The sequence below is a fragment of the Topomyia yanbarensis genome, chromosome 2 (assembly GCF_030247195.1).
Source record: "Topomyia yanbarensis strain Yona2022 chromosome 2, ASM3024719v1, whole genome shotgun sequence".
NCBI classification, from domain to species: domain Eukaryota; kingdom Metazoa; phylum Arthropoda; class Insecta; order Diptera; family Culicidae; genus Topomyia; species Topomyia yanbarensis.
Window position 1 is genome coordinate 451345246 of NC_080671.1, and position 121896 is coordinate 451467141.

General features: G+C 40.7%; 9 protein-coding genes and 1 long non-coding RNA gene across 15 annotated transcripts; 4 read left to right on the forward strand and 6 right to left on the reverse strand.

The window, feature by feature from the left end:
• Positions 1-4937: 4937 nt before the first annotated feature.
• Positions 4938-6011, forward strand: LOC131685811 (uncharacterized). Its single transcript, XM_058969767.1, has 2 exons — positions 4938-5063; positions 5126-6011. Exons 1-2 carry the CDS (start codon positions 4997-4999, stop codon positions 5731-5733), a joined length of 675 nt encoding a protein of 224 aa, XP_058825750.1. The 5' UTR covers positions 4938-4996; the 3' UTR covers positions 5734-6011.
• Positions 6012-12345: 6334 nt separating this feature from the next.
• On the reverse strand, positions 12346-13219 carry LOC131682165 (glycine, alanine and asparagine-rich protein-like). The gene is made up of 3 exons (XM_058963429.1): positions 13087-13219; positions 12779-12979; positions 12346-12706 (listed from the first exon to the last, which is right to left on the reverse strand). The coding sequence occupies exons 1-3, from the start codon at positions 13154-13156 to the stop codon at positions 12585-12587; spliced, it is 393 nt and encodes a 130-aa protein (XP_058819412.1). The 5' UTR covers positions 13157-13219; the 3' UTR covers positions 12346-12584.
• Positions 13220-29657: 16438 nt separating this feature from the next.
• On the reverse strand, positions 29658-31004 carry LOC131685813 (keratin, type I cytoskeletal 9-like). Its single transcript, XM_058969769.1, has 2 exons — positions 30866-31004; positions 29658-30599 (listed from the first exon to the last, which is right to left on the reverse strand). Exons 1-2 carry the CDS (start codon positions 30915-30917, stop codon positions 29761-29763), a joined length of 891 nt encoding a protein of 296 aa, XP_058825752.1. The 5' UTR covers positions 30918-31004; the 3' UTR covers positions 29658-29760.
• A 231-nt stretch (positions 31005-31235) lies between these two features.
• LOC131685812 (uncharacterized) lies at positions 31236-32682 on the reverse strand. Its single transcript, XM_058969768.1, has 2 exons — positions 32492-32682; positions 31236-32428 (listed from the first exon to the last, which is right to left on the reverse strand). The coding sequence occupies exons 1-2, from the start codon at positions 32550-32552 to the stop codon at positions 31272-31274; spliced, it is 1218 nt and encodes a 405-aa protein (XP_058825751.1). The 5' UTR covers positions 32553-32682; the 3' UTR covers positions 31236-31271.
• A 12775-nt stretch (positions 32683-45457) lies between these two features.
• On the forward strand, positions 45458-50137 carry LOC131685815 (glutamate--cysteine ligase). Of its 4 annotated transcripts, XM_058969770.1 has the most exons (6): positions 45458-45680; positions 45775-45881; positions 47384-47669; positions 47733-48477; positions 48538-49311; positions 49377-50137. In XM_058969770.1, the coding sequence occupies exons 3-6, from the start codon at positions 47408-47410 to the stop codon at positions 49543-49545; spliced, it is 1950 nt and encodes a 649-aa protein (XP_058825753.1). In that variant the 5' UTR covers positions 45458-45680; positions 45775-45881; positions 47384-47407; the 3' UTR covers positions 49546-50137. The 4 variants fall into 4 exon arrangements, with proteins under 4 accessions (XP_058825753.1, XP_058825754.1, XP_058825756.1 ...); XM_058969771.1 differs by lacking the exons at positions 45458-45680; positions 45775-45881 and adding an exon at positions 45953-46200; XM_058969773.1 differs by lacking the exons at positions 45458-45680; positions 45775-45881 and adding an exon at positions 46249-46477.
• Positions 50138-59475: 9338 nt separating this feature from the next.
• Positions 59476-84202, reverse strand: LOC131685816 (kelch-like protein 5). Of its 3 annotated transcripts, none has more exons than XR_009304873.1 (10): positions 83524-84202; positions 77615-77675; positions 62324-62885; positions 62078-62268; positions 61805-62011; positions 61546-61733; positions 61362-61468; positions 61153-61275; positions 60712-61096; positions 59476-60449 (listed from the first exon to the last, which is right to left on the reverse strand). XR_009304873.1 is itself a non-coding variant. In XM_058969776.1 (10 exons), exons 1-10 carry the CDS (start codon positions 83690-83692, stop codon positions 60418-60420), a joined length of 1932 nt encoding a protein of 643 aa, XP_058825759.1. In that variant the 5' UTR covers positions 83693-84202; the 3' UTR covers positions 59476-60417. The 3 variants fall into 3 exon arrangements, 2 of the variants coding, with proteins under 2 accessions (XP_058825759.1, XP_058825758.1); XM_058969776.1 differs by having other exon boundaries at positions 59476-60444; positions 60800-61096; XM_058969775.1 differs by having other exon boundaries at positions 60800-61096; positions 83524-84201.
• Positions 84203-86157: 1955 nt separating this feature from the next.
• LOC131685817 (uncharacterized) lies at positions 86158-95397 on the reverse strand. The gene is made up of 3 exons (XR_009304874.1): positions 95174-95397; positions 90942-91151; positions 86158-86419 (listed from the first exon to the last, which is right to left on the reverse strand). It is a non-coding gene; the product is annotated as an uncharacterized LOC131685817 (long non-coding RNA).
• A 1981-nt stretch (positions 95398-97378) lies between these two features.
• Positions 97379-99314, reverse strand: LOC131685818 (pre-mRNA 3'-end-processing factor FIP1). The gene is made up of 3 exons (XM_058969777.1): positions 98924-99314; positions 97683-98863; positions 97379-97623 (listed from the first exon to the last, which is right to left on the reverse strand). Exons 1-3 carry the CDS (start codon positions 99188-99190, stop codon positions 97491-97493), a joined length of 1581 nt encoding a protein of 526 aa, XP_058825760.1. The 5' UTR covers positions 99191-99314; the 3' UTR covers positions 97379-97490.
• Positions 99315-105020: 5706 nt separating this feature from the next.
• On the forward strand, positions 105021-106498 carry LOC131685820 (small ribosomal subunit protein eS8). The gene is made up of 4 exons (XM_058969778.1): positions 105021-105132; positions 105414-105520; positions 105586-105985; positions 106245-106498. Exons 1-4 carry the CDS (start codon positions 105129-105131, stop codon positions 106352-106354), a joined length of 621 nt encoding a protein of 206 aa, XP_058825761.1. The 5' UTR covers positions 105021-105128; the 3' UTR covers positions 106355-106498.
• Positions 106499-106984: 486 nt separating this feature from the next.
• On the forward strand, positions 106985-109635 carry LOC131685821 (ubiquitin-associated domain-containing protein 1). The gene is made up of 6 exons (XM_058969779.1): positions 106985-107544; positions 107763-108249; positions 108306-108511; positions 108568-109021; positions 109081-109219; positions 109278-109635. The coding sequence occupies exons 1-6, from the start codon at positions 107294-107296 to the stop codon at positions 109430-109432; spliced, it is 1692 nt and encodes a 563-aa protein (XP_058825762.1). The 5' UTR covers positions 106985-107293; the 3' UTR covers positions 109433-109635.
• Positions 109636-121896: the final 12261 nt, after the last annotated feature.

A 121896-nucleotide genomic window follows, 5' to 3' on the forward strand; every position in this document is an offset into this window, starting at 1 on the left:
TCAATCTTTGTTGCATATCGTTTAACAAAGGTCTACTTCAACTCAAAGAAATGTAACTAAATAACCGTCAGCAGAAAAGCTCCAAGCTCACATTTGTGGAACATTACAATACAATAATGAAAAAGGAAATAGCTGAACTTTATTAAAGGCTTCAGCTATAATTTTGAAGACCAAGTGTCGATTGCCAAGAAGGCCACTATACATTGTATTTGCGTGAGTTGAAAACAGACCGTAGTTTCGATTATATCAAGCATGAATTTATTATAATTTGATTGATTATAATTACAGTTAAATTCACACACTCCGAGTTGGATCGCTGATCCTTAAAATTGCTTGGGAGAAGAACACTAAATTGTAAGGTACACACATTAAAATCATAACCTTAAACTAATTTTGATGATTTCAGGATGAGCTGACAAATAAATTGCTGCTAACAGAAAGTGATACTTCTGGTTTATCTTAACACAAATCAATAGCAATATAGTTTTGCCAGTTTTGGATGAGTTATTGCTGTGTATCGAGAGTCATCGCTATACCACTATTCAAACAATACCAACAATATTTTGCTTTTGCAAAATAGATAAAGACACATTCCAGCGTTAGGGGACAACGTTTGCACGCATTATGCAACTGTTAACAGCTTGTCGTTTGAAAAATCCTACGATGTACGCTCAAAACACTTAATTGAATACTTTAAAAGTCCTAACACAACGTTAATGTTATGGATTCGATGTTTTTCAGGTTGTCATTTCATTCTGAGAGGTGAAAATGTCGCGTTAGGGGACAACAGAGCAAAATATTGATTTTCCAACCTACACTTGTATTTATCGAAAAACCTGCTCTATCTCAAACTTTAGAGCATCCATTTGTTCTAGGAATTTAATTATCGATAGTCACAGAACAATACTGTATACTTAGATTTTCGTGCTTTCATGAAATTTTTTTCACGACCGTTGCAAACGCTGCGTTAGGGGATAACACCAAAATGAATACAAACGGTCGCATATGAAGTGTTGTCCCCTAACGCGACCGAAGTGTTTGATGAAGCTCTAACAAAGTGAAGTATATTACCTCTAGACATGTAAATAACTCAAAACAAATGCCTTGAAATGCCAAACTAGATGTATTTCTAGTTTCATTTTCGTGTATTTGACAAATGATATTTAGAAATCAAATTAATATGGATTGAGAACAGGCCACACTTCATACCGCAGTGTGGCAAATTTTTATTTTGTTGACCAAATAAGTTTTTTTCAAGCAATTTTAATGCGCTGACTTTGTTTTTTGACATTATAAAATCTTGAAAATAAAATTGACTGTTGATTAGGGCAGATCAAAAAACGTCATCAGGGTGGTTCAATATTTATTTTCTTGTTGCGTTAAAAATAAACAAATGTGACACTGAAGCAACTCAGCAAAGGTAAGACTGTCAAACGATTATACTCAGTCAAGCAGTTATGATATTTACATATTGTATATAATGTCGCGAAAAACCAATGATACGGTTGAAGTAAAGATTTCGAAATAGAATATCGCCCTTCCAGTTCAACCTCTGGCGTTTGTTCAACCGTTTCTACTCATAGATCTACAAGAAGATACGTAATAGTTATGATTGCGGAAACTAATCAAAATGCATCCGTTTGACGCGATTTTTGGAAAAGAAGGGAAAGACGCAGCTTTTAGAAAATTTAGATATATTACGGTATAAAAAAATTGTTAAAAATCTGCACACAATTGCGGTCTTATGGGTCAGCTGACCAGCTTGTCACTGAATTATCTAAATGATAGAAAACTGGAGAATTTCGTGAAATTGTATCTTTTATTTGCGAATTCTGAAAAATGCGCATCCTCGATAAAATTTTGACTTTAACGTGCTATAAAAACATTAAAAAGCTGTGTTAAACTACGATGTTTGGTTCATGTAGAAGAAAATCAATTCCGAAAAGACAAACCGTGGTTTGTTCCAAGTGGTCAATAATTATAAACTGTGAAGTCCCGTTCCAATTTTTTTCAAAAATTTCTCCACGGTGATTTAGTTGGAACCGTAAATCTCCGCCATCTTTGTATTTGTTCTGCTCCCAAGCACAGTACGTTGGAAAAATTCGATCAAAAATGTCCATTTTCACTTAAAAGATGCAAATTTTCAAAAATTTCACAAAACTTTGGTCTTAAACTGTGAAGTCCCGTTCCATTTTTTTCAAAAATAACTTCACTGTGATTTAGTTGGAACCCCAAATCACTGCCATCTTTTTATTTGTGCTGCTACCAAGCCAAGTTCGATGGTAATTTTTTTTTCAATCGTAGGGCATTACAGTAAAATTTTCGATTTTCGAATCATTTTTTCAAAAACTTCCAACTCCTTGGATCTAAAAAATTTTATAATTTTTTTTCAGCGGTTTTCGTTTGTTTTGAGACTAGATGCTGATGTTTCATGCTATTTTTAGACATATTTCGACAAAAAAAATTGATTTTCAACATTTCATGTACTTTGGATTTTTTCTTATATTATGAAAACAATATTCAAACGCCGCACCCCCTTAATGATGTCCGATTGAGCTAAAAACTTGCATAGATTACTTTTTCGATGTAATAAGCATTTTATGTAAGACTTTATGCCAAAATTTTAGATGTCCATTTTCATTGATATCTTGCCTCTTGAACATCCCTAGTTCTCCATACAAACTTTGGTTTTAAACTGTGAAGCCCGGTTCCAATTTTTTTCAAAAATTTCTTCGCCAAGGTTTCCTGGGACCCAAAACTTTTGCCATTTTTTTTCGTTCTGCTCCCCGATCGTGTGTTGAACAGTGTTATCCCGTCAATTTGAAAGAATATTGAAGGAGGACAAGTGAGTGTTATTTCCTATGACCAAATTCTTCGTGCGCTCTCATACTTGTTTGGCATATTGCGTTCCATTCCATATCTTTGAACCCTGTTCTGAAATAGTTGATTTATCCTTAGATAGTTTATCCATTGATAGATGTAATAAAAACTCGATTATTTTGCGATATTATAAGGTAGGCCTTCCCCTTAATGGCATAACCCCCCCCCCCCCTCTCTTTCCACCTCTTAGGCCACTCATACCACTGCATGGCTGCACTATTTCTGAAATAGGTTGCTTATATCTTTTATGTCTATATCCTGTTCTGTAGGGTCCCAAAGTATCTCTGCAGAAGGATTTACCGTACTGTAACGGAAAGCGTTAGGGGACAACACTTCAGTGCACCCCTGTGAAAGAACGATTTCAAAGTTTGTTATATACAAATAGCACATTTTTAGAAAAGTATTGATGAGTACTAATAGCTTCTGAAAATATTTCATAGATATCGTGCATTGTTTTCGTGAAAAATTGAAGAAAACATGATTTTTGCGTTAGGGGACAACGCAAAAATGGTCAATTTTTGCCCACCTTTTGCTAATTAAATTGCTGCTAACAGAAAGTGATACTTCTGGTTTATCTTAACACAACTCAATAGCAATATAGTTTTGCCCGTAGTTGGATGAGTTATTGCTGTGTATCGAGAGTCATCGCTATATCACTATTGAAACAATACCAACAATATTTTGCATTTGCAAAATAGATAAAGCGACTCTTGTGTCGGAAATATATGAAATAGCCCGAGTGGTCGCAACGAAGCACTCCAGTTTATATTCTGAGCGAGATGAGAAGGCAGAATGAAGTATTTATTTATTTCCTTTATTTGACACGGCATAACGCTTAATGCTTAATTACTTTCATACAGTCTTGTTTGTGTACCAACATTCTACAGGTTAAGTTGTGTGCATCACGTTAAGGGTATATCCTTCCAGGTGGAAATACATTTTTGTACCTACACTCCGATCTTGATTCGAACTAGTCTAAATCAACTTCCTCGACCTAAATTAAACATATGTAACAGGTTACCGTACCTTTAATAAATTACAAATTACAAACTAGAAACTACAAATTACACACTACAAACTACAAACTACAAATTGCAAATTATAAATCACGAATTACAAATTTTAACCATTAGTCTGGAATTGAAAAATCTAAGAATTACACGAATCATCGATTGGGATTTCAGGGAATACATATAACCAATAGTTCATTCGTGCATTATAAACGCATCTTAGAACTTTTGATCACTTTTTTAAATATATTAGAAATATTCTCGAACATTAGAGGGGGTGTTCAACCCACTTGGTAAGCCAACATTCTTCGTTTGCCTTTCGTTTCCCATTTCGCTTCATAAAATCTCGAGACTTCATCATCAGAACTTTCTTTTTCTACTCTCCGCTGCTTACCCGTCCAATAGCTAATAAACAATCTAAATAATATTCAAAACTCCCCCTTTTTGCCCACACATTGAAATCTATACTACAATATAAACACTTGCTATATTTGCGGACGATGAGCTCGCGTTAAATAGGTTTATCATACAACCAGGAGGTGGGTAACGAACTGAGGAGAAATGTATTTACATAAAATAGGGTTGATTAGTTTATTGATTTTCAATTAAACAAGTATCTTTAACAAAAATAACTCTGTACTCGGGCGAATGACCTAACGGTTAAAACCCAAATAAACAAATAAATAAATAAATAATAACTCTGTACTTCGTGCTTGATATTATACATTTCAGCTAATGTAACAAAAGAATATTCTTTGTTTATCAATATTACTGCATATAAGAATCATAAATTGAGCTGGATGCCCAAAATTAGACTGACCCTATCCGAAACAGGATTTAGCTCGCAAAGTTTTTACCCTTCTGATGTGATAGCATGTACCTCTTGGAGGACACCACCCGTTAATCGCGCGTTCTTCCAAAAACAACTTTTGCGGAGAGGTGAACGGGAGTGCCGGTGCAAACGAGCGAGTTATTGGTGGATGATGCCATCGTAAAGAGTAAAAAATCAAAACTTTGCTGATATATAAATACGCGCATCCAGTTCTAGCCGCAGCTCATTATTAAATCGGACTTCCCGAGACCTGTATCTTTTCTCGAGAAACGAAATGAAATCGTTTGTTGGTGTTCTTGCGTTGGCCTCTACACTGGCCGTGGTTAGCAGTGCCCCATATGGTAATTTAAATCCTATTCGAATAACAAAAAATGTTTTATTGACAGAAACCATCTATTTACAGTTATTTTCCTTGAGGAAGCACCAATACGTGTGGTTCGTTCGGCGAATGTAGGTGAAGCGTCCGGTAGTGCGGCAAATGCTGGAGCCCAGTCGTTCAATCAAGGCGGTGGTTTCCCAGGATTTGGAGGAAATTTTGGTGGTGGCCTATCGGGATCGGCTGCTAATGCCGGTTCTCAGTCGTTCACTCAAGGCGGTGGATTCCCCGGCGGATTCGGAGGTGGTTTGAGCGGTAGTGCTGCCAATGCCGGAGCACAATCATTCACGGAGAATGGTGGATTCCCCGGCGGTTTTGGAGGTGGCTTGAGCGGTAGTGCTGCCAACGCTGGATCCCAATCATTCACGGAGGGTGGTGGTTTCGGAGGTGGCTTGAGCGGAAGTGCTGCCAATGCTGGCACACAATCGTTCACGCAGGGTGGTGGATTCCCTGGCGGCTTTGGTGGATTCTCTGGATCGGCGGCTAATGCCGCATCGCAATCGTTCACCCAGGGAGGAGGATTCGGAGGTGGTTTAAGTGGCAGTGCGGCAAATGCTGGAAGTCAATCATTCGACTCCGGGTTCGGTGGATTGTCCGGTAGTGCAGCCAACGCTGCAGCTCAATCCTTTACCTAGGGTGGCGGTCTTTCGATTGGAGTGCATTAAACGTGATGAAGAAAGGCACACTTGACTGGGCTAGCTCACTGGACTGATCCTTCGGATATGCGATTGGATGATGATTAATGTATTTACGATGGGTGTGTTTTTGTAACTCAAAACTGTCGATTAAGATTTTTCAAAGTTGAGTGGTCAATTTATGGACCAATATGAATGTTTTGAAACATTTTAGGGCAACTTGTGATGATGGTTTCAATAAAATGTATGTTGATTGAGATGATATTTATGAAAACTAACAGATTGTTTTTATTTTTATTTTTCTAAAGAGAAATGAAAGAGTAATGAGAGTAACAAATAGAAATTTTTTAACGTACCAGGTTCGTCTCTTATATGTCATATAAGTCACCGTTACGATACCGAACAAAGATGTTTTTATCTTGGGATCAAATTAATGTTCAAGTACAACATTAGCATTGTTTGTTTCAAACTGGCGCCGGTAGTTGAGTGGTAAGCATGACTGCTTCTCACGCTAGTAAGTCTGGGTTCAATCCCATCACAGGTCGTTGGGATTTTTTGGGGTGAAATATCCCTGGTCGCGTCTTCCTTCTGGAGGGAAGTAACACCGTTGATTTCGGTCAGTGTGTTGAGAGTCAATATCTATAGAATCCAAAGAGTGGAGTCGCTTTGCTGGCGTCGGTGATAGGCTCTCGGTGGACAAAACAAGTAATTTTTGATAATCCCTGATGCTGAAGCAGAGACGGCGAATATTCACAAACGAATCTAACAGATAAACGGTGGTATCTTTTTTTACAAAAGTGGCGCCACTCGAGGTATACGCAAAAAACTAATATTAAGACACTGCAAATGGATATATGAGGAACAGTGTTTTTTTATATACTCACTTAGAAAAATTGAATATTGCAATTCACGTAAACAACGTTGCAACGTGCTTTACTATCTGGCAACTGGATTGTTAAATGAAATATTGTGTCACTTTTAATATAGGATTCAACTTGCACCAGGCATGTATTTCTACATTTTTCTAGGTGTAAATTCGAATGAATGGCGACTATACATTTATGTTCCATGTGCTATTAGAAAGTCGCTCCGAACCATTCCAGAAGGATTTGCCTAAATTTCACTTTTATCTTTTCGTTAAATATCTCATTATGTTTCGAGCGAAGCGACATTTCAGATCACCCCTAATTTCTTACTTTTAATGACACGTGTGTGGAGGTACCGTCTTTACGCATAGGCACACCAAGCCCTGGATTTTAGAGGCTCCGTGATGAGGATAGACTAGCTGTTTGAACTGCTGGCGCTGTGAAAACGTGAAAATTAAAGGGTTGTGTACAAGACACGACCACGATGACATTAAAAATGCGACATTTTTGTGAGGCAGCCATATTTTTCGTGGAAACATCATGTAATGCCATCGACTTATTTAGGACTACACACAAAAGGTAACAAATCGTGTCCTCTACGCAATGTACTACACATTTGTTTTGATTATTGCCCAACAAATCGCGCAATAATCTGTTTGTTCCGTACAGCACCGCGCAAATAATTGACGTTGGAAAACAAATCGGCAACTTCAGTTGCCAAACACTTAGAAACGATCGAAGCATTTTTCCCTGTCACTTTTCTGATTCAAATTTTTGTAGGTATTTTCTTGCTTCCGTCCAATTGGTTAGTTTATTTGTTTTATTGATCATTTTTCGGATATTGCTATAAAAAATAACTAACCCGATAAAAGGGAAGTTATTTTCCAAAGCACCAAATGGAAATTTCAATTGTTATTCTTCTGAGAACGATTTTCTGTTCCTAATAAGGACCGTTTGTTGTGAATATTATTTTGCCGTTTCCTTGCTAATAATAATGCGACTTCTGTACACGTCTAGTGATGGAGGCAATTTTGAGAGCGACTTTGTTTGCTGTTGCTAACGGGGAGTATTCCTTCCAGGAACTAACGAAGCGGGTCGCCGGCGACAAGCGAATTGATTTGAACGATGATCAAATGCAAACTGAAAACATTTTCCTATAGACAATTCGTTTTACCTATCTCAGATGTGGTTCATCGTAAAAAAAAAGGCGGCGTAAATCAAAGCACGGCTAATTAATGCTTTTACAACATCATTTCTATTAAAATTTACGGTAATCGTATCATCTACGGAATCTACTGCACAATTGTTGTGATTATTTCCCAACAAATCGCGCAAAAATCTGTTTGTTCTGTACAGTACAGCGGCAATTATTGGCCGTTTGTTTATGAGAATCATTTATGAAATTCAGCACATATATTTATAACTTTTCCTTGTTTAATTGATCTCTTAAATGCTCTGTATTGACGGCTCTGCTCGGAATAGCCGCCTCGTGTATGCACATTTCCCACCTCTTCGTGAAATTTTTCAATTTCAATTCAACAGATTTTCAATAGAATACTTATATAGTACATCAAACTTATTAGCAACTATATTTGAGCTGTTTTTGAATCGATTGCTGTATAAATTATTGAAATCCATCAACTAATTGCGAAGTTATAACCGTACAAACATTACATAGTTTCGTTACATAGGAGATTTTCAAAATTTAGAATGACACCCAGCCCCAGATAGTGGAGTAAGACATTTTAAATGTCAAAAAAGAGTGGCTTAATCTTTATTTGTTTCGAAAAATATTTTAATGAGCATTTTTGGATTAACATACCGATCATAAGTAGGACATTCTGGCGACACACACTCTACCAACCAAAGGATCGTTATTCCTAAACCTGCAGTAAGAAACGCGAAGCTCGACAATGAATTCAAAATCATCTGAAGGGGATTCGCCAACTCAATATCGATTGATTATTTATTTATTGGCTTTTCTGAAACAACATTGTGTCCAGTTGCATCACATCAGGGACGTGGTACTGCTAACGTTCAATATGTTAGGAATAAGCCTTTTGTATGCTCCGAAGTTTAAAAATAAGCATCATTTTTTGTAAAATATATCGTTTTAAAGACATTTTCGTGTGGACCTCGTAATATTGTTACTTCATTTCCGTAGATTGCCATAGTGTTATGTAAGCCCTATTATAAAACGTGGTTAAATGGAACAAATAAACGAACTCTCAGCGCATACACTTCTAATTTTTGTTTGCTCGCTGTTAATTTTGAGATACTTGACGTAGCTTTTGCCGTCAATATTATCTGAACAGCGGTCACATAGTTGGCAATTGTTTGTGGTTTAGGTAGTGGTATTGAAGACTATGGATATGATATGCAAGAATGTAATGTGCGTAGTGATACTTTCGCATTATGTTTTGTACGTGCAAGATCAGGTAGGAGGCAATGCGTCGGTCCACCTAGATTCTCACCACAAAAAAGCACCATTTGATAAACGGTGAATTACTTCCTAGATTTATAATGAATTCCATTTCTTTCAATTGTGATATGAATCTTTTAATGGTCCCTGTGTAAGTGAGTGGTATCAGTTTTTGAAGCCGAGCATTGATTTTTTCTTCGTTCATATATATGAGAATGTTAACCGTTATGTGTCCAACGAAAAAACACCTTTAACAGGCCAACGAGGGTACCCGGGTACCCACAAATTGAAATTCTCATAACTATGGCTTCCTTTAACCGATTTGGGCACTTTTAGATGTTTTAGATTCAGGAACTTGTCCACTATTTGATTCGTTAAAATTGAACTGGATGAATGGATCTGGTTCTTGGTAATCTGGGTTTTCCGGAGTAATGTTGCAATACTAGGCTATGATTTGTAAATTTTAATAATGTCCTAGCAATGAGTATCAAAACTCTTCAAATTGTCTCGGAAGTCTGTAATTTATTGTTACGGGACCCTATGGCAACTTGAAAAATGGAATAGGGATGGAATGGCCACTCACGGCCTCACGGGAACCTGCTCCGGCATGTTCTGTGGTCAAATCACCAAATGTTTCCAAAACCACGAGATACAGCCTACTGATATAACTCCAAGAATTTTGATACCCATATTGCCGGTATTCCATTGAAATTCACAAATTGTATCCCAGCACTGGAACATCCGGAAATCCGGATTCCCAGGAACCGAATGAAGTACCCCGATTCTTTTTTACCAAGTCTAAAAGTGGATGAGTTTCTGAATCCAAAGCACATAAAACTATCAAAATCGGTTGGAATTTACCTGATTTATTGGCATTTAATTTTTTCCGCATTTGATGTATTTAAAAGCGTTATACTTCAGCGTTAGACTTCTAAACTAGTAATGTTCGGCCATCTATCAATGAAGATCTATGTCTATTGACACGTAATAGATTATATAATAGATGTAATATTTACACAGTTACACAAGACCGAACGATCCATGAAATACGAATAATTCTTTGCTGGCCTGGACAATGAAGTTCGAATGTTGAATTTACGGTAAATCTGCCCTACTCCATTATTCCTCCTTCTTGACCTAAAAACTCTCCATTCTCAAACAACGCAACGTAACTAAGGAGGTCAAATTACTATTTTTAATTCTGCCAGTATACTGCTAACTGCACATTCAATTATACGGATGCTATTATGAGAAACGCAATACATATTGATAGCTTTCAATTGTGTTTATAATATCTTATCTTACCTTTTCATTTGTTGCCAAACGTCCCATTTCGGAAAGCTTGAGGTAAAATACGATAACCTGATTTCATCGCTGTCATGTGACACATGATCATATTCATCGTATGTAACTCTGTTTACATCTGTTCAACTATAGGGGCCCCTTCGTTCAATAGTGCCCAGGGGTCTCTAGTGGTCTTAAGACAGCATTGGTGTGGGGAGCAGTATTCACGGAAAATAATACGTTTGTGTTTCAGTGACTTTTTGACATTAAAAATGTCTTGCTCCACTATCTGGGGCTAGGTGTCCTTCTAAATTCAAAAATATCTCCTATGTAACAAAACTATGTAATGTTTGCACGCTTATAACTCAGCTATCACTAGATGGATGTTAATCATTTATACACCAGCTGATTCAAACACAGTCACTCGAATGTTGGTAATAATTGAATATCAGTCTATTGAAAATCGGTAAGATACCTACCAACGGACCCATCTACCCTTAATGCCTCTTATGAGCAAATCCCCTTCCCAAGCAGATGTAACTCGTTATATATTTTTGATCCCAGAGGATCAGTCTTGAGATATCATTATCACTGTACGCCTCCCATTAGCTAGCTCAGACATTGCCAGACTTTGGAGGTGAATAGAGCTATCGAGAAGCATATTGAAGTCTGCCCTCAAAGTCCATCGCTAGATGGTATCAGCAAATCCAACCATTGATGGAATTTACATATATTCCTTCTGTCTATTTTCCATTGGCACGTTCCTAAAAACTTGAAAATAAATGGAAAAAAAACATTACTCACTTCAAAACAGAGAATATATGAACTTTGAAAAGTTTCTAAAAACAGGGAAATTTCCATCAACGAGACGGCTATTTCAGGCAGAGCTGTCAATAGGAAGCATCTAAGTGGCTCAATCAAACACGAAAAGTTCTAAATAGAGGTGCCTCGGACCTGTTTGAATCATCCGATTATGCCAAACGAGTAAGATCATGGCTATAGCGTATGGACGCTACAATGAGCGGTAGACGCTATGGGTTTTCGGCAGCAAACGTTTTCGATTTTTTTGCGTATCAGCACGGTGTTACAGAATGATTTACAAATTGTGTGGGATGTGTCATTTTGGATTGAGTTTTATACTGCAGAGTATGTGTGTGCTTCTTGAGAGTTTGCGTTTGAAAAAAATAATTTATTTTTATACTATACTTGACGATGTTTTCGGCAGTTTGTCGGTACCTAGGGTAATGAGCACACGTTTAATATTTCGAATATATATGGTACGTTTTTATCACTACGCTTCTGACAACATGCATCTGTAGTTATTTCTAAAGAACGGGCGGACTCAACAGGATTTGCGCCTACAGAAAGGCGGGGCTAAGTGGCAGATTTTGCTTTATAGCAAATTTTTAACACATGGGGCAGGAGAGTAATCTAGAACGTGAGTAGATTGTTGTGATAGATTAAAATTCATTCGCGAGTTATACTGCACTATCTTGAAAAAAATTAAATTTTTTTAACACGAGCTCATACGAAAATTATGTTGAAAATCATGAAAATGTCAGTAAAAAACAACTACGGAAGAACAAGATATCATAAGGGCGATTATCAGTGTCAATAGGAACTGCAACTGAGTCAATTTCAAGAATTCAAAGTCTTGTCTTATCTGAAAATCAAAAAATGTAATACTTAACAGCGAATCTTTCTTTTCTTAACATGTAATATGTAAAGAAAAGCAAAATTCGCTGTCAAGTATTTCATTTTGATTCTCAGATAAGACAAGACAATAATTAATTATCACTTATTATCAGGTTATACTACCGGTTGGTTGTTCTTTAAGTAATTTGCACGTGTTTGGGAAGTTTGTTAAGTGATTCTCAGCTTTTAGAATTGCAAGCGTCGAGACGTATCAAAACGAATATGTGATATTTCGTGACAATTTTTCACTCTGTCACCTGCATGGAAAAAACATTGGGCGAACTGAAAGTGGAGAATAGACAATAATGGGTTTGGTGATATGTTTGCGTATTTTAATCCATCTAGTTTGAAGGTCTTTGGGGGACATCGATTTATCACATTCATTCTTCGTTACAAATGTTTTCGGCGTCATGACAATGTTCTATAACTTATGTGTGTGCAACTGATTCGAACTAACCTGTGTTAATAATTTAAATTACATACTATATCTATTTAAAAGTAACCGTAGTCCTCGCAATCAAACTGGGCAGTATCCGGGGGCACGAACATATCTAGTCATTGAGTATTACTCATTGCTTTAGTACTTAGCCGCTGAACGACTGGGCACCAGCATTGGCCGCAGAACCGCTAAATCCACCGAATCCTGGGAAGCCACCACCACTCGAGAAACTTTGGGAGGCAGCATTGGCTGAGCTGCCACTGAATCCTACGAACATTGCATTGAACACCAATACCGATTAGATAAAATCGGACACTTTAAGACATTAAACAATCTTACCCGGAAAACCATGTCCACCAAATCCGCCACCCGAGGAGAAAGACTGTGAAGCGGCGTTTGCGGCACTGCCGGAGAATCCACCTCCAAATCCACCGAAACCACTGTTGAAGCTTTGGGCTCCAGCGTTGGCTGCACTAGCACCGAATTGAGCCGAGCGGGCAACACGTGTTAGTGGCACTTCCACGGGGATCAAATAAGCAACTGTAATTTGAAAATCAAATTATCACATCAATACGAGCCACTTCCGTCACTTTCTATCACTTTATTTGATTTTTCTTCAATGATGTCCATATTATAAACACACTCACTTTGGTAGGGAGCACAGCTGGCAACAGCCAACACGGCCACCAGAACAGCAGCAACTAGGGTAGCTTTCATCGTGATTTCTGTTTGGGTCGATTTCGACTAAAAACTGCTCCTGACACTATCAGTTACACGTTGACAATGATATCGGACCATCTCGCGACAGACTGCTTTATATATCCGGAGGTGTGAATGCCCGACTCGATGCCGGGTGATGCGTATGCTTAGCACAATATACCAGTTTTTCTGCATCTGCTGGAGATGCGTGTGTGATATGTTTATTTTGGACATTGGATTTAAAAAAAACCCAGTCCCCGCTTCTTGGTCTGGTGCATGCGTTCGATAAATATGTTGCGTCTCGTGAGGGGACTTTTTGTGGTCGCCGGGCGAAATGCAGTTAGGGAATTTCAAATTACAGACGAATGAAACTGGATCACTGGGGAACACCGAAAGTCATTGGTGAAAGTTCGTAATCTCTGTGTAAACTTAGACAGATATGACTCATCCCACTAATTAGTTGAATACCAATTATAAGTACTCTCCTGAAGCTAGTGCAAGACAATCCAAATATAATTAAAATAAGACACGAAACACACATCTAAACAGTTTTAAAGTGGTTCTTATGTACAAAATTTAAATGAGCTTTTCCATGTTTCACATAAACATAAGCTTGATTGCAGGAAGATTATGGTATATTCTGTCCTCTTCGGTGTTCCCTTTTTTGTTTGTGATGCTGGTTGTTGGTTTGGAAGCAAAAGATGAGATCGTTGTTAAATAAATATTTGATTCTCTCAAATCCGTGGACATTTGTTTTGCAGCCATTTGTGTCATAGAATGGCTGCCTGCTGTTGTTTGGTAGTATTTAGTAGGCAGACTAAATACCTCTGCGCATGGTTTTCCGTTATGTAGCGTCTCATTGCAGAATTAGCACGTAGAAATTATGGGGGAGTGACCAGTGTTGTTTGATTAAACGTCCCTTTTTTAGTTGATTTGTATAAAATGGTTACATTTGAAGGCATCGGATTGAGTGGACGCATTCTCACCATACGAAAAGTTCTTTCGAGTATCCGCTGTGATGGTGCCCACTTCTCCGTGTTTTGACAAGTATTGTTGGTCACGATATCAGGGGTGTTCATGTAAGCGTACCTCTATAGAGTCGTTGTCTATATATACAAGGATGATGGTTTCACCGAACTTTGATAATTGTTTCACTTCGTGAATAGCTGATTTTACCGGAAATTTCTAATAATCAATAGAGTCACAATTCAATCGTTCCCGATCTATCAACCGGAGCACATCGTTTCGCTCTTTCTGTGCGTTTATTCGTGCATAGTTGTTTTTCACTGAAGTGATAGTCAGCCCTTATGTGGTTTGATTTCCGGCATCTCGGCCGATGGTGCAGAATTGTTCCAATTGTTCTCGTTGATGTAAAAGATCGACCCGAAAATGAAGAGTGTTTTGTTGAGGCAGTGTTAGAATTAAGCAATAGCCAGCTGTACTGGCAGGATCAGTGCGTCGTTAAAATACCGCTATTAAGCTAAGTGATTGTTTATCTTTCTATAACACCGTTACTGCTTTTCCCCGCCTGTGCGGGTGCCCTAACGGTTTCGACGATTCCCTCTTCGGACGGTCAAATGCAGGTCGAAGCGGATTCGACTTCTAAGGCTCCCTCCCTCGGCTCAAGATATATCCAGAACTCTCAACTGGTTTATTTGTGGTGCCCAAGATTAAGCAGACACACGATATCGCTCGCTACGAGCAAAGGTAGAAAAGAATAGAAATTGAAGGCGCCGTCAATAATAAGAGTTTGAAATACGCTGCAGTACGGGATTGGTTGTTTTAGAGACCGCTTACTTCAGCCGGTGAAAACACGGAATTACAAGCGTTCGAACTCATGCTTCAAAAACATACCCCCAATCAAACTCTATCGGGTGACTTTTGTTGGAACCACTGTACCGAACTGCATCTTCTTGCACAATTCCGTCGGCCTGTCCGTCTGTTGTGTTTGAATATCTATATTCTCTTGTCTCCTAACGAGGGCGAGACTGATGACTCACAAGAAGGAACATCTATTAGAGTGCCAAGAAGTTATAGAAAGAGGAGGAACATTTCCTCTCCTAAACTTCCTTGTAAAGGCCAAAAGGTGTCTCTTGACGTGGCTCCGAAAGTGGCAGCTCTTAAAAGTGCTGTAACCAATCCGATGTAAGTAGCTCCTGGACTTGGAGGATTAAGATCATAGAAGGAGTTTCCAGCACTTCCCGGAACACCAAAAACCTCAAGTATTCTTTGAATAAGTTCCAGCATGATTTCCGCAATGGAATTATTAAACTCTCTGACATTGTGCACTGGATAATAAAAACTGCCTACAGCAAGACAACTGCTAAATAGTCGCTCCTTTCAGGGATTGTATCCTTCGATGGCTCATCGAACGAGGTCACGCATTTGGAATTGCTGAAGTATCATCACGAAAATGGACTCTCAGTTTTTTAATAAATAACTATATCAAACAAGGTTAACACCCGATATAAATTATTATTTGTCTGGATCGAGAAACACCCTACCCTATTCCTTTTACAGAACCAACATTCCCTCGACAACAGGCATTAAGTTGTCGCTTGTCAAGTAAAAACCAAAGATTTTTGCATAGCTTCCATATATATTCCGCCTAACACCGCGTTTGGGCGCCGAAGACTACACGACATTATAGAATCCCTACCTGCGCCGTGACTAATTTTAAGAGACTTTACATGGTGCGGTATGCGGTATGTTTTTATGATGATAACTGGTCTTCCTGAAGTCACAATCTTTACGATAATTTCAATTGAATAATTTAAACACCGGCGAAATGACACGGATTCCTGTTTCCCCAGCGCGTTCGAATGCCTTAGACTTGTTCCTTCTGAACATCGCAGCGATTAGATTGCACGTGAAAGATAATCCATGATCTCCATGGTTGCGAGCATCTACCGATCGTAGTAACAATCGCCAACAACTCAAAGCCATCGGTATGAATAAATTTTTCGCATGTCCTCACACGAAATATTGCTTGAAAGAGCCACGATATCAGAGAAAAATCGAATCCACTCAAAAGCTTCATCCGGTGGAAGAGTGCTGCTCTTTGCCTAGCTTGATTCTCGACAGTGCGAATCAGACTACACCAATACCCGACGCGAACATCAAAAAACGTTCTCCCAATTCCGTGGTGAAACAAAAAGTGTGCTCAGACTTATTCGCGGAGAAGGCCGCCGCGTATAAGATCTTCCGGGATATCGCGATACCCGCTACCTATAAACAGTACGCGACGTTAGAAATGGAAATGAAGAATTTGAGGAAAGCCAAGAAACGTAGTTACTGGCGCCGGTTCGTTAACGGATTAACGAGAAAAACATCAGTGAGTACGGCCCGCTGTATGCGAAACCGAAACAGTACAAAAGATATTCAACTTGAAACTCTTTTAACATATAACAATAAAGCCCAAGGGACAGACAGATTCAAATTCAACTTGTTGGAGAATCTGTCAGGCTTCCAAAAACGCTTGTTGCATTTATTTAATAAGTTTCATGAGGGTAATGTTGTGGAGACAAGTGAGTGCCATCGGCATCCAAAAACCAAGAAAACAAACCGCCGATCACAACTCGTATCAACCGCTTGAAATGCTGCCCTGTATCCGGAAGTTGTTCGAGAAAACGACTTACTCTCAGATACACAATTCACTTCCACAAGACAAAGGAACGATCGATTGCCTTGCGTTGCTGAACTCAACTGAAATTCAAATAGCTTATGCTAGCAAAGAACAGATGTCATTAGTGTTCTCAGATATTAAGATGGCTTTTAATTCAGTTTCTATCGACATTCTCTCCGTACGTATGAATCAATATTCCGCATGTCCTCACACGAAATATTGATTCGAATCCACTTAAAAGCTTCATCCATTCAAAAGCTTCATCCGGAGGAAGAGTGCTGCTCTTTGGCTGGCTTGATTCTCGACAGCGCGAATCAGACTACACCAATACCCGACGCGAACATCAAAAAACTTTCCCCCAATTCCGTGGTGAAACAAAGAGTGCTCAGACTTATTCGCGGAGAGGGCCGCCGCGTATAAGATCTTGCGGGATATCGTGTTACCCGCTACCTATCAACAGTACGCGACGTTAGAAACGCAAATGAAGAATTTGAGGAAAGCCAAGAAACGTAGTTACTGGCGCCGGTTCGTTGACGGATTAACGAGAAAAACATCAGTGAGCGCGGCCCGATGTATGTGAAACCGAAACAGTACTAATGAGAGCGTAGAAATTTTAAATCAAAAGATATTCGACTTGAAGCTCTTTTAACATATAACAATAAAGCCCAAGGGCCAGACAGATTCAAATTCAACTTGTTGGAGAATCTGTAAGGCTTCCAAAAACACTTGTTGCATTTATTGAATAAGTTTCATGAGGGTAATGTTGTGGAGACAAGTGAGTGCCATCGGCATCCAAAAACCAAGAAAACAAGCCGCCGATCACAACTCGTATCAACCGCTCGAAATGCTGCCCTGTATTCGGAAGTTGTTCCCTGCATTCGGAAGTTGTTCGAGTAAATGACTTACTCTCAGATACAAAATTTGGCTTTCACAAAGGCAAAGGGACGATCGATTGCCTTGCGTTGCTGAACTCAACTGAAATTCAAATAGCCTATGCTAGCAAAGAACAGATGTCATTAGTGTTCTCAGATATTGAGATGGCTTTTAATTCATTTTTTACATCAGAAGAGTCTTCCCACCGATTTTAAACAAGTTTTTGCTAAATTTGTTGTCGGAAAAGCACATGCATTTTTCCATGATGATTTATCGACATCACGATTTAGCTACATGGGTCTTCCCTAGGGCTTATGTCAACGCCATTGATGAATCTCTTGACAATTCCTGCACGCAGAGTCTGGTTTCTCCTCGCACTCAGTTCTGAAGCTAAAAATGGCTCCACTGCTATAGCAGGGCACGCAATATAAAGTTGCTATCTTGTCTATTAGCCTACGTAAAATTTCGTTCCTTGTACCTAGTGGGTGAAAAGTGAACAGACAATGAGTGACAATTCAAAGTTATTTTATTCCCCGATGCATTATTCCATTATCTACGTCAGGCGGTACTGATTATGTTCAAAACCATTATCCAAGCAGAATCATTTGCTTCGCTGAATATTTTGAAACCGGTCGTCGAATGTAATGACATTTTATACCGCATGTCAGCATACATACACGATGATACATTTGAAGTAAAGCTACTTGATCTTGCACCGCGTACTAATGCTAACGTTATCAAACAATACATATCAAAATACGGAGAAGTGGATACCGTTAAACAAGATATTTGGAGGAACTTCTTCCCAGGTCTTCGCAACGGCGTGCGTGTGATGAGAATGCGTCCTACAAAACCTATCCCCTCCTACCTGACCATCCAATGCAAATCAATCCAAGGTGTCACATATACTCAGCGAATATTAATCACGTATCCCAGACAGATACCTACGTGCCAATTCTGTGATCAGCCGCTACACCCCGGAAAACTTCCGGATACACAGTCGTCGTATGCTAAACCACAACAGGTTGGTAAACCAATGACTGCGGATCGGGCAGTAACAAACACTAAATCAATACCGATCATGCCTAGTATCAGTACCAGTAGAATTGCTTTAACCAAAAGCGAAGAAACAAAGATTACATCAAATCCCTCCAAAACATCGACCAACACCACCAATAAAAACAAACAAATGCCGATGAAGATGGAGACGGAGTTACAACAGCGACCTGAAAGAACAAGAAACAAACTAGAACTTCCGATAATGAACAGTATGAAAGCAGTACTGATGACGACATGAGCGTGAACGACAACGCGAGAAAAGGCATACGGACTGACCCCCAAGTTACAAAGGATAACGCAGCTAATGCATCACTGTCAAGAAAAAAGTATGTCAACACGCAGCAGCAAGCTGCGTCAACAAAACCCGACGGACATGCAGTAACTTTGTAACTGTCGACATATAAGGACCATTACAGAATATCTTGGACAATTTATCTGCTTGGGCTATTAAGCAGGGTAACGAATTCTCCACGGAGAAATAAGTTTTTTACGCAGCGTGAACCACCACAACTACAGCTTCAATTAATAGGTGGAACTATTGTTCAGGTCTTCACAGTAAAATATCTAGGGGTCAGGTTCGACACGAAAGGTACCTGGGAATGCCACATTAGGTATCTGAAACAGAAGTGCCAACAAAGGATCAACTTTCTCCGTACAATAACCGCTGTGGTGCACACCCAGGAGACTTAATTAGGCTGTATCAATCAACAATACTATCGCCAATGGAATACGGATGCTTCTGCTTTCGCTCCGCTGCTAACATACATTTCATCAAACTCGAAAGAATTCAGTATAGTTGTTTGCGTATCGCAGTCGACCCATCATACGATGAGTCTCGAAGTCTTGTCCGCGTTCTCCTGCTGAAAAATCGATTTGGGGAACTCTCATATCGATTGCTCATCCGAAGCGATATCTTGAACCCGTTGGTAATTTAAAATCTTGAGAGGTTTGTCGAGCTCAATTCTTAGCCCCGTTTCATATGTCCCTATGTTTTAACTACATGACATAGAACATTACCCCTTCCTCTAAAAAATCCAATCTAGCTTCTAAATCTCTTGTTTTCTTCGACACATCCATGAAAGACGAGATTCGTCAAATTACGCCCGAAAGTGTATTCAGTGTACACTTCCCTTGATGCTATTCACTCGATGAAACATGGGAAGCACTTCTCGTATTTTTTTGGGGAAAATTCGGGAGATACAGAGTGCTTTATCTGAAAAATCTTTGCAGATTACCTTGGTTTGGGTCCCCGAAATGGAGCAATGAGAAGACGGACTCTTTAGCTTGAAGGTTACATTTATGAAGACCAATCTGTTTCAACGATTTTTTCATCAGAAAACCCTCAAAAGTTGGCAAACTTCGTGGAGTAATGTGGAACTAGGAAGGTGGCTGAATTCGATAGTCTCGAAGGTATCGACGAAACATTGGTTCAAAGGGATGGATGTGGATCGTGACTACATTCGTGTGATGCTTCGACTCATGACAAACCATTACACACTGAATGATCATTTCCGGCGTATTCGGCTCGCGAATAGTGGTATATGCGCTTGTGGCTATGGCTATCACAATATTGAACACATTGTTTGGGCGGACACCGAGGTCTCAGCTAATGGATGCCCTTCGGGCCCGAGGAATACTAGCCACAAAATGCACGCATCTGAAATTCCAGGTTCGAGACATTATAGCAGGCCGCAATATCCCCTATATATTTACCTCTTCCTAAAATCAATTAGTGTAAGAATATAGCCCCTCTCTTTCTCCTTTTCTCGTTCTCAGAAGACTCCTGTACTACTTGTGTAGCGCCGACTCGCATCCGAGTGCTACTTCGAGAAATGTCTTCATTCTCACCACTGTGCTTGCATAAACCAAAATTGGAGCCGAAACAATCTAAAGTCTGACTCAATTACGAGGTTTACCCATGGGTCCGTCTAGGGCCACCAGACTTACCAGTCTCCGTCGTGTACCAATTTAAATTGGTTAATTCACCCGGATAATTTCTACCATCTCTTTGTCGTCAGCTGTGCTAAATGGTTACCAATCTCGACTGAACTCCAAAGCATGATATCTTGTTAGCAAGAACTTTTCCGATGGTAGCAAGACTGGTTGTCTTGCTCAGATCAAATTGTATACACATCTTTGCATTTGCCAAATCTCAACGCCAAAAAACAACAGGTGGACTTTGAAAATTTTTTACCATCGATTTTTTTAAAAGAACCGAGCTGCGTAGCAGAACAAAATCAAAAATTATCGGGAGTTTTGGGTTTCTACTAAACCAGAACTGCAGAAAAATCTGCATACAAACTTTGATTTTAAACTTTGAACCTCAACCTTGTTTATAGAAACCTCAAACTTCGGTCTTCGTTTTTTTTCGGCTTCCTAATTTTTTTTTTCATGGCCCTATGGCTATGTCCATGAGCAGAATTCTATATTGCAAAAAATACTTATGGCAAACGAACACGTTCGAGTTAAACGCTAGTGAAAGATGGGGCAAAAGGGAAAATAGATAAGAAAGTTTATAAAGGTAGGATAAATTCGGAGATACTTGAACCCGCGATATTCTGTATGGCAATCGAACTCGCTTTACCGCATATTGACTGCAGAAAAAAAACTTAGACATCACTTTCTCGAGTGATGATACGGTAGGTCAACAAATTGGATGATACGGTTAAGTCAATAAATTTGAATCGACAAACAACCACTTCAAACAACAAAAATCATCTACCGCATCAAACTGTAGACTGTTGTCGCAACGATCGTGACGTTCCGCGAAATCCGCGTTCAAGTCTGCAACTGCGTTCGGAGTTATACGGTTGTACACATACATTCGATACCTACTATACCGGCGCGTCTTTTTACCAGATCAAAACAGAAAAATCCCCAAAATTGGTCCACCTTCATCTTTCCGACGGGGATTTATTTCGTCCAAAACGATAAATTAACTTCTTCCTATTATGTCGCTTCGTTTTTCCAATTAGCTTGAAGGTCTACGCTCCGGATCGGTTGGTCGGAAGTCACCTCATTGCCACGGTTTATTTTTGTACTTCGTCGGTAGGAAATAGCCTTGTAGAATGTGGGGTTTTCCCGGGTCACGTTTCAGCCCCGCATGCGGGCAGGTACACCAACCGAAAAAGTATGATATCACATAAAGATGCTATGATTTTATTAGCGTCGCGCCGAAGACAGGTTTTTCGAAGAACCGGTTTGCATCAGCACGTACCGGCAGTCCCTGATGCGTGAAAGATGAACAAACTGCGAATAGTAGAAATAAACAGACGGAAACGGTAAAGATGAGTTTATGTGTATGGGTACCCGTGTCTCCACCCTAGCCCCAAGCACCGGGTTGATAGACAGGAGTGCAGGAGATCGTCTTCCATATTTGACTGTGTTCTTTTGTTTATCGCCTTGGTGTCAGGGTCGTCTAGGAACATGAATTCTATGCTAAGACGTTACTGCGGTCAGCGTCCCAATCGGCAATTTGAATGTCCACTTGTTTGTTTGTTGTGTTTTCGTTCAGAGGTTAGACGAAATCACTCGGTGCCAGGTTATCGCGTGTTTACGATTATGCAAAACATCTCAAACCTGCTAGACGCAGAATTTACGGTTATTTTGTAGCCTTTTACAAAGAGATGATTGAATGACCCAAAAAAGAATATTCAATTCGGTTTGAAAAATGTGCCTCAATTTCGGGAGTTTTGTTTTCCTACATGGAGACAACAAATAAATTAGATTTTTAGTGAGTTATTACTTAAATCACTAAGCCGACTTAATCACTAATGTCACTGAGTAATTGTTCGCAATTTAAATGGTTTCTGAACAGTCACATAGACACATATTTGAAACCAGTCAGAATTTCGAAGCAAACCCCGGCTTATTTAGCTGGGTTGAATCAGAGAATAAGTCCTAAAGTGTTAACTTTTGATAAATTCCAATCAAATATAAAACACATAACGATTTTTTACGTTATAGCATGAGCTAACACAACACGAACTGGTTTGGAAATCTCAAATAACACTTTTTTGTAATACATTGATGAAGATCGCAAATCGTGATCGACATACGCGGATCTGTTGATAAGTGAAACGATGGCGAAACTAAAAGGTTCCAAAATCAATTATTTGGAATTACTTGCATACTATCGTAAAAGTTTTCATATAAAGTCATACTTACGTTGTTAACTACATATCGTACGTGTTTTATTTTGATGTAACTAACGAACAACGAATCATGCTTCTATTTTAGTTGAACCGAACAAAAACAGTTTACTTCCATCGGCAAAGAGGTGGAGCTTCGCACGAAAACAGTTCAAGATTTGCAGCTCGGTAAATGAAATTAGCGAGGACCAATCACGAACAAGCTTCAGTCAGATTAAAAATCGGTTTTTTTTCGTGTGTGTGTGTTTATAGCAAGGTATAAAAAGTTTCAAAAGCTTGACCTGTAGTGTACTAACACTGTTAACTCTTTTTTCGCCCTTCTTCCCCACGGAACTACACCAAGGTATTTCTTCGTGCGGGGGCTCGTTGTGCTTTCGTCGAACGTCGCTCTTCTGCTCTATCTTGTAGCCTCACTTGGTTCATGAAATGGCTCGACCTTTGAGCTTTGATTTAACTCTCGACTCTTTTCTTGCGTCTTGTCTTAATCTACTACGTCACCACCTTGGCTCTTGTCTCCGTGAGCCGTTTAGATGCTGATTCCATGAGCCATTCAGCTCCTGTTTCCGTGGGTCATTCAGCTTCCGGCCTTATCTACTCAGATAGTCTCCGACGGTGAACTCACCTACTCCGACAGATAGTGCCCCGATGGGGGAATTTCTATCGACACCAATACCTGCCGCCCTGAGCCATTTAGCTAACAGCTCTATCGAGATCTACTCGGATATTATCCGACTGTGAACTAATTTCTCTCGATACCGGTGTTTCTTTCGTGAGCCAATTAGTCTATTTTTGTGCTTGAGCTTGTGCGATCACAACTAGCTGCTACTCCGTTATCGATCTAAACTAGCTGAAGTTGCACAGAGAATCAGTAGATAATTCCGCTTGGAAGTAGTGACTCATTGTGCAACCCCTGGTAATCCTAAAGTGCTTATTGATGAATACCGGGGCCGGCCAGGTTTGAACGTAGTTCGTGGAAGGAAAGGGAAGGAATGTTAGTCCGATACTTGCTTTTACTAGAGGCCGTGTATACTACTGCGCACTTCACAAATATCACGGGAGGAGGATATTTGTTAGTAAGTATAGAAGAAGATTCTAATTCTTAATTGCCGACGCCAGAGAGGTGACCACTATCTGGACTAGATATCGATCCATCAACTCATGGACTGGGGACCAACGGCTTTACTTCCCTTCCGAAGGAAGACGTAACGACAGATTTTTTTCGTCTTAGAAAATTCTCAATGACCTCGGTTGGGATTGAACCCAGACTGAACTGAAATGAGTGGAGGTCTCGCTTACCACTCAACCACCGGCACCGTCATGAGCCAATTAGTTCCCGTTTTTGTCTCGATATAGTCAGATAGTTCACGACGGCGAATCTACCCTACTGTGAATTTACCGGCGGTAGATTTCTCCCGATACCAATTTTCGTTTCCGTGAGTCATTTAGTTTCAACAATTCTGGGTGGAGCGTAGCTTCCGGTTCACTGGTACCCCAACGACCCACTGCTAGTTATTCGACGCGGCCTACTCGCTCTAGCCCCTGGCGTTGGGTCTAGCCTACTCACGAGCTACCCGGTAGGGTGTCGAGGTCGGTCCGGCGATTCCGATGAAGTCTAACGTCCGGGTCACTGACACTGACCCGAACCCGATGCTACGTCGCGTATTACTCAACTCCCGAATTTTTCCCGAAACCCGATTTGTGTTTCACGTCGGCTTTCTAGCCGATATGGGGCTACTTTGTTGATCCCTTCGCTACTTCCTCTGCAACCCGGAGAGTATACTCGTAACCACTCTGTTGACAGCGTCCTAGATATGCTCTTCGTGGCATATCTCTTCGAAGATATTATCAACTGTCAGGCCTGACATACCCCTTCGAACTTCTTCGAACCTAGGATATTCGAAAACAATATGGTCCGGTGTCTCCTGCACGTTCGCACATTCCGGGCAAAGGGTTGACAAAGCGTGACCAAACCGATGAAGGTACGGGGATGAGACACCCACCAGGAGATGTCTCGTGCTGCATCCTGCTCCTGCGTTATTCACCATGATCCGGCCAATGCGTTAGTTGTCCTCGCAATCTTATCACATACATGGTCGACATGGCTGTTATAATTTAACCGGTCGTGTGATGGTCGCAAATGCTTCAGCGCACGCATCGATGGGATTGATTATCATCCGACGCTGATCACGACACGCTGGATTTTTTTACTGTTGCTAACCAGCACAACCTCCGTATTCCATCTATCTGGGAAGTAGCCATCGTCCAAGCATTTCTGTAGGACTATCTTGAACAGCGGTCTTCACTGCTACGTTGGGAATACCGTCCGGTCTGGGATCTTTCCTCGCTTTCAGCCTTTTTGCTTCTACAAGAAGCTCGTCGTTGGAGCCTCGGGAAAAGACCCTCCACGATTATTTTCATTTTGTCAGCACACATTTCGACTGGCGTCATTGGACCCTTGAACCTAACCAACACGACATGACTAGCATTGCGTCAAGGGTTAGTGTCTACTTCTCCGCACAGCTCCTTGTAGCAGGTGGACTTTCGTACTATCTCACGTTTGCTCACGAGCTTGCTATCTGAATGCGTCCTCTGGCTTTTGGGCAGGCAGCCCTGAGAATGCTACGCCTTTCATTACACCAGTACGCCGGACGCCGCTAGTTCCAGGGTTCCATTTTTCCCGGCATTGTTACATCACATGTGCTAATGTTTCCGACAACTCATCGTCATTCGGAATTGGAGTGAGGCTGTCGGCATGAAGTACTTCCACAAAAAAGCCCTTGTCGAAGTCCTTTATTTTCCACTTCCGCTCGCCAATTCTCACTATCCGCGCTACCATACAATTCCGTCGACCAATGTGTAGTGGATCGCTTGGTGGTCACTATGTGTGTACTGCTCACTAACTCGCCAATTCATGTTATCCATGCAGAATGTTATGTCGATGATGGATTCCCGACCGTCTTTACGGAATATGCTAGCGGAACCTTCGTTGCACAGTTTCTACATTCAGCTTCGCCGAGGCTTCCAGTAAGTTGTAACCTCTTGCGTTGGTCAGCCTGCTACCCCACTCCACGGCCCAAGCGTTAAAGTCTCATATAACAACCGGCGTTCGTCCGACTAAACAGTGCGTCCAGCATCCAATTACACTACTCTGGTGTCCACCGTGGGGGAGCACACAACAGCTACACTTGAATACGCCGTTGATACTGGCGATCACTAAGCCTTCGTGAATGCTATTCACCACCTCTTGGACAGGGAAACCGCACATCACTTGGAATGCCGCCATCCGTGCACTATCCACCCAGTTACCGTTTCTGTTGTCGCATTTTTGAACGCAATACATTTGAAGCCGCCCGTCGTGTAGTCGTTTCCGTCCTCCGGTTTACAGATCATTCTCTTTGGTTGCCTGCTGCAGTCTTAAGCAACGTGTCCCTTTCCTCCGCATTTTGTACACAGTGCAGACCTGCCCGGGCCCTTGCAGTTTCTCGCATGATGCCCGAGGTCTAAGCACCTGAAGCATCGCTCCATTTGCTTCGTAACTATCAGGGAGCCACCGGTAGTCGAATCGCCACCGTTTGATTTTCATATCCGGATAGTCGCCAATACGCACCCATCAGTTCTTCTACTGTCTTCTAGATCATTGCACTCGACTACAGCTTCCTACGACAGGGCTCTTACGTTCGCTTCACTACCGAAGGATTCAGCAACGAGATCGCGGTAGGTCAAGCTCTTATCAGAAGGATCCTTCTTCAGCTCGAATATCTCCCGCCTTTCTTAGTGCGCCTCGTTTTAACAACGTTCTCTCCCAACTCCTTCAACTCTGGGTCCTCTGTCACTTTCTTGAGTACGCGTAGGACGTCTTATCGTTCGCTTCCATGATCAGTTCATCTCCCTTGCACCTAACCTGAGGAGGTTTACGTTTCTCGTTCTTCTTTTCTTCCTTTTGTTTCTGTTCCCTTCGCTTCGCTTGCTGGCTTCACACGATGCACCAGCCACGGTCTTTGCCAACGTGCCTCTGGTCGCTGGTGTCCTCCAGCTCGCTCTTCTGCTTTTTCGGGTCATCTTTCTTCCCGCCGTATCCCTCACTCTTTTCTCCGAGCGAGTATTGTGGTGACTCTTCGGTGTCACCTCAGTTTCTACCGAGCGCCTTCTGCTCGCGTTCAGCTTTATCTACGATATTTAAGAAGTTATGTTGAATGAAAGCTTTTAAGGGGTCATTCACAAACACCGGTCAATAACTTCGAGTGTACTATTGAGATTTTTGGTCTTCAGTAAAGATGTTCGCAAAAACAAGTGCTTTGACATTTCTGAAGACTTCACCTTGTTTTTCATACTTTGCAAAAATTAGTAGCACATATCTCACATCAAGGGGGATTAATCACTATAAAACATCCCAAAAGACATTATTGCTGTACGCTTTACCGTTTTCGCGTGAATAATTTTTCGCGCGTTTATAGCGAAGAAAACCACTGTGGATTAAGGAATTTTTGGTTTCACACTATTCGTCTCTCTCCCTATTCTCTCTGATTATAATAAGCAATGGAATGACAACTAGGGTAAAGTGCCAATTTTCACCATATTAAGGAGGGTGCCTCACTTATTCATTTATTATTCGGCCTACAATCAATGAAATGCGTAGAAATTGGCATTAATAGCTTTGCTTCGTTGTTAAGAACCAAGATAATAACACAAAGGCTCTGAAAACGGTGAAATACTCGTGTTTAAGCGTAACGAAAATTCGAATCGAGTGACCCTGTTGTTGCGCCACCATTTGACTCAATGCGTTGAACAAAGATGGCAGACGCTGCTCTCACCCTGTCAAAAAAAAATGCGGACGAACATGGTCAGGCGATTTAAAACGTTTTACGTTTAACTCAACTCGCCTGTGCTAATTGCCCCTAGGAACAAATCAATTTGCGAATGCGATTTAAAGGCGATTTCAATACTTAGACAAATTTACTGACGGCTGAAATGGACAACTGGTGTGTTCTCACTTGTATTTTGTTTGTCTAGTGCACTAGTCATGTAGCCAACGAATGTAGAAAATTGTGGAATCGTGTGTAAGTATAGTAGAACAAGATCTCTGACCTAAAGTCTTGATGAACGTCAGATTGTGATAAGTTTTGGTGTGCAATACCAATTTCACCTTTGATTCTTCTTATAAGTTGGTGGTTATTACCTAGTATACTGGTAAGTATATGTGAGTAGATAATGAATCCGAAAATAAGTATTATTTTTAATCTTCATATTAGGCAATTAAGGGCGATTAAATGGCGCGTTCCGTAGGCGATTTAAGGGCGGGTTGAGCGGCAAAAAAATGACGGCGGCAAATCGCCCAAATGTTGCATTTGAAATAGCGCCCTAATTGCCAGCAATTTGCTGGCAAATTGAAGGGCAATTAGCGCATCCGAGTTGGCAAATAGCCCCCGTTAGCCAGCAACTTGCCCTTTTTGACTGGGATGTATCCCAGTCCGCATTTTTTTGACAGGGATTGTTTTCTTTGTTCAATATGAATACAATCAATATTTACGCGCGTTTTTATGCTAACCGAAGTACATTGTGAGCTGCATAAAATAAGCACTACCTGAGTCCCTAAAACGAACTACTTTGTATATTGAACCTACAACCGAAGACATGTGCGCGTGGTTTTTTCATGCTAAGTAGTAGAAATTGAAGCAATATTAGAGAAAAGAACAATATGCAAAAGCTAAAGAATGTAGAAGATGAAAGAAATCTAAAGAAACTGCTGTTTATTACCATCAATCTGTAATATTATAATACACACCTATAGGAACACGTTAAAGTGGAAATTGATCCTTTACTGCCCAAACTCATGTTTAACTAGAAAAACTTGATTTTATAATAAGAAAACTGGAAAACATTTTCTAGCAATTTCATCTGCATTAACAAGATCCATAATAGAATTGCTAATAGACTTTCATTTGTCGACCCACTTAAAATATTCCATTGGTCAAATTTTGTAGCTCGAGTTTCAAAATGATACGTGATTAAAATTTCTCAATTAAGGTAAGGATTTGCGGAACTGTCCAACGAAACACGAAATATTTGGTCTCGTAGGGGCTTAGCGTTAAGATCATTCTGACATTAGTAATCGATTTTGGTTTAGGGCTCGAGATTCTGGATTATGAAATCAGCAGCACACCGTATGTACCATCCGACCACTGCGTACTGGTACGAACGTACCTACTGGTCTATTATTGAGACGATATGTAAAATACTATTATATTATTGATTGGAGTAGATGAGGTAAAATACACTCCGGGGCAAAACTCTTTGTTTTTATTTAATGCGGCTGAAAATTTCTGAAAAAGAAACAAGTTTTATACAGAAACTTTCAGCGTGTTTGATTGCTGTAAGTTCTGTGGCACCGATAATCATATTTGTAGGTTGATATAAAAGTTTTATTCTGTTGAATTCCTAAATAACTCCGTTTTTACCTGCTTTATCTTTTTGCTCTAATGGTAGCTAAAATGGTCCACACTATAATCAGTAAATTTATAAATCAGAATAATATCTCTTCGAAAAACAATGTTTTTACTACTCATAAATTTCAAAGAAATTTTTTGATATCTTGGAAATTTTAATGTTTTTTTGTGTTTTTAATAATTTGGCAAAACGTTATTGCGATAACAAATTCTTACGAATATCGCTCTCATGCAAAGATATGATGGCTGTACTTTATGAGATTTTGCTCCTCTTTCCCTACAAAATATATTTGAAAAGGTTAACATTCTATGAGATAATCCAATATAAATTATGCAGTTTTACTGTTTAAAAAAAACAAACAAACAAGTTGAAGCGGTGTTTTGCGTCAACAGCGATTTCTGGGTATTTTTTTTTATTTATTTTGTTAACAAAAATGATTTCACAAGAATCAAAATACCGATGTCGTAACGTTAGTATTGCTGCTTATGAACCTGAGTATGTACCTTACCGGAGCCATCGTTGACACTGCTAACGCTAATTCCTGCACCGTGTGGTCCTTGAGCTGTATACACATTGGTTCCATCAGCTCCAAATCTGCTTGCTGTTGCAAAGCTACCTCCACCGAATGGGTTAAAACCTGAGTTAAATCCAGCTGCACCACCATCACTTCCACCAAATCTGCTAGCCGTTGCGAAACCACTGTTTCCTGCCCCTGATGATGATCCAAATGTGCTAACGCTAGCACCTCCATAGCTTCCACCTCCATGGCTTCCACTTCCGCCGTTTCCACCTCCAAATCTGTTAGCGGTTGCAAAATTTCCACCATTCGGATAATGACTTACAGTTCCGCCTCCAGGACCGAAGTGGGTAACGGTTGTTCCAGATTGACCACCAGGCAAAGATCCGGAACTTACGCTAACTCCTTGAAAAGATCCTCCATCAGAACCTCCAAAGCGATTGTTTGTTTCGAATCCAGACTGAGAACCGGGAAAGGTTCCAGTGCTTACACTAATACCGTGGATGCCATTACTATCACCGAAGCGATTAGCAGTTGTGAATCCCGACGCTCCGGCTGATGCACCAGCTCCGGAATGGGTAAATCCTCCGCCACCTCCTCCTCCGGGAATCTGCGAGCACACATCCATGAATGGAAGTGGTGGCAAGCCAATGTGGGGGAAGTTATGCGAGAAATATTGGCTTTGAGCTGCCTGAGTTTGTAGTTGAAATTGCTGAAAATTGCGGCATGCTTGACCCCATGCATTCACTTGATTCTGCGGATAGCTGCTGGATTGAAATCCATTGGGCATCGCTGAAAGTGTACAAACATAGTATATGTGGTTCTTAAAGAGTTTTTTTTCCTGGTATACCGTCCTAATCTTTCTACATTCGGTCATAACGATGGCTCCGGTTGTAATCTTATTCAAAATTATGCTAAAAATAAATAACAACAAATCCCGAGCCGTGTCAAATGAGCGTATTGAAACAATACGAAAAAACAAAATTGCCAGTAAGCTATGAGATAGACTATCAAAACCTGTAGAAATAAGAAGTAATTAAAAAAACAAAAACACTCACCATTCGCAATGCCAATGATGGCAATTAATCCAATCAATTTCGGGTACCCCATTATTCTATCTCGTTTCCGTCAGCAAAACTTGCTGCTCCAGTCCGAAAGAAGGTATTGATTTGCTTCATTCCTTTGCCTTGCCTTATAAGCAGCTTCTCCGTATGATTCTATAACTACCCTAGCGAAAAAAAATACGATCGTTTATGATCGACCGGCTCTCTGAAGTTGTGTAAATATTTTTACCTACACAAAAACAATCTTATCAAGTTTCCTCTGCACGAGGTGTTCCCCAATAGGTCAGCAAAAAAAAAGTATACTTTGGTGTGATTCGCACATACGAAAGGTTTGAAGAAAGATTCGTCGGAATTGAAAGTCATCTTTATGGGGAATATTTCTTATATTTTATTACTCATTTCAATTTTTCCACACCCAGGCTTCGCTTTCAGTCTTCTTGGCACTTCCATCAGACGATTCATCTGCGCTAATTCTGACACCGAATCCATCGCCTTTATTAAAATATTCAGTCTTGTGACCACCTGGACCGAACGAGGGCTGTCCATGACCTCCATAGCCACCGTGCCCACCAAGGTTTTGCCCGAACGACTGTGATCCAGCCTGGGCACCACTTCCAGAGCTTCCATGGCCACCATGTCCGCCATGACCACCATGTCCGTCATGGCCACCATGCTCGGATCCGAAGGATTGAGTTCCCGCTCCACTAGTTGAACCTGTTCCTTGTCCTGCTTCTCCTAGATGACCTGATCCTAAATGGCCTCCTTGAATTCCGCCAGATGAAAATGACTGTGATCCAGCATTGGATTCTGAGCCGGTATGACTTCCGTGGCCTCCGTGACCTCCGTGACCGCCACCAGCTGAAAATGACTGTGATCCTGCATTCGATCCCGATCCGGTATGACCTCCGTGACCTTCATGACCGCCACCAGCGGAAAACGATTGTGATCCAGCATTGGAACCCGAGCCTGTATGACCTCCGTGACCTCCATGACCCCCATGACCTCCGTGTTCACCACCAGCGGAAAATGATTGAGATCCTGCATTGGATCCTGAGCCAGTCTGAGCTCCGTGACCCCCATGACCTCCGTGACCTCCACCGGTAGAGAATGTTTGAGATCCAGCATTAGAGCCAGAACCGGTTTGAGCTCCAAAGCCTCCGTGACCCCCATGTTCACCACCATGACCACCACCACCACCGGAAGAGAATGACTGCGAACCAGCACTAGATCCAGAACCAGTATGTCCACCATGACCACCGCCAGACGAGAACGATTGAGATCCCGATTGAGATCCAGATTTCGCTCCACCGTGGCCGCCACTAGAAAATGAACTGGATGACGCACTGCTTCCAGAACTGGAGAATCCATGACCACCGCCAAATTGTGGGAACTGGCCATGGGGACCGAATTGTGGCATCGGAGGAAAACCTGGTTGAATTGGGAATCCAAATCCACCATGACCTCCAAAACCGCCGCCGCCGCCGCTAGCTGATTGAGCACCAGCAGAAGCTGCACTGCCACTTCCACCCGAATCTCTCACGTGTCGGCTAGATGGAACTGAAATTACACGTTATAATGAGTTTTATGCGCATTTGAAATCTACAGGCAAAAAAAACTTACTATAACTTCCACTAGCACATGACAGTGCGACTATTAGCAGAGAGCAACAGAAAAGTTTCATTTTTTATCTGATTAACTGATTCAGTCCCTAAAATTTGTGACTAGTATAGACAGCGAAGAAATGTGTTATGCTTTGAATTATATGAGATTGCTGTTCGTATTTATACGACCGAAAGTGCAAACGTGGTTGGGTAATGTGATGCTAGTACGATGCTTGAAATATGATACTAAACTAAGAGAATCCTGAGCGTTCGGAAATTCCCGATGACTTATCAGCTAACAGACGTTCACGTTCCATCTGGGAGAGAATCCAGTTTCCTTGACTTTGACTTTGTTTTGGTACGCTCCCTCCGACCGGTAGGAACGCACAAATGCAGAGCTTTGAATCAAGTATAGTGGGGATTACCCGCAAAAGTGGTTTGCGCGGGCATGCATAGGTTCAGGTTGCCTATTAAGGTGCAGCAAACCTTATGGGTCAAAACGAAATTTCCGTTGTGTTCGAAAAATGTGAGTCTACAGTTGCAGTATCTTTGTACGTTAAAAAGTAATCTCCCTACCTCGTCTATTAAATGACACGCTTAACTTCTAGAAAGTATTGGAGTACTTGTTCCATTACCTGTTTCATTTGTTGTTGGAAATTTGAAAAAAAAATCAAAAAAGAATCAAATTTACGTGAAGTGAAATTAATTACTCACTTGTGCTAATGTTTCTGCACATATTGTAAGAACTGCTGAGTAATCTGGGGCTACACGGTATTTAACATGCGTGGTACTGCATTAATGTAAAACTGCCCACGGCGCTCTCAAGATTCAACTGTGAAAACTTCGAAAAACGGCCATCTTCGAAAAAAGGAAAACAGAACTTTTTTGCACACCGTTAGCAAAATCTTCATGAAAATCAATCAGTACTATTCTAACGTTCCCCAAGCACATTGGTAGGCTTTCAAAAAGATTGTGTAAAGAGTAGCGAAAGAAACTATTTTTTTTTTCGTTTTCAAAGATGGCCGCTTTTCATAGCCTCCCCAGTTGAACCTTATGAGAGAATCAATCTTAATTATATTTCTCATTTAAACTAATATCTCTTTGGAACCAATGATATTTTTACAAGCATCATACCTCAGCGCATAGAATTTTGTGTGCGTCGAAATTAAAAAGGAACCTTAATATGAAAGCGTCAAATCGACTCCATGGTTTCTCTTCTAACTGATCGGACCTACAGTGATCGCGGAACAACATACCGAATGATTTTTTGGGAAGTTCATAACAAAAAAAAAGAATCACCTTAACACACATGTCAATGTCCATGCGAGTCTTTGTATTTCGTCGCTGTTGTGCTATCTTACGACAAACGCCATTTTGGGGTAAACTGAGTTAGATATGTTACATCAATTGTCGAAAAAATCTCTACAAGGTGACGTTTACAGAATTTTGACATTCTGCTTGGTTACTGAGATGTAGCAAGAAACGCGCTGAGATTTTTTTGTTTTTTTTTTTACTTCAAATGACTGTTTCTGGGGATTGGCTCAAGTTATCTTGATGTAAGATATTTTTATGTGCAAACTATCTGAGAAAAACAACGCTGCAATCCAAAATAACTATTTTTTTATAGATTCCTTAACTAATTCCCTTCAAAATACATTTCACGATTATTTATAGACCAAATGAAGCCAAAAATATGAATAAATGTTAATAATAGATGATTTTTTTCCATGGAAAATTTTCCACGCGCGAATGACACGCCATACAAATTTTGTCATCAATACACACCTATGACACGTGTGAGTGCGACTATTGTTTACATTTACAGTAAAAACTCGCAACATAGTCAACCGATCTTCGTAATATTTGAGAGATTAATACAGAATAGATAGAAGCATCAATTGTCTTCTTTGAATTGTTTATACCATTCATAAGTTTCAAAATATTCAATCTCAAACTTTAAAAATCGTGTTTCTTAAAATGTGCTAAATGGCGCTTGTCATAAGATAGCACAGCAGCGACGATTTCTTGTCGTTACTGTTCCAAACTACAATATACCAGACAGGTTTTCATTAGAGGCTGACGGGATCGACGATAATGATGGCAGTTTAAAGCTGATCGTCATGCTCATTTCAGCCGGGAAAGCAGGTTAGCTCATTCGGATGCGTCGAGGGAACAAGTTCCGTGTGGTTGAGAAGCGGCAAAAAAACAATTCGGTGCTAGCCCCATACAAGAGATGTTGCTTTGATCGTATCACTTCAGTAAGTCTCTGACTGTGGGTGGTGCCGGATCAAGAAACTTTAGCCCATGAAGACGTTCTTGTTTGGTGTCATACATCTGAGTCTTGAAATAAAAAATCCTTGTCGTGCGCAGTATAATTTTGTGCACATGAATCGCAAATACTTGCATCGGAAATACTGATGAACACAGAAACCACTTAAAATAAAAATGTATCTTACTGATCAGTGAATTAGTGGTACCCTAAATATGCCACTAATAGGAGCTAGAATATATTAAAGCTAGTGTGGGGCGTTTTACTTTCGACCAACGCGACGGTATCAGAAACAGTACGAACTTGTGTTTTAGCGCCTACAATTTCCTAGCGTGGCACTACACGGCACATTGTTTTAAAACGTCGTTTTAGTGGCCAAAATTAATAGCGTCTAAACGTGAACACTTTAGTAGTATAGTTTAATCGGAGAAGTTTTTTCCTTTATGAATTATGATAGTGGGCTAACTTATTTTCTATTGATTGTTTATTTAACACGACACATTACGTTTGCATGAGAGTTCTCACGGTAAAGATGGACAAGTCCGTCTATGCCAGGAGACTTGCTGTGAGCTCGATTGATTCGTAGTTATGCTGCCTAAGCTCGACCCTCATTAGCAGAAGACAAAAGTTAAGCCCGTAAGATATTAAGCCTGTTCTAATGACCCTGCCACTTCTAGTTTTCCGATCTGTATACTTCACATCCTTGCTCTTACTTGAGTACTATAGCTCTAATTTGAATAAATTTCCCTATCCATTATTTTTTTATTTCATACTTTTTTGCGATTGATTTTTCTTTTCTTATATTTCTCCAATAGTGCTCTTAAAAAACAATTGGTTGAGGTACTCTCGATGTCCATTCTCTGTTCAACGAAGGTGCCACCTGGTGTTTCCTTCCTTCTCCGTAAGTCACAAAGTAAACTTCCGGTTTGGCAAATCGATAGGTAATATCATCTATGGTAAAACATACTCAGTGTAAAATATTTATTTCATTTTCTAAAAAATCACCTGCTTCAAATCTGTCTTGTACAGCACTCGTATACATAGTTAAACACGTTAAACAAACTATTAGTACACCCAAATAGGAAACCATCGTGAAAATTGAGCCGACACAACCAAACCAGTCGATACCACAATGTGAACTGAGTGAAAATATTCTCAAAGCTGTACTACCAGAATGCTAAGTATCCCGCTGGACCTGTTTCGGGTTAGCTGAAAAGGTCAAATTAAAATTTCAAAAATCTACAGCCTTAGATTCCCTAATTATGTATTATAGCGTGACTCAGGAGCGTGTCCAGGCGAGGGGTTGTTGAGAAATTTTATATTAGTTTTAATTTCAAACCAGCGCCATCTGTCAAGAGGACTTAACTGTGTTTTGTACCAACTTTGTGAAAGCTTGAAAGCTTTCACAAAGTTGCCCCCTATGCCAACTTTAGGGCCAAAAAAGTCTTTTCCCCTACACCGAGGAAAAAGCATCTGAGAATTTCACTGCCCATAAAAGCATAAGAGTCCCATATGATTTTTTTCTGAGTTATCTGCTGGATTGTATTCTGTATCACCACTGAATCACAATGCACAAATAAGATTACCAGGTTTGTTTAATTTTTCCTAAGTCATTCTTATGAAAGCCGTTTGGGATATACTATTGATTCCATTACCTCATACTTAATTTTTCATGAACGTTACTTTTGTGAAAAGTTCATAATTCCAACTTATGAATTCAGTACTGGCAAATATGGCAGACCAGGAACATAATTTTAGACCAGCAAATATAAGTTGCCGATTTTCTAAACAATACTCAAAACTTGCACGCAAATTAAAACCAAATCGCAACTGAGTATTTTTACATCATCTAAGCAATCATTGAGAGGATTGAATAAGTAATGTGATTATGATCTTTGCATCCCTAAAGAATCGGATTTTCATTGATACAAACTTCTTGCATTCGTAATTAGTTGTGAATAATTTTATAATGAGTGGCTGCCGTATACTTTATTATAATCCAAATAATTTGATATGTAACAATCATTACCATTTCAGATATAAATTTCACTGCATAAATTCTTGGAGAACGACGACGATCCGTTACTCGCTAAGCAAAAAATTTAACATAATAAAAGAAGCAATTTATTAAAATATCAGCCATTTTCTAATCTTTATACGAATACACAATAATTTCCATAGATGGAAACCTACGACACTCACTCGACCATTGTTATGAAATTCATAAGACTGCGTTATGAAGATCCTGTCACTCCAGGCATACCCTTTCGGATTTCTTCGAACCTACGCCATTCGAAGACCACGTGTTCCGGTGTCTCTTGCACGTTCACACACTCCGTGCAAAGGGGTGACGGAGCGTGTCTAAACCGATGCAGGTACTTCCGGAAGCATCCGTGCCCGGACAAAAATTGCATCATATGGGAGTTCATCTCTCCATGTTTCCTATGTACCCAAGCAGATACATTTGGGATGAGTCGGTTGATCCACCTTCCTTTCTCTGCCTTGTACAACTCTTGCTGCCACTTACCCTTGCTGCCACCAGTCTCCTTGCATTATGTGCATTTTTCCGCTGGTAGTATTCCACGTCCTCAGCCAGAGTGATGCAGATGGGATTCATCCCGGCAAGCGTAAGCATACCGCCTCCGACGCTATCGTTCTATACGCACTCGCGACACGAACAGCCATTAGGCGAAACGTGCTTTTCAACTTCGTGTTTGTGGCAACTGTCACGACTTATATATATCTATATGCTATTTATTTATTCATTCGCAGTTATGTCATAAGATCATCTGTTAAAAGTCCAAGCTAATTTGATGTGTGCGATGTAATGGTGTAGGTTTGCGTGTAGATTAGGGTGTCCCAAAATGACATCATGTTAAAAAAGTCATCGGGCTCACTTCTTAAATGAAAGGTTAGGGTATTAGGACCACTTTCTTCTTCGGAGTGAGTTTGCTAAAACGCTTCCTACTGGTGGCGACTTTTGATTTTTTGAAAAATGGGCCGATTTTGGATAAAATTTCAAATTTATGCCTGTTGAAGTGGTCCTGCACTGTCTTAGATATTTTTTTCAGCATTTTTTATTTTTTTGGAGATCCAAACGGAGAAGTTTGGTTAGTTAGTTTGTACAAATTTTGAATTGTAAGAGCGGCAGAGCCATTAAAACTTAGTAAAAAGTGAAATTTTTGGTGTTTTTCAGTATTTTTTCTTCAAAACTGGGTATCTACAAAATTTTAAAAGTACAGAAAACACTTTAAATAGTTGAGCCAAATGCAGGGGCGTAATTTTGCTGAAGAAAGTGTATAGCTACGGCCAATGGGGTATAAGTTATTTACGTATTGGTTAAATAACCTTTTAACATTTTATGATATTCATAAAAAATAACACTGTTCTACAAAATAAAACAAATTAAGTAAGCTTATTCCGCATATTGTTTTTCGGAAAATAAAAGGAAAATGATGAAAAATGGCGTTTTTCGCTTGTCTCTAGTGCATCAGAATCGGTTTTTATGAGTATTTGACGATATTTTTAAAAAATATTTTCTATACTAATAGCCACCTAGCGGGTTTGAAAATCACTAAAATTAAACAAATATGTCGAGTTAATGGCAAGTTATGGCGTATATTTGAAGGCTGAATTGATTAACGTACTTACATTTTATATATAAAGTCTTATTTTCATGTTAGGAACTTTGAGGTGGAGAAAAATGCAGAAGAGTGAGGTGAGTGTTGAAAAACTGATATTTACTGTTTAGATCACATAATTCCGAAATAGTCAAATTTGGGACAAATATCCTCGAAAAAGTTTTACAACAGAATACAGCGCATCTTCTGACGCAATCGTTTTGTTGGAGATGCCTCCTAGAAGTAATTATGGAGAATTAACTCTTCAATAAATAATTAGAGACTTGGCGTCATTAGCAAAGTTATTATTTTTTATAATATAAGTTAAAAAAAATTCATCAGATGCTCATTAAACCTCGTCCTGACATACTAAAGACGTACAGAAAACGTCATTTCTCATAATTTTCCTTCTATTTTTCGAAAAACAATGTGTGGTCAAAGCACATTTGAACTGATTTACTTTTTGGAACAGCATTATTTTTGATAAATTGCTAAAAATGTCAAAGGTTATCTAACAAAAACTTAAATAACTCATACCCCATTAGCCATAGCTATACACTTTCTTCAGCAAAATTACGCCCCTGAATTCGGCTCAACTATATAAAGTGTTTTCAGTACTTTTAAAATTTTGTAGGTACCCAGTTTTGAAGAAAAAATACTGAAAAACACCAAAAATTTCACTTTTTAATGGCCTTGCCGCTCTTATAATTCTAAATTTGTACAAAATAACTAACCAAACTTCTCCGTTTGGATCTCCAGAAAAATAAAAAATGCTGAAAAATATCTAAGACAATTCAGGACCACTTCAACAGGCATAAATTTGAAATTTTATCCAAAATCGGCCCATTTTTCAAAAAATCAAAAGTCGCCACCAGTAGGAAGCGTTTTAGCAAACTCACTCCGAAGAAGAAAGTGGTCCCAATACCCTAACCTTTCATTTAAGAAGTGAGCCCGATGACTTTTTTAACATGATGTCATTTTGGGACACCCTAGTGTAGATAGCAATATTTTTTGTTTGCTGTTTCCCTATAGATACTTTAATTATAAATTCTTTAATTAATTAATAAATAATTTCATCCCGATCCGACTTCCGGTTCCGGAGTTACAGGTTGTAGCGTGCGATCGCATAGCAAATCCCGATTCAAACCGATACTCCGATGAAAGCAAAAAAGGTAAAAATTTCGCTAAAATGTCTCTCAAATAACCTAAATTTGCAGTTCTAGGTCATTAATGGCCAAACAAACTTTCGTTGACTACATTGACCACCATAGACGGTTCCGGAAGTGCCCGGGAAAAGCGGATATCTTTCAAAACTAGCAAACTCATATCAGTTTCTCGGAAATGGTTGGGCCGATTTTCACAAACTTAGTCCCAAATGATAGCTATATTATCCCCACACATGTCTTTAAAATTTCGCACGGATCTCTTATATGGTTCCGGAAATATAGACTGAACCGTCCGGTCACATATAAAATTCCCATATAAGCCGGAACTCAAAATTTTTTTCAAAGCGGGGACCCCGTGAAATTTCAGAAATCGAATTCGTATTTTTGATGCCAAACATCTTTAAAATGAATGAAACGTCGAGATTTTATGTTATCACGAAAATTTTTTTTTATAAAAATCGACTTTTTGGGACTTTGCCGATTTCGCACCTTTTTCAGTTCAATATTACCGTGGCTGTTTTTTCTTTTGCAAAATTTTAGAACTCGAATAATGATTTCTTGTATATTTGTCATGTCATTTATAATAATAAAATATAATATATGCATTTGAAAGCTTTTAATGAATATAAACAACGTAAACATTCTCGTGTTCATGATTGAGAAAGGCACAATTGCACCGCTAGGTGGATTAAAACAGGTTTTTCATCTTATCATCGCGACAATAATATTCCTTTTTGGTAGCAGTATCAGCTAGCGTGTAGTGTAGCAACCAAAAGTTCGTATAAGGGAACTGCATAAGCTTCTCGTTTTAAGTAACTTTGCAATACGTTTTATATTTTAATAGCGTCTTAAGCAGCTTTCAAGTTCCATTAAAGCATAAACAGCATAGCTTCGCTAAGAACTTCATATGAACTTTAAAGTGTGATTTTTAAGTATTATCTTATTATTTGAGTCTATGTTGCATCTATGTTATTTATTCTTTATTTTTTGTCATATGATCTTTTAACGTGTTTTTTCTGTTCGATAAATTTATTGAAAGTTTTATTAAATTACTTTCCTTAAATTTTAAGTGAACAAATAACAATATTAATAAATAACGGTCAATTTAAAAACGGTTACCTCGAGAGTTGTTTCGCAATCGCAACAAATGTTCTCTTGAAGAAAATGTATGGCACTTTCATAAGTTGTATAAGAACCTTGTTCAGTTTCATCACATCATGATTGTGAACTGTACAGTATTCTGTACAGTTCACAATCAATAGGTTCTAAACAAATTTAAACCAGACAATTTAAGAGCCTACTATTGTAAAATCCGAGGGAGTTTGTGTATTTTCTATTTCCATCTCTGTCATTCTGCTGTGATTTTTAGTATATACTTTATTAAAGTTTCAATGAGTGGATAGATTGGATATGTCCAATGTATAAAATTTACAGTAGAAGAAACTAGAGAAGATAGAAAAATATGCTATCGATGACTAAATAAAGTTCTCCATGTAGTCTAAAAACTACTGAAATATATTTGACGTTGAAATTAAATGCAAAGCAAAACACTTCATTTCTGATAGACAGGACATTATTTGGTTTGACTCTATATTTTGTCCGCATTGCGAGAATTAAAATATGTGCTACTTTACAGATGGTCGGTGTTAAGTCAGACCGGGCCAGACGCCGTTTGGTCGAGGTAAGCGAGGGCGAGAGTGACCTCGCTGGGCAGAGCGTTGGTACCAGCAACCCGGCGCGACCGGGGCAGGGGGGCGTAAACCCCTGGACGCTGGTCACCAAGAAGAAGCCGGCACCGACACCGGAGGTACCGCGGCCCGCGAAGAAGGCCAAGGACAGAGGCGAGGCCTTGTGGTTAAAAACCGACAAGGACAAATACGCCGACGTCCTAAAGTCGATGAAGGCGGCCGAAAGTCTCTCGGCCGTTGGGCAAGATGTGCGTAGTGTGAGACGCACCAACACGGCCCAAGAGGTCCTTGGTGAAGGCGCCCAAGTCAGGTCGCTAGGGGTGGAAATGACTCTCCAGTGCAAGCATCATCGCAGAAGATGTCGTCGCAGCCGTTAAGGAGCAATGCGAGCGGGCCTCTGTGCGTTTTAGAGAGGGACCCTCCGGCACCCAAGTAGCCTACCTCAGGCTACTGAAGGCGGATGCCAAAAAGGTAACCGAGAAAGGTAAGCTGAAGATCGGCTGGTCGGTATGCCCAATTAGCATACCCCAGCCGCCTTCAGTGGATAGGTGCTATCGGTGCCTTGAGTCGGAAGGGTAAGTCCACAGTGGACGCTATCAACTCAGTGATAAATACTGCCGAGATAGCGATCCAACGAAAAAGGCGAGGCATTCGATACTGTGCGTTAGTGACACTTGACGTGAAGAACGCATTCAACAGCGCAAGCTGGGATGCCATCGCGCTCTCGTTACACCGGCTTAGCCTACCGGTGGGTCTGTACCGGATCCTGGAAAGTAACTTCAAGAACAGCGTACTGCTATACGAGACTGATGCCGGTCAGAAAAGGGTTCCGATTACCGCCGGAGTCCCGCAGGGCTCGATCCTAGGCCCGGTGTTATGGAACCTCATGTATGACGGGGTTCTGAGACTGAAGTTCCCTCCTGGGGTCAAGATCGTCGGCTTTGCCGACGACGTAATTTTGGAGGTCTACGGGGAGTCAATTCCTGAGGTAGAACTAACCGCAGAGCACGCGATCAGCACGGTGGAGGAATGGATGAGCGCGAGAGGCCTGGAGCTCGCTCATCATAAGACGGAGGTAGTTATCGTCAACAACCGCAAGTCGGCACAACCTGCAGTTATCCATGTGGGAGAAGTCGCGATCACTTCACAGCGAAGTCTGAAGTCTCTCGGAGTCATTATAGACGACAAGCTGACCTTCAACAGCCATGTCGACTATACATGCAAGAGAGCGTCGACTGCTGTTGCGGCTCTATCGAGGATGATGTCCAACAGCTCAAAGGTGTGCGCCAGTTGACGTAGGTTACTGGCAGGCGTTGCCGTATCTATCCTCAGGTACGGCGGCCCGTCATGGTCAAGAGCACTGAGGGTAACCAGTTACCTACAGAAACTGGAGAGCACCTACCGCGTGATGTGTCTCAGAGTGATATCTGCCTACCGCACGGTATCACACGATGCATCCTGCGTGATAGCGAGCATGATACCAGTCGGGCTGTTCATTCGGGAAGATGAGGAGTGTTTCGAGCTACGTGGAAATAGAGGAGCTCGCGAGCGCACCAGGGTGACCTCGGTCGCCAGATGGCAGCGTGAGTGGGACAACTCCTCGAAAGGTAGGTGGACCCACCGGCTGATACCTAGCATATCGAGCTGGTTGGGAAGACCCCATGGGGAAGTTCACTTCCACCTGATACAATTCCTGTCAGGCCATGGCTGTTTCCGACAGTACCTCCAAAGGTTCGGGCACGCGGTGGTCCCAGCTTGCCCGGACTGCCCAGGTGTATACGAGACTGCCGAACACATACTGTTCGTATGTCCTCGGTTCGACGTCGAAAGAAGAGCAATGCTTGACGTCTGTAGCTGGGACACAACCACTGATACCCTTATTCAGCGGATGTGTCAATCGGTGGAGAAGTGGAACGCAGTCTCGGCTGCTACCATCCAGATTGCCTGTAGGCTACAGGTAATCTGGCAAACCGAGCAACAGACGACGGGCACGGCTAACTAGTGATTGGTTAGCTGGAGCGAAAAAGGCCAAGCGCAAAAAAGGGAGTGAATGGTCTGTTCATGCTGAGGCAGGTTTGGCGCAGCGACTGGCAACCGCGTAAGGGGTAAACCCAGCCACCCCGAAGCAAGACAGAAGAGTGAGTGTATAGGCGTATAAGTGGACTGCCTGATGCCAAGATGGGAGGGTCGTAGCGTAGTATGATGGGACTTACCTATCGATGCCTCATGGCGTGGCAGAGGAGTGAAAGGGTGAGCACAAAAGTCAGCCTCACTTGGTATGGTAGAGGCTAGCACAAAAGTAAGCCTAGCAAGGAATGAAAAGGGTGAGCACACAAGTCAGCCTCGCATGGTATGTCAGAAGTGGGGCCTAAGAAAAATGTCCCACATGGGATGCCAGGGGGAGTGACAAAGGTTCAATAGAGTGGCACGATCGAGAGTGAATCAGGTGATAGGGTGAGCACCCAAGTCAGCCTCACATGGTATGGGTGGGGCGAGCACAAAAGTAAGCCTAGCAAGGAATGAGTAAGGTGAACATAAAAGTCAGCCTCGCAAGGAACGAAAAAGGTGAGCACAAAAGTCAGCCTCATGTGGAGTGTTTGAGAGTGAATCAAGGTGCGATAGAGAGAGCACCCAAGTAAGCCTCATACAGGACGTATGAACACGTGAGTGAGAGTGAATGAGTACATTAAGTACAGCCATCCCCCCAGAAGTAATACCGAGAGGTAGTTCCTGGGAGGAACGATGGCGGAGCCCAATGGAGTTTAGTCGGTATTAATGGCAGCGTCACCATTCGAGCCCGACACGCCCCCAGTGCACCCCGTGCGGTAGCTTGGACCCTACCAATAGCACGTGTACTGGGCTAGGACGTAAAGGTCTTCTCCATTGTAAAAAAAAGTAAGACCGGACTAAGTCGCAAGACATAAAAAAATGATATAATGATAGCACTTGATAAAGAATTTCTTCGGCTACATTCGACTTTTGCCAGATTTGAAATATGTAACAATAAGCAAGAATTGTGGCAAAAAATAATTTCCAATTATAATGTAAAGGGTGCTGCGATTCAAACTTTGAACTCGTTTTTCGCGAAATCAATGAATTGTCACTTAGTCCGGTCTGACCTAGCATCGACTAGATAGTCTTCGAAAATAGCAACGTTTACCCAATTTGTCGCTTCGATATAGAGCGAAATTAACGAAGTTTGACAACTATTGACACAGAATTACGTCGATTCTAAGCAGAGAACTAGCCTGACGAAGCACACACATCTTACAGTTTCTGATGAGACGAAGTCGAAACGCACCCATGACTTTGTTAAGTTAGGATTTGTGCTCTTTACGTACAAAAAGTGGTTTACCAAAAATTTTCGCCACATGGTGAAATTTTGGTGTTTACCCTTTTTTCTCCTTAGGGGGAAATGTAGCATAGTGTTACAGTATTGTCAAACTATATTGCGTGCAATAAACCCACGAAATCTACAAACCAAGGAATCGATTTTGGCGAGATCTGTAGATGTGCCCTATTTACAAAAAAACAACAGACTCAAATGTATATTAACTATACCGCCTATAAGGCATAATTTTGAGTTCTGTTTAGAAAACTGCACCCGTTACCTGAATTTCTAAGCGACGAATGCCATAAAAAGCTTCGAGAGGGAAATACAATAACGAAAGAGATATTTACCCTGCGACAAATTCTTGACAAATAACTTGTGGACACTCTATATTTGCGAGTTTCATGTTTAAGCTGACGCATGTGATGATAACTGGTTCAATATCAAGTATCAGAAAATGGTCCTGATTTGTTAGCGGAAATCTTTTCTACCGAACTTTCCTTTTAATCGATAAGTCGACTAAATTGACGAATTAATTTTTGTAATTGAACAAAAATGGTGGCCCAACCAGAGAATAACTATGGTAGATGGATGACTTTCGCTTTGATGAGTTACCAGCGAACCATATATTTCTGGAAGTTGCACTGATATTTTCAGGTCGGCGAAATGTTACTGTTATTGGGCAATCATGCGCATGTTTCTTATAGCAATTTGTAAACAATGAAAAATATTGAAATAAAACTGAAAAATGCTTACATGTAATATACGCTATCGATGCGCCCCTCGGAAAAACGCAAGACGCGAACATGTGTTTTGATTACATTCTCTCTCGCGTATCAGCTCACTCTCACGCGACCGACCGGTAATTTTACGATGGTGAGAAATGAGACCGCATGGATCGACGACGACGACGACGGGACGGCTCCAAAATTTCTCTCAAGTTTCATAACGTCCGTAGCCGACGCGAGGAACGCTTGCTTGTTGTTATCGCAGCTCGCCAGTAGCTGTTGTAGGTACTTTTTGCTTGTAAATTTGACATTCGATTCCGACTGATTGGACAGTTTCGGTGAAAACCCCCAGGGGGAAATCTGTTCTCACTTTTCCGCGAACTGACAACGTGGAAGTGCGGTGTGGGTAAGTAAACTATTTTTTATTGCAATACATGTGTGACGTCACTGTGACAGTGCATTTTTTTTGTCTATTACGGATCCACTTCTGCTGATACCAGAAACGGTGACGTAAGGTTCCAGGGATAGATAAACAGCTAGTAATTCTCGGCCACTCGTAGTGCGGTTCCTACAAATAGTGAACGGTGACAGCTGCTGCTTGTGTTTAGTAAGTATCAAGAATTTTCATGTGTTATCTTAAGTGATATCTGCTGATTTTGTTGTGTTATAGATAGTCGAAGCTCTAGTAGGTTGGTGTATAAAACTAAACGAGCTAGGTTTTACGATTCAGTTGCATACCGAGTCTCGATGTGAGAGGAAAGTATTGTCAGAACTTTTTTTGTCGTGGAATTCCAGTCGCAGTGACGTTTATTAAAGTAGGTGTCATTTACTCGGTGTCCTTCATTGCTTTCGACAAACGTAATAATCCAAAGAGCTGATATATTTAACACATACACTGATAAAATCACGTTTCAGTAACGATACCGGTAAGTTAGTAGTCGTTATAGTAAACAAATGCTTCGCGCCGTAATGTCCTTGATATTATCGCTACATCAGATTTCTATGGTGCCCTAGGTTTCCCAAACAAATCCATGTTCTATGTTTGAAAAGTGAAAGTCATCATTATTAGAGAGAAAGTGTAACCGTTTTAATCAGACCATAGTTGTATACCGATTACTCTATACTTATGGAATTCGTTACGTAATGCATTAGTGTACTATCGTAAATCAGATAGTAATCTGAGCGTGACAGAATTGATTGCAAGTTTGTACAATGATGAAATATCGTTCTGTTTGGATTGTTGTGACTTCACCCAAGGCCATTGAGACAGTCATTGATATATGCACGCAACATAAATGCTAGTCAGCATTGTCGCAATCTTGACATACGTTTCATTGCGTGTACTGCAGCCAACATGAAGTGTTTCAGCTTTCATTGTGGAGTGTGACTATTGATCTCTGCGAAATTTTAATTTCTTTCCGCTTTAGCAAAAAGCGAGTGTCGCACTATGTCATTATGTACTTGGTCTACAATTGATAGAATACGTATAAATTAGTACAACTCATTTTGCTTTGAAACAGAATGATAACACAAGTGACCTGAGCACTGTGGAATATTCGGGTTTGAGCGCAATAAAGATTTTCATCATACCATTTGAACTAATGCGATGAACAAAGATGGCAAACCCTCTAAATAACGACTTCAAGTGTGTAGAGTGATAAAAGGAATAAAACGCAAATAGACTCAACACTCTATTACACTTATACAATTCAAGTTATTTTCAACTTAGTCTCTATAATGTTCAGAAAACGATTTATCATTGCATGCCATAGTTCGGCTGTTTTGCTTATCAAACAGACAATCGTTTGTCACCTTTTATGTGTCTGTAGCGGATACTTACATTATATTGACATTAAATTAAGCAAGTAACAGGTACTTACCAGTTGGCGTCCGTATGACAGGCATTAAGCACGAACGAAGATAGCACTGTAACCAAAATTCCTGGTAGTATAATTTCCATTCTGGTGAAATAGAAGTAGACCAATTACTACAAAAAACGATAACAGTTCCAAAATTAGAAACCTGAGTTTATAATGAACATTATGTTCACTGATGTCTACTTCAAAATTCTAACCTAAGCACACACTCCACGCTATCAATATTCCACAGCACGAAACAGAACGTCTGTAGACGATGGGGCTGCTTACCGAAGGAAGCCCGTTGAGCTGGGAGGAGACGAAGGCACTATCACAGCATGTACGCGAGCATGGAATTGAACAATTCATCAACCTGTACGCACGGCTCAAGGATCGCCAGGATGACTGTCTCAAGTGGGGTGACGAGGTAGAATACGTTATCGTGCGGTTCGATGATGAAAAACGGAACACGCAAGTGTCGCTCCGAGCGCGCGAAATGCTGGCCGTACTTAACGAGAAGGAAGCTGCAGATCCGAAAGGTAAGAGCAAATTCAGACCTAACTTTTGAACTAGAATTAATCTGAGTATGTTTTTCTGCTCAGGCGTAAAATCGCTTTGGCGACCGGAGTACGGTGCGTACATGATCGAAGGCACTCCTGGTAAACCGTACGGTGGTCTACTGGCTCACTTCAACGTGGTCGAAGCTAACATGCGCTATCGTCGCACGGAAGTTACGGAAATGCTACCCCCCGGCGAACATGTTATGTCAATCACAAACTTTCCTCGGCTGGGCTGTCCAGACTTCACATATCCGCCGGCTAAACCGACACCTGAAGATGAAACCAGCTCTGCCCGATCGCTCTTTTTCCCCGATGAAGCCATTTTCCCAGGCCATCCCCGGTTTAAGACGCTAACTCGAAACATTCGCCAGCGGCGAGGCGAAAAGGTTTCCATTAATTTACCTATTTATCGTGATAAAAAAACGGTAATCCCCGTTGAGGGCAGCTTGCCAGATAAACCGGACTTTGTGCACATGGATGCGATGGGTTTCGGAATGGGTTGCTGCTGCTTGCAGGTAACATTCCAGGCTTGTAACATTACCGAAGCACGAACTTTGTACGATCAACTGACTCCGATATGTCCAATCATGCTTGCCCTGACGGCGGCCAGTCCAGCTTACCGCGGATATCTAACCGATGTGGATTGTCGCTGGAATGTTATTTCCGCCTCCGTCGACTGTCGTACCAAGGAGGAGCGAGGTGAATTACCTCTGAAGAATGATAGATTCCGAATCAACAAATCACGGTACGATTCGATTGACTCCTATCTGTCACCGGCTGGAGAAAAGTAAGTAGCAAGTTTCGTACGATTGTGTTCCAAACCAAACATATATTTTTAATTTCCTAGATACAACGATGTTCCTTTGGTGCTAGATGAAGCCATGTACAAACGGCTGCGCGATGGAGACATTGATCACCTGCTAGCTCAGCACATTGCTCATCTTTTTATTCGCGACTCAGTTTCATTGTTCAGTGAAAAGGTCCACCAAAACGACAAAGAAGACTCAGATCATTTTGAGAACATTCAATCTACCAACTGGCAGACAATGCGCTTCAAACCGCCTCCACCGAACTCACCGATTGGCTGGCGCGTTGAGTTCCGTCCTTGCGAGGCACAGTTGACAGACTTTGAAAATGCTTCAATCGTGTGCTTTGTTGTCCTGTTGACCAGAGTGATCCTATCCTATCAGCTAGATTTTCTCATCCCAATCAGCAAGGTGGACGAAAATATGCAAAATTCACAAAAACGTGGAGCTGTATTGACGGAAAAGTTCTGGTTCAAAAAGAACATTGCCGGTTTCTCGAGCACCACAACGACGAACAACGAAACGGGAACGGCAAACGAAAGTAATAGTCACAACAATGTGGAAAACTCGGACGATAAGAACAGCACCGACGACGAATACGAGTTGATGACGATTGATCAGATCATCAACGGAAAGGGATGCTTTCCCGGATTGGTACCTCTGATCAACAGCTACCTCGGTTCGATGGATGTTGACGCCGATACACATTGCACCATCCAGCAGTACCTAAAATTGATTCAGAAGCGGGCGTCCGGAGAGCTGCTGACAACAGCCTCCTGGATCAGGAAGCAAATTACGGAACATGAAGAGTACAAGTAAGTACCGCACGCTAATGGATGATTTGAATGGATGTGCTCATTTTCCTTTTCATATTTTCCAGACACGATTCGGTGGTGAGTGAACACATCTGTTACGATTTGCTGAGAAAGGCTAAGGACATTCAGGACGGGATCATACCCTGTCCAGAGCTGCTCGGCACCAACATCAACTCGAAGACGACCGACCAAATTCCGGCAGCGATCGCAAAGCATCTTACCAAGAAATGCTGAAGCAAAAGAAAAAAGCAGTGTGATGGGCGTTATGCATTTAATTTTTTATTATTCTGGAGAGAATCTTTTTTGGCTAGCAAAAAAAGGGCTGATGAATCAACGTAAAATGCGGGTAAAGATGTTTTTTTGATTCATTTAAAAGTAGTTTCGATCGATCAAATATATGAGAAAGGCAAAAAGCACAGTCGTAATGACTTTTCCTGCAACTGTGCGCGATCAGTCAGTGTTTTAATGTTTTCTATGCGCGACTTTTTTCGCTAGGTTTGTTGTTTCTTATATACATTTTTGATATAATGCTGTGTATTTCTAGGAGTTATGATCAATTTTCAAGTAGATTCGTATCCTTATTATCAGTAGTCCGGGCACCGAGTGTTTAGCACCAGAAAGATCAAATTATACATTTTTAAATGTTTGGCTTAGCCAAAATGTTTATTTTGTTTTCGATAGAGTCAAGTCAGTGATTTTGCTCAGTATACTCTTGTGAGCCAAGAATAACTATAGTATTCCAGAGTAATATTATACGTAGGCAGTAGATGTTGTTTATGTATATGAACTATAATTCAAAAATAAAACATTTCAGTTCGACATCCAATTTAGTGACTTTAGTAAATACTTTTGAAGATTTCCCCATCAAAATTTATTGTAAGTCATTTCTTTCCCGGAATGTGCCATTTTCCCAAATGTAATAATTCCAAAAAAATATTCCAAGTAAGCTCATGCTCCAAAAAGGGAAAAAAATTAATTTTGACTTGTTATAACTGCTATAATAATAGATATATTTTTAACATTTGAGAATATTGTTGACGTATATCTGGAATAACTCAAATGGCACGTTCCCCTTATGTATTCGGGGATTTGCGACTTACCGTGTCTTCTCATCATTTCCCTGATCGGAAGGAGAGGAGAACATCACTTCCGTCGTATGGAAGTTACGGCGGCGACAAAGCAGGACAAGAAATGGTTTTGTCCCTCGAGCGTTAAGTTCCGAGCTCGCTTCCGACCGATACAGCGAAAATCAGAGCAATGGTAGAGGATATACATATCATTCGGTAGGCGATAAGAACCGCGAAAAGGAGCTGCAGAAGGACGGAAACCTTCCTGAAGAGGAGATAAAAGAAAAAAAGCCTTTAACATCAAAAGGGAACTGCAAGAGAAGAAGGAACATATTTACCGCATAAAGTAGCTGGAGGAGGTCCATTCGGATCAGATATTCTTCGTAGAGAAACATTTTAAAAAAGTACTAATGGTCAACAGCGTATAGAATACAAAATCGGTAGCTTATCCCCAAGAGGGGTTTTCCAGCGCATCCAGCGGAAAAGGTACCTCATTGCGTCATCTGGTTTTTGGTAAATTTGCAGAACTTAATCCGAAGTTTGCACAGAAGGCTGACGGGACCAACGATGCAGAGAACCGTTCAGAGAGTACGGACACCGACGAGTACAGGAACCATGAAAGTGGCGTAAGAAATCAGAAGCAGATCGGCTGCTACAACATCGTGCCGGACCAAGCAGAGTTCGAGAAATGACCTTACGGAAAACCTGAGGAGAGACCACCTAAATAGGTCATGTGCTCGTCGAAGATCAGCAAGTTCAACGCAATTGACAATCAGCTATTCAACGGTCCGTTTTGTAGCGTATGTGCTGCACATAAGGGGCTCGATTCGGGATAGGGTATGGGTACGACTAATCCTAGTATGCCCCGCCCTTAATCTGGAAAGTATTCGTTTTTTGATCCTGTTGTCTTGGTCCACCCAGTTTGTACTGTCTTTCACATCATGAAGGTAGCAGTGTGAGTTTCTCCACTGTCTTTGGAAGTTGATCAAGACGTCATTCTTTGGGACTTCATTGGTTAGAGCTGTTCGTGCGGTACGGCCTATGGCGGCCGTCGTCTAGCCCTCGACGACGGACCTGGCCTACTCGGATGGAGACTTCCACGACGAGAGAAGTTCTCCCGAAACCGAGCCAATCAGCTAAGTGCCGAGCGGCGATTCCGGATGGAGCGTGGTGTCCCGAAAACCCATACTCAGTGGTCTGTCGCAGTCTACTTAACTAAACCTTGACGTGAATCCATCCTAATCCTGCGGAATTTTCTCGGAGGTAATTGCTCTCCCGAAACCGTTGCTCGCTGTTCATCACGCCATTTCCGTTGTAAGACGATCATGATCAGCATCACCACTCTGTTGACCGCGTTCCATGTGTTTTCGTCGCTCTTCTGTAGGCGACATTTTTCAGGTTGATGTCCGGGCCTCCCGTTCGAGTCTCCTTGCACGTCGCTTCGAACCTCGGACATTCGAAGAACACATGCTCCGGCGTCTCCTAGACGTTCTCACACTTCGGGCACAATGATGATGTTGCATACTCTAACCGATGAAGGTACTTCCAGAAGCAGCCGTTGCCCGAAAGGAGAAGCGTCAGATGGAAGTTAAAATGGCGATTATCCAGGTGATAACGTATACTGCCTACGACGATATTGTCCTGTACGCGCTCGCGTCTAGTACGGCTGTCAGTCGGAACGTGCTGTTTAACTTTTTGTGGTTCCGCTTGGTTTCCAGCGCTGCACCCCAAGCGGGAACCCCATATCGCAGTATCGGTGAAGAAACACTAGATAGGGGAGGTCTCGTGCTGCTTCTCGGGGCGCTGACGTCTGGCATGATCCTCGTTATAGCGTTCGTTGCCATCACCGACATTTCGCAAGCGTTGCCGACGTGGTTGGTGAAGCTCAGCTGGTCGTCGATTATCACTCTCGATGCCATCCGACGTCGATCTGCATCCTCTGATCCGCTTTGCAGTTGGTGACCAAAGACACCTCCGTTTTGAGGTGAGCTATCTGCAACTTGACTCCGTTCATCCAGTTCTCGATCGCGTCTATTGTTTCCGTCACCGACACCTTCACTACATCTAGTGGCTCACCCATCACCGTTAGTGACACGACGTCCGCGAAACCAACGATTTCCTGGGCAGACCCCATCGTACATCCCGTTGCAAAACAGTTGGACCGAGAATGGGGCCCCGAGGAACGCCCGCTGTGACTCGCATTGCCTTCTGCCCTTCGTTCGTCTCATTAAGCAGCACTCTACTCGGAAAGTAGCTCTTCAGGATCTGGCATGGTTATTATGTTCAACGCTGCGGCGATGGCTTCTGAGCTGGCGCTGTTGAACGGATTCTTCACATTATCGTAACTACAGCGCATTATCGATCTTCTCTGAGCTTCTATTTAGATGCCTTCACAGTACTCACGAGCATTTCGTTAGCCTGTTAAGGATAGTTGTTCAATAGGTGGGCAGGCCGGTTGATGGCGATCCACTGGTCCTAAGGACCATGGGTGACCTCTCCAGCACTGCAAAGGTGTGGCAGAGGCTTCATTGATAGTGTGGTTGTGGTTTGCGAGGAGAAAGCAAGTTGAATTTGAAGGGTTGAAAAAATAACAGCAGGTAAGTTATACTCACAAGTAGCTCAAATCGCCTGCGAGAAAGCCTAAAGCGCTCTACCGCCCTAAACTGAAAACTCCAATATGTTACTAAGTTTCAGTCGCCTAAACACAGCTTCATCTATATAAGGTCCATAGAAGGCTGCACCTGCCCTGATCAATTCGTCAGTCCATTCATTTTTAGCAATACCGGAATGTGCGGGAACCCAGACAAGATAGATAGTGTTGACAATGCTTAGTTCTTCGATTTGGGTTCGACACGCGATCACTAGCTCGGACCATGATTTGTCTAATCTAAGGGCCTTGATTCCAGCCTGACTATCGTAACAGAAGTTTATAACTTGGCCGTACAAGCTCTGTTGTAGAGCCGATTGTACTCTGCGCAGAATCACGTATGCTTGAATACAGTACAATATGTTCCTAGCGAGTGAGATTGTGCCAATCTCATTTCACGACGGTAGGCACCGGCACTAGCGCGTTCCATCAGAAAGCCCGTCGGTATAACAGGCCACTTGCGCTTGTTATTGTCTCTCGAGAAATAATATTCCCGTGGGATGTCCTGTAAGGAAAACTACATGTCAGTATAATAGTGCTGAGAGCGAGAATTTTCTTACCCCATGAAACCATTTGTGACCACAGTCGTGTATGACTGATAGCAAGATTAACATGATGACTGTTTCAAAGATCAGTAACCTGCAGTCTGTATGCACATGATAGTGATTTTTATATAAGATGAGTGTGTGGAGGTTTAATGTTTCGGAGAGCCTCAGGAGCCACAGTTGAAGTTGTCGTGAATGCACCAGTCAATCCCATGAGCACCATTATTTGCATCAGATGGTTGAGCCTTGACTGAATCGTCACCACCTCTCCCTTCTGCCACCATACAAAGCATCCGTATGACAGTATTGGGCGTACACTTGTTGTATAAATGCAATATGTAGAGGTATTTGTGTTTGAGACCATAGTTTTTCCCGAAAGTTCGTCTGCACTGCCGAAGGCCGCGAGTGTTTTTTGACTCTGAACTCAATGTGAACAGACCACTTCAGTTTAGAACCCAATATAACTTCAACGCACTTGATTGAGCCAGTAACAGAACTCAGTAACTCAGAGTCACGGTTCACACGGTTGTGCAATAAAGGTTCCGTTAGCACATTGCGGAGAGATGGGGAGGAGTCCATCATCGACACAAAGGCTTGTGACGCCACAATGCCGCGAAAACTGGAGCCATGCAGAACACGGCGTCCAGCTTAGGCGAAAAAAGAAGGAGCAAACACGGACGATCGGCAAGTGACCAACGATGAGCTCGCAGAAGCATCAAAGCTACTGAAATCAAATCAATGCGTTCCTGGTATATCCGGACATGTTCAGGATGGTGCTGCAGAAGTGTCTAGATGAAGGCAACTTGCCCGAAATGTGTAAGGTACAGTAGCTTGTGTTGCTGCCAAAGCCACGGGAGCCGCCGGGCGATCCGGCCTCGCATACGTCTATATGTTTGCTGGATACACTCGGAAAACTCTTTTAAAGAATTATCCTTAGCATAAGATGCAGTTCGGATTCCGCAAAGGAGTATCGACAGTAGATGCTATTCGGAAGTTCTCGAGAGTGCTGAGAAGGCATCTAAACAGAAGCAAAGACGAAATCGATTCTACGCTGTGGTCACGATATACGTGAAGAATGCATTTAACAGCGCCAGCACTGCACAGAATGTGAAGAGCTATTTCCAAAGCAGAGTGTTACTGTACGAGACTAATGAAGTCAATGCGAGTCACAGCGGGCTTTCCTCAGGGCTCCATTCACGGTCCAACTCTTTGAAACGGGATGTACAATAGGGTCTTAAATCTGCGGCTGCCCAGGAAAGTAAAAATCGTGGGTTTCGCGGACGACGTGTCACCAATGGTAATGGGTGAGGTACTCGATGAAGTGGAGGTGTCGGTGACAGAGACAATAGACGCGATCGAAACTGCATGAACAGGGAAAAGCTGCAGATAGCTCACCACAAGCCGGTGGTATTGTTGGTCAGCAACAGCAAAGCGGATGAAGATCGACATCGGAGGGCCGGGAAGCAACACGAGACGTCTGCTATCCAGTGGTTCGTCATCGATACTGCGATATGAGATTCCTGCCTGGAATACGGTTGATGGCCGTACAAGTTGCGAGCGCGTACTAAACAATATCCTAGAAAGCAGTATGCCTAATCGCCGGGATGATCCCCATGAGGATATCGAAAGATTGGAGATACACCAGAAATGTGAGGAAGATGGCGAGAATCGATTCAACGGCGACGTGGCAGCAGGAATGAGACAATACGGAGAAGGGAAGGTGGACCAACCGGCTCACCCCAAATTTGTCGATGAGGATTAATGGAAAACAGGGAAGGGTGAACTTCCACCAAACACAGCTCCTGTCGGGCCACGGCTACTTCAGCGCTCTGGTACACAACTGAGTGTCAGAAGTCAGAAGCGACGTTCAGGGAGAATGAGGTTCGAAGCGACGCTTGAAATGAGAGGATCGGATATAAACTCGGATTATGTCGTCTACATAATGACAAGCGACGTAAACACGTGGAACGCGGTCAACAGAGGTGACGCAGATCATGACTGTCTTAGTGGAAATGGCGTGATGAACAACGAGCAATCACCGTCGGGAAACTTGCCGCCGGAGTAGCCTACATCAACCGCCGGGGACTAGTCGAATAAATAGAGCACCAGGTTTGGGTCGCCAGGGCGCCAGCGAATCGGACGCCACGTTCTACCCGGAATCGACTGACCGACTACAGCACCTTACCGGTTTGCTCGAGAGAAAAATAGCGAAAACTAAAGAAGAATCGGTACCGGGAGAACTCTCGATCGGCGTAAACACCATCGGGGACCAGACTGAGTAGACTGTGACGAGGCACCACCAATCGCGGGTCGTCGGGGCACCAGTGAAGCGAACGCCCTGTTCCACCGGAATCGCCGAACTAACCTCGGTACCTAACTGGTTGCCTCGGTTTCGCGAAAACTTCTCTCGTCGGGGAATTTTCCGTTGGAGGAGGCTAGGCTCATTGTCGGGGACTAGCCCGAGTAGTTCGCGAACAAGTCGGGAGCTCGACGAGAAAGTGGTTCTAAATGGAACAAGGACGCAGTAAATTAGACAACCTGAAGTTTTCCGCCCGGATTGTCCTCGTAGCGGAAGAGCATTGATTATCGACCCACAGCTAGCTTTCCAACTGCCATACTGAAATTGCCACGTTGTTAACCAAGAATAACTTACTATTAAGTTATTGGATTGGTGTATGCATTGTGCGCATTAAAAAATCTCTCCCCAAAGTAATGCCGTGGTTACGGGAGGAATCAGGTTCCGTGCAAGAGTAGTAGTTTTAACGGGTCGGCTGGCTGCCCAAACCCGTTCCCTGAGTTGTTGAATTTTGTACACGTTTTTCCTGCTCAGGGTGTTTTTGAAAATTGAAAGCCACAAATATTCAACTTCCTTATCTCTGCCTGTTTCAGTAACGAGCAAAGAATGCGGTTGCTAAGCATTGCGTTAATCCTACCCGAGATACATGCCTCCGGATCCGTACAACCTGGAAAATGTGCGTGGAAAAGACAATTGAGAACATGCTTTTCCTCCGTCACATAAACACCATCTCTGGCTTTTTAAGGAGTTCATTTGAAAATCTTTCGATGTTGAGAGAATTTTATTTAACCTGCTAGCCTCGTTCAGACTCGAGACATTAGTGCATAGGCTTTGCCAGTCTGCAGATCTAAGATATTCCTTATGGGAACTACGAACTAACTCTGACGCCAAGCTCTTGCCATTTCCTTTTGCATTTTTTTCAAGTTCAACTCAGGGGGTTCGTCTAGTCGATTTAATAGTACAAAGTGGACAAGCTTCGTCGTAGGACACTACTATGTCATCCAAGTCATCTAGCTAACCAATTGTTGAAAACTTTCTATGAAAAATAGTCACCAAGTTTTACATAAAGAGGCCACAGTTTGTAAATCTAGGATTACTCTATGCCACTACACTTTATATATACCTATTATCACATATATACTGTTCAGTTTCATTTGGTTATGTCTAACACTTGTTCTCTTCCAGAGCTCGCAAGGGGTGATCGGTTTCCTACGTTCCGAATATGTAGATTTGTATGTACTACTTATGTATTCCATCAGTTCAGAGCCTCTCAGATTGATATCGGAGCTGCCCCAACTGACTTGATGAGCATTTGCATCACTATCCATAATGAGTGGATGCCCATTTCTGCTATAATATAATACAGCGCTTTTGAAATCATCAGAAGGCGATGACTCGTTATACGACATATATGCTGCATAATAAGTATAGTCGCTAGTTGTGAGCTCCGGCATCAGACACTGGTCAGATGTCTTGTTTGTAAGAATGCAAGCACGAGGCATTTAACGCGTATTCTTCATACCTGTCTTGTTGTAGGCAATAATGTCAGTGCTCGTCAACTGTCCAATATAGAAGTTTCTTTTATGGGAGTACGGTTCATGAACCAATGCTATTGAAGTCGTACCTTCCAGTATAAGGCGAAATAGATTCCTAGTTGCTGGAGATTGATATGTGCTACTCTAATCATTGTTGAATAGAAAACTACATTTTGTTTGCAACATATATTGCACAACAAATAGAAGCCACCAAGCAAGTCGGGTTGTAAACCCATAGCGAGTTGGCTAGCCCCAACCGTGAACACTGCTGAGACTCCCTGAAATAAAGAACTCAGGATCGGCACGCTTATCCAGGAGTTTCGCGGGTGGCAAGGAAATGCCCGATTAGCCGATGCAAACTTTACTTTTATCTTTCTCGCTTCCACAAATTTTTGTTCTACTTCTTCCACCTTCACTTCTTAATTCTGTCTGACTTTTTTGCTGCTGCTTCACCACCTGATTCTCCTTCTGTCGGCGAGCTCCCGTTCTGCTTTCAACCGGGTCTATGACCTTTGCCGTCCGCTGCACTGGTACCGATGAAGGGGTGGTGATCTTGGCAATGGTTATGCTCTCTTTTCTGCGTCATCCTTCAAGGACCAATGCGGCCTTGGTCTTCGGCCTATCGATGGCAAGCCGGAATACCCCGAACAATGGCGTCACCTTGGGATGACAGCGCACCGCCAGAACGTAGTACTCTAGTTTTAACATAAGCTGGCTAGAGCTATAGCAGATTCGATCATTCTCCTTTGGTACACTTCATTGACCCTGTCAGCGGTATATAACGCGACGCTCGCTACCCTATCAGATTGATCGCCACCCCATTCATTTCTCCGCCTATCGCAACCCCTTTCGGTCGATGACATCTGATGGTAGCTTTTGAAATGGTGACTGAATGCTGGTGGTAGCGTGCTTTCCAAAGGAAAGGTCTATCAACTGTGAGTCTAGTGTAAGCCCGCCATTAGATCCTCGGCACGGAACAACACCTTGAATTAGGGGGGCCTATTCTCACAGTCACGTCACCTAGTGACTAGAAGAAAAATTCGTTCTAGTCACTAGGTGACGTGACTGTGAGAATAGGGCCCAGGGACTCCTGTTGCTAGTCGCCTCCTACGTCACCAGGACAGGAATCCAGTGAATCATTTCTTGTCTGAAGTATTTTAACCTGACAGATGCCACATGGCTCCTGGGCAGGTTCGTACACACCTGTCTGACTGATGATCGACACGGACATCCGATAAAATTCTGCCGATCCTCGCTGGAAAAAGTTTGGTGTGTAAAGCGAACGATCCGTTGCATCATTGCCTTATCGAGACGCAAGAATGGCTACTGGGGAGATCCAGGCTCCGTTGTCCATTGAGAAAATTTAAACCCCGACAACAATTTAACCCTAGCACGGATCGCATGGCACTATGGAATTGGGGCTACCAGTTTGGTGGGTTTAACACTACACGGCTTATCATTGCTGCTCGGAGAAAAAGCTGACATTGAAGGACAGCTTCCATAGACGGTCGAGCAACCAGTTATAATTTAGAGTCGATTTAGCGCCAACACTCCCAGGTAACCAGCAAGCATTAAATACCTCTTCCACTGCTCTATGATCAACGCCAATGGTGTCAATATCGACGGCGAAGCCAAAAAGCATACGAGATCTCGTACGCTAGGTCTTCGTATCACACCTTGGAGCGCAATGTTGAACAAATGATTCAAGATTGTATCGTGCTGTTTAAATTCATCTAATGCCATAAACGAGTGAGATGTCTCTCCGGCTATTTTGACACTTGATTTTAATTTTTCCAATGTCTACAATTTTGCACAATAACGTAACTATCGAATATGTGGTTGGTTATCAGGTAGACGGGTTTGTAGCGATTCGTCAGATTGTAGGGCAAATTCATGTGATTCGACACGGAATTCCTTTCTCGCGATAAAAAAAATTGTTTTGGGTGGAAATCAATTCTTCCTCCAAAGGAAAAAAAATTGGGTAAAACCATGTGTGAATAAGGATGAATAAGCCATAGATTAAATCTTTTGCTAATAAAATCGGATAAGTAAATATTTTCCAATGACAAAGATGTAGATTCATAGTAAAATATTTTATTATTGTTATTAATTGATCGCCAGTATATAATATTTAGCTATAAATAGTATCAAAACAAGTATTCTTCTGTGTGGCTTTCATTTGAAATATAGCTGTAGGATCTTCGGTTGCTGTTTTTTTTCTCAGTACTAATACTAGGCATACTTTAGTTAATTGTTTAAAAGGTATTGTCTAATACCTTTCACTCGGCCTTTAGGTTTTAACTTAGTTACGTTGGAGTCGATGACCTAATACAATTGATTCTAGTTAGCTCTCGTTTTTATCGCTACCCTGACTCCTAGAAAAGTAAAAAATATCACGCACAAAGCTTAGTTTCTAGTGCAGGAGAACAAATGTTTGATTCTTACCTAACAGTCACTGAAAAGCATTTAGTATACGCGGTTTGGGGTGACCGGAGTTTGAAAATATCGAATCGAATCTTGTTATCTCCTAAACACCCCATATACGAGGCAACACAGTTTATCAAAAAAAATGAAATTGGAATTTATTTTTGCATTAATTTTTTGTTAGCCGATCACAGATAAAAAAATACCTCCCATCAAACTTCGCACCCTGTATTACGGTGGTTTTGGCAGCAAATCTTTGGAACTAGATACCTACATAACCAACCATCCATCGCATTCACTGGAAAATAATCTCAAGAAAGAACAAGAACGGACTGCGCGAAGTTTCCATGGGAGGCGCTTGCTGGCTGCTACTAGCATTTCGCCTTTCAATGGAATTTTACGTTATAAATGTGAGCTTACAATTTGCTTCACCGTAACTAAACATATAAATGATCACAGGGGAAGTTTTTTCTTGTCACTTGGCGTCAATTCGAGCAAACACTAGTACCTACATATCTTTACCGGATGGGCAGCCTGTTCCACCTGCTAAACGTAATAATCATAGATCCTAAACTGTCGCCTATAGTAGTAATTACCGGTACGAGAGGAACCTGCTCCTCTGTTCTGAAAATAAGAAAACAAAAGAGAACAGAAAACAAAAACAAATAATTACTAATTCAAACTTGCTTTGTTAGCAGCTGCATCTTTTTTTTTATCTCTAGCAATTGAATTGATTAGAATGCTTCAAATTCGAGTGTTGTTATTTGTTAGGTTGTGCATGCTTTTAATACAAAACTCTCATTGTACTGGTTATCTTCTTTCTTGAGTGAACGTCTTTCTTTAGTGTAATATTAGCAACAGGATGGATAGTAGTACACACACGCACACGCAAGATGCCGAATTATTGCAAGCGCCTCGACGGATGCCCTTCTAGGGAAAGCGGCACTAGCATTAATTGGGAAACTGTACTAAACCGTAGTATTTGTGGAGGAGTTAGACGACACCGTAGCCAGTGTGCCCATTGAAGCTGATGTGACTCCTGAGCCTACCGCTCCACCGTTGGTGGATGAAAAGTTGTTAGGTATGGCCACTACGCAGGCCCCTGCACGACTATAATTGACTGCAGCAATCTGTTGCCACTCGTTGCTCTCCGTATCGTACTGCTCGACTGTTTTCAGGTACTGATTGCCATCGTAACCACCGACGGCAATCAGCCAATCGCCAAGAACGCTTACTCCTATTGCATCACGTCCAACGCTCAGAGATGCGATCTGTTAAAGGAACACGGTTCAGATGTCGATAGGTGAAAAAACGACAAATTACTTACCAACGTCCATGTGTCCGTGGTTGGATCGTAACGTTCGACTGTCTCAGTCCTGCATACAGCCGGATTGCTTGCCGGGCAGTCATGCCCTCCCAGAGCGTACAGGAAACCATTGAGGACACCAACCTATGAGTACAGAATTTCGTTAAGATATTTTTTGGCGTTAGGAACAGGTTGTCACATTGTTAAAGAAAATTATGAATTTAACTTACCCCCACTCCTCCTCGACGCTTATTCATCGGCGCTCGCAGCGTCCATTTATTTGTGTGAGGATCATAGCACTCAACTGTCCGATGACAAACGCTGCCGTCCCTTCCCCCTTTAAAATAGAATAGAAAATAAAATAGTTATCTTAGCTCGCGTGCATAGACTTGTTCTTGAAAGTAATGTACATACCAATCACAAACAGACGCCCACCGAGTACTGCCACACCGGCAGTGGATCTCATCGATGCCATCGGTGCTACGTAGCTCCAAGAACGTGCCGCCGGATCCCATCGCTCAACCGTGGCCAGATAGCTCCAACCATCGTGACCACCTACCGCGTACAAAGGCCCTTCCAAAAATGCCACTCCTAATCCATGTCTAATGATAAAATAAGTTAAAAATAATTACAATTTTTATCGACAGCAAATAAATATGGTTTGATTTCAAACCTAGGCGTTCCCATCGGTGGTACTATCGAACCCCAAGTCATCGTTGTCAAATCGAAACATTCCACTGTATTAAGTGTCTTTAGGCCGTCTCTACCTCCAACGATTATCAGCTTATCATCCATCACTGCTACCCCGAACTGCAACCGCCTCGCCGGCATGTTTTTCAGCAGAGTCCATTTATCTAGACGTGGCTCGTAGCTCTCTATGCTATTGTTATCAATTAACATTTGGTTATTTGAAAGTATTTTCAGTCATGATAATATCGTATGATACCTAATTGCTCCTTTATGACCATCCATTCCACCAACTGCCAACAGCTTTCCAATGGTCGACTTCCTGGGTCTAGTGCGTTGTGTTGATATCTGCGACCTCCTGCCAGGGATTAGATGCCACTTAAATGCTTCCATTACGAGTTGCTGACACTCATTAGCACCACAGAGGGCTTCTACGTGATCGACGATGAACTGTAAACGAATTAATACCATCACATCTGCCACACTTAGCAACCATAAAACTTACCGATGGTTGCAGTAGTGGCAACCGAATCAACGCCAACAATTCGGGAATGTACTTTTTCCGATTCTCCGAATCGAACTGAATCCATGCCATCAGCGCATGGAATACTTCCTGCTCGTTAGGAACATTCAAATCGTCACTCTGCAGCAGATTTGACAGCTGAACCGAGTCCAGCTGGAAAAATTCCTGATTCTTCCAGACTTGCATAAAATGCTGGCAGGTATAGGCGGAGGCAATTTTTACCAGTGCAGTACATCCTTGCTGTTCAGCAAACAGCGAAAACCCGAGACAATTGGACGGATGCAGTTGGCGGGCCAGGAAAGTACAGCACGCATTGACGATTGTGCTCAGCTGGAGCAGACAGGCGGTTGCGAGTAACGTTTCGACAGTGTCCTCGCGCAGCTCGATTGCTCCCGTGTAGCAGTACTGGATGAGCAGCTGGAGGGCTTCACCGGACACTTCCTGCAGTGTTATCTCTTCCTGTTGACTTTCGCGCAGTTGGCCGGTAAACATCGCACTGAAGTAGGCCGAGGAGGCGGATAGTACCAGACGATGGGCAGGTACGCTGGAATTAGGTAAAATAAATGAGGATTAAAAAACATTGTTTGTATCATACTCGCTAGAAGAGCAATAAAAGCAATTTATTCAACATATTCGTGCTTAAACTTTTGCGAATATTTGAATGGAGTGAAACATCTACTTCTCGTTGCTTCTAGTAAATATAAATTTTTGTTGAACTTTGACAGTGTACACAACTATGTCATTGTATTGGTTTCTCTTCTCTCGTCCAAGGGCAGAATGTGACGAAAATTAGCCCACGATTGATTTCACTTTTTTTGTTTTCATTGTATTTATTTTTGGAGTTTAATACCACAGAGAACAGACATATAAGCTAGAACAAACTTTCCCGAAAAACCTGTGTAAACATTTAAATGAAAATACGTTGAAAATCACCATCGCATACAGGTTCGCATGCGTGAATCACCATTGTATCCAAGTTTGCACACAAGTCCCGTATAGCGATTGCTGGCCGATTGAAGCGCCGACCAGTGGCAAGTTGCTACTCGCTGTTGTCATTTCAAAGCGACAGTTTTATTTCTTACACAAGTTGAAAACTTAACTTGTATGTCAGTTCTTAGTGTTAATACCTTAAACGTTTCTATACAGGCGTACGGTTTCAAAATGTGCGTCAGGAATATTTTTTGAATTTCTGAAGTGAAAAACTGCACTGAACAAAATACCAAGATTTTTGCGAACTCACGAAGAAATCGGAGGATTGGCTGAGATCCTAAAAACGGGACTGGGTCAATTGACATAAAGTCATTTGGCATAAGATCATTTGGCATAAGGTCATTTGGCATAAAAGGTCATTTGGCATAAGATCATTTAGCATAACGGACATTTGGCATAACGGTTATTTGGCATAATGGTCATTTAGCACAATTTTGAGAATTGATTACACTGATGGTCATTTGGCATAACGGACATTTGGCATAACGGCCATTTGGCATAACGGACATTTCGCATAATTTTGAGAATTGATCACACTGAAGGTCATTTGGCAGTCGGTTGCTATAACGGATATTTGGCATAACGGACATTTGGCATAACAACATTTGGCATATCGGACATTTGGCATAATTTTGAGAAGTGATCACATTGGAGGTCATTTGCCATTTTTTCAACTACAGGCGAAACACATAATTTATAACTGTGTGAGAAGTCAGGTAATTCGGCATAATTTTAAGCCGTGATTCTGCTGAGAGTATTTCTGTACAAATATTTTACGTTAAGGAAAACAGTAATTTAGCATACGGTCGTTCGGCATAGGTATATGTAGTGATAAAGTTATTGATTACCAGGATGTTTTCTGAGTACATCCTTTCTTGTATGTATTCTCTATTTTGATTGTATGTTGACAATAACGTTCATCGTTCGAGGGAAAGTTAGTTATGCAGTTGTAAGCAGCTGACATGTTGATCAAATATTTGAGCATAACGACAACTACCTAAATATTCAAATGACTTTAAATGAGTTGGTTCATTCGTAACCCAACTTTGTACCGGGAAACAAGTGCTTTTTGTTCTCTCCGGTGTGGTTTAGTTTTTTCGGTACTACGAAGGTGCTTGCTGTGGCAGAGGCTGCAGTAAAGCATTACTAATAAACAGTCCCGCGAGTGATAATTATTACCTGCGATATCGGTTAAAGTAGTGCAGTGAAGTGCGTTACTAAACAGTTTCTTGCCTGAAAGACGGCTTTGTTTAGACGAGCTATATCAGCTCTCTACTGTGTGAAGGTCACGCGGGTGACGGATAAAACAAACGAAGGATCAATTCACCTACCAGCTCGCCAGGAACCAACTGGTGAAGTGTTTCGTTTTTCACTTCTCTTATCGATTTTTTTTATTATTGTTTTTTTTTTTATTTTTTATTTTGATTTAAATTAAATAGTGCGGTCGAGCGTGTTGCTCCCGCAACAAAATGAAACAAAAAGAAGGATCACCCTCCGAAGACGAATATTATGGGGAAGAAGAACGTATATCTGATACTGAGACAGATAATGTTATGGTCGATCCACTTCCCCCACTTTCCCCCAATGTCTCACAGCCCCCCCGAGTCAAGGTTTACCAGGATGGATCCGCTGGTCCTTGGGTGGTATACTTTCGGCCCAAAAATAAACCGTTAAACAGCATAACTGTTGCACGGGAGCTGACAAAACGTTACTCGGCCGTAACCGAGATTAAAAAGGTTCAGTCAGATAAACTGCGGGTAGTCGTTACTGACTTGAAACAGGCCAATGATATCGTTAGCAATAGTCTCTTTACGCTGGAGTATCGCGTCTACATCCCTTCTCGTGATGTGGAGATCGACGGTGTGGTAAGTGATGCGGGTCTAACTATCGATGATCTGATGAATGATGGGGCTGGCCGCTTTAAGGACCCTAACCTTCAATCAGTTAAGATTTTGGAGTGCAAGCAATTGTACTCAAAGTCCATCGAAGATGGTAATTACTATCCATCAGACTCGTTTCGCGTAACCTTCGCCGGATCTGCACTTCCGAGCTACGTTGAAGTGGGAGGAGCTCGTCTACCTGTACACCTGTTTGTACCGCGGGTCATGAATTGTTCCAATTGCAAGCAGCTAGGTCACACGGCCACCTACTGTAGCAACAAGCAACGGTGCGGTAAATGTGGGGAACGCCATGCGGATGATACTTGCAGTAGGCCCGCTGAGAAGTGTGTTTACTGTGGGGAGAATCCGCATGCACTTTTGACATGCCCAACGTACAAACTTCGCGCGGATAAACTGAAGCGATCCGCCAAAGATCGCTCCAGACGCTCTTACGCAGAAATGCTTAAAAGAGCTGTTCCACTTATCTCCGAAAACCCATTCGCTCTCTTGCCAACTGACGATAACGCCTCTAACGACCCTTGCGAGGGGCATTCTTTGGCTCCACTTGGAAACTCTAGGAAAAGACCTAATCAACACTCACCTGAACTTCCTCGTAAGGGTCCTAGGTTGTCCCAAACAAGGGTACAAAATAAAAATAATTCATCAACTGGAAGTGCTGGTACCAATCCGAAGATAATACCTCCTGGTTTTGGGAAATTGAGATACAACCAGGAGTTCTCAGCACTCCCAGGGGCACCAAAAATCCCAAGTGCTCCAATTTTACAGTCAGAAACTCAACCTAAAACGGGATTCCTTAAATTTTCTGACATTGTGGACTGGATATTCACAGCTTTCAACATTACCGATCCTATGAAAAGCTTGCTGGTTGCTATTCTACCAACAGTAAGAACATTTTTAAAACAGTTGACTGAACAATGGCCCCTCCTTACAGCGATCGTATCCTTCGATGGCTAACTTATTAGACGGAATCAGGGATCTGATCACTGTTTTACAGTGGAACTGCAGAAGTATTATCCCCAAAATTGATTCATTAAAACACTTGCTAAATTACAATCATTGTGATGCATTTTCCCTATGTGAAACATGGCGAACTTCTAATATAAACCTCAACTTCCACGATTTTAACATTATCCGCTTGGATCGAGAAGACTCATATGGGGGGGGGGTACTTTTAGGGATCAAAAAGTGCTACTCCTTCAATCGAATCAACCTCCCTTCGACACCAGGCATTGAAGTTGTCGCTTGTCAAACAACAATCAAAGGCAAAGATCTTTGCATTGCTTCTATTTACATTCCTCCTAGGGCCATGATGGGATATCGAAGATTCTCCAACGTGATTGAACACCTTCCCTCGCCCCGCCTGCTTCTTGGAGACTTTAACTTTCACGGTACGGGGTGGGGCTGTCTATACGACGATAATCGATCTTCGACAATTCAAAACCTTTGTGACAACTTCAATATGACAATTCTGAACACAGGGGAAATGACACGGATCCCTAGACCACCTGCGCAAGCAAGTGCACTGGACATATCTTTATGCTCGACATCACTACGGTTAGATTGCAAGTGGAAGGTAATATCTGATCCCCACGGTAGTGACCACTTACCAATTGTAATTGCAATCACCACTGGTTCAAGACCATCGGCACCAATCAATGTTCCCTATGACCTCACACGAAACATTGATTGGAAGAGCTACGCTGCTGAGATATCCAAAACTATCGATTCAACACAGGTACTTCCCCCGGAGGAAGAATATAAGTTTTTGTCCAACTCGATTCTCGATAGCGCGATTCAAACTCAGACGAAACGAGTACCCGACGTGAACACCCAAAAACGTTCTCCCAACCCGTGGTGGGACAAAGAGTGCTCAGACGTGTACGCGGAGAAAGCTGCCGCGTATAAAACCTTCCGGAACGACGGGTTAGTTGCTAATTATCGAGTGTACGCGATTTTAGAAAAGCGAATGAAAAATTTAATGAAAGCTAAGAAACGCAGTTACTGGCGCCGGTTTGTCGACGGGTTAACAAGAGAAACATCGATGAGCACTCTTTGGGGCACGGCCCGACGTATGCGAAACCGAAACAGTAATAACGAGAGCGTGGAATATTCAAACCGTTGGATATTCGATTTCGCCAAGAAGGTTTGTCCGGATTCCGCCCCGGCACAGAAAATCTACCGCGCCGCGTCGCCTTACAATACCGCGAACGAAACACCGTTTACGATGGTGGAGCTCTCACTTGCTCTCTTATCATGTAACAATAAAGCCCCGGGGCCAGATAGAATCAAATTCAACTTGTTGAAGAATCTGCCAGACTCTGCCAAAAGACGCTTGTTGAATTTATTTAATAGGTTTCTTGAGGGTAACATTGTCCCACATGACTGGAGACAGGTGAGGGTCATCGCCATCCAAAAACCAGGAAAACCAGCCTCCGACCACAATTCGTATCGTCCGATTGCAATGCTGTCCTGTATCCGGAAGTTGTTCGAGAAAATGATCCTGTTTCGGCTCGACAATTGGGTCGAAACAAATGGCTTACTGTCAGATACACAATTTGGCTTCCGCAAAGGCAAAGACAAAGGGCCTTGCGTTGCTCTCAACAGAAATTCAAATGGCATATGCTAACAAAGAGCAGATGGCATCAGTATTCTTGGATATTAAGGGGGCTTTCGATTCAGTTTCGATCAACATTCTTTATGAGAAGTTGCACCAGCATGGTCTTTCGCCAATTTTAAATAACTTTTTGCTAAACCTGTTGTCTGAAAACAAATGCATTTCTCGCATGGCGATTTATCGACATCACGATTTAGCTACATGGGCCTTCCCCAGGGCTCATGTCTAAGCCCTCTCCTCTACAATTTTTACGTGAATGACATTGACGAATGTCTTGTCAATTCCTGCACGCTAAGGCAGCTTGCAGATGACGGTGTGGTCTCTATTACAGGTCCTAAAGCCGTCGACTTGCAAGGACCACTGCAAGATACCTTGGACAATTTGTCTGCTTGGGCTCTCCAGCTGGGTATCGAGTTCTCCACGGAGAAAACTGAGCTAGTCGTATTTTCTACAAAGCGTGAACCAGCGCAACTACAGCTTCAATTAATGGATCAAACTATTGCTCAGGCTTCAACATTCAAATATCTCGGGGTATGGTTTGACTCTAAAGGTACCTGGGGATGTCACATTAGGTATCTGAAACAGAAGTGCCAACAAAGGATCAACTTTTTCCGTACAATAACTGGAACATGGTGGGGTGCCCATCCAGGAGACCTAATCAGGTTGTACCAAACAACGATATTATCAGTGTTGGAGTACGGATGTTTCTGCTTTCGCTCCGCTGCGAACATACACTTCATCAAACTGGAGCGAATCCAGTATCGTTGCTTGCGTATTGCCTTGGGTTGCATGCACTCGACCCATACGATGAGTCTCGAAGTGCTGGCGGGCGTTCTTCCGCTGAAAAATCGATTTTGGGACCTCTCATATCGAATGCTCATTCGATGCGATATTCTGAACCCATTGGTGATTGCAAATTGCGAAAGGCTTGTCGAGCTTAATTCTCAGACCCGATTCATGTCCTTGTACTTCGATTACATGGCACAGAACATCAATTCATCTACGTATAACGTCAACCGTGTTCATCTCTTAGATACTTCTGATCCAACTGTATTTTTCGATACATCCATGAAGGAAGAGATTTGTGGAATTCCTGATCATATTCGCCCACAAGTGGTCCCAAATATTTTCTATAACAAATACCATCAAGTCGACTGCGCCAAAATGTTCTACACTGACGGATCAATTCTCGACGGGTCCACAGGCTTCGGTATCTTCAACGAAAATCTTGCTGCCTCATTCAAACTCAATGATCTTGCTTCAATTTACGTCGCAGAATTAGCTGCCATTCAGTATACTCTCGGGATTATTGACACCCTGCCCTCAGACCATTACTTCATCGTTTCGGATAGTCTCAGCTCCATTGAGGCCATCCGTGCGGCGAAGCCTGGAAAGCACTCACCGTATTTCCTGGGGAAAATACGGGAATATCTGAGTGCTTTATCTGAAAAATCTTACCAGATTACCTTGGTTTGGGTCCCGTCACATTGTTCTATTGCGGGTAATGAGAAGGCGGACTCTTTAGCCAAGGTGGGCGCATTAGAAGGCGACACTTACGAAAGACCAATTTGCTTCAACGAATTTTTCAGTATCTCTCGTCAGAGGACACTCGATAGTTGGCAAACCTCATGGAGCAATGGGCATCTGGGACGGTGGCTACATTCCATTATCCCGAAGGTATCAACGAATGCTTGGTTTAAGGGGTTGGATGTGAACCGGGACTTTATTCGTAGATGTCAAGGATCATGTCCAACCATTACTCGTTTGACGCGCATCTCCGTCGTATAGGGCTTGCTGAAAGTAATCATTGTGTTTGTGAGAACGGCTATCACGACATCGAGCATGTTGTTTGGCTGTGCGCAGAGTACTGTGTTGCCAGGTCCCAACTAATAGATTCCCTTCGGGCCCGAGGTAGATCACCGTACGTGCCAGTCCGGGACGTCCTGGCAAGCCGTGACCACCCCTATATTTTTCTTATCTATATCTTTTTGAAAACCATTGATGTCCAAGTTTAATACATTTTACCCTCTCTCATTCACAGTAGAATCTCACCAACCTATCCCTGTATCTACAATATGGCATTGCTTCACGAGTCTTCGGTGCACACTCTTCTTGATAACCGTCTATCCAGAACATCATGACATACCGCACATGCAGATGATATAGAGTGCCAATAATTATCCGAAATATCGACCCTCCCCTCGCCCCTGCGATTACAGGCTGGAAACTACAACACTACAACAAAGTGTGCATATCCGCCACAATGATCAATCAGCAAACGACGATGTCAATTACACAATATGTATCCCACTTCCTACCTTTTTCCTTTACTTACATAAGAGGGGTGCAAGCCGCCCCTAAATACGGCTTTCCCTTCCCCCACTAACATGTGACATGTAATATATAAAAAAATGAATTATCGGCCTCGTTAAGCTACAGCATTTGGGCCTAAATAAACGTATTTTTAAGATAAAAAAAAAATGAGTTGGTTTACCAATTGTACTAAAATTTAACTTGAACCCAAATTTATTTGATTATTCTTCTTTACCAATTAATAAAAACTACAAGGGGCAGCCCTATGGGGTTGCACGAGCTGTAGACGTAGGACTATACTACTTAATGTAAAATATTTATTTTCTTAGTACTTAGTGTGTGGGAAAAAAAACACCCGGACCGGTGAAGAAAAATCAAATTTTAGACAATATAATCATATCTCATGTATAGAACAAGCTTTCTAGTTGCTCTCAAACAGATCCTAAAAGTTCAAACACCCATGGATAACCCCAAGCTTGTAGATGTGTTTCGATGCCACAGGATTGTAAAATGGTTAATATTACGTCATGAAAATTCGATTCTTCCGTGACAATTTTTTTTGCCTGCAAAATGACCTGTGTGTATGCAAAGCTCATGATTTGTTGGGATATTAGCAATGATCGGAAAATGCTTTCCAACGCTGCGCATTGCATACATACAGGACATTTTGCAGGTCACCAGAAGCTGTTCATTTTAACACCGCCATATGTTCATTTTACCCACTCGCTATAAACATGAGTCAACGCTGATGATGATGGGTAGAACGAAAGAGACAACTAGTACCACCACTATTAGCGTATTTCACCAAAATTCTACGCGGCCTTTCCCGATTGAAAGGAACGGCCACGCTTAGCCCATCTGTCATAATATCGTAATTTTGCATAGCGAAGGGCTGAATGATAACACATAATTTTGTTCCAAAAAACAGCCTACGTTACGCAACACTTTGTGCAGGTTGATTATACCAGTTGCAAGTGGGGCCAAATTCACCAAGTTCCGTAAAATTCCTTTTAAATTACAGAAAAAAAAATTGCTTAAAATTGCTTAGATGAACTAAACTAATTAATCAAATCCTGTTTTAAAAACTGTCCTTGCGTTTAAACCAAAATGGGAAGCTTATTACTACCACTACATTACTTAATTTCAAGCGCAAATAGCAAATACATGTGCTAATTAAACCAAAAATTTACTGGCAACATTACAGCGGCATTTAGGAAGCAGTTTGAGCGGTCGCCTGTTGGACGACACAGGGTAGCGTCCTCCATACTAGACTTCTAGCTCAGCTACACTGGCTATAAAAAACACAGCGCAGTGATCTGCTTCGCCAGCTGTTCAACAGGGAACTGAGCGTGTCTGGCCAAGTCCGTTCTTTAAATAGTCGATGATGACGTCATTCATAGAAGCGTTGCGCGCTAGGTATACCAATCCGTCGTACAGGGCTTGGGAAGCGCTATCTTCTGTGTGTTGATGCGCGATATTTTGACAAGGTTGTATATTATTTAATTTTTTAATGCTATGATATCAAAAATCTTTGGGTTTATCTATTGGAATCTATTCTTAGAAGTATTTAGGGGCTATTTGTGCAAAAAAATTGAAAATTTATCGTGAGATGGCTGAATTATATGCGTTTAAAATTGGACCACTTTTCGTTACATACCATTTTTGTAGAATTTGCAGAGTGCACCCCCATATCGAAAACAAAGACGTAGTCCTACGTCAAAAAAACATGACAATTATGCCAAATAACCGTTATGCCAAATGACCTTATGCCAAATGACTTTATGCCAAATGGCCTGCTCCCCCTAAAAACGACAGATGAGAAAAAACAGATCGAAAACAGAATGCTTGCAGCGACTACAGGCCCGTATTGGAATGATATGGTGAGCTGAGGGCAGCCAAGAAAAAACTATATCCACGTAAGACATGTGGGTACGAAGAAAAGGTATATACTGATGTAGAGGGAGGTTTTGTCAAGAACGTTGCTCGAATGTTCTACAACACTATCAACAATATAAGGAGGAAAGCATCCTGGCGCCAGTCATGATTACGACCGAGAGAGGTATCGCTTCACAGATTGTATAGAAGAGACTGCCACGTGGAAGGAGCCCTTTGTGTTGCTATTGAACGGACAAACCGGCAGAGAAACCACAAACAGAATGAGGATTGAGGATGATGGACAAGCTGTGGATCCACCCATGCTAGACGAAATATGAAGGTTATTCAGGAGTTGGAAAACGGTAAGGCCGTTGGGAAGATAGAAAATCCCGGCCGAACTTCTAAAAATCAGTAGTTACCGGTTGTACCAATCAATCCTCTGCGTGATTGAAATGATCAGGGTGGAAAAAGAAATACCTTCAGATTGGTCGGATGCTCAGTCACGCCACCCAATGACTAGAAAGGTTTTTCTACTAGCCACTAGGTGACTTTCACGTGGTTTGTTTAGCGGACTGCGCTCGTTGGCTGAAACCTTTATCGGTGATTACCAAATCGAGAAGGACAATCAACGATGAACCAGAGAAGTTTACCATGCGACACATTGTGAATAAATTCCGGAAGTACAACTGACAAACTCACTATCGGTTTGTGGATTTTGAAGCGACGTATGGTGCAGTGAAACGGAACGAACTATGACAGATAATGCTTCAACATGGCTTCCCGACAAAAATGTTTAAGTTGATTCATATGACGCTGGATGGGTCAAAATCAAGCACCAAAATAGCCGTAGTTCCATCCGACTCGTTTGTGACAATTGAGGAATTGAAGAAGAGCGATGCACTCTCTAATCTAATGTTCAACTTAGCGCTCGAAGGTGCGATACGAAGATCTGATGTGCAAAGGAACGAACCATCAAAAAGAGTACGCTCACATGCTTTTTGGCTTCGTGGTCGATATCGACATCATTGGCGTTGATTGCAGAATAGTGTAAGAGGGATTTGTGCATTTTAAAAGGGAGACGGCGAAAATCGAACTGACTATATCCGATCGAAGGATTACGGTTCTAGACTGTCGACGAATTCAAATATATTGGAACGCTTGTGATATGTGCTAACGATTTTTAATCACGAATTTGACAAATTTATTGCTGTTGCAAATTGGACTTTATATGATTGTCGTAGGCGGTTGTATTCCCCAGAAAGCCATTTCTCAGAAAGCCAATCCCCAGAATTCCATCCCCCAGAATGTACCATTCCCCAGAAAGTCATTGCCCAGAGTGTACCATTCCTTAGAAAGCCATTATCCAGAATACTCCATTCCCCAGGAAGTCATGCCCCAGAATGCAACATTCCCCAGAAAAGTTAATGTTCCTAATCATTTTTTTTTGTGGTGAAGCCTAAGGTTTGCTCATTACCTAATTCAAGGAACTGATGCGGTGTAAATCTGCTAAGGACATGCAAACCTGGTATCCACTCGTATAACCGGTTTACTCGATCACAGGAATTGGTTCCTTCTTTCAATCATGAGCAGTTTTTTTTTCGATTCTATATGCCAAATCACTCTAGTTGGTAAATGACTGGGCAATGCGTAATATAGACCCTGTGGTTCGCCACAGTGGTCCTTAGCCTCTTGTCCAGTAACTCCTATCCCTACCTCCCCGCGGGTCCAGCTGGGGTATGAGTAACCATAGGAAAGATCGGGTAACCAACCCCGGTGGGCCATGGTCGCATGCTGGAGGAGGCTCCTCTTTTCGGAGGGTGAGTCCATCCGAGCGTCTGTTCCCCATGTTAGGGGCGGCTCAAAACCGCGTCTGTTCTCCATGTTAAGGGCGGCTGATGTATCATCCTCGTGTTAGCGTAGGACTCTAAATAGAGCTGGCACGATGGTCCTCGGGCGAGACAGGGGGTTGCGGAAGGCCCAACAAGCCGCCCTGGAAAACTAACCGTTACGAACAATGCAGAAGAATACTCTTCCGGAGGAGTGGATGGACCGCGCGATTACACTACTTACCGTCGCCTACAAGGTCCTCTCCCAAATTATTTGCCGTCGATTGTCACCATTTTCAAGAGAGTTCGTGGGACACTACCAAGCGGGATTCATGGGTTCCCACGCCACCACGGATCAAATATTCGCGATTCGGCAGGTTCTGCAGAAGTGCCGCGAATACAACGTGCCTACACATCATTTGTACATCGATTTCAAATCGGCGTATGACACAATCGATCGAGATCAGCTATGGCAGATAATGCACGAGTACGGGTTTCCGGATAAGCTAACACGATTAGTCAAAGCGACAATGGATCGGGTGATTGCGTTGTTCGAGTATCAGGAACACTCTCGAGTCTCTTTAAATCTCGAAGAGGGTTACGGGAAGGTCTATCGTGCTTGCTGTTCAAAGTTGCGTTAAAGGTGTAATAAGGAGAGCGGGGATAGACACGAGTGGCTCGATTTTCAGGAAGTCCGTCCAGCTTGTTGGCTTCGCCGACGACGTTGACATAGTAGAACGGAACTTTGAGGCGATGTCCGAAACGTACATTAGACAGAAGGCAGAAGCCAGCAGAATTGGACTTGCCATCAACGTTTCGAAGACAAAATACATGAGAGGAAGGAGGTTCTAGAGACGACAATGTGAACCTCCCATCCCGAGTTCGGATTGACGGTAACGAAATCGAGATGGTCGACGAATTCGTGTATTTGGGCTCACTGGTAACTGCCGAGAATGATACCAACAGAGAGATTCAGCCGCCGGACGAAGTTGATTATCTACAAGACGCTGATTAGACCGGTGGTCCTCTACGGCCACGAGACCTGGACTAGACTCGGAGAGGACCAACGCGCCCTTGGAGTTTTCGAACGAAACGTGTTGCGTACGAATGAACCATGAGTTGCATCAGCTTTTGGAAGCATCATCCATCTCGCATACCGCAAAAATAGGATGTTTGCGGTGGGTTGGACACGTCAAAAGAATGTCAGACGACGACCTGGTGAAGATGATTCTTGAGGGCGACCCTACGGAAACAAAAAGACCACACCATGTGTTAGATCTTCATAAACATAAATCAGCTTATGTAGAATGCTGTTACCATACTGCTGATTTATTTTTATGAAGATCTAACACATGGTGTGGTAAAAAACTACTTTTTTCATTTTCCATTTTTGCCCACTCTCTGTTCAACCTTAAAGAACAAGAGAGCGCGGTTCTCGCACTAAACCACCCTATCGCCAATCCATTTATTCAGCTCTCAAAAAAAGAGCTTTCTACTTTTCCTTTGGTGTGTCATCATTGTATCTTCCGTGTATGCTTGAAACTGGCACGTCATTTCATGATTAGAATGAAATGTTGACAGCGCCTGGCGGCAGTCATGGTATCTATTACCTACCATCCAGAGTGTATGTAAGGAGAGTGAAGACAACTGTCATGATTATCCATCAGTGATATTCCAAACGAACAAACGACCTGTCAAAATACATGAATTTGACTCATTTGGAATGACACTGACAAATAACAATTGTTCCAATTTTGACAGTGTCATCACTCTCCTTATATGCACTCAGCTACCATCAAAGAATGTGAGCTGACATGAAACGTAGCAGCTGCTACGCTTACAACGTCAGAACACAAACTAACGAATTGTTCTTGTGTTCCCTTTTTATACGCGTCGCAGTTCATTCGATGAAAAAGAGGCAGTCCCAGCAACGCTTGCCTTTTGAGCGAATTGTACCGACTAATCATGGATCAGATAATTACTACTTTCATAAAATCCATTATTTCCGCTATTTTTAGTAATTGTATATACTACCGAAATGGATATAAAATTGTTGTACATATTTCCAATCAGCTAGCGTAATAATCTTATTTTTCCATTCAGTACAACGGCAGATATTCACGTTTAAAAAATCGGGTAAAATTCCAGCAGAAAATTTTGAAACGGGACCCCTATATTGAAGCGTTAGAAGTAGTCTACTTCAACAAATTGAGCGCCAAATAGAACACGTTATTGACAATTATTGAATCTCGCGCTTGGTCGTATCCCCTTGTTCCCCTACACTACACCAATCGTCCATTATGTTTAAAATACAACGTATTTATGCCTAACGTTGCGCACCCTGGCTAATGAGCCCAGGATAAAGCACCATTACTCACTCTCTTAAAAACGAAATAAATTCAAATAAGAATAATCGGCTTGCGGTGGACCACAATGGCACCATCATAGATAGCTTATACTTTAGCGAAGGATCTTGGAACAACAACATTTTGTGAGCGTTTCATCACAGATACACAAATTAGTGACTTGACGCTACCAGAAAAGGGAGGTGTGTCAAAAACCAATAAAACGGTACGCCATTTATAAATGTTCCCTTAGAACCAGCTCAAAAAGGTTGGATGCGTCACTCGAAAAGTGGTATGCTAGAGCCCCACGATGTGTCGCTATATAAGGTCAATCAGGAAGTATTTCATATAAATATCATATCCCGTAGTTTATGTTTGGGTCGTCGAGATGGGGAGAGATCGCCAATTTGCCTTGTTGTTTAGTTCTTTGATACCACGTTAAAACGAGCGGTAAAGTATCAGCTATGCAGCGTGATTTCCAGTTTCGAATGTCAGATTTTTCCCTTCTCTGTGTCATGTGCCTTCAACGATGAATCGTAGAATTCTCTTACTTCGATTCTCCTGAGGTAACTGGACCAACAAACGTTTGCGCTTGTAGAAAGTCTTTGTCCGAAAAAGAGAATCAGCCGATGAAATTGGGGGACTGAAATTTCGAATCAAAGAAAGAAATTGAGCACATTGAATAACAGCAAATGCCCTACATATGCAGCTGTTGTATATGATGGAGTGCTCCAATTGCAACGGCTTTCGCGTATTATAAACACGAAGAAACGCAAGCTGTCTGATAACGATGATTGTTACGCGTTCATGACGTGATCACATATCACCCGGAAACGTCGAAATCACAATTTCATTCATGGATTTTATTAGGATGATTATTGATCGTGGGTATTTTAATAGTTGCAATGTACAGAGAGATTTGTTAAAATAAAAATTATCTGCAAGAAAACTTGTTTAAGCATATTCCCACTTTTGTAACAAGCACACTAAACGGTACCAACGGCGGAAACTTTGTGCAGACTTCGACTTCCGGTTGTGAACTGTCTTTTACGCGTCAACTCTGTTTGTGCCCACGATTCTTTGTTTGTAAACTTGTTCTTCTCGCCACAAGACCGCATGCTGCATGATCCTACTAGGGATAGATGGGACATCATAGCAAGAGACATTGCGCTGGCTACAGAGCGTATATACGGCAGACACTAAACAGCATATGCCTGTCGTCGGCCACATAGGCTGTAAGAGGTAATTCATAATCGTATATGGAATGGAGCGAGTCAGTAAAATAAACGCAGAAAAGTGGAAAAAAAAATCATCTCACCCAAACAAAGACCGGCCGACTAGGCGAGGGCAGCGTCCCCGGAACGACAGTCGGCGAGAGAAAGAAACGTGTAGCATTGACATTGACTTACCGTTTGCCGTCTAATCCGGCCACCAAGATCACATCGCACAGTTTCTCGTTCTGCAGATATTCTGTAAAGTGTAAAGAGAGGGAGAGAAAGAAAGACACATTTAATTGCTTGTTGATGGAAACGCGTAATTAAGGGATTCATCGAGTTCAATGTTCTCAACATGGGATCTCCATGGGAGGATTAGTCATATGAGATTAAAATAAATTATTTCTCTAACGAACGATTTTTTTTCTGAAATATATCGAAAAAAGTATTACCAAAACGATAGCAGAAGACAGACCGATATTTGTCATATTCTTGTTGATAGGTCCTCAAGACAGCTCTAGGAAAATTCGAAAATCATTCTTTGCTAATTATCGTGTTCGGACTCTCGAACCCAGATCCAATGTGAGTCCGACCTGTTTCGAGTTCTTTAAATTTAAGATGTTTGGTTTTGGATTGGGTTCTGAATTTTCAAATTTAAAATTCGTGTGTTCAGACACACTTTAGGATCGAGTTTCCAACACACAAAAAAATCTCGAATGCGGATATGGTTTATTTGTAATCGTATAGAATAAACGTGCCTGTAAACGATAACAATAAACGATATGTAAATTCAAAGTCTGACAACTTTATTCATATAGCAACAAATAAATTAATTAAAATCGTATTTTTATTACGATTTTATCGAATTTCACTTCAAATTAAAAACTTATCAAAGTAGGAATAGTCATTATACAACATAAAATTATGCACGATTTAGTTATATATCACAACAACACCATAAAGTTAGGCACGACTTAACAAATAACTAAGAAAACCGATTTTCCGAAGTTGCTTACGACTTTTCTCATATGTTTAAATTCAGAGTGTTGCATGTATGGAAAATCGTTTCTCCACTATCGGAAAAGGTATGAAATATTATCCAGTTTCTCGTGATTGAAAAAGGTTTGTATAGTTGTCCTTGTACTACATAAAGAGTGTTATCTAGTCTAGTCTAGTCTACACATACACAGCCAATACATGTAGGGATCCTGGAAAATTGCAGACGTTCAACAATTTTTCTTGTCATTATTAATAATTGTTGCACATATTGAATATGACACAAGCATTAGAGCGGCCAGGCCAACTGTGCAGCGTACAAAATAAAGATGATTCAAAATTATACGGCAATCAAATTATTCATTCAATGAATAATTTAATCAACGGATCATTTTGAACCTTGAATAAGGAAGAAACGTGGACAACCGTACACAACCATTTCAATTTGATGGGGATTTGATAAATCGTTGGGAAAGACTTTGCTAAGAGGGTTAATGTCACTCCTTTGGTCCTAGGTTCCTGGGATGGGACAGAAGTATTGAGCCCTGCCCTGGCTAATAAGCCAGGGTTATAGCGCCCTTACTCGCTCTCTGAAACAATAGAGAAAATTGGCAAAATCGGTTAATAAGTAGTAATAACGCATAAAAATACAAAACAACAGACAAGTCACCTTCGACAAAAATCCATACAGGACTTCTATGTTCTAATTGGCAGTACAGGATCATTAAAACAGAAATCTTCCGCGTTCGTTGAGCATTGACGGAAAACACAAATAACTGTATCGTATATTTCACAATAGGCCAAACCGATACTAAAAATTGACTGAGAAGTGATTGCTATTTCCACCTGGCTCAAAACAACAAAAACACTCGCAATCAGCTAACTATAGCAACAAACTACGATTGTCAAGTTCAATTAATCGGGACACATCGCAAAGCTAGGGTACTCGAAACTAGGATCTGTTAGCTATGAACAAATAATTAACTTAGCTGAAAAGCTCAGCTAAAAATCAATTCGAACGATGCGGAGTCCAGTTGAGACACAAAACATATACCTACTGTATCGATTCCGCCGGCCACCCTTGGAAAACCGGAAACCAAAAGAAACGAAAGCAATGAAACTGAAAGACGGACAGGCATTCCAGAGCGAATCAGCCATAAACCTAGAACGGAAAACCAGGACTAGGCAAACTCATATGGACATGATCGAAGGGAAATGCGGAGAACACCCCGCCCTCAGCCAAGCAGGAGTTGGACGCTGCACCCAAGTCCACCGCACGGTCCATGGCAGAACACAACTCATCACTATGTCTCACCGCCGATGCCGGCGTCGGCGGTAAAACACGATGATTAACCATGCTCCACCCGGGTGCAACGCCCAACTCCTACTTAGCAGAAGGCAAAGAACTCTTCACACCTCCCCCGATCATGTCCATACGAGTCCGCCCAGCTCCAGCTCTCCGATCCAAGCCCACAACCGACCCGCTCCAGAACACATCCGTACCTCAATTTCACCACCCCGCCCCTCACAGTCCCAATCCGCCGAAAATAGTCAACAAAATCGATACAGTAGAGCCTTGCGGCAATTAAAACATAGTAACAAAACATCCACCTAGATAGCAAGGATTCTTAGTTCTGGAAAATATGAAACGTTCTCACCGATAACCGGAACGCCAAACCTGCCCAACATCCTGCGCTCCAAAAATAATTTCGATGTCACTTTTGGGGTATAGATTGAAGTTCTGTGACTAGAGTGTTGTTTCAAGGACAACCTAGTGGATTTCCTTCCTCGCTGTACAGCCGATCCGAACGCGCACTTTCTGCTTGATTTTTTACTACGAATCCATCCGAGCGAAATGCGCAATTAACATTATTTTAATATTATCGGAAACAAATAGAAATATTATAAATATTTTAAATTCACTAAAGAAGCGCGAGGAAATTAAATTTTTTTGACGGGAGCAAAAATTGTTTGCGTGCGCCGTCGATGATTGCTACGATCCGATCTCCCTTGTACTACATAAAGAGTGTTGCGATTAAGAATTGGTCAACTTCAACTTGACGCATTTTGTTTCATCATGCATTAAAATAACCTGTATACCCCACATTTTAAAAAAGAATGTACGCCAAGTAGACGAAATTGTTGAATGTGGCCAAATAAACTGTCACAAACGTTTGACAACAGCCAAGCAGACTGTTTGCGATGAAATTTGATTGTGTGGTACTAAACTTGCATCCAGGCAGACTTTAAACAGCTTACTGGGCAGAAATAATATACGTCCATTGGAGGGGGAAGGTGGCAGTGAGTTTCAAACACATTAAGTTATCTAAGTTTGCCAAAAATTTCTCTCGTGTGGCAGACTATCTGTTCCTGTGCTTTGAGGAGTGACATTTCCATCAAAGTTCAGTCTTAACGTTTCGGGTTCCGCTCATCAGCACAACACAGCCGACATGACCGACATATAAACGTTAAGTTCAAAAAGGTAAACATTACTTATGATCGCATACAACGACTGCAAACGGTTGTCGTCCCGTTATAGCATTACACAGAGATACCTCTTCATAGAAATTTTTTTTTCGGCGGTTATCGTACTGGAACTGTAGAACTAGGTTCTCGGAAGGGCTTCCCTCCAGAATCACTCACTACCATTGCAGACGAAACAGGAAATGTCATCGACTAGAACACTGCTTAAGGACAACAGCAGCGGGTCGTGTATCTGAATGTGACATTCAGTGTATGGTTCAGATATGTGCGGGCTTAAAGATTTCACGATCACGTGTATCATACTCATAGGATATTCGAGGGTTTGTACGTTACGTTACGTACGTGTATAAATTCGAACGGTGAATCCGATGCTTATTTTTCGGTGTACGGTTCAGATGCTAGAAGAGAGTGAGCTCTTCCATATCAATAGAGTTCCCAGTCAAGTCACCATAAAACGTGTTATCTAGTGGATGTGAGTGTCATCAAGCCCGACAGTAGGGACTTCCGAACATAACCGATGCATGTTAGCGCTAAAAATTTTAGGTTTACTCTTGAGAGCGCGTTTGTAAATTTATAAGTGCTTCTTAAATGTTCACTTAATTAACGGGGGCGTTTCAATGTTGTCGAGATCGCGGGCGTAAGTATGTGTGGATGAGTACAATGGCATGTTCGCGTTTGTAACCACTTTTTTGTTATCGCGAAGGCCACGAGCGTTTTTACGTTTGGAATGATTGAGATTGTGAGTGTATATGAGAGAAAATGCAACTGATTGTGTTACTGAGTGTTAGTTTTAATCTAATTTAAGATATTGTAAAAAAGAAAGAAGATATAAGATATTGTTAAGAGAAAGATTTCTTGCCGAAAAAGAATAAAAAAGATACAAAGAGATTAAGTAGATCCGTATAAATTAACCGATATTATTTTTGGTAAACATGAGTAGTGGAAAAACAAACTAATAGAAGTACAACAAATTACTTGGAATTGGAATGGAATGGCCACTCACGGGAACCTGCTCCGGAATGTCCGTTCCGGGGTCAAATCACCAAATGTTTCCAAAACCACGAGATACAGCCTACTGATGCAATTCCAAGAATTTTGATACCCATATTGCTAGTATTCCATTGAAGTTCACAAATAGTATCCCAGTATTTGAACCTGCTTCCGGAAATCCGAATTCTCGGGAACCGAATAAAGTAACTCGATTCATTTTTACCAAGTCCAAAAGCGGATGATTTCCTGAGTCCAAAACACCCAAAAGCATCAAAATCGGTTGGAAATTACCTTAGTTATTGGTATTTCATTTTTCTGGGTACCCGGGTACCCATGTCGGCCTGCTACGTAGTAAAAAAAAATCAGGAGCCGCTCCTAACGCCCCTCCTTACTATATCAACAATATTATTAACCCAAAGCTTGACTTAGTGAAGTTCTAAGATGTCAAAAAGTTTCAATTTCCAGATATGGATACAACATAGGAATTTCATTAATTGAAACCTAAAAAGGTACCCGGGTACCGCGTCGGATACATAACGGTTAAGCATATTTTTCTTATCTTAGTGATTCGAAAAATGCAAAAAAAAAAATTTTTTTAAATGTTGCACTATCAAACCCCCTTAAGGGAAATTTAGGCTAAATAATTGGAAAAGGTTATGAGGCTATATCTAAAGACTAAAGCGCAATCATATATTTCTAAAAATGTTATAAGCTTATGTTTCTCAAAAAAAATGTTTCCCGATTCTATCAATATCTCCGTTTTATCAGTCTAAAATTCACCACGGAGCTGATAAAAACGGGTTTTCACTGAATAGAGAATCCTATAGAACATGCTTTCAGCCTCTTTTCTAAAAAAGGCCCTTTTGAATCAGATTTTTCGACAATTCGACGTTTTTTGGTCTAAATAATCTAATTTCTTGGCGGAACTTGTTAAATTCTAATCTAAAGTGATATAGTGATATCTAGCAGTGATATAGTACTCGTGGTGTTGAGGGCGAAGCTAGTGTTATGCGGCTTGCCGCATAGCCAAGTCCAACGAACCGAAGAGTCGCTGAGCATCCGCTGGACGAATTGGCCGCAAATCTGCCGTTGGAGCAGCAAGAAAATCTGGGATCCATTCGTTAACCCGGAATACTGAGTCAAAGGGGAGGTTAAAGCTGACGCGAAAAAAATGGATGAGGTTTAGATTTCGACCCTTACATTTTTGGTACGAAATCCACTATGTTCAAGTATACCGGATAAACGAGTGAAATCACATTTGCTTGCGCTGCTTTATTATCAATCTTTGAAAGAAATCTGGAATTTAGCAAAAAGCGAGTTTTCGCTTAATTCCATCGATATATCTTGGTGCTATTCAGTGAACCGTCAATAATCCTGCCATGATATGTAGAGACTTTACATAACATGCACAGTAATTTGGTTGAGTAAGAAGATTAATGGTCCATCTTAACGTCGATACCAAAGACCTACAATAATATTAAACCAAGAATCTTCTTTCAAGATCATTGCCCGCAAAAGTGAAAGTACCATCTGGGTAATGACCTATCTGAACCTATCATTCATAATATTTTCTCTCCATTCTTCCATCCTGTTCTACTAACAAAATCATCCCACGTCCCAGCTAGGTCGCTTACCTTGCATCCGTTTGAGCACCAAGTCGGAGTGTTCTCTGCACCTGAAGAATTCATCCTGACTGACGGTGGAGTTGAGGCTGGCCAAGCTGAAGTGACTTTCGTCTGTGACCAAACTTATTCGTGCGCTAGCGCTCGATGTGGGACTACCTTTGCAGGAAATTTCACTCATATTGGTTCTTGTATTTTTCCGCTTGTTTTCACTTCGTGCTGCACACTGAATTCCACTCTAAACACAGTACTAAACCAATGTTTTGTTCCACTTGAATTACTATTTTCTTTGGTTTCTACCGTAGCGGAAATTCACTTGTCCAGTTGCTTCGATTCGTAGATTCGAACTGAACACTACTGGCGCAATCGGTTGCCTCCTAGTGTCCCTGTTTTTGTCTCATAAGAAAAAAGGTGGAATCTCCCAGGAGCTGGCTTTTCCTTGTTATGAACTGAAGCACCACGACGGCAAAAATCATTATCCACTTTCAAACAGGCCAGTTAGATTCCGACCCAGGCACAACACGATCACGGCAGCAAGCGAAAAATTTTCACAAGTTCACGATCCGCGATTCGCACAAACAATGAGCTCAGGGGAAGACCCAACCAGGTCTCGGACCAACAACCAGATTCTGCCACGAATGGAAGGCCAATTTCAAACGCGATGAAGGGTTGATGTTTTTTGCCCTTTTGCTTTGCGATTTTTACTCTTCCTTGTTTATGAAAGCGTTTGTGTTTGTGTGAGTCATTAGTGAACGCACTCTTATTTTGACAAACATTTCCAATTCTCGAGTAACTTATGGGGAGGGCTGGAAAGCCAAATTGGTTTATTTCACAAAACGAAAGTTCCGAAAAAGTTAAGGCTAGTTTACAGTTCGAAAAACGTGTCACGGGATTTGGGTCCCTGTATATTATAAATGTAGCTCGGGATTTCAAATCCCGTGTCGGAAAATGAGTCTACACAAAAATGACCTGTTTTTCTGAAGTGTAAACCCAACCGCGGGAAACATCACAGGATTTTAAAACTCTCCACACAGAAATCCGGCCGGGAACAATTCAACACAAATTGTTTCCGACGGGTAAAATAGTATTTTATAAGGTTTGCAATTCGCTGCAAGTTTGATACTGTTTGTATTTTAAAGAAGCAGCAGAGTTTTTGGTTTGACAGTTTGGAGAGATCTCGGTGGGAAATTTTCCCTGATCAAATCCCGTGATCCATTTCCCGAATTGTAAACTAGGACTTTAATTGGTACACCTCAAGAATTTGAGTGCGGGATTCGGGCCGGATTTTTATCACGTCAAATTTTCTGCAGAAATCTCTCCCAACTGTCTACCAAAAGTTCTAAAAAATACCAACCATTTGAAAATAGCACCGAATTTTAAGTATATAGGCTACTGTTGATCACGGAATTCGGCGTGATTTTGTGCCGAATTTTTTAACGGAAAATTTTCCGCAGAAAAAACTGTCATAGCAAATATTCTGCTTCTTCTAAAAATACCAGTTGTTTCAAAACAGCTCAGATTTTTAAATATGATAAAAACATCAATTTTCCCGCCGAAGAACAATTCATGTTGAATAGGGATCTTTAATATGGTAAAAATGTGCCATTTTTTCATACGTGTTGATAGTGGGTGTCCTTACGAATACACTCATATAATTTTTAATACTTAATTATTCTTTTCTGACTTAAATAAAAAAAAAAAAACAAATTAAATTCAGCCAACAAACTGACAGTTGTCCTACTAAATGACGTATCTGCAAATATCTCGTTCGCCTTATTGTAAACCGGGACAGCACCTAACACATCATGTGGTGGTACTTTTGCAATCCGCTAGCACTACAATACCGGTTGGGTTCGATCCACCATGCAAATAATCCGACCGAAAAGTTTTTTTTTCGATTTGTTTTCCTCTAGCTATCAGAAATTATGACAGGCGGAGGAAAAAAATCTGAACACAGTAATACAGTTAAAGATGGTCAAGTACTCTATTGAAGAATCAAAGCAAAACTAAAACGTGTTGTGAGACACCTGTCTGTCAGGCCTGCAATTAGAAAAAGGATGATGGGTTATTTTCTATAGAGGAAGTGAAATTCCAAACGATATTCTTACAGGTAAATACAAATTATTTTGATATGAAATATAAAAGTGATGGTAAGAAATTACTTTTACTTTATTGCGCAATTTGGTAAAGTTATAGTTCATGAAGTTTTGAAGTATTGCAAAACCTACTCTGAATTACAAAAGGTTATGTTATTTTTGTCATATTGCGACCATGAACGTCCTGCATTACGTCGGAGAATCCATCCGTCCAATAAAGGAGGGATATGCGGTTTTCGCAGCTTTTCTTACTTGCAATAATATCCGCCGAAGTAAAATGAGCTGAACATATAATTTCGGCGCTTATCGGAGAAGTGCAAGAGCTGCTTTCATTTATGAAACACTGGATAGGAAATTTTGAAAAAGGTGGTAAAATTTCCGGATGCACCAAAATAGCTCAGGCATGCGTGAACAACACATTTTTCTTTCCTGAAAAATAACCAATATCAGCGGTTATTAAAACAAAAAATTATTTAAGTAACGTCAGATTTTTGTAGTTATATCTTTGATAGATTTCTATAACTTACCTAACGTTTTTCTTGCCGTTTTGGATTCCGTGTTGAAGATATTAGAGAAGGTTTCGTAAATACCAAAAAAAATCACCGTAGTTTGACGGATGTCAAATTTCTCATCATCATTTTTACATACTTGCCATCTGTGAGTCAATCACGCTTTGATTCGCCAATTGGGAGATGGATTTTCGATTTTACATGGCCAAAAAAAAGTAACATGGAAAAATCAAGATTCCCGAAAACAGTTCGGTTACGATCGGGCACGAGTACGGATGGTTTTACGAGTGGAAAACACATCAGCTAAAAAAAATTTTCAGATTAATATCTAAAACACATTCCAATAGACAATCGTCGAGCTAAGTTAATTTAGTTTCAAAGTGAAGTATTGAACAATAAAAAAAACCGCAGGAGAGGAAAATGAGTGCAAGTGACGGTGCCCCTGATGGGGTACCGATAATACAAAATGGCGGAAATGGAAATAAAGAAACCAACATTCAGGGCAGTTCAAGCAATGGCGGCAACAAAATGGCCGAAAATTTCCAATACAAGCAGTGTGATAATGGACCGTATAAAGTGGTGGTAGAAAAAATGCACGAGGAAAAGATGGCGGAAAACGATGCACGAGTTGGCGGAATCAATAAAGTGGCAGTAGGCCTGCTGTTGAAACAAAATGGTTTCACAAAAGCAGTGATGGACGTCAAAAAGATTGGACGAGCAAAGGTGATCGTGTTCTTCAGCAACTGGAAGGATGCAAACAGGCTAGTGACATGTCAAAACCTGAGCCTGAAACGTTTCAAGGCGTATATACCGAAGAATTTTGTAACCGTCAAAGGAGTCATAGCAGGGATCCCAGAGGAACTACAACACGATGAGCTGTTCAACGATATTGAAACGGACAAGGAGATATTAGAAGTATTTCGACTACAGCGCACCACAGCCACAGGAAAAAAAGTACCGATTAGAAAGCTTGGAATAGTATTCCGAAGCAATAAGCTTCCAGGATACATTCGAATTTACTCAGTCATAACGAAGGTTGAACCGTATGTCACAAAGGCAGCCATGTGCAATTCATGCTTACGATACGGACATATCGCCGCGAATTGCAAAAGCCGAAAACGTTGTGGAAACTGTGGAGAAACGCATGAAGAGCAGATCCAGGACCGGGATTGTCCAAATCAAACGAAATGTGTGCACTGCAAAGACAATCACAAATCAACAGACGTCGAGTGTCCCGAACGAAGCAAGCAGAATGATATAAAAAAACTAATGGCGACAAAAAATCTTACCTTTCAAGAAGCTCGAGACGAATTTCGAGTAGCTGTGAGCAATGGATACAACATTCTGGAAAAAGCAGACGAGTTCCCATCGGTCTATGAGAGCTTTGCGAACATGTTGAAGTATTCCTACAATACTGATGAAAGAATACAGTCAACCGCAAGACAGAACAAGCATAACGGAGCAGTAGAAGCAAAAGGTAGGAACTTAGGAGCAATTAAAAAGTTACTACCGAAAAATAAAAAAACCGGAAACCAGCAATGCAAAAGGTGTTGACCAGGGACTGGAGAATACACTATACTCTAGCAAGAAAAGGAGACAGAAAACGAAAATAAGACAGAGCAGGAAAATACACCTACAGAACCCCAGACAATAACAATAGAACAACACCTAGAGCTTAGGAGAAGATGGGAAGACAAAATGAAGGAAATTGCACAGCAAAAAGAAAAGCTGCAGTCAACGGTTGGTAAAACGTTTCAAACACTGTCGCAAGTCATTGAAGCAAAAGACGACAACGGGTATTTTATCGTCATGGAAGTAGTCAAGCAATTAGCAATTACTCTGGGGTATAACGTACAGAACGGAATACCTAATACCGATATCGAAAATGGCGACATTCAAGATATTACAGAGTAACATACAAAGCCTCACAAAGAATAAAAACGAGCTTGCGCACGAATTACATACAAAAAACATAGATGTAGCACTATTATCTGAAATATGGACAAACGAACACACGATAGCATCATCAAGCATAACAGGTTATCACAAAGTACTACAACCACGATTAGTAGGAACCGGTGGAGGTGTCGGCATATACCTTCGCGACGTATATAATTATATCCCATTAGATTTGACCACTAGCGCTATGTTAGAGGTTATTGGCATCACGATTCCGAGCATAAATTTAAACTTAGTTTCGGTGTATATAAATCCGAGAATACCAATAACTGATTTGAGTGTAGGTTTGGAAAATCTTCTTACTGAAACACAAACGATGGAACACTTACTAATTGGAGGAGATTTCAATGCCCACAACGAGGCCTGGGGTTGTGAATCTACCAATAGTAAGGGAAAACTCGTTCTAGAAGCAATCACTTCAACGAAGCTTTTAATTTTAAATAACGGGGAGAAGACCTACAAGCCATCTACCCTAAAACATACCCCTAGTGCAATCGATTTGACTTTATGTACACCCGACCTATTTCATGAACTAATCTGGAATGTAAAAGATTATACATTTGGAGGTTCAGGTCATCTCATAATCGATATCCTGCTAACAAAAATAAAATCAAAAAAGCAAAGACCTATATACAATCGGAAGAAAATAAACGAAGAAATATCGTTAATCGATGCTGAGCAACTGGGTTCTATTATGGACCTAGAAAGCATAGTAATCCACACGATAAGCAGAAATAAAGGGGTTAGCAGCTACGTACCGAAATACTATTGGAGTGAAGAGCTAACGGTACTGTACAAAGAAAAAGAAGAATGCTGGAGAAGCTTCAACCGGCTGTCTAACGAAGAAAATTTAATGAAACTACAAAAGGCTAAAGCACTGTTTCAACGAAAGAAGAAACAACTGCTGAAAGAAAAACTAGCAGCCATCACGAAAGATATCGATCCTCGAAATACCAAGGGTAATTGGAATCTGATAAGAAGACTACGTTACAGCCATGATAACAAAAATAGGAATAACATAGTACTCACCGCAAAAGATAAAGCAGTAGAATTCTTAGAGGGGCATTTTGGGAACACACAATTAACATTGGCCCAACCCAAAATACCAAGTACCTCACCCGCAAAGGAATTACTCAACCTAGAACAATGGAATCGCATCATTCAAAAAAAGAAAGCCAGGTCAGCTCCAGGAACAGACCAGCTTACTTATGAGATCCTGAGGAACCTGAACACAGAGACCAAGAAAAAAATTGTTCATGAAATTAATACATACTACACCGCTGGAAACTTGCCGGAACGATTCAAGGAGATTAGAATAATACCAATTGCAAAGCCTGGTCGGGATACAACAGTAGTATCATCATACAGACCGATAGCATGCCTGTCGACGGTTGTTAAATCAGCGAACTCAGCAGTATTACATCGAATACAACAACACGAAAAGAACGAACAGCTCCTACCGGCATTGTCGTTCGGATTCAGACAAGGAAAATCCACAGAGGACTGTCTGGAGTTCGTTACAAATCACCTAATGGCAGCAAAAAGAAACAACATGATCAGCGTAGCAGTTTTCTTCGACTTTTCTAACGCCTTCAATGCTGTTGACATAGACATTCTTATTGCAACTTTGACCAGAATGAAATTTGCAGAGGACATCAGAGTATGGACCGAGAATTTCCTCAAAAATCGACAGCTAGTAATGCGAACAGAACAGGGATTGGTATCAACCATAATCTCGCGAGGGTTACCGCAGGGTGACGTATTATCGCCTACGCTTTTTAATATTTATACGACGGAGTTACACAAAACCGACCAGGACGAGGATAATGTGGTTACAGTACAATACGCGGACGATTTCGTTAAAATAATCAGCGGACAAAACCTAAAAGAAGTCAAAGACACAGCGCAGCGAGTAATAAATAGCTTTGTGAATTGTAGCGAACGTTTGCAACTGGAAATCAACGGCAGCAAAACTAAAGCCATTATATTCCAACCGAGAGAGACGAAAATAGATCTTCAAATTAAGAATACATTTATAGAATGCGTTAGATATTATAAACTACTTGGAATGTATATAGACAACAACCTAAATTACGGAACGCACGTACGAGAATTAAAGTACAAAATAAAGGACAGACAAAATATGCTGAAGATTATCGGCAGTATAAAGAAAGGAGCAACGCCAAAAGTAATGGTACTGTTCCATAAAGCTCTATATGATAGCTTTCTGCGGTATGGAAGCTCAATCTACGGGAGCACAACCAAATCCTATCGGAATGACTTGGATGTAACACACCGCCAATGTCAACGAATAGCTACAGGATGCTCAAGGACAACACCGATAAATACCTTGGCTGCTCTAGCTAACGAGGAGCCACTAGAACTGCAGCGGTACTATTGGGCAAAGAAAAGAATATCATCTCACTTCATGAAACAAGACGCAGTATATCACCAGTTGATACAGCTCGATATCAATGACTCAAACGAAAGCAAAAGATACACATTCATCGAGAAAGTGTACAAAGAAAACGCGGAAGAAGTTAGCAGAATCTATGAGGAAATATCCGTAGAGGATGCATACGACGTTATTATTCGGCACAAAATAGAGGGAATGACTAGCAGTAAAACAAATATGACCCCAACTACCATGCGACAAATCAGCTTAGAATACATAAACAAAGAATACTGTCTGTGCCTCAAGAACAGTGGAAGCCTGCGGTATAGGAGTTCACGAAAGGGAGAATAAAATCAACATCAGCCTTAAATTGGAACAACACTCTAGCATAATGACAGCCGAGCTCCTAGCTATACGGGTCGGTCTGGAAGAAATATCAAAATTGGATAGAGAGAATACAGTGATACTCACCGACTCCCAGTCTGCATGTCTACTTTTGGAAAAACACCAAGAATCCAAATCATGGGACAGTCTGACTGGTACAATTTGCAAAGAACTGCAAACAACGGGCACTGTACTTCAGTGGATTCCAGGCCATGTGGGTCTGGAGGGAAACGAAGCAGCAGATACCCTGGCAAAGGCAGGATTGAATAATGATGCGATTATCGTCAACAAACTTCTCTGGAACGATATAACACGGCGCTATAAGAACCAACTAGCAGAAGCGACAAATCGGGAGGAACATGTGAAAAGGGCATATCAACAAAATATAAACAAATCAACCTTTTATATATCCTATAGCTACTCTTAAGACTTAATAGAGCAGTAGAATTCAATATTAAAAAAACCGACAATAACTCTTAAAATTTCATGATTTTGCAAAGGGCACAAGAGTACCAATACCAATATGGTAGTGAAGTGATGATAGGCCATTATTGAAAGGGAGGACATAACATCAGCTCAAAGCGAATTCTGTTGATGAGCCCTTAGCCGCAATATTTTGGATTATCACTTTTTCATTTAAAATTGTCACTTGTAGCGAATCGACGTTCATAAACGGACTGAATCATGAACTTTGCTATTGATCTTTTGTTGAGTAAGTATTATTCGTTGGGTAGAATTTGTTCAAATAAGTAAAATTATTTCCACTGCTAGAAGCGGCAAATTGTGTCACAGACAGTCATGACATCGCAACTGACAATGATTGCCGTAAAACCGGATTCGACTCTTCGGGGCAGAGTAGAACAAACTGCGGTTCGAGTAAAGGAATAATAGACGGAATCGACAGTTGCAGTACCAGCAGCAATATAACATGTCCATCTACTTTTGGTAAAAGTTACGACAGATCCACTGTTAATCTTGGGGTTATAATTCCAACGCCAACAGTGGGACGATACGAAGAAGTTTCTTGGGCTGAATTAAGAGACGGGAACTGCTCATTCATTTCGACCAATCCCAACGTGTCATTCGCTAATATTGTTACGTCCACTCCGAGGAAACATTTCACTGATCCAAGGACGAATGCATTAGATTTGTCGCAATCAGTGTTTCAGGATGAACCGCTAGATCTATCAGTTGACCGTAATGTTTCCAATACCTTGTCTTGTGCTCCTGTTGATTTGGTAATGCACAAACCGATAAAGGTTAACACCGAAAAAGGAACACCAACCAATCTTGCAGCAATTAACTTGGTACTTCAAAACAGAAATCCAATATCGCAACAGAATCAAACGGTGGGAGATAACAATAAAAACGACGATTTCTATCGACAATGCCCGAGTGGTGAGACGGCGTTTCCCGATTTACCAGGGGCTGAGAATCACCTTCAGTCTTCTGAACGTTCATCTGCATCGGATTGGCTACCGCTCGGCTCTGGACAAGAAAACATACCCGACGAGGCTACGGGGGATGCTACGCTTCTAAATAGTTTTTCCATCTACGAATATTTTGAGCCATATCATAATCAAACAGTAGTAGAAGATATCGAGGAAGCAGAAGATTCTGATGATGAAATATTAAAAGGTAAAATTTGTTTTGTTATAGTTTTATAATAAGTAAAATGGGAAAAAATCATTTTAGTAGTGCGACAAAGAAAACGAAAGGCGGATGCTGAAGACGACGTTAAACAGAAGGTTGAAGGATTGAATGATCTTGCTGGTAACAACAAAGCCATTGCTCTCAAAATATCAAACTAATAGGGCCAACGTTTATTTATTCCAAGATGAATTAGGGTTTGAAGAACTAGTAGAGAACGAAGAGAAGCTAAAGCGTGACAAAGGCTGCCGTGAATCTGCGACGAGAAAATATCGAAAGGAGAAAGGATTACCGTACAATCGCGTGAACGGAAAGCATGTACCTGCTCGAAACATACGACCTCCTTGTAAATGTCCACATCTACAGTGTTATTTAAAATACAACGATGAACTCCGACGTGAACTTCTGAGAAATCTCCTGAAGTTATCGTCCTCCGCACAGAACCAGTTTCTCGGCAACCACATTGAAATAGAGCCAGTGGCTTATCATCGAGTATATATTACATATAGCAATATCATCGTTATATTAATGAAGATTCTTTTAGGTAGTTAACTCTAGAAGAGCTTTTTCGCATAAATATTATCTACCTGGTGTAGGTGGAAGAGTTCACGTCTGTAAAGTGATGTACTTGGCCACGTTCGACACAACGAATAAAAAGGTACGTGTATTGGCGGGTAAAAAGATCGAAGGACTTGGTGTGTGCGATGATGATAGACGATCTGATAACAGCAACCGGAATCCGGTTAGCCAAGAAGCTCTTCAGAATATCGAAAGACACATTCTGTCTTTTCCAGCCTACACATCGCATTATAGCAGAGAAAAATCGTCAAAATTATACCTATCGAGCGATTTGAGCATTGTAACGATGTACGATCTCTACAAACAGAAGTGTAGAACTGAACAAGTAGAACCCGTCCATTACAACACGTACAGGATTATTTTCAACAAGTTCAACCTAAGTTTTCGGAAACCAAAGAGCGATACTTGCGGAGAGTGCGACAAGTTCACGGTATTATTCAAAACTGCCGAGAATGCATCCAAACAACTGGAAGTACAGTCTGCAAAGGAAGCGCATCAAGACAGAGCAAAGTTCATGTACAACTGCAAAAAGACAGACGTGGCAGCTGCCAAATCGGATCACTCGATCCGAACAATCTCGTTCGACCTGCAGAAGTGCCTCCCCACACCTTTCTTATTGTGTGGACAGGCATTTTATTCCCGCCAGCTGTACACTCTAAACCTTACTTTATTTACCACATCTCGTGGGAAAAATAAGGCAACATGCTACCTTTGGAATGAATCCATTGCACGCAGAGGATCGCAGGAGATAGGTTCTTGCCTTATTTACGATATTCAACATTTTTTTGAAAAAGAACTGGAAGATAAAGTTGATCCTCCAACAAGGGAGATAAATTTTTATTCCGATAGGTGTAGTGGTCAAAACCATAATTTTGTAGTCTGTATGGCATTCACATTCCTGATTGAACAATTCCACCGTTCAGGTCGCGAGTTGATCATTCGTCACAAATTTATGGTTTCTGGCCACTCACACATGGAAGTCGATTCCGTTCATGCCGCGATAGAGAGAGCAAAGAAAAAGAATACGATGGACATCGAAACTCCTAGAGATTGGGCAATTTTCATCTCACAAGTCAAGCGGAAAGTTCCCTTCGACGTAGTAGAACTCCAACAGTCACAGTTCCTGGAATTAAAAACGCTTTATCAACGTTACCGCCGACCAAAGCATAACATTAATGGCGACCCTTTGAAGTTCAAACAAATTTTTCTATTCGAATATCGAAGTTCTGCACCAGGGCATGTGTTCTACAAAACAGATGTACAATCCGACGAATATCAAGTTTTTGCTATGGGTAATATGGAGGTGATACTGAACAAGAACCTTTCGTTACCGGTACCCGATCCTATTGATAATGAACCAATACCATTGGCGCAGGAAAAGTTAGCTGATTTAAAAAATCTGATGCCATTTATCAGCAACAAGCAATACTATCAAACATTGCTGAAAAACCTGGTAGCTCCAAAACGTGGCAGGAAGAAAAAAAATCAACAACCGAATCATTTTGAGGACGACTTAGATCCACCGGAAGAGGAAGATAATTTTTAAATAAATAGATTTCCACATATTTTCCACAATAATTTAATGAATACACATTATCACCATTAACTCGTTTATTTTATTACTAAAAATACTGTTTATCTATCCGATTTGACTGATTGCTGACTAGCATATTATACTAAAAACATAGGGCATAACGTAAATCTAATTCCAATAAGAGACATGCGAACAAGACATATCGACAGCTGTCAATTGAGCAGGGGCGCCAGTAAACGGCATATCGTGGACATCAATATGAAATGGGCACATCGCATTTATTTGCGATTTCCGTGACAAAATAATCAAATCTTCGCGTTAGACATATACGAATAGGTGTGGCTTGGATTTTGGAATCAGCCTGAGCGATTTAATGACAAAAACAATGATTTTTTTTAAAATAGGATTTAAAAATGTCTCTCTAATATTCAACAGCGATTATCTCAAAACATGACATTTTGACTTATGCCCTTTTCACATGTTCCTCCTGAAATGTGTGGTACAACAATATCGCACTAAATGAAAATAAAGGGAGAAAATTCCATGAATTATTTACCTGCTTTCCAAGAAGACCGTGGTTTTGGAAATCAACATTCAATGGGGAAGAAGTGCGAACACTAAATAGAATACTGGCTGGACACGACTTCTCGAACTACTGGTTGGCTAAAATGCGCCTAGTAGATTCGGAAGAATGCGATCTTTGTGATGAAAAAGACACAACGGAACACATGCTGCTATACTGTATAAAATACACACACATTCGAAATCACTTCTATTGGGATGATAAAAGAAGCATACAAGACATAGTACGTGACAAAGATGGAGTAAATAATGAAGAAATGAAAAACATACTAAAATTCGTCCGAATGGCAAGAATAAAAGTGTAACGACTTGTAACGACTAATCGTCACAGCCACTGGCGTTTATGAGGCAAAGTTCCTCGGGCCAAAAAACACAAACTACAACAACAACAACAACAACAACAAGATTCCCGAAATGTAAACCCAACAGCGGAAAACGTCATGGATTTTAAAATTCTCCAAACCAAAAATCCGGCCGGAACCAATTTGACATGCATTGTTTCCGACGGGGAAATCGTTTTTACTATGCTTGATAGTGCCCATATTTTTTAGAAGCATTCGAAGTTTTATTTTAACTTTTTGGAGATAGTGGCGGAAAATTTGCCGTGAGCTGAATCCGGCACCAAATCCCAGCATATATACCGTTCAAATTCCCGAAGCAAACAGCCGCTTTTGGCTACTGTACACCTCGGGAATTTGATCGCCGGATTTCGCTTCCCATGTATTTCAAATAGGAAATGGATTTTCATTTTTCATAACGGAAAGAAAGTATACAAAAAAATCAAAATTCCTGATGTTTTAACCAAATTCTGGAAAACATCACGCATTTTTTAAAATTCTCCGTTCCAAAAATCCGACTGGAAACAATTCAACATGAATTGTTGCCAACGGGAAAAATGATGTTTTAAATCTAAGCTGTTCTGAAACAACTTGTAATTTTTAGAATCATCCAGTTTTATTTTGAGTTTGGAGAGATAACGGCGGAAAATTTTCCATGATCGAAATCCGGCCCAAAATCCCGTGCTCACACTTCCGAGGTGTACAGTACCCAGATAACCAATAAGCATGCTGAATGCGTCTTAACGGCTACTTGTTAAACACTTGAGTTGTTTTAAATGCTATTTAAGGTGAAGATATGTGGAAGCCAAGAACGCACGCTTGTAGCTAGGTACCGACGCACTTATTTACATTGAGAAAAAAATGGAATTCGAAGTGAAAATTCAAAAGCACAAATAAGTTTTCGGACACTTTCCTTCGATCATCTGCACACTGGCAGAAAATTTGAAGTTTTGTTAATAAACGTTTAAAGTTTCGCGGATATTTTTTGCAGTGGTGTGTGATTAAAACACTGAGAACTGACACACAAGTAAAGTTTTCAACTTGTGTAAGAAATAAAACTGTCGCTTTGAAATGACAACAGCAAGTAGCAACTTGCCACTGATCGGCGCTTCGATCGCCCAGCAACCGACGGGGCTTGTGTGCAAACTTGGATACAATGGTGATTCACGCATGCGAACCTGTATGCAATGGCGATTTTCAACGTATTTTCATTTAAATGTTTACACAGGTTTTTCGGAAAAGTTTGTTCTAGCTTATATGTCTGTTCTCTGTGGATACATGGTTAGGCAGGGGAGAGGGGTGTGTGCGGCGTAGGACCTATGTTGTGGCTCGCTTGTATAATGTCCTTAAGGTTCAAAGAACTTTGGGTGACTGTCTATGAGAATTGTACGCTTGATAGTATGGAAAAAATGTGTTCAGCTTTGCCATCGGATTATCCATATAAAACCTTTTCGAAACTCTAAAAGAAGAAAATCAGTCGATTTATTAGATCATCACGATTCAAATCATTCAAAATAGCTGCTAAATCCGCGACACATCATGTGGTGGTACTTACGGTCGCGAATCTTTATATTGCTATGTGGAATTTTTTAGTCAAAGATCTATCAAAAAGAACCACGTTACGTATATTAGTTATGGAATTTTCGTTTCGCCTTCGTCTCAAACTTTAAGAATCACACAATGTGACGAATGAATTAATTTAGTCACACGAAAAAAAAAAATGAAAATCATTTACGTGAATAATCACATAAAATCAAAGTGATTAAGTTTTCGAGTGTATGATCATGGTGTGTTATAGACTACTTTCACTCGAATGAACTAACTAAAGTAGTACGAGCACGTTTTAAGTTAAATGAGTCATCTCATGTTCTATTTATTAATATTCATTTGTAAAATGGGAATTACAGCAATACAAACGCTGTCCACTTTAAGTTAATTAGTTCTTCGCGCCATCTACTCGCTTTCGTCCTTGTCCTTACGGTGGGACTTCTTTTTATCGGATCGACTACTGTGACGTTCGCGTTCGCGACTGCGAGATCTTCTTCTTGATTTAGATTTTTCGCGACTACGCGAGCGTTCCCGGTACCTGAAAAGCCAATCAAATTAGAATAACCTGAACACCAAAACCGATTGAACGATGTATACCTTTCCTTGTGGCGATCCGGTTTGGAAGAACGCTTTTCTTTTTCGGCATCCCTCTCGGATTTCTCAGCTCGTGATCGTTCCAATTCACCACTTTCGGCTTTTAGAGACATTTCGCGATCTCTATCTCTGTCACGTTCCCGACGATGTTCACGTTCGCGTTCACGTGTTTTTCCGTGGTGGTCACGATCGCGTTCCCGCTCTCGATCACGTTCACCACCGTGCCGATCATGGCTACGACCCACGGGTGGACCCATTCCAGGATGTCCCATGCCCATACCAGGTTGCATTGGCGGGGGCATCATCTCCATGTGAGGATGCATATTCATTCCTGGTGGAATCATCGCGGGCGGCGGTGGTCCTGGGGTAAGCGTTTTGATACCGTGAGGCTGCCAGCTGCTTTCCTGGTTCCATTGCGATTCCTGAGTTGGTTCGTAGCCATAATCACCGTAATCTGGTTCGTTGTGATAAAACTCGGGTGGGGCTCCGAATGGCGGTGGGCCCATAGATGGATCATATTTGTTCAAAGAACGACTGTACTCGCGACGATCGGCGGTCATTACTTGAATAATATTTTCTTTAGGATGGCGAGGCATCATGTCACCATCCATTCGTGGGTGCATATTCATACCGCCGATAACGTCAATACCATTATTCATCTTTCTAGGCGGAGGTGGACCCTGTCTCCAATGTGGCTGTGCCTGGGCTGCTTGCGGATTATTCACGGTCAGTCCTTGTAAACCAACTCCGCTTTCATGCATTCGCATACGCTTCTGACGTTCACAGTAAGCCCTCCATGTTTCTTCATTGAATCCATAGTTGAAGTAATCGGTTATATCGGCACCAGGTTTTCGCCATGGTTTCTCATCCAAAGAGTCAATACTAAACTCATGTGCCGGAACTCCGTTAATCGTACCGACACTTTCAAACTCATCGATGCTGAATTTTCCGGCCGGCTGCTTCGCTTTGTCCTGTCCTGGTACAGCTTGGGTAACCTGTGGCGGAACTTTCGGTATTCTTGGTTTTACTATATTATAACTAGGTCCGGATTTTATGTCCCCAATCACAACATTTATATCATCGTCATCATCGCTGTCATCAGTTTCCATTTCACCATCGCTGCGTTCTCGTCGCTTCTCCTTTTGACTTTCATCTTCTTGAAGCTGCGAATCTTCCTCACCTTGCTGGAAGGAGCACAATATGGAACAATTCGATACCTATCATCCTAATGTAAATACACTTACAAACTCAGCTTCTCTGCGTTCAGTTTCTTCTCTGGCTTGAACATCACTTGAATCCATTGCATTATCATCAAGTTGGTGATCGTCATCCGAAAAACTATCATGGGATCGGTTAGATTTATTTTGCCCATCTTCTTTGGATTTATCCCACTCTTGTTGGGGAACGACACCGACACCATCATCTTTTTCGCCATCTACGGCACTTTCATCTCTTCCCTCTGAGTGAGTGTTCCCGTACAACCAGCTATCCTCATTACCTTCATCTGCCATAGTTAATTTATGGCAAATTACAGAATTCTAATTACAATTTCTATTTGATAAGCAAAATGCAACAATTTTAGAAGGTACACGATATTTTCTGCAATTTGGGTGAAAATTTTGACTTTTGAATTGATGACGTGAGTTTGACAATTATTGAGGGCTTACGTCACGCACAAAGTCTAATTTGAAAATCTCGTCTAAAAATATTGAAAACTGAAAAATATATTACATTTTCTACACGCTTATTCTACGCGACTTTTATACAAAATAAGTAACATTACTCTAATAAAACAAAGTACACATTAATGCGTAGAAAACTACGCATGTTTAATAAAATTGAAATAACCCATTAAATGGGTATAGAGTTTGTACCCATAAATGAGTTCAGACCTTGTACGTCAACCTGGGTATGTTTTACCAATTATTTTTCGCAGAACTATTACAACAAAATGCGTAAAAAATACCCATTCATGAAAATCGCGCCAGAATCAAAAATACTGTCAAAAGAATTAATTCTGAATTTAAAAAAAACATAAAATAACATTCATTTCACATTATTATCTCCTTGCAAATGTATAGGAATCTAGATAGAGATCCTATTCCAGAACTCCTTCACAAAATAAAACCGCCAACTGGATATATTTTTGATGGCTGGATCTTTTGGCTGCTCTAAAAATGCCGAACTGGTGCATATTTGCAACATCTTCAGTAGTCTAAACAGCCGCTGTTTTCGGAGCATTGCCGAAATGTTCCGTTTCCGCCACGGACTCCGATGCAGGCCGATAATTTGCAGGTTCCAATTTGCAGGTTACTTCTCTTAAAATAATTCTTAAGGATTTTTCACCCATTGTTAAGATCAATATACCCATTGACATAACCTCATCGAGTAGTTGTGAAATGGATAAAAAGTACTCATTGTTAGAAACAAAAAATGCCCATTTTTTGACAGCTCGAATAACTTCCGAAAATGGGCAATTTGAATACATAAAATGGGTAAAAAAAATTACCATGTAGCTTAATATACACGGAAAAAAAACTTTACCCATTTTATTGAAATAGCCAATTTTCGGAAGTTACTCGAGCTGTCCAAAAATGGGTATTTTTTTTGTTTCTAGCTATGAGTACTTTTTATCCATTTCACAACTATTCGATGAGGTAGTTTCAATGGGTATATTGATCTTAATAATGTGTGTGTTAACCATCCTACCTCCCACTAGTTGGTAGTGATTTACAGAAAAAAGATGTTTGCATGTATTTAAATATATTCATGCAAATAACTTGATTCGTGGATTTAGGTAGGTTTTATCTCAAATGACTTTCCGATGACCCATTTTGGGTACAAAGCCAGACATGTTCCGAGGTGATCGTTCCATCAACCAGCCACGCCCAAATGTAATGTTTGTATCAATTGGATTTTGACATTGCAGTAAAAATTTCGATTCCTTCTCGGAAGGAAGAAATCGATGCGTGTGTATTTAAATATATGTATGTAATGTAATGATCATAAATGATAAATTCACTTACTCAAAAGATCTTCCATACTTAACCTTCCGGTAAATGCGGTAAATTATATGACATTAGCAGTATACATTTGGAAACTTATTTCTTAGCTTTGTTGAATCGAATATTGTTTGAGGTGTCTATATTATGTATACGCATAGTTGTAGATTTTCGATCAGCGATATACTGAATACCATCATATTTTGTTCACTCTAGATAATCCCATGAACTTTGGGCCTTCGCACATTATCAAGCCTTAATAAATCCAAGAATGTGGTTCATTATCAAGCCTTAATAAATCCAAGAATGGCAGTTTTTTTCGCTTCCGATTACTTGTCCGCTTTTCCAGGGGAAAAGATCTCGACGAACTGAGTCAAATGGCATATGACACTCGGCCCTCCGGGCCGGGATTAGGTTGACGATTTTTAGAGTGATTGCATAACCTTTCTATATGAGAAAGGCAAAAAAACTAAAATGATACAGGGAGGAACAATATGAGTGTTATGAATAAATAAATATTTTTTTGCCACTCAGTATGGTTAAACGGATATGAAACAGGAACATGGTTAGTCATATTTTGTGATATGATATAAACACTGCTTATATTACTGTATCGATTTTGTTGGCTATTTTCGGCAAATTTGAGACTAAGAGAAACGAAAGCAATGAAATTGAAAGACGGATAGGTATTCTAGAGCGAATCAGTTATAAACTTAGAACGGAAAACTAGAACTAGGCAGGCTCATATGGGCATGATCGAAAGGAAATGTGAAGAATTCTTCGCCTTCTGCAGAGTAGGAGTTGGGCGTTGCACCCAAGTCTACCGCATGGTCTATGGTAGAACATAACTCATCATCATGTTTTACCGCCGACGCCGTCTTTCAATTTCATTGCTTTCGTTTCTCTTAGTCTCAAATTTGCCGAAAATAACCAACAAAATCGATACAGTAGAACCTTGCGGCAATTAGTAACATACTGCTTATATTATACTATATATATATATATATATATATATATATATATATATATATATATATATATATATATATATATATATATATATATATATATATATATATATATATATATATATATATATATATATATATATATATATATATATATATATATATATATATATATATATATATATATATATATATATATATATATATATATATATATATATATATATATATATATATATATATATATATATATATATATATATATATATATATATATATATAAATTCCGGATTTTATATACATACTGCATCTGAAAGTTGAAAAAGTGGTTCCCATTTAGAAGTCTGTTTATGGAAACAACATGGCTGTGAATCTGGCTGAAAGCTTGTACTCCAAACATCATGACACGATCGGAACTAATTCCTGATTATTAATTACATGGGAACGCAGCAGTGTCTTTCAAAGAAAGTGAAAATTCTCGATGTCCGTCATTCCCGCGCGGGCTGTTCAAGTCGGTCGCTTTTCCAAAACAACTCGTCGCTTCCGTGATACCTTCCCGAGAACTCCGGCATTTTACTCAGATGGGGCACGATTAAAAGCTAGTGGCTGATCACTCTAGAAATGTATAACAAATATGAATCAAATTAGAAAAAAAATGCATTTAATTTCCATTTTTGCATCAACTTCGCACTCCCTCGTAAAAATTTTGCTTAACAAACGTCCTACGCTGATTCATTTTGTTCGAAGTTTTGTTGAATGTAGGGCTAATTTTTTTCACACAACGCAAAATACCTTACGAATTTCTATTTTAATGGAAAGAAATTCATTTAATTTAGCTGATTTTTAAAAATGCATCACAAGTGATCTGCCCCTAGACTAAAAGACGTGCCATTTTTAGCCGACTGAGATGAGATGTAGAGAAATTGCCATCCAGCTACCCGGAATTGCCTATTTCGGTTGCAGGGTATTCAAGAAAAATTGGTGAGATTGACCTAGTTTATTGTTATTTTATAGTTCATTATATCATTCATACCATACCATAATTAATAAATCCACATATCCACTTCCCATTTTCCTTCCCTACACTGAAAAAATTCAAACGTAATTCTATTTACTTTAAACTACTTAAAATCCACATGAAGAAGAAACTCTTATGTTATCACGTGCACACATACCTTCTATGTGCCAGCTGTATAAACCATCTATGTACACACATAAGTTATATGTGCGTATTGTTATGGAATCGAGTTTTATGTACCTTACAGTTATGAAATGTGAATGCAAGATTAATATTTCATGTAAATACACACATTAGGTTTATGTGCCAACAAATAGTGTCTACATGCCTTCGCTAATTGCAAAAATCTTTGTGTAAAATCAATAGGTATAACGATTACATTTTTTGCGTGTACTAACAAACTCTTACATCCGTAATATCTATGAAGATTACGTGGGTTCCCCATATCTTCTAAAGTAGGTATTCAACTAACATTTCCTTCCCTTTAGCGATTGTAAGGACATGGCCAGGTGTGCAGTATCACTGTATCAGCCACCCATGATGAGTGCGGTCGTTTTTGCTATGCTATGGCTATGCTGTGCTATGCTATGCTTATATTATATTATATATATTACAGTTTAGTGACCCGAAGCAGTTGCCGAATTATGACTACGTAAACTAAACCGATTTTTATAACGTACATGTTTCCATTTCAAATCTTTGATTGATCATTGACAGTGATTGCCACTGGCTCAGGCACTTACTTACTCACGATCAAAGGGTATACACAAGTAACCATAAGCATTAAGCCATTGCACTATATTGGCTATACATTTGCACTAATGTTGCATTAAAACTCCATTACGGCCTTAACAATGCAATCAAAGAAAACAATTCTCAGTCGAAATATAGCATTATCGCTTGCTCTATATGCCATTTAAAGCTGATATAACGCGTACATGCCTCAAGGATCTTTAAAGCATGTAAGCTTTACAATTGCATTTAATGCCATTATAGAGCAAATATAAAGCCAATATAATGCTATTGTAATGCTGTAGGTTTATTCGTTATGCCACTCGTCTTGAAGATTATATTTGGCATATTTCATTTCAATCGAACATATGCAATATAATCCAGGCCGCAAACACAACGCACTTACCGTGAAGAACGAGGCAAGGTGCCTCAGTTCGAGATTTACTAAAGGTAATTTTCGTAAAACATTCATATCATGTGAGAACGAAAACCCATTAAGGATATTCATTACAATGCATTAGAAGCGAGTCATTCACGGTTTTAAACAGAAGATTTTATTTTAAAATTTTTCCTTTTTGCTAATCATACCGAAAGGAAACATAAGAAATGGTTTCAAAACCATGGCGGACAATGACAGCTAACTGAATCTTTCTAATAGCATTAGTAGTGCCAATATTAGGCTTTCAAATTGGACATTTGTTCGCTGGTGCTATATAATAATATTAGTGCTGCCAAAACGAGCTGTCAATCTTGGCACAGTAATAGTACCAGCATTATATCAATATTTATGGCTTCACGGCACTTTAAGACTGCTTTATATGTGGATTTAAAGCAGATATTAGGCTAAGTTATAATGCCTATTGGTTACTTGTGTAGAAGTCAATCCAAAATAATCATCCCGCATTTGCTGTCTCTTACTGTTTTATTCATTTCATTCACAGTTGTCAAATTGATAGCACAATCACCGACTTTTGTGTAATCCAGCCCAGATGAAAATTCGAACGCTGTGCCGTCATTTTGACAAATCAATTGCTTGAAATTAAATTACTGAGCCTTTAGCATTTTTATTTGGTGAATTTTCATCCCAAAATTTTGGTGTGTATAGTTTAATTCATTCATTATGTTGAATCTTGGGGGTTGAGGTTAAGTTTGCTTAAGGATAGCATTCTTATTCCACACCCTTACGCAAATAGAAATGCACAACAGTATTACATCATTTTTTATTGTTACAATATAATCACATTTGTTGTTTCTACATCCAATTTCATTGTAAACCCGATTTTTACATGGAAAAAGGGGGGTCGTTAAGGGATGTAACAATGAAAAAATTGATCTTTTCCCATACATTCTGAAATCAAAAACATCGATTTACATTGTTGTTACGTTGTAGATTTTGGAGACATGAAGGACTGTATCATAAAACTGTTGTAAATTCAACGTTTTCACGATCAATTTCGATATTGCTTTCTGTTCGGGCACCGAACGAATATTTCAACCGACCGTGTTCAGTTAGAGAGTAAACGCATAATGCATCATCACTTCACTTCATACAATTGAGTAATCAGATCATAAATTTTGAGTAGCTTGGAATGAGTCTTTTTCCGCTGTTTGAATCACCCCTCGTAACTTTTAGACGAGTTTTGACACTTGATTAACTGTCAAATTTCAGAGCTGCCAACATTACGCTTCCGGTTGCAAGCTCCCTTTCTTTCTCGATCAACTCACAAGAATGGGTAAGTTGGTGGATTGACAAGTTCTTTAAAAATGTAGGATTATTGCGGTAAATTAATCTAATTTTGTTTCCGAAGTGTGTCAAATGTTAAAACTATTTAACACAGCTGATTTCATATTAAAAATTTAATGTGAATTGAAGTGAAGTTTGTTTTTATATTCCTTCGACAATATCCACGTTTCCAATACATTTTGACACCAGTGTGTTTATGTTTGACGACTGCCTGTAGACCGGATAGAAGTACCGGAAAATTTAACGAGTGTTTTTCTTCGTTTTTCATAGGTATAAGCCGTGATAGTTATCACAAGAGGCGGGCCACTGGTGGCAAGAAAGCCGCCATCCGCAAGAAGAGGAAGTATGAATTAGGACGCCCTGCCGCCAACACTAAGGTGAGACAAAAAAAGTTTTCAGGTTAACTTATTCGATTAATTTGTGCTATTGTGCTCGGTTTCAGATTGGTGCAAGCCGTATCCATTTCGTACGTACTCGTGGAGGAAACCGCAAATTCCGAGCTCTCCGTTTGGATTCCGGCAACTTTGCGTGGGCTTCGGAGGGAACCGCCCGTAAGGCACGCATCATCGATGTTGTGTACAATGCTTCCAACAACGAGCTGGTACGTACCAAAACGCTGGTAAAGAATGCCATCGTGGTGATCGATTCAACGCCGTTCCGCCACTGGTACGAGAGCCACTACCTGCTACCGCTGGGAAAGAAACGTGAGGTGAAAGCCGGCGAGGAAGACGTCCTGGCTAAGAAGCGCAGCAAACGTGTACTGAAGAAGTACGTTAAACGACAGAAGACTGCCAAAATCGATCCCGCGCTGGAGGAACAGTTTAACGCTGGTCGACTGCTCGGTAAGTTTGTTTTTTCTCTGTTTCGGTCGGAAAGCGAAAACGAACTCTTGTATTCGAGATTTTTAATGATGATAATATCTAAAGCGACTCACACTCTCTTTGAGGGCTATACGTTTCTGAGTCTCGTTTTGAGACGAAGATTCGTTTCTGTGAGATATGATCCCGGCTTTGTCATAGTTACACTGATCAAATCCGTTATCAATTAATAATTATTTTAGATAAAAATGGTAGGTGACAACTATTCGTTACTTTATTTCAGCTGTAATTGCCTCCCGTCCCGGCCAGTGTGGCCGTGCTGATGGTTATCTGCTGGAAGGAAAGGAGTTGGAGTTCTATCTGAAGAAGATTAAGAATAAGAAGTCGAAGTAAACTGATGGTAGGGCTACAGGAATGCGCTGTGAAGGCAAGTGTATGTAACGTGTAAGTGTAAGATCTTTTACACTCCTGAGAGTGTAAAGTTACATTAGCAACACTCTGGAAGAAAAGGGAATAAAAGGAAAGGAATCATAAAAAGTGGTCGTTAACGAATTTGTCCTCGCGGTGAATTATCACAGATCTTAGTAGTATTTAGTTAACTGGTTTTAAGTAGTATACTGTGATTAGAGATTAAATTCTTTCTTTGCTTCATCACTGGCGAAACGGATGGAGGTGTCGGGTTGGTAAAAGAAAAGGTGATGTAATTGTAATTTTATTGAATACGGTATTCTGTTGGTTTACACCTAGTATCAGGACAAGGAAAAAATGATGTACAAATTTGGTTGCACATTTTGAGCATCTGATTTCAAGCAATAAGAAATTGTACCAATTTTTGTTTAATTAGGGATTAAGAATTTCGATTGTTCATATAACATGTCAATTACGGGCGTAATATTCGGTCGACACCTTGATGATGCCTTCTACACTAGTTTGCATGCAAGTATTTTACCGTGTAGAAGGATGGTGATTTTCCAATTTTCCTTTCACCGATACTTATTGCATCGCCTGCTTCGTTAGTTTGGTCTGAACTGTCACATTATTTGCTGTTTGTTCATGTCCGCGAGTCTTTTACAAACTGTCCGTCACTGCAGAACGGCACAAGATAGACAAAAAGCAATATTTTCCTTCGTTGTAGCTTGTGTGCGTGTGAGCAAAACAGAGTCACAGGAACATTATATTCATTTTTGCAATGTTTAGTTCCCACTGGATTGGATCGAAATGATACGTGTACGAGGCTGGCAGTAGAAATTTGCATGTGACCTAATTAGATTCAGCAGTGTAGGGTGCTGTCTCGGCAAAGGTGCGGCGAAATTAGGTAGTATACAGGAAAAAATGATTCCCTGGGTGCGGGAAAAAATTGCCGAGCGGAAGGCTCGTTGGCAGCAATCTAGAAAGCAACAACGGGATGCTGCAGCAGCAGCTTCTACTACTCCGAGTGGGTCGCCAAGTAGTGGGAGCAGTTCGTCTGTGTTGGCATCGCCTGCTGGATCAAGCAATCGTGGAAGCTCGGCTAGGAATTTTAGGTTTTCAAGCAAACTTCATGGACAACAACAGCAGGCAACGACTTCCACGGATCGATTGAAGTAAGTTTTTTCTACGGTTGTATGTGTCTGTTCTGCAAAATAAAATTATTTAATAATTGATGGAACAAATTTGCCATATCATTTGTTCTCGAATCAAACGCAGAAGTGTTGCGGTCGAAAATTGACTTTGGAAACAAACCTTTCTGAAGTTGTGAAACATCAAAACTCATTTGATCCATTTCTGACAATTCGTCTCATTAAATTTCGTTCACTTGCAGCTGCTGCAATGTAGACTCCGGACGAGGCGCGACGGCGAGCTGTGGTGTTACGTCCGGCGAGGATCATCAACAGTTCCGTCAAACGATTCCCCTGAAAATTATCAGTCCCCGTGGTGGAATCGTTGCCCTCGAGATGTCTCGTGACAGTACTGGAACGCAGTTAAAAACACAGGCCCTGGAAAGTTTTGCCTGTTGTTCCTTCTCTCTGCCGCACTTTTCGTCCGATTTGAATGAGCTGGTTGAACGATACAAACTGATCAGGGCACGGAACCGGGTGGTGTTTCAGGATACTGATACGCTGGAACAGCTAAATGTGCGTGCTGAAGAAGAGTTCATGCTGGTGGTGAAACGCACGGATTTCATCCCTCCCGAGGAAAGTGTCAAAGGACCGACAATTTCAGAGGTATTGGCTGCCACCAAACATATCCCACTATCTCGCAGCAATCAGTCAACAAGCAACTTGAATTTGGCTCTATTACAGACGGATGTATGTAACTGTGCTATTACGATGTTCTTCCCATAAAGTAATAACCTTATCCTCAGTTGCAGCAAGACCTCCGGCGAATATTAATTTCGTTGGCACGCGCCTCTGCCTTTGTGATAGGTTCGGGAGCTTGTGCCGATAAATTGATTGCGTTGTTCAGGCAACGCCTTATTAACCGTCGCCGGCATCAGGTGCGCTCGATAGAAACACTTCTGGAAATGGGGTTTTCACTGGATAAAATACATCAAGCTTTAGAAATCACCAAGTAAGTTCAAACATACATCGGCTGATCACGGGTGTCATTTTACTTTCCTTGCCCAGAAACATCTTCCCAGCTGCGTTGGATTGGCTGATACAGAACGATAGCTCGGTGAAGTTGCTAAACTGTGATAGAACTAGTCCTTCACCGAAGGAGGTCGGTAACGTGAACAACGAAGCGACCACCAGCAGTAGAGAGCACAACAATGGTCTTACACAAGACCTTGCGGAACGAAACATCGAACAACCGAGAAATACCTCTACCGATTCGTCATCAAGAACCCCCAGCCCTACGAACGAAGCATTAGCGAAACAGGAAGGCACGGACGAGGACACTGAAACGAAATTTCTAAATAAAATTGAAAATGTTAACACACTGCTGGATATCATACGACAGTATGCCGATCGTGATGTTTATCCTTCGTCGGAAACGGTAGCGTCAATTGTTGAGATGGGTTTCAGCGAAAGGAACGTACGGGAAGCTCTGATAATGACTAGAAATAACCAGGCGGCAGCTGTAAGTAGTAGGACCTTATCGTATACAATGCCCACTTACCTTATTCCTAACTTTTCCAGTGCGAATGGTTGCTGGGCAACAGGAGCAAAAGTTTGACTGAGTTAAGGAACGGAATGTCCACTGAATCCCCCATTCTGCAGGTGCTACTAGCTTCTCCTCAAGTACAAATTAGTTTAGGCAATCCAAAGATGTTCATTGGTAAATTATCCTGCTTCTTAGCTCAATTTTTGATAAAGACCATGTTTTAATTTTCAAGCACTCCTCTCTATGCTGGATAACTCGTCAACGATGACGATGTGGCTTAGTGATAACGAAACCTCCGCAGTTCTCGGGCACATCCTGCGGACGTACCACGAGGAAAAACACATTGTGGCAATCAACCAGTTCAGTAATGCACAAAGCTTTAACTAATCACTCGCAGTACCTAGACAGAGCAACACTAGCTACTCGATCTTTATTTTTGTATAGGCACAGAGCTAAATCAAACGATATTTATGCAGAATATAACAAAAACTAAAGGAAATGGACGATGTAGACAGAACTAAAAGATTTGTAGTTTGTATCAGTAGCGGCTTTAGCGCAAATTCTAGCGTCAAATAAAGCTATCTTAAAACTGAATTGTTTCCATCAGGTTTTTGCTTCTTGGTCTAATTTTGTAATATTCGTCGCATACGAAGGAAGCTGACAATTGTAGCATTTTATCAAATACACGCAGTGCCAATTACCGGATTTTACCGGACCAACGGGAAATGCTTTTAGCACCATTCGAATATTCTGGAGTATATGTAGGCAGAGTTCATAGTTGCGATATTATAATTCAAGAGTGCTGATTCAAATGGACCTTAGTGACAAATGTAAACAAACTGAGTTATTTGCAGCACAGCATGTGATTACAACATAGCTAACGAATACCGAAAACCAGGATTCATTATACACAGTATTTATCAAAATAACAAGCATTATATAAAAAGTCGCAAAGTTTTCATGATCATATTTTGAAATTTTGCACTTGAGACCTTTTAAAATGAAAGGACCTATGCGCGAAATATTTCAAAACCTCTGCAACTGTTCATAGGCGCCATGCAAAAACGACGCAAGATTCATTTCATTCCATGTTTTCCCCACTGCACATAGGTAGGGTGATGAGCCTATTTGCGCCATGTTTCTATTATCACCCTACCCATTTGAAGCCGTTGGTTAGAGCAGTGTCTGCCATCTTTGTTCAACGCATTGAGTCAAATGGTAGCGCAACAATAGGGGCACTCGATTCGAGTTTTCATTGTGCTCAAACACGAGAATTTTACTGTTTTCAACGCATTTGTGTTATTATATTGGTTCTTAACAACGAAGCAAAGCGATTGATGTCAATTTTTACGCATTCCATTGATTGTAAGGCAAGAAATTACCGAATTAATGAGGCACCTTGCTTAGTATGGTGAAAATAGGCTCATCACCCTACCTAGTAAAAACGTCCTAAGCATCAAAATAAAAGAAATTATTTTCTTCTGTTCATGCGACTTATTTTCGAAGTTGAATTTAATAAGTATAATAAATTAAATGATAATTGGAAAGCTTAGTTATTCTAAAGTAACATGCCTTTCGTTGGTTTTAACCACTTCCAGCCAATGATTTGCTAATATAAACTAAAGTTTCCCGCAATTTTTTTTCTGCACGACTTCTGTTAAATCCAGTGCAACTATTTATCATAGTAATGAAGAACATTCGTATTCCGGTGCTCATTTTGTCGAAAACTTTGAAGAAATTCAATATTCGTCGCAAGAGCTACCTTTGCTGAAAAAAGCCATATGTGCAGCGTCGTATGATTCTTGAGCCCGAGAAAAAGACCTATGTGAAAGGTCCTATAATTTTCAAAAGGACGCATCATTCTAAAGCGCTTAAAAACTACATTAGCACTAAACATTTCATGTTTTTAGTATTATTTACCTAAAGAGCATAGTCCTTAGACTATATTGGCATAATTGTTCCATCAAAACGCATATTTGTTCTCTAATAGGGATTTGTTTTAGGTCCATGAAACTTCAGCCTCGTTTTTCTCAGTTCGAGCTCAATGTCACTTAGGACCTTTTGAATAAGTACTCTTGAATTCATGTTTAGCGAAACAAAAAAAAACGGGGAGGGAGGGTCCAATTAACAAACATCACAAAAACAGAATATACTAAATAAAGGCATTACATTGCGTTGTGATAACACTCGGAAAAATAAATATGAAGGAACCATAATTTGAAAAATTATTTACTATATTTAAATCCTTCAAAGAACATACCAATCAGTCTAAGACCGCAATGTCTTTTGCTGTATGAAGAAGTCGTCTCTCCAGTTCAGTCGATGCATGGCTGTTTGACGCCAGTCTCGCTGGGTACAAAGACTCCTCAGCTCCCCTTATTCAATCGAACCCGGGGAAACCATGCGACGTGCAGTTCTATGGGCCAAGTTTTCAGTCGTAATCTGTTTTCATTGCGTGGGTGTTTTTCGATTGTTCCGATCCGTATTTTCTTCCTGATGGTTCGTAATGTAGTGTTTTCTGGGTGGCTTGTTGGGCCTGCAACCAATCTCCTGTCTCGTCGGATGACCGCCTCGTGGGGTTTCTTTGTTGTCCGACACCCCACATAACTGACACCTATAACAAGTATTTAGTTCTGCCTACGTACGTACATTCGTACCGTAACTCTCGGACAGTTCGGGTGGGTTTTTATTTCTGTGCGATGTGCGATTAGACGCTTGTCTCGGTGTTACTATGTGTGTCTCTTAAGGCACCACCAGTTTAAAGATGTTTTTTATCTTTCTTAATACATTTATTGCTTTATCCCGTCTGCGCGGGCGTTGACGTTTACGATGGTTCCCTCTCCGGATTGTAAAATGGAGGTTGACTCGGGCTTAACTCCTAAAGTTCCACCCCGGTCGAAACACTACCCAGAACTCTCAACTGGTCCATTTGTAGTCTTCTTTCGGCCCAAGACTACATCGCTGAAGCTTCTTCAGATTTCTAAAGACCTAACAGCAGGCATGCACAAGAACGGTGCTGCTCCGTGTCCTATTCCTGTGCACTGGCTCATAATGTGTCAGAGCTAAATTCATTGAGCTAGTACTTGTGCTGGTTTCCGATGAGCTAGAGTCAGCAAGTAGCACGAGCTGGCTCGTGCCAGCTTACCGAGCTAGCTCACAGTGCTAGCTCATCGTGCTAACTCGTTGTGCTAGCTCTTCGAATCCTACAGCTCGAGCACGAAGGTTACCTGGTACAAACGGTGTGAGTGCTCATTGCTTTTGATTCGTTCAAAGCGGCCGCTCAACTCGTGTTAGGCTCTCGTGCTGTGCTTCATGCATCCTTGCCTAACAGAACGGTTCTCGGATGTGACAGAAATTTCAACGATCCGCTTGGATGGGGTAAAAGTTTTACTAATGAATGATTTCTATTTCTCATTGACCAAACATGGATTGTTGTGCTCAAGTAAACAATAACTATAGAGAAAAGATCAAGTTAACCCAGCCATATGCGAGGTTACAGCTTCCGGTTCAAAAACCACCAGCGAAAATTCATTACTGCGTAATAAATGAAATACACAAGACGCTTTCTCGCAGGAGATGTTTTATTTAAGCTTTTTTTCGGTGTCTCTTAGTTGTTTCGGTGGTATTTTGTCGGTTTTCAATCCACTGACTTTCGCGTAAATCTTTAAACAAAAAACACTGTGAGCACATTACGTGGAATCATAAGGTATATATTCCAGCGGTAAGGGTTGAGACGGAAGGCGTCGTCAACAATGAGAGTTTGACACGTTAGGATCTGCTGCAGTACGGGGCTGGCCGTTTTGGAGCGTTTGAAATCTATAGATGTTACGGGTTTCAAAACTTCAAACTCTTCTCGGGTTAGTCTACTTTCTACATCTGCCCAAGTCAGACGTACAATCGAACCAAGTGAACAACAACTGACAACCTCTCGATCTAGTGTGCATAGTCGCGAGAACTAAGTTAACTTTTTATTTATTCTTGCCATCATGAGTAACGTTGGCGAAAAAAACTCTGCTCCGACCCAACACAGCGGTCATTGACTTTAAATTCTGTTCAATAAGATTGAGTTTTCGTGAAGTGGAATATCTGCTGAAGGTGGAGATGCAGCTTAGGCGCAAGGAGGTTATGTACCTACAGTATCGTCATCTTCGCAATGTAGTACTCATATTATTCAACACGTTAACCCAAGCCGAACGTTTCGTTTTGCAGAACAACTTGAAGCACGTGGCGGAAGGCGATAAAGTTGGAATTAAGATTCCCGTGTATATAGTAAAAGGCTATGTACATGTAAAGCTACATGACCTATCACCACGTACCCCTTCTGATCTAATTGCAAAATACATGTCGCAATACGGAGAAGAGTAAAGCCATGTCAAGTGTTCCTTGAATTTTTCGCAAAATCACCGATCTTCATGAGGTATATTTGATTGTATAGGGATTATGGTGAATAGCTTTTGGTATAAATATTTCATTAAAATTCCTTTTTTTCTTTAAGATATTAACCCTTAAACTTTATTGCATGATAAAATTGTTAATTTTATATCTCAAAAACTACTGAAGATAATTCAATGAATTTTTGTACACTTATGGAATGATATTTGCACAGTTCCGAGTGAGATGCCGTAGAAGGCAGTTGATTTTCCTATCTTTCCGTGCACATGAGTAGAACTATAAGTAACTAAACATATCGATGTATATATTCTATTGGCGATTGAATTGAGATGATTCTACAGTGATTGCGTCAAATCCCGTGTTAAATTAAAAGTGATTCGAAAAGAAGCATTTAAATTATGAAAGTGTTAATGTTTTACGACGCAAACTCTACATTCATAGCGCTGTGCCTTCCGGAGGGCTGTGGTGCAAAGTAAATGTAAACGCCAAATAGGCAAATATCGTGATACGTGGTCGAAGTGTATTAGTGAAAAAGTATGTTGGTGTGTTGGTGATATGATGACCAACCACTACTCTCCCCATCAGCAGCAAAAAAGTCTACGTGCCGGAGCGTACCAGCGAGGTCGACACGAAGAGATAAGTGTTTCTTTTTATAGTTAAAGATCCCGGCATCCATACTAGTGTTTTCATGAGCTAGTGATTCTCTTTCTATATCTATTACGCTGTTCTCCAGGAGGTGTTTTCTGCTTTTCATTGAGTCGTGAGTTCATATTGTGTACTCACTACTTCCAACGGTGTGTGCGCTGGATATGGAGAATAATGTTATTTCGATTTAGGTTTATTTTATTATAAATATAGGTGGATTTTTACGATTAACCTACAATGGTCACTGATAGGGACATCTATGGAAGGCCGATTTTCAAGAAGATTAGCACACAAAAGTAGCTGCACGAATAGTTTTTACGTACTGCATGTGCTCATTGGGATTTGGGGGAGAGTGTCGGTCGATTTATTTTATAGGCGAATTGTGCAGAAAGGTTGTAGTGGCTGTCGACCGGGCTGAGTGGGGTTTGTAGGGGGGGGGGGGGGTGAGTACCATTTAGTTTGGTTGATGAGTTTTACGTTCCTTGAACCTTTCTAATAAACATTCTGTTTTATACATTCTTTTTACTCATTATAATCTTATTTGCTTTTGGTATACAGGGACGACCCGACTTCGTCAGTATCTCGATAAATTTTAGGATGGCAAAACCGGGATTCCTTTTCTTATGAAACCAAACCTGTCAAAATACTATCTGTTAGTGTGTAGTTATAAGGTCAAATTTAATTTGTATCGTGTATATTTACCATGCATAACATGAAATAATTAAGCTCATGTAAAGATTCGCATGAATTTGGGTTGGTTCAACAAATGGAGGCCAACTGTCGCACCGGTGCGGTATAATAGGTACTGACTTGCAAATTGCATTAGATTTACAGTTCTATTTACATCAGGAATTCGTATCGCGAAGAAAAAGGTTGGGTTTAGTATGTCAAAATTTAAAAAACAAGATATTTTCAAATAAAGATTTAAACTCAATACACTACCGAACAAGAAGTCGTGGAGTCATGGGGAGCTTATAGATCAAATATCTTGTAGTCATTTCACTTTCTATTGGATAGCCGATGAGGCATTTTAAAGGGGTACATGAGGTGAAAAAGGTTGTAAATCATTGGTCTATAGTCACACCATAGACTATAAACGATAATATGTGAACATAAAATCAAACGAGTTAAATAGACTAGCAAAATCGGGTCAAAATTGATAGAATCAAGTGTAAACAAAATCAGGAGCTGACGAAGTCGGGTCTTCACTGGATCAATGTTCTTGATTTGTTCTCATTACATAAAATATATGTTTTTTAGTTTAATGAAGAGTCCTTATATCTTTTAAGGTATGATTCAACGATAATAATTTTTTTTCAGCTGAAGCAGAGTGGTCCTGCACTACAATCCATATACCTATTTTAATTATTACATTGCGTTATTTTTATACCTACATAATTATTGCTTTAATTATATAACCATATACAATGAAATATAGGGATTTGGAGGGACCATCAGGGGTGAGGGGTGCATCAGAGCATCATTGAAGTTACAACTGGACAATGAAATGGAAGACCAATCGGAGTCAAGGAGGAAAAATGTATGTCGTTAGCGACAGATAAATTTCTCTCCAACAGTTGTAAACAATTTGACGCGCTCTTCAAACAAACCATTTCGCGGAAAGCTTGACAAGTATTGCTACCAACATACATACATACCTACAACACTGCATTATAATTAGTTATATTTATTATATTCAACACACATTCATTATTTTAACTATATTCACTACATTCATATTAACATCATGCATTTTATTGACACAATATATTTGTCACAGTTCCTTGACGGTTCATTGGCTATACTAATGAGCATGTAAAATTATGTAGTATTTTTTTGGTTTTATTCGTAATAATCTAATACAATACTAGCAAGGTAATTTCCTGTCGCCAGAACATTTTAAATTTGTTCCGTCATAACAATATTAAATTTTCAGTTTTAAATATGCAGTAACATAGTGTTGGAAATCTGTTCTTATTGAAATTGAAATTAAAATTTAGTTTATTATAATTATATTTAGTATATTCGTATATCTACAGTTCTCATATCATTTATTATACTTAATATTTTCGCCTTATTAGTTATAGTGATGTAACTATCCATGTTTATTATATTTCAAATATTTATTATATCGTGAATTACTTTTATGATATTTTTTACATTTATTATATTCTTTATTTCCAGTCTATTATATTACATTTACCACATGTCACTATTTAAAACATATATGTTATATTCGGTGCATTCAACATCTCACTATATGCTTTGTTTTTATTATAATGATTATATTTTTTGTTATATTCATCAATTGCGATACTTTGTTCGATATATTTATTAAATGTTATCTTCGATTTTCGTTATCTTATGAAACTGGTAGGGGTTGGGAGCACCAGGGTATCATACGAATTGAGGACTGGACGAGGGAACGTCTAAGCCTAAGTCACTTGAGGAAAACTTGTTTTCTTCAGAAGGTCAGATAAGAGTTTGATGCACCCTTCTCAAAACAAATCATCAGGTGGGTAAAGCAGGTATAGCGAAATTTTTTATCTTTTGACTGGAAAATTATTGCTGGAAGGGATTTTTTTTCCCCGCGAGGTACATGTAAGTGTCTCTGCTTACAGACCCGCCTGATTTCCCTTCAGTAACAGCGATAATGTGAAAGTTTCACGGTAAACTATTTTGGATCTACTGTAAGTCTACCCGCATTCACTGGTAAAACCTTGAACTGATGGTGGCTTCATATCACATCACATCACTTATGGAATGATATTTGCACTATCTTGTAAAAATGTTTTTACATTATAATTGTGTGAATAACGGTACTTTTCATCTATTTAAAATTTTCAATTGTATTTTTTCTTGTGTTCTTCACGCTAAAAAATTTCAAAACATGTCAAATTATGCGGCAATCTTTCACCTTCAATAATCTGTATTGATAATTTTTCATTTTTGTTCCAATCGAGAGTTATGGAGGATTTTGTAACAGTGCGCTCTTTCAACGCACGGCCCACTTTGATGCAGCCCGCGAGAACGGTCATATTGGCAACGTCGCACGTCGCTACGTCAGAATGCGCATCGCGTGGGAAGTGCGCATCGCATGACTATAAGAAACCACATCTCTCGATTAGCGCAAAAGGGCAAACTTTTCAATACGGATTATCGAAGGTGATTTTTTCCGGATATTTTGAGATGCGATAAATTTTTTTGACCGAAGTGCACAACAAAAATTACAGTTGTTTAATATATTTTTATTATTATAATTTAACGTTACTAACAATTAGCATCTTTAAAAACACTTTTGTTTGTCAAAATACATCTACGTTACATCCAAATTCATTTTTAGTCTGCAACATTAATATATGGAAATGGAAAATCTTATGCCAACAGCATTTTATTTCACGTTCTTATTTTCGCGAGCGATATTACCATTAAACAACGATGTGTCTTTTGAAAAAAGTTTACATAAAATCTGTTGTTCAATCGCATCGATGTTGGGGTTTTTCATCACAATTGCTTCTGTTAATTCTGTTAATTAGTGGTTTTCCAAGTTCTGGTAAGATATTATTTATTTTTGTCGAGTTTCAATTAATCATTAACGATCTTTATTTTAAAATCATCGTGACAGTTTTCCGCATGTACCTGTTGAGTCATCGAATATTTCAGTTCCATTACTTTGGCAATCATCATAAGAAGAAAAATTAAACGTTAAATTTTCCTATATTTTAAACGCGTTAAACTATAACATTACTATAAACGTGGGATGTAAAATTAAAAATTTAACGAAAATTGTGTTTTATTCATGTCCACATATATTTTCGTTGTATTTTTTTGAGCCCATTACGACATATGCTACACTTGTGTTGACCAATATAATTTTTGAAGTAGAATACTTCTAACGTTTCAATATGGGGTCCCGTTTCAAAAATTTCAGTTGAGAAATTTTCCCAGGTTTGAAATGCGAATATCTTCCGTTCTACTGATCGAAATCGCAATAGTTTTGCACTATCTGATCTGAAATTCGTGCACGTATTTCGTATTAAATTTCGGAGTTAATGCGACTACTATAAATAAACCAAAAAAAGGATTTTTAGAAAATCCTTCGAAAACAGCGATGAAAATGCGCAATTTGCAAGCACATCTCACGCAAAGCCGTCAAAAAGGAGCATGTAAGCGTTTCATTACATACATGAATGTTATATATACAGGTCACGCGAGCTTGTTTTGTATCAGTGGGTGCTCGCTTACCACACGAGTAACATTCTCGTCCGGACGGTACAATGAGCGGTATCATGTTTGCGTTCCCTACCAAGCGTCATCGCAAGGTTCTTCGTGATAAAATCCAGGGATCACCAAATTCGGTGTCTGGCTCGTCGTGGTGGTGTAAAATGCATTTCCGGTTTAATCTTCGAATGCTGATGGTGTGCAGGAAAATGTCATCCGAGATGCCGTGACCTACACTGAACACGCCAAGCGCAAAACCTCAATGAATGTCGTCTACACTTTGAAGCAGCAGGGACGCACTTTGTATGGATTTGGAAGTTGAAAAGGTAGAACTTACTTGTATCATTATAAAAAAAGATGGGTAGGTAATGTCAGAGACATAACCGGAGTGAAGTAGAATACACTTTAGACCGGTAAATTCTGCTCTGGAATAAGAAATTTCTAAGCGATTTTGTCGTCTTTTGCACATTCATAGTTTATTTGGAGTATTTTTGTAATTATCAAGTTGTCAATTTGCAACATTCTTTGAAAATATTGTTGAACTTTTATGAATAAAGGCACGAAAACGAGCGTTTGACCGTCGTCCTACTACTAGCATCAGAGAAGTAGCAGATCAGCATTTTTCGCTACATGGCCTGTACCAAACAAACCGCTCGTAAGTCCACCGGAGGAAAGGCTCCCCGCAAGCAGTTGGCAACGAAGGACGTGTAAAAGTGCCCCAGTCACGGTTGGCGTTAAGAAGCCTCATCGCTACCGAACAGAAACTGTCGCCCTGCGAAAAATTCACAGCTATCAGAAATCGAGCGGACCTAAATTGTGACCCAAAATAAACCACAAACCAACAAGTTCTTTTCAGGACCAGCCAATTATAAAGTAAGATATAAATGAAATTTTCCATTGCCTTACAACCTCCCTCCCCCTTTCATTCCGGCTTGAATTACTATCAATCTTGATGATGCTGTGCGGCGGGGGCACTAGTTTTTATTATAGTGGAAAATTTAGGTTTGCGCGTTTTTCCAATAAGTTTTTTAGCTGTGCTGTTTTGAAGGAAGTTGTAGTTGAATTCAAAATAAAATAGTTTATTTCTATTGTCAGAGATGGACCTTCCAACGAAAACTAGTCTGGCTCGCTTGGAATCGAATTGTACGGACCAACCACTGCTTTCACAAAATCTGTTATTTTCAGTAATTGTACATTCTACACAATTATTTCCAATCAGCGCAAAAATCGAAGGTTTTCATTCAGTACAACAGCAGATTTTCACTTTTGGAAAAACAGGCAACATTCTGGCCGAAAATTTTAAAACGGAGCACCTATATCGAAACGTTAGAAAACGTTCGATTTTTGTAAATTGAATCATTACACTAACCTGTCTACAAATCACACAAATAACTTTTTTATTTTGTGCCATTCTACATGAAAACGACGATATTGTTCACAAGTGGCCCACTTACTATCCAACGCTCTTGGCAAGCCACTTTCTGATGCTTGTAATAACAAAACTTCAATTCGATTTTTTGTCGATAAATTGAGGGCCCTGAAAAGGGCCTTTTGTTTGGGCAGTGTTCGGAATTTACTTGGAGCTGGTGTATTTGGTAACAGCTTTGGTGCCATCTGAGACGGCTTGGCCAACTCTTCTGACAGAAGCAAACGGACGGCGGCTTGAATTTCGCGGGAGGTTATTGTCAAGCGCTTGTTGTAATGAGTCGGGCGGGAGACCTCGTTTACAATGCGTTCGAAAATGTCTAATAAATCTGTTTATGATGCTCGACGAGACTCTGGTATCTGGATGGACCTCTTTCAGCACCTTGTAGATGTAGATGTACAGTTTCACTTACGATGCTGCAAACGAACTGACCGTGAACAACAGCATGCTGAGTTTTTATACCTTTTATAAGGCCCTTTTCAGGGCTACCAAAATCTTTTCAAAGAATATTGCGCACTTCCCACTAACCTGGACTCCGCACTTTCAAAGTGCGAGTGATCAAACTGCTACTGAAAACTGCGAGCTGTCAAAACACATGTATTTCAAGTGATAGATATGGTCCATTCATAGACAGACCAGTCGAACTAACCAGTCTATGAGAAGAATTTAATAGAAAAACAGTAAGTGCGCAGTGCGATTAAAATCCAGTTTTTAGTGCCACAAGCAATAAGTTTGCATTTTCTGTTTCATGGACTGTTTCTCCCTGGAGAGCAATTTGGGTCAAACCCTAAATTATGATTTATTTCAGTACGCAAATTGCAAATATGGTCAGAAACAAACTGGAGTGAAGTAAAAAACATTTTTACTAGGCGCATTCAAAAAAGGTTTCAATTCTCAATCATTTTACCAAGGTGCCGTATTACATTACTCTCTTTATCCTGAGTGTTCGATAATCTCCGTATTGGAAACACAATTTCAATTTTGTTCTTGGGATGCAGTTCGGCTTGCATACTTGGCAACACACCGCCCTGAGCAATTGTCACTCCGGAGAGCAGTTTGTTCAACTTTTCGTTGTTACGAATCACCAGCTGCTGAAGACGTAGGATAATTCGTCTTTTTGTTGTCACAGGCAGCATTTCCTTCCAATTTAAACACTTTAGCAGCAGCTACTAAGCTAGCTACTAAGCAGCTACTTCCATTACAGCTACTAAGTAAACGACACTCCGACGCGTTCAACACAATTTGCTTGTGTATCGACCAACGAAGGGGAGGAGCTGCGAAGAATACATATTGAGGACAACACAAAAAAGGACGAGCTTACGTTGTGCTGTAATCAGGTATAAAAACTCAGCATGCTGTTGTTCACGGTCAGTTCGTTTGCAGCATCGTAAGTGAAACTGTACATCTACATCTACAAGGTGCTGAAAGAGGTCCATCCAGATACCAGAGTCTCGTCGAGCATCATAAACAGATTTATTAGACATTTTCGAACGCATTGTAAACGAGGTCTCCCGCCCGACTCATTACAACAAGCGCTTGACAATAACCTCCCGCGAAATTCAAGCCGCCGTCCGTTTGCTTCTGTCAGAAGAGTTGGCCAAGCCGTCTCAGATGGCACCAAAGCTGTTACCAAATACACCAGCTCCAAGTAAATTCCGAACACTGCCCAAACAAAAGGCCCTTTTCAGGGCCCTCAATTTATCGACAAAGAATCGAATTGAAGTTTTGTTATTACAAGCATCAGAAAGTGGCTTGCCAAGAGCGTTGGATAGTAAGTGGGCCACTTGTGAACAATATCGTCGTTTTCATGTAGAATGGCACAAAATAAAAAAGTTATTTGTGTGATTTGTAGACAGGTTAGTGTAATGATTCAATTTACAAAAATCGAACGTTTTCTAACGTTTCGATATAGGTGCTCCGTTTTAAAATTTTCGGCCAGAATGTTGCCTGTTTTTCTAAAAGTGAAAATCTGCTGTTGTACTGAATGAAAACCTTCGATTTTTGCGCTGATTGGAAATAATTGTGTAGAATGTACAATTACTGAAAATAACAGATTTTGTGAAAGCAGTGGTTGGTCCGTACAATTCGATTCCAAGCGAGCCAGACTAGTTTTCGTTGGAAGGTCCATCTCTGACAATAGAAATAAACTATTTTATTTTGAATTCAA

Excerpts from the sequence above, each read along its gene's own strand:
- LOC131685811 (XM_058969767.1), top strand. The coding sequence starts at position 4,997 with ATGAAATCGTTTGTTGGTGTTCTTGCGTTGGCCTCTACACTGGCCGTG. Across the intron at positions 5,064-5,125 it reads GGTTAGCAGTGCCCCATATG|TTATTTTCCTTGAGGAAGCA; the intron begins GTAATTTAAATC and ends ATCTATTTACAG.
- LOC131682165 (XM_058963429.1), bottom strand. The coding sequence starts at position 13,156 with ATGAAAGCTACCCTAGTTGCTGCTGTTCTGGTGGCCGTGTTGGCTGTT. Across the intron at positions 12,980-13,086 it reads CAGCTGTGCTCCCTACCAAA|TTGCTTATTTGATCCCCGTG; the intron begins GTGAGTGTGTTT and ends TTCAAATTACAG. Across the intron at positions 12,707-12,778 it reads TGGTGGACATGGTTTTCCGG|GATTCAGTGGCAGCTCAGCC; the intron begins GTAAGATTGTTT and ends CAATGTTCGTAG.
- LOC131685813 (XM_058969769.1), bottom strand. The coding sequence starts at position 30,917 with ATGGGGTACCCGAAATTGATTGGATTAATTGCCATCATTGGCATTGCG. Across the intron at positions 30,600-30,865 it reads CATCATTGGCATTGCGAATG|CGATGCCCAATGGATTTCAA; the intron begins GTGAGTGTTTTT and ends GTACACTTTCAG.
- LOC131685812 (XM_058969768.1), bottom strand. The coding sequence starts at position 32,552 with ATGAAACTTTTCTGTTGCTCTCTGCTAATAGTCGCACTGTCATGTGCT. Across the intron at positions 32,429-32,491 it reads ATGTGCTAGTGGAAGTTATA|TTCCATCTAGCCGACACGTG; the intron begins GTAAGTTTTTTT and ends GTGTAATTTCAG.
- LOC131685815 (XM_058969770.1), top strand. The coding sequence starts at position 47,408 with ATGGGGCTGCTTACCGAAGGAAGCCCGTTGAGCTGGGAGGAGACGAAG. Across the intron at positions 47,670-47,732 it reads GGAAGCTGCAGATCCGAAAG|GCGTAAAATCGCTTTGGCGA; the intron begins GTAAGAGCAAAT and ends TTTTCTGCTCAG. Across the intron at positions 49,312-49,376 it reads ACGGAACATGAAGAGTACAA|ACACGATTCGGTGGTGAGTG; the intron begins GTAAGTACCGCA and ends CATATTTTCCAG.
- LOC131685816 (XM_058969775.1), bottom strand. The coding sequence starts at position 83,692 with ATGAGTGAAATTTCCTGCAAAGGTAGTCCCACATCGAGCGCTAGCGCA. Across the intron at positions 61,469-61,545 it reads TGGGCGTCTGTTTGTGATTG|GGGGAAGGGACGGCAGCGTT; the intron begins GTATGTACATTA and ends TCTATTTTAAAG. Across the intron at positions 61,276-61,361 it reads AGCGTCGAGGAGGAGTGGGG|GTTGGTGTCCTCAATGGTTT; the intron begins GTAAGTTAAATT and ends CTGTACTCATAG.
- LOC131685818 (XM_058969777.1), bottom strand. The coding sequence starts at position 99,190 with ATGGCAGATGAAGGTAATGAGGATAGCTGGTTGTACGGGAACACTCAC. Across the intron at positions 98,864-98,923 it reads AACGCAGAGAAGCTGAGTTT|CAAGGTGAGGAAGATTCGCA; the intron begins GTAAGTGTATTT and ends TGCTCCTTCCAG. Across the intron at positions 97,624-97,682 it reads CCGGATCGCCACAAGGAAAG|GTACCGGGAACGCTCGCGTA; the intron begins GTATACATCGTT and ends TTGGCTTTTCAG.
- LOC131685820 (XM_058969778.1), top strand. Across the intron at positions 105,521-105,585 it reads GCCCTGCCGCCAACACTAAG|ATTGGTGCAAGCCGTATCCA; the intron begins GTGAGACAAAAA and ends GCTCGGTTTCAG. Across the intron at positions 105,986-106,244 it reads TAACGCTGGTCGACTGCTCG|CTGTAATTGCCTCCCGTCCC; the intron begins GTAAGTTTGTTT and ends ACTTTATTTCAG.
- LOC131685821 (XM_058969779.1), top strand. The coding sequence starts at position 107,294 with ATGATTCCCTGGGTGCGGGAAAAAATTGCCGAGCGGAAGGCTCGTTGG. Across the intron at positions 108,512-108,567 it reads CAAGCTTTAGAAATCACCAA|AAACATCTTCCCAGCTGCGT; the intron begins GTAAGTTCAAAC and ends TTCCTTGCCCAG. Across the intron at positions 109,022-109,080 it reads GAAATAACCAGGCGGCAGCT|TGCGAATGGTTGCTGGGCAA; the intron begins GTAAGTAGTAGG and ends TAACTTTTCCAG.